At 48.3% G+C, this 144179-nt stretch overlaps 1 protein-coding gene across 1 annotated transcript; it reads left to right on the plus strand.

The window, feature by feature from the left end:
• The first annotated feature begins 944 nt into the window (after positions 1-944).
• LOC138294262 (membrane-spanning 4-domains subfamily A member 15-like) lies at positions 945-68560 on the plus strand. Its single transcript, XM_069233377.1, has 7 exons — positions 945-986; positions 33790-33946; positions 38606-38725; positions 39715-39777; positions 43760-43870; positions 53981-54109; positions 68223-68560. Exons 2-7 carry the CDS (start codon positions 33803-33805, stop codon positions 68409-68411), a joined length of 756 nt encoding a protein of 251 aa, XP_069089478.1. The 5' UTR covers positions 945-986; positions 33790-33802; the 3' UTR covers positions 68412-68560.
• The last annotated feature ends 75619 nt before the right edge of the window (positions 68561-144179 follow it).

Raw genomic sequence — 144179 nt, forward strand, 5'->3', positions numbered from 1 at the left:
GACATATTGATTGACAGGTTGATTAGCTAGCTCGTCCTAAGGTGTCTTCAAGAAGGGTCAAAAGATTCATTGGCCTAAAACGAGTCCCAAAGTGAGTAAATTAGTCATAACGGGACGCGTTAATAAGAGTTACAGTTTACACAGGAACACTTGCACTTTAGCACTGGTCCGCAGTGGCAAAGTGCTCCGAGTACCAAAACCAGCAAAAACGAAGTCCAGCACACAGTCAAAACACAGGCGGCAGAGGCAAAAAGACAGGGGAAATCACGCTAAGAATGCAGGGTCTAACAGTGAGGTTCTGTTTTGATCTAAAATAAACGTATTTATGGAAGTTGCATGAAACATAAATTCATGGTTTCTCTGCAAAATGTCTGTACTGGACTCTCACATATCAACCACACAGGCTAGCTCTATCAGGGGCCCCTGAAAGCTTGGGGCCTGGGCCGGAGCCCACTTTGCCCATGCCTTAAAACGTCTCTGACGTCATTACTATTGAAAACTACTGAAATATGCACATTGGATGACACCTCCTTCCTAATTTTTTAAGTGTTGTCAGTCAGTGCTGGAGATCGGTATTGTTCATGTTTTACGAAGCAGTAGATGCTCTTTCTAAAATGCATTCTTTTTATTTTTCTTCCTTATAAAACAAATGAATAAGTAAATAAAAACAATAATTGCTGCACCAGAAACATCACTGGCCAGACCTATTGGCTTTGCCAATGCTTGTTATTTATGCGGTGCAAACGGCAGCCTCCATTCCCTTGGTGTCTGAGAGGTAATAATGCTCCCTTATCCCACTTCCTGGTGGCGGCCATGTTTATTGCCTCTTAAGATGAGCTGCCTTTGACAGTCTGGCCGCTGATGACGTCACGCTCCAGTGTACATTGAACCACATATATAACCTGTCACCTGCACTCCCTGGTACAAAGAGTGCATTGTGGGTGTCGAGAGGACCGAGGGAGACGTGCCGAGTGTGCCTCGGAGAGGTAAACAGTGGTCCTTTCCTAACTTTATAATTTGTGCATGGGATTCCAGGGCATGAGTGAATGAATGAGTGGATGCATGACTTATAAATTGCGCTCCCGGTTTTAGGCTATTTAGTTTTTTTACATTTCCGTCTGTATTTATCCATATTTATTTGTTGCTATTTTTATGAATTTATCTGCATTTATTTTGTGTTCAGTGTAAACCGGAAGCCGCATGGTGTAGATTTCCACATTTAAACAATAAAAGTCTACCCACGGTTGAATGTCCAAGTTCTAGAACTTTCTGGTATAAGGCAATCATCTGAAAACATTTGTGTTGTAGAACAGCTCAAAAATCTGTACATCTACAGATATTTAAACTTCATTAGGATTTTTTTCTTAACTCCCCCCACCTCTCAGTCTGACCTGTCACCCATGAGTGACAGTAGGGGGAACTGTAAAAAAGAATACATATTTTCTGTATTTTTCCATATTTGAAAATAAAAACAGGAAAATAGATGGTGTTCTGTCTGTATTTATCTGTAAAAATCAGTAAAAACAGAAAACATGGAGCATCTATTGTAAACCATCCCTGTGTATTCCTTCACCACGGTGCATTTCTTAGCTGGGGAGAATATGCCCATGGAATTCAGAAAATATGTTTTAGATTTTTCCTGAGAAGAAGGGGTGTTGTGCCTTCTATATCTGAGGTCATTAGGAGTTGAAACTCCGCCTCCCTTTCAGCAGCAGCCTGTGGGGCTTAGAGACCTCCTTCCCTAGCTGGGCCCGGGCTGTGCCCACATGACCAGTGTCACTGTCTGCTTGTGGGCTCTCTCCCTGATGCACTTGAGCGTTGATCAGAGGGTCTCCAACGTGGACCAGGTATTGACGGGCAGTCATAGAGGTGATTTCAAGGTTGTGTTGATGCAGTTCTGAGGTGTTTGTGACAGATCTAATCACTTGGTAGCCAATGTGACCTGAGCTGGCATAGTCAAATGAGGAGTTGGTGGTCATTGCAACAATTACTAGAAGTTTCTCGGCTGGGATGAAGGGAAGGATCTGGTGGAGTCAGCGAACAACGGTGAGATGAGGTGATCACATCCTTATTCTGGGTGCCAAGAATTATTCCATTAGGCAGGTTTATTTCTCAGTCTTTCGTCCCAGTTCTTGTCGGGGTTCGCTAACTTAGGATGGGTGGCTTTAGGAATCAAGGGAAGTTGGGAGGAACGCAAGGGAGGTTAATGTATATTTGAGGAACTTTGGTGTCAAAATTTGTACCCAACACACCCAACAGCAGATCTGTTGCTCTTGGCTGATCCATAACATGAAAACAAGAGCTGGGCAGCAAATCTTCCAACAAACATTTCAGCAGGAAACTGGCTGAACCGACGCACAACAGCCCTGCTCTGTGTTTTTTAGTTGTCATGAGGTCACTGAGTGTTTTTGATATTCGTAAAGGAAACCGAGCCACATAATCAATGATTCAACCAAGCGCAACTTGTACAGGACACTCATCGGGGAAAATCACCCAAGGTCGGTAATAGGCAAGGTCTAACTATACTGTCATCAGTTATCATTTCTGATATTGAGACCACTTAAGGCACAGAACCCACGGCTCAAGGAATACATTCTCAGTTTCCATGTTACAGGGATGATGTTGGCCCTGCGCTGGCTTCCACCGACTACGGGCCTGATGTAGAGTTTGGCTGATGGGGTTACTCCGTCACAAACACGACGGATATCCCGTCCGCCGCATTACGATCCCATTATATCCTATCAGAATTGTACTACGACGGACAGGATATCCATCACATTTGTGCGAAGTAACTCATCTGCCAAAATCTAAATCAGGCCCCCAAGTCAGCAACCCTACTAACGCACCTGTTAAGGTCTAAGTAATACAACATTATGGAGACCCGTGCATAAACTGGACTCAATATACAGTCAGGAAAAATAATTACATAAATAGCTTCATTATTCAATATCTCTAACGTTTACTGCACAAAACACATAAATAAAAGCAATATTTTCTGCTTGAAATTATACTTCACATAGAAGTCTTTCATGTTTTTACTTGTCTTAATTTTGAACCAATTTTTCCAATTTTGAGCTAATCTCAGTGATGAGTGAGACCATATTGGAGGCCTGTTGGACCTACTAGGGATGTTGATTTTAAGTATATAGGAAATAACAACAGGTCCCTGAAATAGTTTCAAAATTGAGACAATTGATTACATGAACGACATACGTGGAGTATGCTTTCTTGTAGAAAATATTGTTTTTATTTATGTGTTTGTGCAGTATACATTGGATATATTGAATAATAAAAATATTTATATAATAAAAATGTTCTTGATTATATACAAAGCTCAAGTAAGACCTTCTAGTTAGAGGCAGTATCTAGCAGGATATGTGTTCCACAGCATGCAACCACTCAGCAATTGTTGCTCAATGCTGCGTAATCCAAATTATACAAACCTGGTGTCCAGCATGACAGTAGCCACTTGTTCCCTACTGTCTCACTAAAGGTGAAGCTGTATCCCAAATGTATCCTGTGTATTGTGTACCTGAATATCCTCCTTTAAGATATCTGAGATTGTCCTAGTGCAGAGCAGAAGCATCAGAGATCCAGACAATTGAGGAGGATGTGCGGATCGCGTACTGCAAGTCGCACCTTGGACAGGAGGTGCTAATGCCCCACCTGAGCTTTAACAGTTTATGTGGAGTTCAATATAACTGATGGACCATAAAACAATGTTTTCTCCTGAGTGATGCAGATTTGACTACCTTATATTGAACTTCAGGGGATACTTGCCAGCAATCGTGTATCTCCTGCATGCGAGCATCCTTCTCGTGGCAGCTATGCGGGCTTCATGTGTTTTTCAGCAAGTCTCTCAGGGCCTGATTTAGAGTTTAGCGGAGGGGGTTATTCCGTCACACCAGTGATGGATATCCCGTCCACCAAGGCCATAGAGCCAAGGCCAATGCCGTCACACAGAGGGTGCCCCAGCACCCTAGAAGACAGTACGCATTCTGAGGGTGCTGGGCAGGGAGCCCCATGGCCAGTTCAAGGGCCCATTGGTGGGGGCCTATGGCCCCCAGAAGTGGGTTTCCACCAGCCTTTTCATGGCGGGGTCCATGCCATTAAAAGGCTGGTGGAAACTGGACTCGCAGTCAGCACGGCAGAACTGAACTCAGCCGTGGCTGACCATGACTCTGACCCCTGCCATGCCGTCTATCCTGGCAGTGGCAACGGTCTTACCGACAGGGTCGTAATGTGGCAGTCGGAACACCTAAAGTGCCTCTGTCCAACCACAAGGCTGGAGGTCTCAAGACCATCAGCCTCGCAATGAGGCACAAAGTCAATTGCAAATGACACAAGAGAGGCTATCAAAATGCCGCCATAAAAGCCAAAACACAGTACTTAACATAACATACTAGCGGAGCCCCTAACAAAAAGAGGGCGTCTTCCAACAACTGCTTAATCCAGATGTATGGACCAGCAATTCCTGCCCATCACAGCAAAACTTTGAAGAACTACTTTTCTTTGCCTCCACCCATCTCCACCAATCAAGTGTCAGAGAGCCTTCACTCCCTCACGGCGGCCCTTCCTGGTCCTGAAGACAAAAGCATCGGATTGACCCACGGAACCACACCCAGCTGCATGCTTTAGATCAGTGGTTCTTAACCTTTTGACTTCTGTGGAACCCCTAGTCAATCATTACGGGAATCCAGGGATCCCCCACTAAATCATTATTGAAACCTGGGTACCCCCATTGAGTTATAACCAGAACCAGGGACCCCGGCCAAAGCAATTTTAAAATATTAAACAGGAAAACAACACACAAATTTGCAGAAACAAACATTCATCATACAAATACATATTTTGCTTCTTTATGTATATACACTTTAGCAATTTGTTAATATACATATTTTTTTATTTTCTAAGCTTTTATGGCCCCCCTGAGGAAATGTTGCTGACTCCCGGGTGTCTCTGGACCACAGGTTAAGGACCACTGATAATTCCCTCCATCACTCGCCAGGATTATCACAGGTGTGACAAATGCCTTACTTCAAAATGGAATAAAGAACAAATGATAGACGGAATGCTGAACAATGGAAACATTCACCTCAAGTCACAAAGATCCGGCTTTAATCCATTGTTTCTATGTTCACCACGCCACTCCAGTTTGGACCCAGCCATACGCAAATCAGTCTTGACCCTGCTCCTCATGGGAACAGTCCAGCCTGAACTGCCAGGCCAGGTCCTCCCAGGAAAGGAAACAAGAATCTTGGGACCGGTTTCAGGGTATCACCCTTCATCAGCCAGGCTGGCTTGAATCCAGTGATGCAGTGAGCACGGGACCCACATCTGGGCATACTTCAAAATGGAGCAGTTTCTGAGCCTTTGAGGGGCACCTCTATTTACTGATCTATTTATTTAATTTACATGACAGGTTTATACAGCCCTAAGTCACTGGAAACGTAGGAGGGTGTTTTACATTTCAACAGTATGTACAAAATATAGGGCCTCCATTAGTCTGTGGCTTATAAATGCTATCATGTGAAAATTGCCCATGAAACGTGACGTGATTGTCTTCTGGGTTGCTCGCAAGTCCAACTAGTTGGAAGCGATCTATTCACAAATGACACCCCAAGGAAAATACCAAATACTATGGGGGTGATTCCAACTTTGACGGGCAGCGGAGGCCGCCCGCCAAAGTTACCCCAACAGAATACCGTTACACGGTCAGAAGACCGCGCGGTTATTCTGTGTCTCCCGCTGGGCTGGCGGGCGACCGCCAGAAGGCCGCCCGCCAGCCCAGCGGGAAACCCCTTCCCACGAGGAAGCCGGCTCCGAATGGAGCCGGCGGAGTGGGAAGGGTGCGACGGGTGCAGTTGCACCCGTCGCGATTTTCAGTGTCTGCATGGCAGACACTGAAAATCTTTTTGGGGCCCTCTTACGGGGGCCCCTGCAGTGCCCATGCCATTGGCATGGGCACTGCAGGGGCCCCCAGGGGCCCCACGACACCCCTCACCGCCATCCTGTTCCTGGCTGTCAAAACCGCCAGGAACAGGATGGCGGTGAGGGGGTCGGAATCCCCATGGCGGTGTAGCAAGCTGCGCCGCCATGGAGGATTCCTCAGGGCAGCGGAAAACCGGCGGGAAACCGCCGGTTTTCTGTTTCTGACCGCGGCCATACCGCCGCGGTCAGAATGCCCTTGGGAGCACCGCTAGCCTGTTGGCGGTGCTCCCGCGGTCCCTGGCCCTGGCGGTCCATGACCGCCAGGGTCGGAATGACCGCCTATGTGTCTTCCTATTGGGATGGTGCCACTTACATCTGTGGGAAGCATATTTGCATACATTTACACTAACATGCATAGGACGTCTTAATTGGCAGTTCTCCCTGAGGTACTGAAACAAATACAGAACGAGCACAGAATCGCATCAGCTCTGGACCTAGGAATACATTTTTGAAGATTTATCATAATTATAGTCAAGCACTGTAGATTGCAGAGTAGAGGCACAATTGCACTGGTGTAATGCAAGATAATCTTTTGTAAGATTGAGTCTGTTTACTTTGTTGAAAATGTTGACATGTGTGAAAAATTGATGCCACAAATTTAGTATTTGATTCTAAAATTCTCTGTAGGAAAGTCAGGTATCCCAAGATGGATGATTGCCATGAAATCCTTTATCATCCCTTAGAGAACAAGTCATCATATGAGATGAAGAAGGAAGGGGAGTTTAGAGTTCCCTTCAAAGAGCAGGGTAAGAGGATGAATAGTCTCTGTAGTAAGATTTTACAGCATTGGTCATGAGGTCCCCCATGTGTGTCTCGCTAGGTATAAAATGGCTATGTCCGCATGTCGGCCATTTTGAGGTCAGGCACTTATGATTGTCTCGGGCAGCCCACATGCTGATCAGTGTTCTTTGCGGGAGACCGGCGGGTCAGAGCTTCAATTAGCATGGTTGGTGCTCTGCATGTTCCGACTGCTGATTCCGGGTCTGGAGCATGGAGGTGTTGCCTGTAAGTGGTGGGGAAGGTTGAAAGAAGTAGCAGCCTAGGCGACCATCTTCTCGGGTGGTAGCCACAACCCCCCCCCACCCTGCTGGGATTCCTTAACTTTAGATGTACCTACTTGCCTCACTATGTTGAGCTAGTGAAGCCCTCGTATGTCTTGATTTCTTCCACATTTTCAGCACAACAGTGAATAAACAAACTCAGCAGTAGCTTGCATGCTCTCATACAGTTTCCTCTATCATCCTGAGCAACATTAAGGGAGAAGATTTGGTCCTGGACATACGCCAGAGACTGGAAGCAGTTCCAGTTCCAGATTGCGAATGGAATCGGGAATCCGCTAAGGCTGGTTATAATTTAAAGGACAACAAAAAAATGTACAAAACAGTGCTATATCAGTACTCTGATACCCACTCTCCATGTTCTTTTCAGGACAATGACAATCAACAAGCAGGGAGAGGGAGTTGATCAAGGTACCAAAGAGAGGAAGAGTATAGCAGAAGAGGTTGAAGTCAGCATGACGAGGGGAGAGAAACGATTGGACTCAAAGGGACTTTCTAAGAAAAATGTTGAAAGAAGTACAGAGTCTCCTGAAAAACAAGACTTGGGCAAGATGCTTCTAGATAGCACAGGAGAAGTCACAATAGTGCATTTGACGCTTCAGAGGTTTCTGATGGCAAGTCCAACTGATGAGCCCATATAAAATGAGACTCCAGATAAGCATCTAACTCTTCTAGTAGGGTTTATGATTTAGAAATACAAAATGAAGGGGATACACCCTGCATTATTAAAGCAGTCGTTTGGCTGTATTTATCTGAGGATTATGACATCATACTGGCTGAACGTGACTGGCCTCCGGTCTTTACTAGGCAGGCGCCTTGGGGCAGGAAGTAGTGAGTAACTTTCTCTTCCATAGTATCTGAACACACCGGGGCATTTATTTTAGTGAAAAGGCTGTAACACTTACTCCGGCCCTATACAGATGCCAAGCAAGGTGGGATAAGCACTCTATTCCACCTGTTATTCCCTTACCATTCTGACAGAGTAACCCGTCCTCCGAGTTCTAAATCAGGCCCTCCGGCATTATAGCCTATGGGATTTAGATTTTGGTGAACAGAGTATCCATCATTGTTGTGGCGGAGTAACCCATCCGCCAAGGTCTAAGTCAGGCCCATAGTGCCTGAAAGCAAGTATCTAACCTCCTTGAGTTTTGACTAGGAGCAGTTCTTGTTTTGACGCCTGGCTATGGGCTCTAAGAACAGTCCTGGTTCATTCTACGCGAGCATCACGAAAATCTGAGAACTAGATGCCGAGGTATTGTCATACATTGTTATCTTACTGATTATTACCTGGATGTACACTTAACTAGGATGGACAGAGTTGAAACACTATCAACATCACGCAGTAAAAGGATTAACTTTGAAAAATCGAAGATTGCCTACCTTACGTTTACCTTCTTCAGATACAAGTTATGCAATGAGGGCAAGAGTTTGGCTTCTGATTTTATTCAGAAGTATGCAAGTATACAGCTTCCCAACATACTGAAAAAGTTGCAATCCCTGCTGGGATTCCTTTTTGTTTATTTCAGAGCAGTTCATATTAAAACATTATAAGGCAACAGGACAAAAAAATGGGATGCAGCAGGGGGGTTAAAAGGCTTGAACATTGTTGTACATATGATTAGTTTCCGTGTACACATGGGACAAGAAATGGTAAAGGTAAAATATACATTGCGGGAAGCCCCAGCGTGGATAGTAACCCTTTCGCTGCTAAGCCTTTTCACCCCCTATGTAAGCCTTTTTTTTTTTAGCTATTTGGGGTAGTGTGCGCTTAGGCCTCCATAGGTTTTTGTCTAAATCAGCTATGCATGTCACTTTTATTTTCCCCATCGTCCTGGTGTCCCAATTTAACCCCACTATACAATGAATCTAGCTGTCCATTTGTCTAAGAGTTCCTCAATCTTAGATAAAGTTTCTCTTTCATTTAAGTCAGTTGAGGCTTTTAGGTCCTGGTTGAGCCATATCTCCAAATACGTTTTCTTTTTGTACCAATTTAAGGCTGGAACTTCCAACAATTCAGCTATTGCAGTGGATATTGAGGAAAAGGATTTCTGTTTTCTCCTTATTGAGGGTGAACCAAATATCATAGTACGGTCACTAATTGTTGACAGTGTGCTAGGGACGGCCATTTCTGCTTGGTCTGTGAAAATTAAGATGTAATCTGTGTATGCTGCAACTTTTGGGGCCGGAAGTGAAGGAGATTACTGGACATTTAGTATTCTCAATAGTAGTAGAGAGGGGCAACCCTATCTTGTACCTTGGTTAAATTGAAGCTGTTTAAAAAGATCCCCATTAATGTTAATTTTGGCTTTGGGTTTGTTGTGTAGGGCAAGACCCATTGTGATGAAATTTGGGTTGAGGTTAAAGGTTATTAGGGCTGTGTGTAAGAAAGATCACAATAACGTATCAAAGCCCTTTTCCGCGTCTAGCATTATAGCACAGACCAGGTGTGTTCGAGTGTGTGCTTTCTCAATAGCACGGCTGAAGGGTCCAATGTCGTCTTCACTGAATCTGCTTTTGATAAACCCAGTCTGAGAGGGGTGTATAATCATTTCAAGAACAGGTTCAATCCTAAGGGCAAGAATTTTGGCACCATTTGTGCAATCTGTGTTTATTAATGAAATAGGATGTTAGTTTTTGGGGTCAGAGGGGTCGTTACTGGCTTTTGGAATGACAGTTATGGTCGCCTCTGATGCCATGCCTTTATATGCATAAGATTGTCCAACGTAGGTAAGGAGGTCTTTGAGGGGATCAATCACAGTTGAGCTCCATGTGTGACAGAAACCGGCTGGAAAGCCATCAGGAACTGGAGCTTTCCCTGTTTTCAGGGAGTTTATGGCCTTTTCAGTTTCAGGTTGAGAGGCTGCTTTACCAAGTGAGGATTTGGCTCTTTCATCAACTTTAGCTGTAGGTTGAGGTATTGTAGGCATACATCATATGGGGTGTGGCTGCTTTTAGAATAACGGTTCAGATAAAACCATTCAAATGATGCAAGAATATTCTCTTCCTTAGTCAAGGATAAGCCTTGATTGTTAATGATGCAAGTTATCTGCAGACAGAGGTAAATGTGTTTGAGGAAAGATGCAAGTAATTTTCATGATATATTGTGACCACAAAATGTGATAACTTTACTTCTTTTGACAATGAGGTGTGCTTTTTTAGTTGAGTGGGTTATATTTTAATTTTCTCTAAATGTTGTTGATGTCCTGTTCCAGATACTCTAAATGTAGAATATCTTTTTTGTTGTTCCTAGACATAAGTTTGAGCATGTGACCTTAAATGATAGCTTTGAGGACAAGGACATCCCAAACTATTTGGGGGTTTAGGCCCAATTTTTTTTATTATCTTCTAAATAGTATAATTTCCTGTTTAATTCTTCCTTGAGTGTATGGTCTTCGTTAAGAGATTATTCATTCTCTAAGATTTCATTTATGGATCAAATGTGTAATGTCATATGAGACTGATATGTATGCATGGTCTAAGATGAGGAATGGTTCAATAGATGGGTTAGAGGCATTGGGGGCATGAAGTGTGGGGAAAGAAAATATAATTCTTACCAGTGGGGTTAACTAGTCTCAGTATATCCTTTAGTCTATGTGTATTGCATATGTCAAGCATTAGTTTGTGAAATTCGTTGGGTCTGAAGTTACAATTGGAGTTTCTGTTGAGGATTTCATCCCATGGCAGGTTAAAATTGCCACCTAAAATATTCTAGATTTGGCAGGGACAAGTGAAATTTTTTTGGTTAAATTGAATCCAGAAGTTAGGATGATTGTTATTGGGGTAGATTATCAAAGACTGATTGTATGCCGTTGAAGGAAGTTTTTGGAGGAGCATGTCCCATGAAGGAAAATTGCATAGCGAGGTCTTTGAGAGTTTTTCTCTTGGCAAGGAATGCTTTTCTTCCCCTTACAGTGTCTTTAGAGTAGCGTCTTGAGATATTCTTATAATGACACATTGTCAGGTGATTTTCTGAGCTTTTTTTCATATGGGAGATGGTCTGTTCCGTATGTGAGTAGCAGAGAGGCCTGAAGATAAGTGCTCCCACCTTAATAAGCACCCTTTGCATGCAACATATTGAGTTTTTGAAGATTTTTCACCACCATTAAAGCACTGTAGATTGCAAAGGAGAGGCATAATTACACTGGTGTAAAGTAAGACAATTTTTTGTAGGACTTTGTTGAAAATGTTGATGTGTGAAGAATTGATACCACAAATTTAGTATTTAATCCGAAAATTCTCCATAGGGAAATCAGGCATCTGGGTTTAGACAACTGCCAGGACATCCTTTATTATACCTTAAAGAACAACTCACCTGGTCACAGTATGAGATGGAGAAGGTATGGGAGTAGAGCGCTCTCTTTAATGATCAGGGTGACAGGAGGATTAGTCTGTGTAGTAAGATTTTACAGCATTGGTCGCTAGGTCTCCATGCGTGTCTCACCAGGTATTAGATGGCGATATCCTCATGTCAGTCATTTTGAGGTCAGACACTTACAATTGTCTCGAGCAGGCCACATGCTGTTTGCTGTTCTTTACAGAAAACCGGCGGGTCAGGGCATCAATTAGCGTGAATGGTATGCCTCATGTTCCGACCTCTGATTCTGGAGCATGCAGGTGTTGCCGGTAAGTGGTGAGGAAAGCTGAAAGAAGTAGCAGAGCTCAAAACCTAGGTGGCTATCTTCTCGGACGGTAGCCACAACCTCCCACTGTGATTAGTTAACCTTGGACGTCCCCACATGCCCCACTATGCTGAGCAAGTGAAGCCCTTGTGTGACTTGATGGCTCCCACGTTTTTAGCAAAACAGTGAATGAAGAAACACACTAGTATCTTGCGTGCTCTGAAAGCAGACACACTAGAGACAAAATATTTACAAACTAGGGACAATAAGATCAGCATAGTGGTCAAGTCATACTAAGCCAATCATGTTATGCCTATGAGACCTACAATGAAGAACAGACCATTCCTACAGCATACAAGCCTGACTTGATTTCTCTGGTTGAAACATATTTTGCCTCCATTGAAAAAGTTCTTGCAGCTGTGCAGACAGCTGTTTTGAAGAAGTGCCCTTTGACGCAGGGAAAATTAATAATAAAGGTTGCTCCTGTACTGGTGCTAGAGGCAGCCACTAAAGCAAGCATCCCTAATGCTCGTGCTTTACATGAGATAGGTGCAGTGGACCTCTTACCTTAGTGCAGTGGATGTAAAGTTTCCGTATGATCCTACTCTTTGTACACAGGCTTTTCTCCAATATGAACAAAATGTCATTCCATCTCCAAAAGTCTTACCAATTGTTCTATAAAGATGGCTCTGCTCAACCACAGTTCAAGGTGAAGTAAAAGATGGTGAATTCTGTCCACAGTGTACCAACACTAAGGCCCTGATTTGGATACTGGTGGTAATAACCGCCTACCGCCGCGGCAACCAAAAGACCGTAGCCGCGGCTACCAGCCGTGTGCTATATTATGACCACAGATGGATTTCCGCCAGAGGAATGGCGGAAATCCGGCTGTGGCCATGCCGTCGGATGGCGGTAAGGTGGCGCTGCTGCCAGCAGACCGCCGCTGAGAAATGATACAGCCTGGCGGTGTTCTGCTGGTGGACGCTGGCAGGAGTGCCCCGTCCCGTCTCCTGCCGGAGAACCCCGTGGACACAGGTAAGTGGGTGTTCCAACAGGGGAGGGGGGTAAGGGGTGTTGTGTGTGGGGGGGTGTGTATGTCTGTGCGTGCGTATATGCGGGTGTGTGTTGCGTGTTGTATGTGTGTGCATGTCTGGGGGTGTGAGTGCGTGTATGTTGAGTTGTGTGACTGCATGTGTGCGTGTATGTATGAAGGGGTGCGCGGATGTGTGTGAATGGATGTATGCATGCATGGATGAATGTGGTAATGGGTGTGTGTGTGCGGGTGTGAAGGGAGGGGTGTGTATGAAGGGGGGTCTGGAGATGAAGGGGGTGGGGGGAACTAGTGGAGGGGGAGGGAGTGGGGAAGACCCCTATCACTGACAGGAAAGGGATTCCATGTCACTGATAGTGCCTACCGCCATGGTTTTCGTGGCGGTTAGGAAGCCACGAAAACCATGGCGGTAGGTGGGGTCATAATCCCACAGGCGGTCAAGTGACGGCCACCGGGCTGGAGATTGATGTCTCCAGCCTGGCGGATGTTACAGCCATGGCGGTCGGTGTGGTACATTGGCGGTTTGACTTCAGCCAAACCGCCAATGTCATAATATAGAGGAAAGTACCGCCAGCCTGTTGGCAGTACTTACCTCCATATTACCGCCGACCGCCAGGTTCATAATGACCCCCTAAGATCTTAGGTGACAGCACTGCACAACAGCCAGAACTTTTAGGCTCTGGTACTTGCATTATAGAAGGCTAATCGATCAGTTCTCAAACTCATAGGATCCGGTTCATCCTTCTGTGTGCAATGGTACAATGTTTAATTTCAACATTGGTGCTTGAATGGATTCAGTGAGTCAAAGGAAAAGCTATGAAGAATAAACAGCTCTGGGGAAAGATAGATATCTTACAAGATAAGCTTTAATTAGTCCATATGAGTCACACTTTGAACCATCAACGTGATGGATTTCGCACCAGCGGTAACTGTGCGGCTGATTTAGCTGCCAAAGCTGTAATTCAGACTGTCAGACTAGCAGTCTTAAAGAGATATCAGATGAAGATTGACACAGATAATGTAACTGCTGTACATACAACTAAACAAGATTGAATGCCTCCCACAGGCTACCCTTATGAAAATTCATACACACTCAATTCAGACAAGACGCCTGTAGTCCCTCTAACTGGAGTGGTATACAGCATAATTGCTAATAGGATGTCCAGATTAGATTTACTCAGGGAAGCACATGAAAGATTGTCATCTACCCATGCTGGGGGTCAATGCAACCGTAGCAAATCTAAAGCAATGCTTCTGGTGGCTTTGTTTGTATAAACAGACTAGAGACTATGGGCCTAATTTAGAATGCGGCAGATGGGTTACTCCTTCACCATTGTGAAGGAGTATCCCTTCCGCTGAGTTCTAAATCAGGGTGTATGTTAGAAAATTTATTATTAGTCAATATATCAAACCAACCACTGTTAAGAGACCCTTGCCAACTCCCTATTCAGTCTGCAACATCCCATTCAGGGTGATTTATTTGGACCATAGCAGCAGAATAAATTCTGTTAACCAGTATATGTATATATTGGCAGCCACGGATTCATGTTTTCAATTCCTATGGGTGTGACCAAATGCAAGTGCTTCAGCTGTCGTAAAGGATTTGCAGCATTTGTTAGTGATGGGAGCAGTTTATTCATTTCACTCAGACAGTGGTCCTATGTTCGCCTCCAAGGCTTACATGGATACTATGTATCCCTGCACAAACTCTCTGGGAGTTTGTCTGCAATGCAACAACCTTTTTAGAGCTGAGTCTAACAGGTTAGTTGAGCATGCTAACGGCATGACTAAACAAGCCTCAACCACCGAGATATTAAGTTCAGGTTTCAGTTGGTACCCTAATCTGTATGCAGTCCAGAGAGCATTAAACAACTTGCCTAGAAGAGTATTGAAGGCTGCACTCCATATGAAGTTCTCTGTTGTGCCTGGACTAGATAATCCTGGGAAGGAGGAGGATGAAGAAAAGGTTGACATGGAAAAACATATGAATGTCTTATAGAGTATCTAGGAGGGCTCAGACAAGCTGTCTAATATGAACCATTCTGAAGCCGCCACCAGCGAAGAGAAGTTTGTAACTGCTGCTGACGGAGGGATCTTAGTTAGATTTAGTTAGCCAAATTTCCTTACTTATTGAGTGAAGACAGGTTAAATGTATCAGCTGTCTATTTTTCACAAAGTCCACAGCAATGTCAGAAGAGTTTAAACACACTGATTTATTGAAATGAATCCAATCAGAATTTGCCCAAGGATATGAGTATTGTAGAGAAAATGTTGACGAGAAACATATTTGGGGAACAAAATGTTGGCAAATGCAAGGCAAAGAGGCCTTATTTTGAGCAAACATGCACTTTGCTGAGTATCGAGCAAGTGAAAGGAGCACCATTTTCAGCTAGCAACCATCCACCTATTACATGGCTAATACACAGCTTTATTTTCCTACCAATTTAAACTTTTCAATTTCAGGACTGCCAGAAATATCAATCTTTAGGATTGTCATGAAACAATGCACAATCACATATGTTCTATTTATTGACATTTCACTTTTCTTACATGTATTTGAATAAAGATGCAAGAATCCCATAGGTCACATACTTCTGTGTGATACAAGTTCAATGCATGGAATGTGTAGTGCTTTGATTACAGGGTTCAATTGGGTTTTATCAGTTACTCCTACTACATCCATCCCCAGACACCATAAACTACTGTACAATGTAACCTAGTTAATGTTAACCAATGTCACTTTTTGCAGTTTGAGACCAGGTCAGTTCTACTTGATTACAGTTTCTAAAACAATACAGTGTTGTGGAAGAACCTTGCACCCACCGCCTCAACACGTAATCAAAAATGTCCCTTCGCCTAGTACTGAAATGAGAGACATGCGTTTTGATGAAATTAGCAAAATAGTCACAGTGTTACTAAAAAAAGAAGTCCCTTTAAATTCTGCGCCTAAAACTTATAATTTGCAAACAGCTAGAACTGCTTTGGAAATTCAGGGGCTATTATACACAACTAACTTTGCTGATATTGTGCAAATTCATCAAAAACAACTTGTATTGCGCATCTTTGTGAGAACTTTGGGTCTGTTCTAGTGAATGGATGTAAAGCAGTATTTGGACTGATACCATCATTCTTTCATTCTTTTTTCACCAGTCTTCTTTTGAGGATGGATTTCCACCCATTCTACTGCTCGGCCTTCGTATTGTCATCTTTCTCCTGAACCGATTAGAAATCAAATCAATAACATGGAGCACATGCAAAGATGCAGAAAACCTCTAGCACAATATTTAGGACAAGCTTGGCTTAGCAAGAACTGGATATTGTTCTTTTGCAGAATAGACACTACACAAATGAAACATTTGCTCTAGTATATAAAATGTCCAGCTGAAATAATCCTGGATCTACATCTAGAGCAACCCCAAGTTACTCCTCTAGACGTGGAAATGATTCTGCAACTGTTGCAGTCACACCAGACCCAATGCCAAGCAATGCATCTGTCTCGATGACGTGCCTGATGACTGGCCTGACTCACTGTTATCGTTTGAGCCTCTAAATGAAGTACTCTTACCATTACTGAGTACTTTGGCTTTGCAACTGCTTGCTGGTCCATCTAATGTGCAACCTAACTCTTACAGGGGTGCATTAACGGTTTTTCTCAATGCCCACATTTATGCTGTATGTAAAACTGATGATGTCAAAATGTCCTCAGAGGAGGATTGAAAAGCAACTTATAATTCAACCAGAAACATACACAGGATTCAAACCAATCAAAGAGACTGTGGCCCTCATTACAACCCTGGCGGTCGGTGCTAAAGCAGTGGTAATACCGTCAACAGGCTGGCGGTTAAAAAAATTGAATCACGACCATGGCGGAAACCGCCAACACGGACAGCCATTTTAACACTCTGACCGCCACGGCGGTAGAAACAAACACCGCGGCAGTAACTGTCAACAGACAGGCGGAACACAATGTACCGCCCACTGTATTACAACAGGCCTATCTGCCACCTTTTCCGGGGTGGTACCAATGCCATCAAAAGCACGGCGGAAACAGTACTTGGTATGGAAACCACTCACCTCTCAACACCCAACGAGGAACCAGGACACCATGGAGCCTGAGTTACAGCTCCTGCCCATGTTGGTTTACATCCTGTTCTACCAGTAGCAACAAAGACGACAGCGAGGACCACAGTGAGTACTGCACCTAGCACACAGGGGAGGGGGGAAGAAAGAGAGAGTGACACACACGCAACACCCCTAACCCCACCCTCACCCACAACAACATACACACAAATACATGCAGCAACATTACATTTACACCCTGTCACCCCCAGGAAGAACGCAAGGACAAAATGAAATGACTGTAACGAGTGTAATCATCGAAAAATCAGATAGGCCAAGATAACTTTAAATCATCAGTATATACAAATATGTACAGCAACTACACAAGTCCGTATAGTGTTCCAATCATTATCCGTGGACTAGTGGTCCCAAAATGCATGGGCGAAGCCCACACATGATACCTGACTCGAAACAGAGAGAACACTCCTGGGACATCAGGTCGAAAAAAAACAGGCACCTCACGGGGAGGGGGGCACCTCAGCTGGATGAAGAGACGACACCACTGCTCCACAAGGGGGCTCCATGCCCACTGCTTGGCCCTGGGGAGTGCAAAGCCACAAACTCTCAAGTCTCTCAAGTGGGTGGTTTGCCCACTGCCTGGTCCTGGGGAGTGCAAAGCCACAATCTCACAAGTCTCCCAAGTGGGTGGTTTGCCCACTGCTTAGTCCTGTGGAGTGCAAAGCCACAGTCTCTCAAGTGGGTGGTTTGCTCACTGATTGGTCCTGGGGAGTGCAAGGCCACAGTCTCTCAAGTTGGCGACATGTTCCACTGGTTCTGGAGGGGTCTTCGTGCCCAGAGTGCTTCATCCTGCCAGAGACTGGGGTAGTGGATGCCTTTCTCCACTGGTTCTGGAGGGGGCTTGGTGCCCAGAGTGCTTCATCCTGCCAAGGACTGGGGTAGTGGATGCCTTTCTCCACTGGTTCTGGAGGGGGCTTGGTGCCCAGAGTGCTTCATCCTGCCAAGGACTAGGGTAGTGGATGCCTTTCTCCACTGATTCTGGAGGGGGCTTGGTGCCCAGAGTGCTTCATCCTGCCAAGGACTGGGGTAGTGGTTGCCTTTCTCCACTGGTTCTGGAGGGGGCTTGGTGCCCAGAGTGCTGCACATGCAGTGTGACAGGTCCCATTCCCTCACCTGGGAGTGTGTGCCATGAGATTGCCTGGGAACAGGTGGCATGATACTCCATGGAGTCAGAGACACACTCCACCCTGCTGCGACTTTGCCTGACACCTGCTGGTACTAACAGTGCTGGGTGTGGTGCCTCATGGATGCTGTGCAGGGTCCAGGACGACTCCTGCAGCCTCAGACGGCTGTCCACTGGGAATGTTTGCCATGTAGGCTGTGGTGGCACTGTCTGAACACGTCGCGGGGCTTGTGGCGGTGGTGTCTGTGGCGGAGATGCTGCCAGTGGTGCATGTGTCAGCACCTGTGGAGGGAGACAGCAGGACGTCTCATGTAGCCTTGGATGGATGCCCACTGGGGATGATGCTGGGGACTGTTGCTGAGGCAGCAGACATGCATGTGGCTGTGCAGGTGGCGGTGCAGGTGGCAGTGCAGGTGGCGGTGTCCACCGCCGTACAGGTTGCTGTTCTGTTTGCCAGAAGGGGTGACTCTAGTCCCTCAGCCGGAGGCTCCGTGCCCTGCGCTGACTTTCCCTTAGCCTTGTGTCCCTTCCCCACCTTGGATGTCGCTGCTGGGCCCTTGGTACTGTCCCCTTTTGGCTTGGAGGAGGCCTTGCTGGGTGGTTGGTGCAGCTTTTCCCTACAGCATGGGGGCACCTTCTTCACCTTGGCAGGTGGCGGAATGGGCTAATCCTTGGCCTCGCTAGGTGGCACACTGGCAGCCCTGATGGGTGCCGCCCCCGATATTACAGGACTTGCTGAGACCACAGTGCTGGAGGATTTGGTGGCTGAGGTGCTGGGCTGGGACCTGGACCACCTGGCCCTAGGGGAAGGACGGGGGGAGGTGTAGGGAAGAGGTCAATGTTAACCAGGAAATGTTTTTTAGACACACTGGGATGGGAAGATGGAGGGGGTTTGGGAGTGGAGGAAGAGGCAGTGGTTGTAGGAGGTGTACGTCTGCTGAATGTGGGTGAAAGTGCATGGGCCAGAGGCTGTTGTGAAGTGGATGGCTGTTGGGTGGGTGTGCCGGCGTTTGTGTAGTTTGGGAGGAGGGCTCAGAGACACACTGGGAGAGGACACAGGGGACATGGGCATGGTAGTGGGGGTGGTGAGTGCACATGAGTGGTGTGTGGTGATGGGCGTGCTGGTGATGGAGGTAGTGGCTGAGGATGTGCATGCAGGTGTGAGTGAAGACGAGACAGGGAGTGAGGATGAGGACGTGGACGAGGGGGGCACAGTGGAGGCAGTGGATGTTGGTGTGTCTGCATGGGGATGGTGCTTGTGTGAGTGCCTGTGGGATATGTGGTGCTTATGTTTGCCATGTCCACTCTTGTGTGTTGAGTGTGCATGCTGGTTTGATGGTGTGCTTGGGATAGGCTGAGGTACAGGGGATTGGGTCTGGGTAGTGGAAGTTGGAGGGGGGAGGCTGGACACAGGGACAATGGCTGCCATCAGTGCTGAGGCCAGAGCCTGAAATGCTCTCTGTTGGGCCGTCACGCCAGAATGAATGCCCTCCAGGTATCCATTCGTTTGATGCAAATGCCTCTCGAAACCCTGGAAGGCATTCAAAATGGTTGATTGCCCAACAGTGAGGGATCTCAGGAGGTCAATAGCCTCTTCACTGAGGGCAGCAGGGCTGACTGGGGCAGGACCGGAGGTGAGGGGCTGCTGGGAGGGCAGTGCTGGTGGGGGGGGTGGCGGATGTACCTGTTGTTTCGGTGGGCACAGAGGTGCCCGCCACCGCAAGGGAGCTCCCATCAGAGGAGGAGTCGCTGTTTCTGGTGTCTACTCCGGGCCCCGTCGTGGAGCTCCCCTCACCCTCCGTCCCACTGGTGCCTTCAGACTCCGTAAATTCACCCTCCTGGGCCATGTGGGTTGCAGCTCCCTCCTGCGCCGGTGCCAATGCTCCTCCGCCAGATGATCCTAATGCACACAAGGATAGGGTGACAACACAAAAAGGGGGGGAAAGACAGAAGAGACACATGGTCAATGCCTGCAACACCACTACCGTTGGCGGACACAACACACAGGGAGCAGCCCTATGCACTAGCCCATGCACTAACAGTGCCGGGGAAAAGCACATGCCCATGGGGGCTCTGTCTAAACCCATTTGATGCACAGCTGGAACCCATAGAAGCCTGACTAGGTGTAAAGGGCAACTACCACCTTTGGGGTTGGAGTGGCACTGAGCCTTCAAAACAATGGATTTACCTTGGCACGTCTGCCCTGGACTCGGGGAACCCACAGCCCACTTCCCCCACCCAGACACCTCATAAAGCGCACAGAGTCAGCTGAATGAGACGGTACTCACCCCCTTGTGGCTGCTGTGATGCCCTCAAGCGCCCATCCAACTCAAGATATGCCACCGCCAGGATCCGGTACATCAGGGGGGTCATGGTGCGACGGGCACCCTTTCCACGTTGGGAGGCCATCCCCAGCTGGGCCCCCGACATCTTCTTGGTCCAGCGGCGCAGGTCCTCCCATCTTTTGCGGCAGTGGGTGCTCCATCTATGGTAGACCCCCAGGGTCCGCACTTCCTTGGCGATGGCACGCCAAATACCCTTGTTCTGGTGGGCACTGACCTAGAGGAATAGTGAAGTAAGAATGGATGTTACTCCCCCGTCCGGTTCTTCTCACTCATTGCCCACAAATCTCCCACCCTGGCCCAGAAAAGCATACACTCACCATCCTCACATGCTGGGCTGTGCCCCCCGTCTCTTCAATCCACGACACCCCCATACATTCATGTGTCATCCACCATGCACACAGTTAACTCACCTGTTTGTCTGGAGGACCGTAGAGTAGCGTGTACTGGGGGAGGACCCCATCCACCAGTTTGTCCAACTCCTCAGCAGTAAAGGCAGGGACCCTTTCCCCAGACACTGTAGCCATTGTCGCTTCCAGCACTTGCAGTGTAGGTCCTCTCCTGTTGAAGCTCAGGTATCAAGTGAGTGACCAGATAGAAAATGGAGGTTACGTCCGCTGCGGTGCGTACCGTCACCGTCAGTGTACATCGTCATTCGCTCCTGGAACCCATAGGGGCCAATGATAACCAGTGCTGAATCGCACAGTGGTCTTCGACCACCTAGCGCGACGCTGCACAACGCCAGCGCATTTACCTCATTTCCCCTTGTCCCTCCTTACAGGTCAGGCAGCCGCCATTTCAGGGGGCCACATGGCAGGCCAACTAACTGCGTCACAGCACTGTTGGTCAGGAATACGGGCAGACAAAGGCACACACCGATTATATCACGATTGTGCTAAACAGCCTTGTGAAACCTATGTGGTGTATGACCCTCTGCTCACCCTTCTCCTCCATAGGGCACGTCCGCTGGGGCAGGTGATGAGATGGCAGCAAACTCTGGTGTAGAGACCCCTGTGGACCTGTCGACAATGGAAGACAGACACATCATTATCACATACAGACTTGATCGTGCCACAATCCAGGAACTGTGTGCCCAGTTGGACCTGATGTCAGCTATCCGCCATCCCACAGGAATACCATCTTTAGTGCAGGGCCTGTCAGTACTCCATTTCCTGCCCAGTGGTTCCTTTCAAACAACAGTGGCCATGGCATCAGGGATGTCACAGCCAATGTTCTCTAACGTGTTGTCCAGAGTGTCATCTGCCCTGCTGAAACACATGCGCAGCTACATTGTGTTCTCTCAGGTGGAGGATTTGCCCACAGTGAAAGGTGACTTCTATGCCCTGGGACATATCCCCAACATAATTGGTGCCATTGATGGTACACATGTGGCATTTGTCCCCCCCGCAGAAATGAACAGGTGTACAGAACCCGCAAAAGCTACCATTCAATGAATGTGCAAATGGAGTGTTTGGCAGACCAGTACATCTCCCATGTGAATGCCAAGTATCCTGGCTCTGTGCATGACGCTTACATTTTGAGGTTTAGCAGCATCCCTTATGTGATGGGGCAACTCCAGAGGCACCGGGTGTAGCTAATAGGTCCCAATACAGTTGACATAGGTGTCTGGGTATGGGAGAGTCCCTAAGGGTTGGAGGATGTCTAACAGTTGTCCCTAAATATTTGCAGGTGACTCTGGTTACCCCAACCTGTCATGGCTACTGACCCCAGTGCGGAAACTCAGGACAAGGGCAGAGGAACACTACAATGAGGCACATGGGCTAGGATAATGGAGCGCACCTTCGGCCTCCTGAAGGCCAGGTTCCGGTGCCTCCATCTGACAGGTGGCTCCCTATACTACTCACCGAAGAAGGTGTGCCAGATCATCGTGGCCTGCTGTATGATGCACAACCTGGCTTTGCGACGCCAGGTGCCTTTTCTGCAGGAGGATGGGCCTGATGCTGGTCTTGTGGCAGCTGTGGAGCCTGTGGACAGTGAAGAAGAGGAGGCAGAAGAAGAAGATAGAGACAACCGAAACAACATCATCATGCAATACTTCCAGTGAGACACAGGTGAGAGGATGGCACTGCTTCTCACATCTCCTACTACTGTAGGACATGGCATGAATCTGCCTTTTTACCTCTGTGTATGGACCCTGACATGTCACTTTGCCTTTCCATTTCACAGATCTGGGTCCCACTTTGTGCCTTCTGCTATGTTTACTGCTTCCCAACAACTGTGTACCATTGGTATGTGAACATGAACATTGACATTGCTGTATTTCTGAGAGGTTGCAATTACACATTTGTGAAAGTACAGACTGACTCCAGATTGATTTGTGATTCAAGGGTGTTTATTTCTGTGCTAATAAGTAGAGGGGGGTGTGCAATGGGCTTGTGTGATGGTGGAGGAATGTCCATGGTAGAGTTCAGTCTCTTGGTCTCACAGATTCATTGTCCAAGGGGCATAGGAAGTGGAGTAATGGCAGTTCAAAGTTGTCAGGGTGACAAAGTGTGACAAAAGGGTGACAATCAGGAGAGTCTTATTTCCTGGTGGGGATCTTGGCAATGTTCTATGTCTTGTTCCTGGATCTCAGGGACCATTTGTGGGGTGGTTCTCCTTCTGCAGGGGGTGGGGTGCTGGTGGCCTGTTGTTCCTGTGGCGGTGCCTCCTGTCCACTGGTGCCGGTGGAGGTAGAGGGCTGTTCATCGTTCAGGCTAGTGTCAGGGGCCCGTTTGTGTGCCACTGTGTCCCTCATGGTGTTGGCCAGGTCTGCCAGCACCCCTGCAATGGTGACCAGGGTGGTGTTGATGGACTTCAAGTCCTCCCTGATCCCCAGGTAGTGTTCCTCCTGCAGCCGCTGGGTCTCTTGAAACTTGGCCAGTACCGTGCCCACGGTCTCCTGGGAATGATGGTATGCTCCCATGATGTTGGAGAGTGCCTCATGGAGAGTGGGTTCCCTGGGCCTGTCATCCCCCTGTCGCACAGCAGTCCTCTCAGTTTCCCTGTTATCCTGTGCCTCTGTCCCCTGAACCGTGTGCCCACTGCCACTGACCCCAGGTCCCTGATTGCCTTGGGTTGGTGGGTTTGCCTGGGGTCCCTGTAGTGGTGGACACACTGCTGATTGACGTGTCCTGGGGACAGAGGGATGGGCCCGCTGGGTGGGTGCTGTGGTGGTGTTTCCAGAGGGAGGAGGCTCTGTGGTGGTTTGTGACATTGGCAGGGGAACCGACTGTCCAGAGGTCCCTGATGGGCCGGGCTGGTCATCTTGATCCAGGCGTGCAAAGCTGCTGTCGTCACTGTGGGCCTCTTCTGTGGGGGGACTGGATATGTCTGGCACCTCCTGTCCGGTGACGCTGGGTATGGGTCCTGTTGGGGTGTAAATGCATAGTTATTGTATCTGTGTGTGCCATCTTGTGCATTGGGTGAGTTACCCTCTACTCCTGTGCTTGCATTGTTGTGTTTGCCATTGTGTGATTAGTGTTTTGGGGTCTGTGTGGGTATCTGTACAGGACATGCTTTGGTAATGGGTGTCCATGCTTTAGTGTTGCATGCAGGGCTTGGTATTGGGATGGGTGGGTTGTGATAGTGGGGCATATGTGAGGTGTTGGAGTGATGGGGGTGAGGGTGAGGGTGGGGGTATGTGATGGCATGCAGGTGGGTTGGGGGGATATGGTAGTTAAGATATGACTTGCCAGAGTCCAGTCCTCCTGCTACTCCTGCGAGGCCCTCAGGATGCAGTATTGCCAAGACTTGCTCCTCCCATGTTGTTAATTGTGGGGGAGGAGGTGAGGGTTCACCACCAGTCCTCTGTACAGCAATCTGGTGTCTTGAAACCACAGAACGCACTTTCCCCTGTAGGCCGTTCCGTCTCTTCCTGATGTCATCCCGTGTTCTTGGATGCTGCCCCACTGCATTGACCCTGTTGACGATCCTCTGCCATAGCTTCATCTTCCTAGCAATGGAGGTGTGCTGCACCTGTGATCCAAAAAGCTGTGGCTCTACCTGGATAATTTCCTCCACCATGACCCTGAGCTCCTCCTCAGAAAACCTGGGGTGTCTTTGAGGTGCCATGATGTGGTGTGGGTAATGTGTCAGGTGATGTTTGTTGTGCTGTGTGATGTGTTGTGTTGGGGTGTGTTGTTTGAAGTGCGTGGATGTTGTATGAGTGATGGTGTTGTGTGCTTGTTGATGCTGGTGTAGTGTTTGCTATTCTCTCTCTTTGCTTCATCACAAAAATGTAATTGTAAGGGGTTGTGGGTAATGTGGGTGTGGTCTTGAAAGTGTGTCGGTGTTGTGTGTGTATGTGTAACCGGTGTGTGTATTTTGATTTGTCCAATGTGGTTGTGTTTTGTAAGTGTGTGTGTATTTTGAGCGCTGCGGTATGTACCGCAAATGGATTACTGCGGTTGAAAGACCACCGCGTTGATTCGTGGGTCGTGATAGTGTGGGCGTATTCTTGTTGGCATGACGGTGTTGGTTTTGGTATCGCCAGTTTATCACTGACCTTTGGTGTGGCGGACTTGTGTGGGTGTCTGTATTGTGGCGGATTACGAGATGTGAGTCTGAATACCAGTAGCGGATTTCCGCCGCAGCCACGGTATGTTGGCGGCCTTCAGTACGTCAGTAAGCGGGATTTACCGCCAGGGTTGTAATGAGGGCCTGTGTCATGAAGCTGAAGATTCTAAATAAACAATTTTTCTTTTTTTTTTCTTTTTAAAGCAGGATAATTTTTCATTTGTATAGTCAGGATTATGCCTGATCTATTTAGTCGCCAACATGAATCTCTCTTAACAGACGTAATCCTTTTATGCTAATATCTTTTATAATGGCTTTCATGTATTTTAATGTTTAATGTTTTATTGCTTGAAACATGCAAGGCTTAAAAAAGGAATTCCTGTACAGCTCATTGCGTTCCTTCTTGTTATCTTATGAAATTGCATTTTTTCTGAAGTTTTATTTATGTATACTCATTTTATGCTTTATATGTATATGAAGAGATTAGTTTAAATTTAGGATTTTATATCGCAGTGTTTTGAGAGCATGGATATCCCTATCAATACATAAATCCCTATAAATCTCTCCACCCATGTGACATTTCACTTCAGGTGTACAAACCGGGGATGACATAAAGACCATAAGGTTAGGCTCCATTTTGAGCAGGCCAATGCTCACTTTTCTTTCTATTTTTGGCAGAATCATCAGTATGTCTGCTTTGATACAGATGTCATCTGTCCTAATCTTTCCAAAAACCTGTGAAAGAGTCAAGTCACTCAGACAGTGACACTGATAAAACATGTAATGCAACATCAGCATGGAACAAATGCCTTGTTATTTCTATTTCTATTTCAAGATTAAACAAGAACAATAGCCAAAACAGTGTAGTCTAAATTGTCATATTTTTTGTTTATAAGAATGCATATTAGACTTGCATATTGATGCACATTGGCTGCACCAGACATTCCCAAGGTGATGAGGGAAACTTCCATCTTAGAAAAGATATGATCTTATATACTCCTTGCAGTAGACTTTGAAGATGGGGAAGGATTGTTATGCTTTGTGTGTGGGAGAATTCTGCGGTAGGCACACACTGCAATAGACTCTGAAAGTGTGGATGGCTTGTTATGGTTCATGATTGAGAGAAGCATAGGGTAGGCACACTCACTGTCGTAGACTCTGAAGGTGAGGATGGCACCTTATGGCTTGTGAGTGTGAGAAACCTGCAGTGGGCACCCTCACTGCAGTAGGCTCTGAAGGTGGGATTGTTGTGTTATGGTTTCTGAATGAGAGAAGCCTGCGGTAGGCACACTTACTGCTGCAGACCCTGAAGGTGGGGATGGTGTGTAATGGTTTGTGAGTGGGAGAAGTCTGCTGTAGGCACACTCACTGCAGTAGAGTCTGAAGGAGGGGATGGCGTGTTATGGTTTGTGAGTGGGAGAAGTCTGCTGTAGGCACACTCACTGCAGTAGACTCTGAAGGCGGGGATGGCGTATTATGGTTGTGAGTGGGAGAAGCCTGCGGTAGGCACACTCACTGCAGTAGACTCTGAAGGTGGGGATGGCGTGTTATGGTTTGTGAGTGGGAGAAGTCTGCTGTAGGCACACTCACTGCAGTAGACTCTGAAGGTGGGAATGGTGTGTTATGGTTTGTGAGTGGGAGAAGCCGGCGGTAGGCACACTCACTGCAGTAGACTCTGAAAGTGGGGATGCCGTTTTATCATTTGTGAGTGCAAGCAGACTGCGGTAGGCACACTTACTGCAGTAGACTATGAAAGTGGGGCTGGTGTGTTATGGTTTGTGAGTGGGAGAAGTCCTGGTAGGCACACTCACTGCAGTGGACTCTGAAGGTGGGGATGACTTGTTATGATTTATGAGTGGGAGAAATCTGTAGTAGGCACACTTACTGCAGTAGACTTTGAAGGTGGGAATGGCATGTTGTTTTTTGTGAGTGGGAGAAATATGTGGTAGACGCACTCAGTGCAGTAGACTCTGAATGTGTGGATGACGTGTTATGGTTCATGAGTGAGAGAAGTCTGCAGTAGGCACACTCACTGCAGTAGGCTCTGAAGATGGGGAAGGACTGTTATGGTTTGTGAGTGAAAGAAATCTGCAATAGGATCAGTCACTGCAGCAGACTCTGAAGGTGGGATGGCATGTTATGGTTTGTGAGTGTGAGAAGCCTGCGGTAGGCACCCTTACTGCAGTAGACTCAGAAGGTGGGAATGGCGTGTTATGGTTTGTGAGAGGGAGAAGTCTGCGGTAGGCACTCTCACTGCAGTAGACTTTCAAGGTGGGAATGGCGTGTCATAGTTTCTGAATGAGAGAAGCCTGGGGTAGGCATACTCATTGCTGTAGACTCGGAAGGTGGTAATGGCGTGTTATGGTTTGTGAGTGGGAGAAGTCTGCGGTTGGCACACTCACTGGAGTAGACAATGAAAGTGGGGATGGTGTGCTTTGGTTTATGAGTGGGAGAAGTCTGCAGTAAACACAATCACTGCAGTAGACTCAGAAGGTGGGGATGGCTTGTTATGGTTGGTGAGTGGTATAAGTATATTGGAGGTGCACTCACTGCTATAGACTCTGAAGGTGGGGATGTCTTGATATGGTTTGTGAGTGGTAGAAACCTGTTGTAGGAAGTTGGCTCTGTATGCACTATTTCAAAGTAAGGAATAGTATGCACAGAGTCCAAGGGTTCCCCTTAGAGGTAAGATAGTGGCAAAAAGAGATAATACTAATGCTCTATTTTGTGGTAGTGTGGTCGAGCAATAGGCTTATCAAAGGAGTAGTGTTAAGCATTTGTTGTACATACACACAGGCAATAAATGAGGAACACACACTCAGAGACAAATCCAGCCAATAGGGTTTGTTATAGAAAAATATATTTTCTTAGTTTATTTTAAGAACCACAGGTTCAAATTCTACATGTAATATCTCATTTGAAAGGTATTGCAGGTAAGTACTTTAGGAACTTTGAATCATTACATTAGCATGTATACTTTTTACATAAAACACAATAAGCTGTTTTAAAAGTGGACACAGTGCAATTTTCACAGTTCCTGGGGAGGTAAGTTTTTGTTAGTTTTTGTCAGGTAAGTAAATCACTTACAAGTCTCAGGTTTGGGTCTAAGGTAGCCCACCGTTGGGGGTTCAGAGCAACCCCAAAGTTATCACACCAGCAGCTCAGGGCCGGTCAGGTGCAAAGGTCAAAGAGGTGCCCAAAACACATAGGCTTCAATGGAGAGAAGGGGGTGCCCCGGTTCCGGTCTGCCAGCAGGTAAGTACCCGCGTCTTCGGAGGGCAGACCAGGGGGGTTTTGTAGGGCACCGGGGGGGACACAAGTCAGCACAAAAAGTACACCCTCAGCAGTGCGGGGGCGGCCGGGTGCAGTGTGCAAACACGCATCGGGTTTACAATGGTTTTCAATGAGAGATCAAGGGATCTCTTCAGCGTTGCAGGCAGGCAAGGGGGGGCTCCTCGGGGTAGCCACCACCTGGACAAGGGAGAGAACTTCCTGGGGGTCACTCCTGCACAGGAGTTCCGTTCCTTTAGGTGCTGGGGGCTGCGGGTGCAGGGTCTTTTCCAGCCGTCGGGAAATGGAGTTCAGGCAGTCGCGGTCAGGGGGAGCCTCGGGATTCCCTCTGCAGGCGTCGCTGTGGGGGCTCAGGGGGGACAACTTTGGTTACTCACAGTCTTGGAGTCGCCGGAGGGTCCTCCCTGAGGTGTTGGTTCTCCACCAGTCGAGTCGGGGTCGCCGGGTGCAGTGTTGCAAGTCTCACGCTTCTTGCGGGGAGTTGCAGGGGTCTTTAAATCTGCTCCTTGAAACAAAGTCGCAGTTCTTTTGGAGCAGTGCCGCTGTCCTCTGGAGTTTCTTGGTCTCTTGGAAGCAGGACAGTCCTCTGAGGATTCAGAGGTCGCTGGTCCTGGAGAAAGCGTCGCTGGAGCAGGGTTCTTTAGAAGGCAGGAGACAGGCCGGTAGGACTGGGGCCAAAGCAGTTGGTGTCTTCTTTCTTCTTCTGCAGGGGTTTTCAGCTCAGCAGTCTTCTTCTTCGGTAAGTTGCAGGAATCTCAATTCTTAGTTTCAGGGGAGCCCTTAAATACTAAATTTAAGGGCGTGTTTAGGTCTGGGGGGTTAGTAGCCAATGGCTACTAGCCCTGTGGGTGAGTACACCCTCTTTGTGCCTCCTCCCAAGGGGAGGGGGCCACATCCCTAATCCTATTGAGGGAATCCTCCATCTGCAAGATGGAGGATTTCTAAAAGTTGGAGTCACTTCAGCTCAGGACACTTTAGGGGCTGTCCTGACTGGCCAGTGACTCCTCCTTGTTTTTCTCATTATTTTCTCCGGCCTTGCCGCCAAATTGGGGGCCGGGGCCGGAGGGGGCGGGCAACTCCACTAGCTGGAGTGTCCTGCGGTGCTGGCACAAAGGGGTGAGCCTTTGAGGCTCACCGCCAGGTGTGACAGCTCCTGCCTGGGGGAGGTGTTAGCATCTCCACCCAGTGCAGGCTTTGTTACTGACCTCAGAGTGACAAAGGCACTCTCCCCATGGGGCCAGCAACATGTCTCTAGTGTGGCAGGCTGCTGGGACCAGTCAGCCTACACAGATAGTTGGTTAAGGTTTCAGGGGGCACCTCTAAGGTGCCCTCTGGGGTGTATTTTACAATAAAATGTACACTGGTATCAGTGTGCATTTATTGTGCTGAGAAGTTTGATACCAAACTTCCCAGTTTTCAGTGTAGCCATTATGGTGCTGTGGAGTTCGTGTAAAACAGACTCCCAGACCATATACTCTTATGGCTACCCTGCACTTACAATGTCTAAGGTATTGCTTAGACACTGTAGGGGCACAGTGCTCATGCACTGGTGCCCTCACCTATGGTATAGTGCACCCTGCCTTAGGGCTGTAAGGCCTGCTAGAGGGGTGACTTATCTATACCTGCATAGGCAGTGAGAGGCTGGCATGGCACCCTGAGGGGAGTGCCATGTCGACTTACTTGTTTTGTTCTCACCAGCACACACAAGCTGGCAAGCAGGGTGTCTGTGCTGAGTGAGGGGTCTCCAGGGTGGCATAAGATATGCTGCAGCCCTTAGAGACCTTCCTTGGCATCAGGGCCCTTGGTACCAGGGGTACCATTTACAAGGGACTCATCTGGGTGTGCCAATTGTGGATACAAAAGTACAGGTTAGGGAAAGAACACTGGTGCTGGGGCCTGGTTAGCAGGCCTCAGCACACTTTCAATTCAAAACATAGCATCAGCAAAGGCAAAAAGTCAGGGGGTAACCATGCCAAGGAGGCATTTCCTTACACCTGTGGTAGGCACACTCACTGCAGTAGACTTTGAAGGTGGGGATGGCGTGTTGCTTTTGTGAGTGGGAGAAACATGTGGTAGGTGCACTCACTGCAGTAGACTCTGAAGGTGGTGATACTGTGTTATGGTTTGTGAGTGAGAGAAATCTGTGGTAGGCACACTCGCTTCAGTAGGCTGAAGGTAGGGATGGTGTGTTATGGTTTGTGAGTGAGAGAAGTCTGCGGTAGGCTTACGCGCTGCAGCAGTCTCTAAAGATGGGGAAGGATTGTTATGTTTTGTGACTGGGAGAAGTCTACAGTAGGTACACACTACAGTAGAATCTGAAGGTGTGGATGGTGTGTTATGGTTTGTGAGTAGGAGAAGTCTGCGGTAGGTTTACTCACTTCAGTAGACACTGAAGATGGTGAAGGATTGTTATGGTTTGTGAGTGGATGAAGTATTTGGTAGGCACACTCTGCAGTAGGCTCTGAAGGTGGAAATGGCATGTTATGGTTTGTTAGTAAGAGAAGTCTGTGGTATGTAAACTCACTGTATTAGGATCTGACTGTGGCAATGGCGGGTTATGGTTTGTCAGTGAGAGAGGTCCGCCATATGCACACTTACTGCAGTAGGCTCTGAAGGTGGCAATGGCGTGTTATGGTTGTTTAGTGAGAGATGTCTGCGGTAAGCACACTTACTGCAGTAGGCTCTGAAGGTGACAATGGTGTGTTATGGTTGGTTAGTGAGAGGTGTCCGTGGTAAGCACACTCACTGCAGTAGGCTCTAAAGGTGGCAGTGGTATGTTATGGTTTGTTAGTGAGAGGGGTCCATGGTAAGCACACTCACTGCAGAAGGCTTTGAAGGTGGCAATGGCGCATTATGGTTTGTTGGTGAGAGAAGTCTGCGGTAAGCACACTCACTGCAGTAGGCTCTGAAGGTGGCAATGGGGTGTTATGGTTTGTTAGTAAGAGAAGTCTGCGCACACTCACTGCAGTAAACTCCGAGGGTGGCAATGGTGTGTTCTCTTTTGTGAGTGGGAGTAGTCTGCGGTAGGCACACTCACTGCAGTAGGCTCTGAAGGTGACAATGGTGTGTTATGGTTTGTTAGTGAGAGATGTCCACGGTAAGCACACTCACTGCAGTAGGCTCTGAAGGTGGGAATGGTATGTTATAGTTTGTTAGTGAGAGGGGTCCGTGGTAAGCACACTCACTGCAGAAGGCTCTGAAGGTGGCAATGGTGTGTTATGATTGGTTAGTGAGAGAAGTCTGGGGTAAGCACACTCACTGCAGTAGGCTCTGAAGGTGGCAATGGTATGTTATGGTTTGTTAGTGAGAGGGGTCCGTGGTAAGCACACTCACTGCAGAAGGCTCTGAAGGTGGCAATGGTGTGTTATGGTTTGTTAGTGAGAGAAGTCTGGGGTAAGCACACTCACTGCAGTAGGATCTGAAGGTGGCAATGGCGTGTTATGACTTGTTAGAGAAGTCTGCGGTAAGCACACTCACTGCAGTAGGCTCTGAAGGTGGGGATTGTGTGTTCTGTTTTGTGAGTGGCAGTAGTCTGCGGTAGGCACACTCACTGCAGTAGGCTCTGAAGATGACAATGGTGTGTTATGGTTTGTTAGTGAGAGAGGTCCGTGGTAAGCACACTCACTGCAGTAGGCTCTGAAGGTGACAATGGTGTGTTATGGTTTGTTAGTGAGAGATGTCCGCGGTAAGCACACTCACTGCAGTAGGCTCTGAAGGTGGGAATGGTATGTTATGGTTTGTTAGTGAGAGGGGTCCGTGGTAAGCACACTCACTGCAGAAGGCTCTGAAGGTGGCAATGGTGTGTTATGATTTGTTAGTGAGAGAAGTCTGGGGTAAGCACACTCACTGCAGTAGGCTCTGAAGGTGGCAATGGTATGTTATGGTTTGTTGGTGAGAGGGGTCCGTAGTAAGCACACTCACTGCAGAAGGCTCTGAAGGTGGCAATGGTGTGTTATGGTTTGTTAGTGAGAGAAGTCTGGGGTAAGCACACTCACTGCAGTAGGATCTGAAGGTGGCAATGGCGTGTTATGACTTGTTAGAGAAGTCTGCGGTAAGCACACTCACTGCAGTAGGCTCTGAAGGTGGGGATTGTGTGTTCTGTTTTGTGAGTGGCAGTAGTCTGCGGTAGGCACACTCACTGCAGTAGGCTCTGAAGGTAACAATGGTGTGTTATGGTTTGTTAGTGAGAGAGGTCCGTGGTAAGCACACTCACTGCAGCAGGCTCTGAAGGTGACAATGGTGTGTTATGGTTTGTTAGTGAGAGATGTCCGCGGTAAGCACACTCACTGCAGTAGGCTCTGAAGGTGACAATGGTGTGTTATGGTTTGTTAGTGAGAGATGTCCGCGGTAAGCACACTCACTGCAGTAGGCTCTGAAGGTGGGAATGGTGTGTTATGGTTTGTTAGTGAGAGAAGACCGCAGGAGGCTCACTCACTGTAGCAGGCTCAGGTGTGGATGGATCGTTATGGTTTGTGAGTGGGAGAAGTCTGCAGTAGGCCCAATCACTGCATCAGGCTCTGAAGAAGGAAGTGGTTTATTATGATTTGCTAGCCATTTAGGTTTGTGGCAGGAACATTCACATCATCAGGCCAGGTGCAGTGATTGCTTGTTAGGAAAAGAACCTCTCTGCCTCGGAGGTTTGTATAAGGTGCTTTGTTTTTTGTGCCTGGCAATGCCTTGTCAATGAGAGAGGTGTTCTGCATCTGACATGCCCCAGAAAATGCCTCAAGGTGTGTGGTGCTGCAAATGATGTATTACGGAGATGGAGAATGAGAGAGTGTGAGAAAGAGAGATGGTTTCACAAGCCTGCAATGTACACACACACCAGTCGAGTAGCAATGAGTCACAATGTAAGCAAGGAAAATGCACCCCTACCTACTAGTTGTGTAGTAAAACTCAGCATTAATCAAGTTCAGTAGCTCCTAACGCCTCAAGGTCCCGATGCCACTGCACATGCTGCACCAGTGATGGCTTCGCCCCCTGACACCCACTGCATCAGGGTCTGGTGCTTCGGACTGATGGCCAATGTCTCAAAAGTGGCATCGCTTCAGAGACTGGGGCTATATTCATGGCAAAGTCGCGCAGCAAGTCACCATGCTGCGCTGCGAGACAGGGAAGGGGCAAGAATGTGCAGCACTGAAAAGAATATGGCACATCCCTGCCTTTGCCCCTGTGCTGGAACCGTACGCAGGCACCCTTGCACCATATTAAGTATGAATGTTTTCCTGCACAAAAAAATCCCCCTGCGGCACTTTCCTCTTTCCAACTGTCCTGCAGAATGCAGCACAAATAGAAAGAGGAAAAAATTAAGAGAAATAAAGCTATTTCTCCTCCTTATGCTTCACCTGGGAAGACATGGCATTTTGGCACATTCTGGGAATCTGGAATGAGTCAAAATCCATGAGTGGATATGTGGGAACAACCACGCAACATCCATGGAATGCCTCCCTGGGCAGAGTAGCACAACCCAGCGATTTGTGCTGCATTGCATTACTCCAGATTTATCAAGTCAATCAGGGCCACGCTAGGTGGATTTGCGTGGGTTGATAAATCATATTTTGGGCATCCATTGCGCATGCACCATGTTGCACCAGAGTCATAAATATGCCCCCAGAGTCTTTATACACAGCTTATAAATCAATGTTGTCTTTTGTTTTAGTTGCTGGGGCAGCATGGCGTCATCAATAAGTCTGCCAACTTCAGGATATACGAACTCTGGAGTTAATCATTTTAATATCCCCATCAATTTCCCTCCAAGAACCCGGGCTCCTACCTCAGTGCAGACACCGGAACCAGTGAAGGCTACGAAAAAAGGAGTAAGTTTGGATACACACATATTTACTTCTCACACAGCAAACACCAGTGCAGGCAAACTGTCTAACCAGAAGGCGTGAATGGAAAGCACGTAGTGGAAATGAAGTTGAAAGCACTTTCTTCCTTTGTGCAGACTTTGGCCATATGTACTAAATTCTGTTTTTGCATTTCCTAAATAGCCTATCCTAAGAAAGCGCTATTTAGGAAATGCAAAATGGAATGTACCAAAATAGAGCTTTTCTAATAGCCATTCCTACAGATTAGGAATTGATATTAGGAGGTCGATATTTAGGAAATGCTACACCATTCGTTCCTATGGGGCTGAAGGCCCATAGGTACGAATGGTTTTGCCTTTCCAAATTTGCAATTTCCTATTAGGAAATGCCAAACCAAGGGTGCATATAGGCCTAAGGCCCCTCTTGATGCACCCCAAAAAAGAGTGGTGCGCATGTAAAGCCCACAAATGGCCTAGGGGCATGTGCGCTACATGGCACATTAAAAATACATTGGGAGTGCTCTTTTTAGAATTGCACATGGTTACCATCGACTTGGAGTCGATAGTAATAACAATTCCCTTTTATACAGAGTTTTTAGCCTGAGAATGAGGAGGCGGAGGACTTCCTGGCTCTAAGGGCTCCTTTGTGACTGTGGAGGCTGTGTTTGGATTGTAAGAAGGTTGGTCCTTTTTCCTGAGGAGGCAGCGGACTTGGAACAGCTTCTCTTGGTGAGTGGCATCCAGAGTAGGGCCTTCAGGGCTGAGGGAATGTGGTCACATCTCTTAAGATGAAGACTTGTCTAGCTGAGGTATTCTGGGATTAGTCTAACTGCTGATTAGATGCCTGGGAAGTCCACTGTTGCGCCCATTGGCATACCCAAGATGCAGCAGCATGGAGCTAATGAGGACTGTAGGCTGGGATGTGGCCTAGTGGCCACAGCTGCCAACCTTGCAACTGGGGAACCAGCTTTGAATCCCGGCCTCACCTCAGTATCATGTTATTACAGGCAAATCATGCAATCTCCCCATGCCTAGGAATATGTACGCTTGTGAAGCCCTCTGGAAAGGTTTGTGCTATAACAAAACTGCAAAAAAACATTCCAAGGTAAATGAAGCAAGACCATACCGTCTGCTGCTTTTCGAGCTACCACATTTGAATTGCCAGGGTGTGGCTGGCCAGCAGGTTTATGTGTGAATCCCTTATTCACGCATATGATGGGGCCCAACTGCAGACTTACCTTCACCTATGCCTACCCTGACCAGGTGCAGTCCAGTTGTATAGGGCGTGGAAAGCAGACAGTGGTCACATCTGACCCCTGCCTGTATTTCAGTCCCATCTGAGGCCAAGATGCACTGCACAGACCTAGCAATACAGGTTTCCATATCAGGGAAGAGACACACATTTCAGAAGATAGGCCTTTAAAGGCTGTCACTGAGACCTGTTGCCTTTTCCTCAGTCAGGATGAGGGTGAGAGACCTGCCTGGAGTGATCCAGTTAAGAGTCAGTGAGTGAGTGTAGGAAATGCCATGGAGTGGCCTGAGACTTCCTGTATCTCAGTCCCTCCATGATCTTTTAGTGGCAGTCCCTTTGTTCCCCATACAAATCTGGGACTCAGGTCACTGGGCTGCCACTGAAAAGTATTAAATATTCCTAAACAATACACTTTCAGTACAGTGTAAGAGTACAGGGCCACCCCTGTCTGATAGTACACATGATTAGGTTGGGTGAGATCGAGTCACTAAAAACCAAGGGACATATTTATGAAATTATCACGCAGCGCACAAAGTCGCCTTGGTGCACTGCTGATAGGGAAAGTGCCGGAATGCCCCATATTTACCATTATACGGTAATTTGCGTCATTTCCCAGCGCTGGTGCACTATTGGCTGCCTAGCACCAACACAGGAACCCTTAGACCTTGGTACAAGGAGGCCTGCGTAGTAAGCAGAGTTGTTTTTATGCAGGAGGAGGCACCTTCCTGCACAAAAACAATCCTGTGAGGCATTAGCACACAGAGGAGAAAATGACCTAGGGAGGCATAGGCATTTTACGCATTCCCAGGTCTGCCACTTCTGGTAAATTTAGGGATGCATTAAAATCCATAGGTGTTGCGTGGGAAACAACTATAACATTAATAAAAAAGCACACAAAATCATGAAACATTACAAAACAATAAAAATCGAAATAAATTAAAAACAGCTATATTTATTACGATAAACTTGTCATCATGATTTTTTAATGATATTAGTGTCAGACAGTATTTTTACGCACTATTGATATTTTGCACCCCCCGTGTAGGTGGGCGAGGAGGAGGGCCTTGATATTCTACAATTGAGTTAAAAAAGATAGTGCTTTAGCTTCCTCAGCTGTGTGTATTAGTGTCAGGCTGTCTTGGATTTCTTGTAATTATGTGTCTTGAATGAAACGTTAGTGTCTGAAGTGAACTCAAGTGATTTGATGCTTTTGCTGGTATGAGTCTGTCTTTCTTCATGTTGGTCAGCCAATCTTGGATCAAGCTTTATGTTGTTATTTGCTAAATGGAGAAATTTGTTTGCGGCTGGTTTAGACCCAGGCACTTGATGTAAAAGTATTAAGTTGTATAATGTAATTTGCTGCTGAGTTTGTCGAGTACAGCTTGTGTCCCTGGCAGGTTTTGCTGGTGTTATCCATGAGAACATTTCTCAGGGTTACATGAAGATGTAGAGATTGATGGGGGAGAGCATGGATACCAGGGGAGCTTTTCTGGTAGCTTTCTGGTTCTTGGGATGCTCTCTGGACAAGTTGATGACAGTTTGATACATGTTGAGCCAACAACCAACGTACTGTGTTCAAGTTGCCAGTGTGAGATTCCATGAAACTGGAGAATGGTCACGTGAGATGAAGAGGAACAAGGGAGAATCAATGCACTGAGTACCTGTTTACAGGAAAACACTGCAGTAATAACATTCGGTAGCCAGTGGTCTCTCAAGAGGAAAACACACATCAGCTGTAGCTTTTCTCCTCCCGGACTGGGCGCAGTATCAGCTTTCAGCACAGAACAAGATACAGCAGCATCATTGCACTCTGGCAGTCAAGATCTTCTGGCATCCTTCACAATAATCTGGGGCGAAGGACCTCTTCTCCCAAGTGGTCGATTGGAGAGCCTTTTATACCATATCTCATCCAAGACTGGAATTTCTGGCATAACCTTCGGACCTTTGACCTATGTCAACATAACCCATGTGCATCAAGATGCTAGTCTTAGATGTACTGTCTAACCTTGAACTAGAGATAACAAGGCACGTGTCCCAGACTGATGTCTCATCACGTGTTCTAAGGAAGTCATTGTCTGTGCATCTTATGTCTTATCAATGTCATTGTCCGAATGAGTTAACACTTTCACAGGTTCTCAAAAAGATGAGGACAGACGACATATGTGTCAAAGGCACATATTGATGATTCTACAAAAATAGAGAAGATGGAGTCTCGCCTGCTCAAGATGAAGTCTGGCCATATGGACTTTAGGTCAGCTTCCTATTTGATGGCTTTCCTTGTTCCAGTGTGCCCATTTTCTATTTGTCTATTCCCCCGGAGGATAGCATCTTTACCATCTCTCATACTGACGACTGGCTTCTATTGTTCCACTGCTCACTTTTATGGAACTTTTTTCTTTTTGCTTGACTGCTCTTCGAGAGTGCCTGTGTTTTCCAGCTTTCTCCCTCATATTCTTCTGTCTTCCCCCACCCCACTAGTGCACTGTGTTGCTCTCTGTCACTCGTGTGATTCTTCCCCACTCCTATGTTTTTCTCTTCCTTTTGTGCTTCTTCCCCTACCATCTGAGTTACTCCCTTCCTTGTGTGCTGCTTTTCCTTCCTCCCTTCACCCTCTGTTATTTTTATTTACTCCCCACCTCTCCCCCGACCCACTCCTATGTCACACCTCCATGTACATTTTTTAATGAAGGCCAGATACTAAATTGCTGCTGGTCCCTTCACTTAAATAAGAATAGTTTCTTGCAAATTCATTTTACTTGTTTTTTTAATGTACCGATCCATGTTGGATCAGTAAATTAAAAAAATGGTGCCACGTCATTTCGGTAAGTGACGCATGCGCGCCCCTGCCTCAGTATGACTCGTGCGCATCTACAAAATGACATGCGCTCCAAGGCAGCCGCTCCACTGTGGCTTTTTCCTTTTTGCCATGCTGCACATCATCAACAAGAAAGGCTTTCTGCTGTTCCTCTACAGCATGGTTAAAAGGCATTAACAAAGTCTATAGGTCCCAAAGGTGAGACCTATTGGCTCTGCCAATGCTTTTTGAGTGTTGCATGAATATCTGTGGCTGGAAACAAGTGGGGTGGGTCCCAGAGAGAAAACTGGTGTTACCAAGTGAGGTGAGGAAGGGGAGAAGTCAGATTATAAGTCAACTGGGTTGATGGGGTGGGAGGAGGGTTCTACCAGGTCTGTGTACGCGGCTTGTCTTTGATTGTAAGTGCAGAATAGATGCCACCAGAGGTACCCATAATTCATAAGAGAGGGGATGAAATATTCCCCACTGTGGGTCAGGATTACTGCCTCCCAGTGTTACTATAGTTCCTGTACTGGTGCAAGGAGAGACCACCTTCCACCCAGAGCAGGGCTGCAGAATACTTTGTGATGGGCTGCTTCTGAAGTGTCATTGTCTCACAGTATCTCCAGGTCCTGCTTGGCTTCATCGGGCTGGCCCTGGGGCTCGTTCTCTTCATCCTCCAAGATGATTGGGGAACCTTCACTGCTGGCATTGGTGTGCCTTTCTGGAGCTCTGCGACTGTAAGTACAACTCTTGTGCCTTTTTCACAACTAAATTGGGCATGTGGCAGAATTTGTATAGTTGGCGTGAGGTCAGGACTCTTGGGCACCAGAAAACCTAAAAGTCAATTGTAGGTTTTCATCTCTTACTCTGTTGCATGGGGGAGGGAGGTTTAGGAAACATGCTACGCATATTTTAAACAAGCATTGACAAAGGTAATAGGTTTGGCACTGGCTGCCAAACATTTGGCTTTGTTAATGCTTTTGGTTTGTCATAGTTTTAGGAAAATGTTTGTGTTAGGGAAGCTGCAATGCCCTCTTCAGATTAAAAGAAAATTGGCCATGTTCATTTTGGTTTTAAAAAAATCCCACATTCCCATTACAGCCCCTGAATGGAACTACTTTGTGTGCGGATGTGGTCCTTGTGAAAGAGAAGACTGCAGTCAGTTTCCGTGAAGTTAGCCAGTGGCTGAAGTGGGCTGACCCTTTGTCCCAGTCTGTGTACTGTCATGGGCAGACAAAATGTAAAGACTCACAAACAAGCATGTGAGTGAAGAGGGCTGGCTGTCAGCCTCTAAACTATAACAGAAACAAGAAATAGAGACAGCTGGGGGTATATTTATGAGCCCCTTGCACGCCGTTGCGTCACATTTTGTGATGCAGTAGCAGCGCAAACCTTGAACTCATATCAATGAGGCCACGCAAAGCCACTTTAATAATTGGGAACAAGAAATCGAAACACCAGATGTTGATATTAGCGCCATACCCTGACCCATTAGCAAACACTGGTGGGGAGTCCAGAGGCACACAACAAAACATCTACACATCAAGAGTTGTTTACAGCCCTATTCTGCCTTCCCGAAAGAGAAGACGTAACTATAGCAACCAGGGAAGCCCCGCAAATTGAAATGGGCTAGACAGAAATATAGCTCAAGTAAATGTCATTCATCGCATCATACATGATCCTTGCAACCTCATGAACTAAAAAAGTTATTTATTCTTTTGAACAGTATATCTTTTCTGGGGGTCTAACCATCCGAATGACGATCAACTCCAACTCGACAAGGTGTTATGTAAGTGATGCTGCGGGAACCAGAAGAAGGCTGAGAAACACAACTATCCCATTACTGTGTCCTCTTTTGCTAATTCATCTAACACAATGAAACTAACATTTATAATTCTCTGCACTTATAATATAACATGCTGATGAATACTTTACCAATTGTTTCTGCACTACTTTCTACATTAAAGGCAATGCATCACTGCAACAGAAACTGTACCCCCACCTGAGAGACACTACATCGCTTCCCATTCCAGCCCTACCTGCAGCTGAGTGACACATCATCACTTACCTTTCCAAACCTACCTCCTGCTTAGAGATTGTGCATCACTTCCAATCCAACTGGACCTCCAGCCAGGGGCACCGCAACACTTCAGATACCAACTCAGCCTCCAGCCAGAGGCACCGCACTACTTCAGATACCAACTCAGCCTCCAGCCAGGGGCACCACACTACTTCAGATACCAACTCATCCTCCAGCAGGAGGCACTGCATCACTTCAGACACCAACTCAGCCTCCAGCAGGAGGCACCGCACCACTTCAGACACCAACTCAGCCTCCAGCAGGAGGCACTGCACCACTTCAGACACCAACTCAGCCTCCAGCAGGAGGCACTGCACCACTTCAGACACCAACTCAGCCTCCAGCGACAGGCACTGCACCACTTCAGATACCAACTCAGCCTCCAGCAGGAGGCACTGCACTACTTCAGACACCAACTCAGCCTCCAGCCAGGGGCAACGCACCACTTCAGATACCAACTCAGCCTCCAGCCAGGGGCACTGCACCACTTCAGATACCAACTCAGCCTCCAGCAGGAGGCACTGCACCACTTCAGACACCAACTCAGCCTCCAGCCAGGGGCACTGCACCACTTCAGACACCAACTCAGCCTCCAGCAGGAGGCACCGCACCACTTCAGATACCAACTCAGCCTCCAGCAGGAGGCACTGCACCACTTCAGACACCAACTCAGCCTCCAGCAGGAGGCACCGCACCACTTCAGATACCAACTCAGCCTCCAGCCAGGGGCACCGCACCACTTCAGATACCAACTCAGCCTCCAGCAGGAGGCACTGCACCACTTCAGACACCAACTCAGCCTCCAGCCAGGGGCACTGCACCACTTCAGACACCAACTCAGCCTCCAGCAGGAGGCACCGCACCACTTCAGATACCAACTCAGCCTCCAGCAGGAGGCACTGCACCACTTCAGACACCAACTCAGCCTCCAGCAGGAGGCACCGCACCACTTCAGATACCAACTCAGCCTCCAGCCAGTGGCACCGCACCACTTCAGATACCAACTCAGCATCCAGCAGGAGGCACTGCACCACTTCAGATACCAACTCAGCCTCCAGCCAGGGGCACCGCACCACTTCAGATACCAACTCAGCCTCCAGCGACAGGCACTGCACCACTTCAGACACCAACTCAGCCTCCAGCAGGAGGCACCGCACCACTTCAGACACCAACTCATCCTCCAGCAGGAGGCACTGCACCACTTCAGACACCAACTCAGCCTCCAGCAGGAGGCACCGCACCACTTCAGATACCAACTCAGCCTCCAGCCAGTGGCACCGCACCACTTCAGACACCAACTCATCCTCCAGCAGGAGGCACTGCACCACTTCAGACACCAACTCATCCTCCAGCAGGAGGCACTGCACCACTTCAGATACCAACTCAGCATCCAGCAGGAGGCACTGCACCACTTCAGATACCAACTCAGCCTCCAGCCAGGGGCACCGCACCACTTCAGATACCAACTCAGCCTCCAGCGACAGGCACTGCACCACTTCAGATACCAACTCATCCTCCAGCAGGAGGCACCGCACCACTTCAGATACCAACTCAGCTTCCAGTTGAAGGGCACTGGACCACTTCCTATTCCAACTCAATCTCCAACAGAAAGACACTTTGGCAGATTTGTCTAACTTTCGCACAGCGTAACGCAGCACAACGCAGCAAGCGTTTACCTTGGTGCACTGCCCTGCTTGAAAGATGGGATGCCCTGTATTTAACATTGTACGGCGGATCCTGCTCTCTGCCTGCGCTGGTCCACAATGTGCTGACTAACGCCAACGCAGGCACCCTTGCATCATGGGGCATCACCATTATGTAAGGGTGCCTGCGTTATAGGAAGGATTGTTTTTGTGCAATGAGGGGCACATTCCTGCACAAAACAATCTTCAGGGGCATTTTCTTCTTTCTAAGTGTGTTGCAGATTCCAGCTTACTTAGGAAGAGGAAACAACGAGAGAAATTAAGATACTTCTCCTCAATGCGCCTCTGGTGGGGAGGCATTCAGTTCTGATGAATTCCCAGGTCTACCAGTTTTAGTAAAGTTGGGAATGTGTCAAAATCCATGGGTGGATGCGTTGGAACACCCACGATCATCCCAGTGAACTCTTCCCTGCTGTAGAGTTGCGCAAGGCGGTGTTTTGCGCTGCCTTGCATTATTCTAGATTTGCCAAGCCACGCAGGGTCACACAAGGTGGCTTTGAGTGGCTTGGTAAATCTCATTTTAGGCTTTGTGGTGCCCTGCGTCCCCCTGCGTGCTGCAAGCTGACACAAACCTTTAATAAATTTGGCCCTCCGCTCCTAGTTCCGTTCAAACTCTACCTCCAGTGGAGAGATTGAGCATCATTTCGATTCAAACTGTGACAGCCAAGAGGGTCTCTGTCACTTTTCATTCCAACGAAATCACAAGATGGCAGACACTTCTCATTCCAACTCCACCTGCAATCAAGAGGCCCTTTATCACTTCCCATTCCTGCCTTACCCCCAGACAACAGAAACTGCTCCAGGGCCCATTCAAACTCAACCTCCAGCTGCAAGATTGTGCATCACTTCCATTCCAAGTGGTCCTCTAGTCGAGAGACACTGTACCATTTCTGATCCCAACTCAACCTCAATCCAAGAAGCACTGTACCACTTCTGATCCCAACTCAACCTCCAGCCGAGAGGCACTGTACCACTTCTGATCCCAACTCAACCTCCAGCCGAAAGGCACTGTACCACTTCTGATCCCAACTCAACCTCCAGCCGAGAGGCACTGTACCACTTCTGATCCCAACTCAACCTCCAGTCGAGAGGCACTGTACCACTTACCATTCCAACTTAACCTCCAACAGAAAGACACAGCATCTGTTTCCATTTAAACTCTACCTTCAGCTGAGAGACATTGCATAACTTTCCATTCCAGCTCTGCTTCAGGTGAGAGGATCTCTGTCACTTCCCATTCCAACTTAACTATAAGCTGGTAGACACTTCTCATATCAACTCAAATTCCAGCCCAAAACACACTTAATTTCCATTCAAACTCTACCTCCAGCTGAGAGGCACCGCATCACTTCCATGCTAACTGTACCGTTAGCAGAGAGACATGGCATCACCTCCCATTCCAACTCTACCTCCAGCTGAGGCGCACTCTATCACCTCCTATTCCAACTCTACGTGCAGTCGAAAGATAATGCATCATTTCCCATTCCAACTCCACATCTCAGTGAGAGAGACTGCATCACCCGAGAGGCATTGCATCTCTTTCCATTACAAATTTACCCCAGCTCCTCTCTCCCTAATCCAACTCCTGCTCAGGTGGGACACATTCCAACCCGACCCTATTCTGATCAAGACACTGCATCACTTCGTCTTTTTTCCCACCACAGTCCCACTAGCCCATTGAGCGATGTCCACCACTGTGTGGTTGTCTGTGGCCTCTGGCTAAAGGTAACTACAGTACTACCTGCCGCCCATTAAAAAACACTGCAGGGCTTAACATGACTCAACCGTCCATCTACAAAGCACCACAACAACCTCTGAAACTATTCCTACTCCTTAGTAACACCACATCACACTCCTCCCACCATTTTACTTTACATTACAACTCTGCATCTATTGGAACAAACTAAAGCACTTATCACCACCACTGAAACCCCCAACAGATCTGTCTTCCATGAGTTCCCGAAGTAACACTGCCTCTTCTTCTCTAGATGAAGTCCACTACGGTCATGAATGTTTTCAGCTCCCTCACCGCTGCGGCTGCAACAATCCTCTTGTTTCTGGATATCCTCTCAAGTCTCCAACGCAATAGCAGTTACAAAGTAAGTTCGTTCTCTCCTGCCTCTATTGAGGGGTTAAGACCATGACGTGTAAGTAAAAGATACTGTAGCTACAGAAGACCACAGTGCAGAAACCATCCGCCACCCTGCTCCTACTTTCAGATCTTCTGGCTAACCCCGAGCATCCTCCAGCTCTGGGGCTGGTTTCCACTAGAATTCCTAGAGATGCTTCATGGAGGTTTTGCATGTTGCCCACAAGCACAGTATTCGACTCTGGTCCAGTTACCAGGGTATGACGCGGCTGGTTGAGGTCTGCTGGTCGTAGTGAAGTTGTACAGGTCTTGTTGTCTGTTTTGGATGGGATGTCTGCCCACTGGCCATCCCTGGCAATATCGGTGAGGTCTGCACTACTGAGTCATATCACTCCCACTCCAAAAGGAAGATGAATGTGGTTAGCACGTTGGAAGCACGTGATGGGACAGGCTCTTCGTGGGCTTGTGCAATCGTTGGAACCCAAGATCTTAGGTTACCAGTGAGACCAGCCCTAAACCTTATGCTTAGTACTTACCTTCATTTTTTACTGCATTTTTTTTTATTTATTTTGTGCTACAGCTGCACCAGGCAGTATTGGAGTGTTTTACAGAGAACATTTGAATACTTATGAGCACATTAGTGTACAGAAGAGATGATATGAAAAGAAAGTTTAGCATGGCTAGGGTGCCAAATGGAAGCACCATGGGCATAAACAGTTGGAAGATGGTACAGGGCAAAAAACTTTCCCCTGGGGAATATTGGGAAAGGGACTCTCAAGTAACCTGCTGCAGCAGAAGTCAAGAGGGGTGGAGTATACAACATGACTGGAGTGATGACAAGAAACACGCTGAGGTTTCAAGATCCTTTGATAACGACTGGGTAGCCCGAACCAACAACCTCCTCCAAACTGAGCACATCACCTCAGATGTACTCACATTCTAGAACGCATCGCTCAGTGGGTGAGGAACGCTCCTAGGCCAATAACAACACCACAATGACCTTTGATAACCAGGGCTGTCTCTATTCGGAGTCTTCTGTGGAATGACTTGAATTCACAAGGGAACCTCTTCTGTTGTTTCCTCCTCCTCTTGTCTTGAAAAGGTGAGACTTGAGCTCTTTTCTGAATAACAAGATATCCGGGGAAGTTCTCAGGTCGATGCATTAGGAGTTCCAGAAGATCATAGCAGTTCCAGAGAATGCCTACTTTAGGAATTTTGGAAGTTCCAGTTGGTGAGTGTTTTTTTTCCATGAATCTCCAGTGCCTCCTGAGATTCCCAGTAGATCTGCTAGGTATCCTGGACTACGCACGTGGAGTATTTTGAAGGTGATACAACTGATTTTAAGTTTTATCTGAGCTTCTAATGGAAGCCATTGCAGATCCCTCAGAATTAAACGGTGCCCTGAGGCCATCATTTCACTTTACCATTAACTTCTTTTAAGTTCTCTAATGGGGCCAGGGACTCAACTCCATACTACTGCCCTCCTTTTGATTCAAGGACGGGGTCTGGAGCTGAGCAGAGAATGACCCTGGATTATGATCAGAGCACTCAGCTCTTCCCAGCCACTATAGAGATTGTATCTTTGTTCCTCTCTGTACATCTCCCTGAAACAGAAGATTCCCTCTCTGCTATCCTCTTCTGTCAGCAAACACCTAAGTTCTTTACTTTGGACGTAATTTCTAACACTGGTGACAATAGTGACTTGCCGAGGATCTATGTCAGCACCAGCATGGTGGACTACTACATTGGCTAAACAGTCTGCTTCCTGGACTCCAGGTGAATCCTCCTTTTTCATTTCAAATTCTTGGAAAGAATTCTTGGAATTCAAGTTCTTAAGAACTCTTTGGCGTTAGAGAAGAGTTACCCCAAAATCGACCATCATGGGCATGTTTTGTGTCCCTTTCAATGAAGAAGCAGCTTTTGATCTTGCACTCCATGTCGAAGCACTAAAACTATCCATGGGATTCGCAGTACTTTCCATCTTGGGTTATGTGGAGTTCCTGGGATATTCCTAATAATGTGTCTTGAAAATTTTACAGGATGTTGCTTTTTGGGAATGAATCTGCTAAACGTTACTGTCCTACTCTCACGAGATCCTGATAGAGTTTCTTTATCACAAAGAGATTTTATTTGCTGTTCCATTCTCATTCAGGTAGAGGTTCTAGGATTAGTGGGTTTCATTCTTACAACATTAAACAACCACTTGTCAAATTGATTTTATCGATAATAGTAATAGCCCTCATGGTTTTGGAGAAATTGCATAGACTGTGCCAGATTCTGACTGTCTGGCTTTAGAACTTTGGCGTCCCACGGTTACCACGTATAGGAAAACCTCTCCCTGTATTGTGCTTGCTCAGTTGAAAGTCACTGGTAATAAGACATGTTTTTTAGGGATTCTTCTGGTATAGGTCAGGTATCTAATTTCATCAAGGACTTTACCAGTTATGTGATTGGAATTATTCTCTTCCATGGGATTCACAGTACTTAGGGCTATCTTGTCCATGCACATTAGAACAATTATTAGCTCTTGCTTGAATTATAACTTACAACTTTGTAAGTAAATTTGTGTTTTCAAGTAAAGAACTGGCACTTAAGTCTCAACTTACGTCTTTTGCTGATGTTCTGGTCACCGCACAATACCTTGACTCCACTATTTCTACACTAGAGCTTGACTCACACTTTTACAATACTGTTGAACCTTAAACGTCCTGAAAATAAAAGACCTATTGTTTGCTATTTCAGTTTAATCATTATCATGCCAGTTTGTTTAGATATATAGAATAATCCATAAAACTAGCACAAATTGTTTATCATATAAAACATTGTAGTTAAAACCACAATAATTTATAATGTGCACAAATAATATGAAACCCCCAGTTACATCCTATATTGTGTCATCACCTGGAATGCTTCACACATTAATCTGTGCAGATAGGCAACATATGGCAGAAGTACAGTACTTTACTACACCGATGCCTGCTTGTAACTATGCGCTGGCGCCACAATACACACCACATACTGCAAAGCAAAAGGGCGCCTTTAGCCACCTTAAATTACATTTTCAATAGCTTATTATTCATAAGAAGGATGATAATACATTAAAAGCAGATCTCAATATGTGATATGTATGCATCAAACCATATACACAAATCTAATGACAACCAGCATATTTTCTGATCCTTAATATATCCCCATTTATAAAGATTGTCTAAGATATAAGCAGTTAAAACAAATGTCAGGACAATGCAACAGTCTGAGAGACCACCTCCTTTAGGTATTGGTACTTACACAACAACCCTACTTGTTTGTAATATTTATATAGGAAAAAGAAAATGGGCCTTGGGCTGTATGTATGAACACATTGAACACATTTTCCCATAGGCACAGAATGGGTAACACCCTTTGATACATCTGCCCCATCCTCTAAGTGCACAGTGCAGAAGGAAATTTTAAACCAGTGATAGTGTCTTTTCTTCTGTAAAGTAGTCTGTGATTAACAATGGCAGCTGGTTAGCCACAGTTTTGTAACAATGCATCTTTCAACAGTGCTCGGAATGAGCTTTAAATATGGAGTTATATCTTTCCTGGTTGAGACGGGTATGTCATTTTGCCTTGAGATTTTGCCAGATGTTTGAGCTAATCTCATATCTAGAACAAAAGCCCAACTACAAGATGTTATTCATCAGCAGCACCTTTAGGAAAGTTTATAGGGTGATTAAACCAATGACGCAGTTACAAGTCTGGAAAACACAGTTTAAGGTAAGCACTCCAAGGGTGGTTACTACTCTTTTCAGATCCATGTAATTCCTTAATCAATGCAAAGTGCAAAGATGATGTCAGGGTTTGTAAGTGTTGTAGTACAGGTTTTGATGACAGTCCACCCCACTTCTCAGAATCTATATCTGTGAGTACAAATGCGGAATACGTATGCGGAAAAAACAAATACTGAAAGAAATGTGGAATGAAAGTGAGCAAGAGAGATCACATGGGAATGGGAGTCCTTGAACCTGCACTAGCCATGCCCATTGAACCCTGTCATTCACTGAGAGGCTGATTCACAAAAACCCTTTGTTGGACTTGGCCCTCTCTGCAGGGTCATCCCCAAACATTTTACTTCCACCACCCTCCTGTTTTCTGAACAGGTATTTGGGGGCTTTTAGGACTCTGCACACTTTACCGCAGCTAAGCAGTGATAAGATGGTTGTGTTCTCTTCTTTAAACATGGTGAAATTGGCCTAGAGCCAATTGGCATATTTAACATGCTTGTAATTCCCTAGGAAAGTGGTTCTACATGTACCCAGGGCTTATAAATTAAATGCTAGTAGTGGACCTCCAACACTAATTGTTCCACTACTTAAGAAGCCTGTCAAACGTGTCTCATGCCTGCATTGCAGCAAATGTAAACCTTCTTTTTAAACACATGTATGCCACCTCTAGGGGAGGTCCTAAACAGCCCACGGGGCGGGGTGGACATGTACTTTTAACTTTTGCATGTCCTGAAGTAAAAAAAACTCTTCACTACTGCAGGATGTACCTCTCCCATAGGATAATTTTGGGTTACCTTATTGCATTTAATATGTGATAACTTTTAATTGGGAGCAGCTCGGCATGTTGAGCTTGGTGCTAAAGAATTGTAATTTAAACCCCTTTTTAATGGTAAAGTGGGACTTTAAGTCACAGGTTTCAAAATGGCACTTATAGAAAGTTGGCATTTTCTTGTACTAACCATTTGGTGCCTGCAACATGTATTCATGGTCACATGACTAGGTGTAGCTGGCAGTTGGTCGCTTTGTATTACTCCCAGACAGGGACATAAAGGGGGAATAGGTGTTGGCAGGATGGGCCATCTCTGACTTGATGAGCAGAGGAGCTCTGCTCAACCACACTTGCACAATACAAAGCCTCCGCATCAGCACGCTCACAAAGGATTTACACTAGTCTGTTGTCCCCCCAGACAAGATGGGGCCATGTCAGGGAGGCAGGAAATTCCAAACACCTCCGGGGGGGGAAACCTCAAAAACCTTCTCCTACTTCAAAGCTGGCACCAAGCAGAGGTGGCTCGCTGGGGTTACAGGGTGTGGGGCAGTGTGCAGGCATGGGGGGGGGGGGGGGCTGAGTGAAGGAATTTTAAAATAAATAAATATAAATTAAATAAACTTACCTCCGCTCAGCTTCTCGTCGCTGCTCCTAAGTCTTGCAGTTGAGGCACAGGCTTCCAGCCTGCCCTGCTCCCAATCCTGACGCTGCTCAAAGCAGCATTAGGATTGGCTGGGAGCGCCCAACCAGGGCACTCCCGGGCAGACTGGGAAACACAGTGCCGGGCTGGAGAGAGCCTACTGCGCATGTGTGTTTGGCCGGCCTGAGACGGTCAGCCAAACACATGTGCTCTGTGGGGAGTGCACAGTGCACTCCCCTCACTGCTCGTCACTCCCATGGCCCTACCCACAACAAAGTGATAATAAACATAGTTTATTATCCCTTCATTGTGAAAGGTTTGGAGCTTCTGCTTCTGGCGGTGGGGGGGGAGTGTGACGCTACTCCACCATAGTGGAGGGGCCACTACTGGCACCAAGTATAAATACTGGAACCTCAAACCCAACTCTTCAGTACATATCTGGAACTGTGGAAGAATAAGGAACGCTGAGCTGCTCAGCTGCCCTGCTACTCTGTTGCCCTGCTGCCTGAGTGAGAAGGAATGGGCCTGTATCAAGAACCCAGAACCATCAAAGTGACCCAATGGGTATTTGGCTGGCCTCCTGATCAGAGACTCAGGGATGGAAAAGGTTCCAGGCACCTTGAGCCCTGCACCAGAACTTTGCCTGCTGTGAGTCCTAACCCCTAACTCTGCACTTCCCTTTTCGACTTCTGCCAAGGATCGACCGCTGACTGCTCCAGGACGCCTGCAAAACCGCAACAAAGTAGCAAGACGACTACCAGCAACATTGTAGCGCCTAATCCTGCCGGCTTTTTCGACTGCTTCCTGGTGGTGCATGCTCTGAGGGCTGTCTGCCTTCACCCTGCACTGGAAATCCCAAAGAAATCTCCTGTGGGTTGACGGAGTCTTCCCCCTGCTAACGCAGGCACCAAACGTCTGAATCACCAGTCCTCTGGGTCCCCTCTCATCTCAACGGGTGTGGTCCCTGGAACACAGGAGCTGGATCCAAGTGACCCCCACAATCCAGAGGTCCTTCAGTCCAAGTTTGGTGGAGGTAAGTCCTTGCCTCCCCACACCAGACAGCAAACCTGTGTACTGCGTGATTTACAGCTGCTCTGGCTTCTGTGCACTTTTCCAGGACTTCCTTTGTGCACAGCCTAGCCTGGGTCCCCAGCACTCCGTCCTGCATTGCCCAACTCGCTGAGTTGGACTCCGACGTCGTGGGACCTTCCTTTGTGACTCTGAGTTGACCGATGTCCTCAGATCTTCCAAGTGCCTGCTCCAGTACTTCTGCAGGTGCTGCCTGCTTCTGTTGGGGCTCTCTGAGTTGCTGAGCGCCCCCTCTGTCTCCTCTTCCAAGGGGCGACATCCTGGTCCTTCCTGGTCCCCAGCAGCACCTAAAAACCTCTACTGCAACCCTTGCAGCTAGCAAGGCTTGTTTGCGGTAGGAGAAGTTCCTAGCCCTTTTCGTTGTTGCAGAATCTTTGGCTTCTTCCACCCAGAGGCAGCCCTTTTGCACCTTCATCCGGGGTTTCCTGGGCTCCTGCCCCCCCTGGACACTATCGCGACTCTTGGACTTGGTCCCCTTGCCTTGCAGGTCCTCAGGTCCAGGAATCCGTCGTCAGTGCTTTGCTGGTGTTTGTGGTTCTTGCAGAATCCCCCTGTCATGACTATTGTGTCCTTTTGGGGTAGTAGGGGAACTTTACTCCTACTTTTCAGGGTCTTGGGGTAGGATATCTTGGACATCCTGACTGTTTTCTTACAGTCCCAGCGACCCTCTACAAACTCCCATAGGTCTGGGGTCCATTCGTGATTTGCATTCCTCTTTAGGAGTATATGGTTTGTGTTGCCCCTAGACCTATGTTCACCTATTGCATCCTATTGTGATTCTACATTGTTTGCACTACGTTTCTTACTGTTACTTACCTGTTTTGGGTTTGTGTACATATAACTTGTGTATATTACTTACCTTCTAACTGAGGGTACTCACTGAGATACTTGTGGCATATTGTCATAAAAATAAAGTACCTTTATTTTTAGTAACTCTGAGTTTTGTGTTTTCTTATGATATTGCACAATATGATATAAGTGGTATAGTAGGAGCTTTGCATGTCTCCTAGTTCAGCCTAAGCTGCTTTGCCATAGCTACCTTCTATCAGCCTTATCCACTAGAAACACCTCTATTCTACTAATAAGGGATAACTGGACCTGCCACAGGGTGTAAGTACCACAAGGTACCCACTATCAGCCAGCCTCCTACAAAGCCATCCTCACATTGTGCATTGCTGAGTGGGAATTCCATGGCCAGGCCCCTGCTGAGTGCACGGTTTCTCAGCCTCTGGATGGGGATGGTCCTGGCTGCCTCCTTGATGTGTTGCATTGGCTGCTTAAAGCTGCTAACAGTTTAATCCCCCTAGCAAATTGAGTGCTGTGTTCTTGAAACTCCTGTTTAATCTTTACTCAAGCCCCCAGATGGCATGTCACTGTTCCCATCTCTAGATGTATGGAGGTTGTATTTATTTACACGTTTTGCATGTGGTGGGGTGTTGTGCTTTCCAAAGAAACCAATAGTGGAAACCTTGAAACCCAAATGTATAATCCACTTTCATGGCTACCTGATAACTAAGATAACTCCCCTTGTTTAGCGTACGGACCCTGTGCCATGCTTTGGATAATCCAGACCATGTTTAAAAGGGCTGTTCTAGGCTTAGCACACAGCAGGCTAGGGCCGCTACTGCTTAAATGATGCTTACATTCGGACTAACATGTCTAAGATGTGTCCTCTGGATATGGAGCACCATGTATGATGTTGTTTCTTTCTACAGCGTACATCCTCGGATTGCTTACTGTCTCAGAACGTATACTCCTAAAACCCTGCAGGAACATGGGGCTTGACCTACTCCTTCTTGAGTCTTCTTTCTTTCTTCAGAGCGACTCTCATCTTACCTTCCATCCTCTGCGTGCTGTCTATTTCTGAGTACAGTCGCCTTTCAGTCTCACGCCCATCTCCCTTATTCTCTCTTATTGTGATTCTGCAATTGGTTGACTCTCTTCTTTAGAATCCTTTCCCTTTAACTAACAGTACTTACTTCCACCAGGCTATCTATCTCACCAGCCCTTTACCTGAAACTCCAGTGCCCCCATTAATGATCACACCTAACTGGTATTAATATAATATATCAATATACTCTGTGACAAAGTAACTGGACTAAATGTGTGCAATTGTTTCTTGAGCGCACATGACTAATTGCAAAAACCAACAATAATCACTGGATTAACTACTAATCTGCGGTTCTGTGTGCTACTCGCCACAAGCGCTTCAATGCCTTGTCAGGGCTAGTAAGCACTATATAAGTACAATTATAATTTGTAAATACTTTGCATTTCAGCATCTAAGCCAACCATGTCCAAATTACTGAGCACTAGCGGTCAGTGGAATACCCGTGGGGTCCTTCCCTCTTCACTAAGATATCATTCTTTGAAGCCATCATTGGCATTGAGCCAAGAGAACCAGCAGCCACAGGGAAAACCTTGTGGGGTCCTTCCTCCTTTACTAAGACACTGATTTTGAATTGCGAGAACTGCAGTGAGAGTGGCAGTCCTGCGCTGTCCTTCACTTTTCACTAAAACATTATGGCTTGAAGCCAGTCACTGACATTGAGCCGAGAGCACTGACAGTCACACCTGTGGGGTCCTTCACGAAGGCACTGTGGGCCATATTTATGAGAGCTTTGCATCATGCTTGCAACACCCAATGCGGGACATGTGTGATGCAAATTTCTAAGTCGCATTTAGAAATATCTTAATTTCTCCTCATTTTTTCCTCTTTCCGTGTATGCTGCATTCTGCAGCACACAAAGAGGAATATGTCTCTAAGGACTGTTTTTGTGCAGGAAGTTACACCTTCCTGCACAATAACAATCCTGCATGCAATGCAGGCATCCTTGCACAATGGTGCAGGGGTGCCTGTGTTGGTGTATGGCAGCTCATTGTGCACCAGTGCAGGGGAAAAGGAGAGGGATGCACCCTATGCCTTAAATACAGCACATTCCTGCCCTTCCCAAGTGACGCAGCAAGGTGACTTGCTGTACTGCACTGCACTGCACTAATCTCATAAATATGGCCCTATTGCTTTGAAGACAGCCATTGACTTTGAGCCTAAAGAACAGGCAATCACAGAGCCATGCTTGTGGGGTTCTTCATTCTTTAAGGAGAAATTGCTTTTGAGCCTAGAGAACTGGCAGTCACAGAGACATACCTGCGGGGTCCTTAACTCAACACTAAGACATTATGGCGGTCATTATGAACATGGCAGTCCGGACCGCCATGCCGGCGGTGGCGGTAATTGCCGCCACCGGCATGACGGTCCCGGCTGCCATATAATGTTCATGGCAGGGCTGCCACAGGCGGAACTCCGCCAATGCCAGGCTACCGCCACCAGGCAGCCTGGCGGTGGTGGAGTTACTTATCCGACAGGGCAGCGCTGCAAGCAGCGCTGCCTGCCAGATAATGTATCTGTTTTCTCCCAGCATTTCCCTGACGGTTTAGCCCGCCAGGGAAAGGCTGGCGGAATGGGTGCGCCAGGGCCCCCGTGCACAGCCCCACTGCGCATGTCACTCCTCCATGTGGAGCCGACATCAATGTACAGGCCCTGCATTCCACTGGGCCGGCTGGCGGAAACACTGTTTCCACCCACCGGCCCAGCGGAATGTTGTTTATGTGGCCGGTGGGATCTTCAATGCACTGGTGGTCTTTTTTAGACCACCAGCACCGAATCCTGCTGAGTTCGTAATGACCACCTATGCTTTGAAGCCAATCACTGGCATGAAGCCTAGAAAACTGGCAGTCACAGAGGCACACCTAAGGGGGTCCTTCACTCATTACTAAACCTCTGATGCTAAATCCCTGATATGCCTACCTTGGGCCTTTACCTCACCCCTCACGATTTCCCATCTCTCTCTGCAGAGTGGCCTGCTGGGGATTTTGTCTGCCATGTTGTTTTGCTCCTTTCTTCAAATCTACTTTGCAATTGTCACCGCTTTCTTTGGGTACAAGTTAATCAAGATGCCGATCCCTTCGCAGCCCACGCCACAGGTGAGTGACACGGCGTTACATGGTCATGGTCTGAACAGTGGAATGTGTCGGGAAGGAAAAGGGTTGAGCGGTGTGGGGAAGGTTAGGTGGGCGAGGCCTGCTTGTATGAACCGTGAGTGAGTGGTTAGGTAAATGTAAGTTTGTAAACTAGGGTTGGGAATAGCTATGGTATTGGCTTGTTAGAGGGTGTGGGACCTACTCACAAACTGCATTTTGCAGTTCATTTAGCAGTACTACAATAGTAGAACCAACTTACTACAAGATGCTATTCACAAACCTCCACAAGTCCTGTCTTTCATGTGCAGAGATCTTCGCACATGTGGGTATATTGTGATGATCACCATGGTTTCAGTGCAGAGACCATTTTATTTCAGTATCAAAACATGCGTTATTGAACTTGCACCAAGTGAATTACCGTGAGTCCATCAAATGCACGCTTCTAGCATATTGTTCTGTCCTACAAATGTGTCATGAAGTTGTGATAATCAAGCTTCTGAAAAACACATTCATAATGGGTAAATATTTCCATGAGTGTTTGGTATAGAATTGTTGCTTTATCAGATGCCCCAAGTTTATTGTTTAGGAGTTATTCTGAGGATGTCATTGGCACTATAACCATTATCTTTCAGATTTTATTATTGACATAATTTGTCTCTCCTTCTCTACCCATCACGTCTTTTTTGACTTTTCATTATCTTTCAAAGAAAGTGCGGAATGTTTACAAATGCTTTTTTAGATTTTTCTATTTCCTTTATACTCTGGGTTCAGACTTTCTATTGTTACTTTAGTTTCTTCTATTTGTTTTTAGAAGAAAGTGTGAAGTTCTTGAAACGCGCAAAAATGCTGATATCATCACGGCCAATCACTGACGTGTTCTTTGTGTTGATGGACTCAGCCATTACAATATGACCCTCAGAGTATAAGTTTATTGTTTACAAAGATGGAGGCTAAGTGTCAACATGTGGATAGAGCTGACGTATTCTGTGTGTTAATAAATTGGTCTAGCAATAGTCTGTGTCTCCAAACTAAAACCCTGTTTTATTGTGAAAATATGAGATAAAGCCAGTGGTCAAACAGCATAAAGACCACAGGTTTGGGACCACAGTTAGGAGGAGAACTTCACACGGGTGAAGGTTAGGATGGGTGGCACGACACCAGATTCCACGTTAACCGAAGGCGGCTCTGGCGAGACTCCTTCGAGGCTTTGCTAAGCATTTAGCATCCACCGACTGGTGCCAGGGCTGTTAGTTCTCAAACGTATGGAATGTCCTTGCGCCTAGATAGCAGGCAAGGCATTCCAGGCAGACAACAGACCTTGTTGCTCTAAGCCAGGTACGCCCACCACCTCTGAAGCTCAGAGAACAGGGATATTTACTGATTCTGCTAGTCCCAGCATAGCCCTCAGAGGCAGCACCGCGAGGGTGTTAGGGCTACAAAATGTAATGACCACGTTACAAGTCTTCTCTTTTGTTTTCTCTTTTCATGAAGTGCTTCTGGCATTAATTTTTATCATCTGTGATGTTACCATTCAATATCGTGTGAACCAGATTAGGAACTTTAATATAAATATTTCTAGTGCTCCTAGAGAGTGTGATACAGTAAAAGAAGAGGGTCTAGCCTTCCACTGCTGTCCCTGAACCTATCTGACAGTGCTTCAAAGACTACAGAGAACACTTCCTGCACACTGTTGCTCAGTGGGTTGTGTCTGGGCTTTCTAATTCAAGTTTGATGCACTGAACTAAGGGCCAGATGTATCAAGCCTTTTTGCATTCGCAAACGGTGCGAATGCAAAAATGCCTTTCAGTATTTATGAAAGGCATTCGCAATGCAAATCTCAGGAATCGCTAAAATAGCGATTCCTTAAATTTACGAGCCTGTTTAGAGAATCACAAATTGCGATTCTCTAAATAAGAAATCGCAAATAAGGAATCCTTATTTGCGATTTCTAAACCACATGTAACAAGCAATTCCTTAATGCGAATTGGGCATTAAGGAATCGCTATTACCACCAAGTTGAACTTGGTGGTAACCATGTGCAAATTTTAAAAATCCATTAAAAATGCATTTTTAAAATTGACATGTAACGCACACATGCCCCTTTGGCATGTGTGCGCCTTACATGTCCTTAAAAAACTTCTTGGGGTTCAGCAGAGGGGGCCTTAGGCCCCCAGCACCCTAGGGTTTGCATTTCCCAAATTTGCAAATTCCAGTTAGGAATTTGCAATTGGGAAATGCAAAATATTCGCAAATATGGGCCTACAGGCCCATAGGTGCGAATGGGGCCGGTATCGCAATTTGCGATTCGGTAATAGCATTTGCGATTTTTAAAAAATCGCTATTGCCGAATCGCTAATATGATACATTGCATTTTGCAAATCAGAAATAGCGATTTCTTAAAAATCGCTATTTCCGAATCACAAATACCTTTTTTGTTACATCTGGCCCTAAGTCCTTGAATTGCTGTGTTCGAAATCTGACCCCTGTGCTCAGGAGGGGGATGGGCCAGATCTTGACCACACTTTTAAGTAGTAAATGTGGGGGAGGGGTAACTAGAAAATGGGAAATATTTATGATTAAAAAGGAAGGGTTTTCGAAGGAATAAGAAGGGCTTAAGGAAGATTTAGAGAGGGGTTTAGTGAGGGAGATGCACCCATTCACAAAAGTGTAAGCCCATCTTTATTCTCAAACTGCACTTCTAAAGTTACTAAGCCAAAAAGGACCCAAAACAGTTGTAAATGTACTCCAGAACCTCCCATGGCCACTCACAGGCAATGCAACATCCTCCCGTAGAAAATACTGGAGGCAGAGTCCTAAAATAAAAGCCTGTAGGAAGTAATGTCAAAATAAATGAACACATTTTATTTTTGTACCTACATACATGTTTTTAATGTTAAAAATATCAAACATACATTTTATGAAATAAATATTATTTTATTTTAATATTATTTACTGATCTATTTTAAATTTAAATATTTTTTACATAAAAATAAATAAATTACATTAAATTTATTTTATACTTATAATTTAGCAACGTTTAGTACAAAATAAAAAATTGTAAACATTTAACTTTAGATGGGTTTGAATTTTTAAACAAATCTTCAAAGAAGTTTAAGTAAATATATTTAAATGTACTAATGTTTCAGTTTAAAGGTTAATTAGTACTGCAGTAATATTTATGAAAAATTATTCTACATTTAAAAAACCAAAAAAATGGTATTTTAAACTTTACCATTCAATCATTTGTAATTATTTTTTAAACTTTAACATACTTTTAGTCATTTCCCCGTACTGTACCATTGGGAAAGTTCAGCTCCGGTTGAGGAGGTCACCGCCAGGCGTGCAGAATGTAAGACATGATCATGAAGACACTACTGATATTACCTCTATGGATGTACGTGAAGTTTTTAGTGACTCCAGAGTCTGTATCTGGGAATGGGGACGTGTACGTCTACGCTCTTGAGTAACTTGATAGTAGCAAATGGTGAACAGCAACAAGTAGTAATGTTACTCAGAAGTGTAAGAGGAACTTTGCTAGTGTAGAGTTACTCATATGTAAAGTAACCCATGTGAACAGCCCCCAGGCTGCTCAGAGCAGTGTATCATGAGTGTGCAGCCTACGGCTTTGTGACTGCTGAGTAGGCGGGAGGAAGCGTGATGAGTGGATTCAGGGGTTGGATGTTGGTTTGATGGAAAAATAGATGGTCATTTGTTTTTAGATGTTGGATCGGTGGGTTGGAAAATAGTTTATGGGTTAGAGTGTAGGGGTGCTGTTACTGAGTGTTGTGTTGATATGTGGGGTGAAGGGAGATTGCTGGGTGTTAATGCATGGTTTGTGCAGGGCAGACATTTATATTCATGGATGGTGAGTGCACTAAACTGCATGTTGGGTAGAACACTAACTCTAGCAAATGGTTGCAAACATTTATTTAGAAAACCCACATATCTGTGCAATTCCCAGGTGTGAATCATTTCTAGTACTAGCCAGTCCCAGCTGGGAGCTGTGCTGTGATCAATACTGAGAGCGTGGAACTGAAACACACAGGTCAGGTCCCTCAACACTAGATTATCATCTTACACAACGCATTTCTCTACAAAGATCTGCTTTTTAACTTGCTTCTTGTGACGGCTGGTGAAATCTGGTGGTGTTTCCTTCCTGGACATTAATGGTGGTACTTGCCTTCCCAGGATGGAACATCATCAAAATCCCCTTCGCATCAGGACCATGGATTTTTATATTTCAAAAACTCCCGCCCCTGCTCTGGGGGTTTGTTTTTGAGAAGCAAAAAAGAAATGATGTCTGCTTGAATGTTGCTCATGCCGGGCTCACGAGGCAGGGAGTGACTGGGGCAGGAAGGGCTGCAGAGAAGGGTTAGGCAGGGCCAGTGACGAGGAACAGGTAGATGGACTGAAGGATGAATCAGGTAAAGAGGACCTTTGGAATGAGGCCACACCCGCACCAGAGAAAGCTTTGTGTGAAAAGGATCCCAGGGAGGTAGGAAGGGTTGTTTGAGGAATCCTTTCACACCAGGGTAGATTTCCTTGACCTCAGTTCATGCCTCAGCAGAGAAAAGGAAAAGATGCAGGTATTTTCCACCTGCCGCTTTGGAGATGTCTGGATTCAGACTGACCTGCCAGAGCAGCTTTTACTCATGTAAGGGATTGATAAGGGAACTCAGTCAGAACCACTGAAATCAGTGCACACACAGATCTTGGCAGCTTATAAACGAGTGTTTACTGTGTGCTCATCTAATGTGAATAATATGGATTTGAATTATCACTCTCGTAGCAATAATCTTAAGTATTATGAGAATGAAGAAAATTCAGGCCACAAACATTATTCTATATCAGGACCGGCGGCTCGGATTATGCTATCTCTTTCTTTACTGAAATATTCACAGCAGCCAATGAAATCACAACAAACAAAAAACTACATTTCCCAGGATGCCCAAGTCCTTGCATCACATGTACCAATCACCTAATGTGACCTTAGTCCTTATAAGTCTTAACCTCAAACGTCATATCCTCTTTCTTTGCTGCTTCGCAGCAGATAAGTAACATTTGTCTTTCGTTATGTCTTATATTGTATGCATTTATTCAATCTATATTTGTATTTGCTGAATTGTCAAGCGACGCGATTCCGCTCGCTTTTCCGATTTAGATTAAGGTATTATCGGCTTCCCGCCGAGTTTTGACACTGATTTATGACCCCGGTTCTGGTGGAGTGAAGCGGGAGTGCTCTACGTGCTGAGCGCGTAGTCTGTTTTCTATGGCAACGAGGGTTGCCATGCTCGTGCGATCCTGACGAGCCGATCTCCTTTCTCTGTGCTCCTCAAGGAGATCGGTTCGTTTCTGAGCGGCGCGCTGGGCATCGAAGTTTGCATTTTTGAAAAACAGAGAGTTACGGCACCTCCCTGACGCCCAGCTTAAATCCTTGCTGGGTTGTAAAATTGAAATAAGGCTTTGCCTAGAGTGTTGTTTACAGGCAGCTTCCTCCACATTTACATTTGCATTTGCTTTGTATATATATATATATATATATATATATATATATATATACATTCTAAAGTGCCTGTAAGGGGTTTTTCACTCCCCCTTTATTTTTTCTGACTGTGTTGTGAGTCTATTAATAATACCTATGGCTCAGTGGAGTGACCAGGATGCAGGGTACTACCCTGACGATACTGACAACCAATTGGAGGTGAATTTGGTTGAGGCACTAGATTCCAGAGTGCAACAGTCAGTTAATGATGCCTTGGTGAGAGCGCTTGGCCCATTCTCAGGGCAATTGTTAGAATATGCCCAATCTCAGGGCTGGATGGCTGGCAATGCATCCCCCCTCTCTGAAGAAACTATTCCTAAGGTACCCTCAAAGTCCAAGGCTAAATCTAAGAACCTGGTAAGGGATGATCCTTCTGGAGATTTACATGCAGATATGTTTGAAAAATTGCGTAAGAAAAGGAGTGCGGAGCATAATTATAGCACTCAACAGGATTCTTCCTCTTCTGGGGATTCTGACAATCCTGATTCGGATGACTTAACCGAACCAGCTCCCAGTAAAAAAGCCAAAAAACAGCCTACGACTCTTCATTTGTTAGACTTTGATCCTTCTGATATTATGCACCATAGGTCCTCTAATTGGGTTCCATCTTCGGAGGTTGCTCAATATGTGCACGCAAACATAAGAAAATGTTTTGATAAGGAGGTTCGCTCTCGACTTAAGGCGGAATGCCCTAGACCAGATCTGGACAATAATGTGACAGACACTCCAGAAATTGACCCAACTATGGTAACATTTTTGAAAAAATACGCGAAGGATCCCAAAAAAGGTTTAGACAGATCGTGGCGCCTCTGTCAAGATAAATTACTTGATATGTCAGGCCCGTTAACAAAAATCTTAGATTTGGCTGTCGCTTCCAAGGAGTCGGACACCCCTGTTAACACAGACGTCCTCTTAGGCTGGGCTCAGAGAGCGGTGTGGCTGTTGGGTAACACTAATTGTGCTATTTCCATCGAGCGCAGAAAGCCTATACTCATGCGAATGGACCCTAAATTAGTAGACTTGGCATCTTCAGAAGCGGGTCTGGCGGCCGAAGGTCTCCTTTTTGGCTCGTCCTTCATTAAAGAACTGGCAAAATTTTGCTCTACCTTCTCCACCCTTGATAAGGCTCAGTTGTCCCTCAAAAAAGTTTTTAGGAGAGGCCTTTTTATCAGGGCTGGGCGTTATGGCGGACGAACGCCCGGCCGAGGTAGTTTTGTCAGTCCCCAAAACTATTACCCGAGAGGTAGAGGTAACTGGTCCGGAGACCAAACAGATGCACGTTCTATCCTTCCCGCACCCGAGGAGGGAGGTCCAGATTCCTCAGAGGACACCGCAGAGGTCAACAAGGAGCTATTCAAGACTCCTCCTTTACCGGTAAGTATTATTCACCATTCAAAAGTTATGATTGGAGGAAGAGTGAGACTGTTTGTAAGCAAATGGAAAGAGATCTCGGGGGATCCTTGGGTTAGTCAGACTGTGACAGGTTTTCACCTGGAATTTATCAGCACCCCAATCCAATTATCCCCTCCAGTAAATATGAGTTTTTCCCAAAAAAATCAGAATTTTATAGATTTAGAGGTGCAAGCTTTATTAAACAAAGGAGCAGTAATTTTTACAACCCCTCACCCTTCCGGGTTCTGCAATCCCATCTTTGTAGTAGACAAGAAGGGAGGAGGTCATCGACTGGTGTTGAATTTAAAAGACTTCAATTCTTGGATAGTGTACAGACACTTCAAGATGGAAGGGATTCACATGTTGAGAGATATCCTTTTAGAAGGAGACTGGATGGTTTGGTTAGATCTAAAGGATGCATACCTCTCAATTCCGATTTTTGCCCCTCACAGGAGATTCCTTCAATTTCAGTGGAAGGGTCATTGGATGGAGTTCACAGCTCTCCCATTCGGCCTGTCTTCGGCCCCATGGTGTTTCACAAAACTGTTGAGACCAGTGGTGGAATGGTTGAGAACCAAGGGTGTTCGACTTATCATATATCTGGACGACATCTTATTGATGGCGCAAGACTCCCTGACTTTGTTGACGCATTTGAATTGAACAATCAGTCTGTTACAGGATTTAGGTTTCCTTATCAATGCGCAGAAGTCATTGTTGAAACCATCCCAAGTGATAGAGTTTTTGGGTTTCAAGATCGATTCGATTCACTCGCAATTGATTCTTCCTGTGTTAAAAATTCGCAACATCAAGAGGGAGTTGAAATCGGCTTTACTCAGTCCGACAATTTCTCTAAGGAACATTGCTCGTCTGGTGGGCCTGTTAGCCTCCTCCATTCAGGCAATTTTTCCTGCCCCCTTGCATTATCAAGCTCTCTAGAGACTGAAGATCCAATACTTGAGACAGGGTTTGAGTTACTCAGCTTTGATTCCTCTGACCCCAGAGGTCAAGGAAGAGATTCAGTGGTGGCTTCACCACATGGAAGCATGGAATGACAGGGCCATATTCGGATCTCATTCAGAAATTGTCATAGAATCAGACGCCAGCCAGTGGGGTTGGGGAGCCCGCTGCGGCTCGGTAGTGACAGGGGGCCGTTGGTCAATGAAGGAACAAGATCTTCACATCAATTGCTTAGAACTTCTAGCGGGGTCCTTTGTGATAAGGAGCTTATCCCCGCACTGCTGCATTCTTCTGAGAATGGACAATATTTCGGCAGTACGTTATGTCAACAAGTTGGGGGGAACGAAATCCAGAGTTCTTGCGGAGATAGCCAAGGAGTTTTGGCATTACTGTTTGAGTCACAGGTTAGTAGTACTGGCAGAATATCTTCCGGGAGATCAGAACACAGTAGCAGATTGGAACTCCAGATACCTGACGGATCCCAGAGATTGGAGACTGGATCCAATGATTTACCAACAGATAGTCCAGGAATGGGGTTGTTGCGAGATAGATCTCTTTGCGTCTCGCCTCAACACTCAGATCCAGAAGTTCTACAGCTGGAGACCAGATCCACAGGCTATAGCGACAGATGCCTTTTTACAGAATTGGTACCCTGTTCTGAGTTATGCATTCCCTCCATTTCTCTTGATCCCCAGAGTCCTGTCTCAAGTGCAGAGGCAGAAGGCAGATCTGATCCTGGTGACTCCATTGTGGAGGTCTCAGCCTTGGTTCCCTATTGCACTTCAATTAGCATGTGCTCTGCCATTGCTCATTCCTCCTCGTCAGAACCTGTTGTTGAGTCCAGAGGGCCTTCAACATCCCTTGATTGTATCGGTACTCTAACGTTGATGGCATGGAGGGTTTCAGGTCAAGATGGAAAACCCCAGGACTTTCGCAACAAGCTGGAAGCTATATCAAGCAGGCCTGGGCAGCTAGCACCCACAAGAGGTATGCTTCTGCATGGCGTAGATGGGATAGTTGGTGCAATGGAAGGGGTATTAATCCCTTGGAGTCAAGTATTGATTTAATGATCAATTTTTGGGCTGAATTAGCTTCTTCGGGTCTGGCCTATAGGACGATTAATAATTTTAGATCGGCAATTTCCTCGGGTCATATACACATTGATGGTAAACCGGTAAGTGAACATCCACTGGTGTGTAAGCTGTTGAGAGGTATTCTTTTTTCGACCCCCCCCCCCCAAGCCAAATATTCTGTTCTTTGGGATGTGAACATTGTGTTAAAAATTTTAGATTCTTGGCCCAGTAATAAATATTTATCGCGCAAACAGCTTTCAGCCAAGCTGACTATGTTGCTATGTTTAGTCTCATGTAAGAGGGTTTCAGATGTTGGAGCATTAGACTTATCTGGTAGAATTTACTCTCCGGAAGGTGTTACCTTCAATATTTGCAGGAGAACTAAGACTAATTGCAGGTCAGTATCCTATCCTTGGTTTCCAGACAATTCAAAGTTATGTGTGGTACAGTGTCTTAAAGATTATGAAGTGGTTACAGAGGAGTTTAGACAAAACATGAATGGGCAAGTCTTAATTGCTTTACAGAAGCCATTTAAACCAGTTTCCTCTGCCACTCTTGCGAGATGGATAAAGTGGCTAATGAATGAAGCAGGTATTGATACCAGTCATTTCGGTGCTCATTCAGTTAGAGGAGCTATGGCGTCAAAATCATTTACTCTAGGTTCTAGTCTGGAGGACATCATGAAAACAGCAGACTGGTCATCTGAGGGTACTTTTCGTAAGTTTTATTTTAAGCCTGTGCTAGATGTGGCCTCTGTTGTTATGGGTCAGCTTTGAACTAGCATAATCCGAGCCTCCGGTCCTGATATAGAATAAAAATAAATTCTAGCTTACGCGTCAAGAATTTTCAATTCTATTAAGGACACGGAGGCGAGGATTATCCCACCCTCTAATGAATAAAGGTATTTGTATTTATACGTTTATGAACCCTATTCATTTATACCCTCCCAGTGTGATATATTGGGGATTGAAGTGGGAAAGCTTTGTGGTTACTGTTTTTCTACCATTGTAAGATATTACCGTCCTGTATTTATCACTTATTTCAGGTTCGGATCAGAAGAATTCTTGATGGTTTCATCCCGGTATCTGCATTTTAAAAGTTCATTCCTTCCATGAGTAAGAAGCCGACTTGAGGATCAGTCTGGTTTATCTTTCGTTGGACGTTCCATTCCAGGATGAGGTTCCGTATCATCCATTGCAGAAGAAGGTCGTTGGAAAAGAGTTTAAAGTTATTTGGTTTGATCAAAGAAAGAGGATATGACGTTTGAGGTTAAGACTTTTAAGGACTAAGGTCACATTAGGTGATTGGTACATGTGATGCAAGGACTTGGGCATCTTGGGAAATGTAGTTTTTTGTTTGTTGTGATTTCATTGGCTGCTGTGAATATTTCAGTAAAGAAAGAGATAGCATAATCCTCGCCTCCGTGTTCTTAATAGAATTGAAAATTCTTGACGCGTAAGCTAGAACATTTTTTATTCATCATACACCAGTAATCAAAAGGTTCAGAACTCCCTGTGTTCCTTGCGGCATTGCTGAGGGTTCTCCATTAAATGCCCCTGAGCTTCAGGTTTCTTTCTCTGATCCTCCTTAATAATAGAGAGTTAATTTATCTTTTCCCTCATAGCATCTCTGTGGAGCAGGTGGGGCCTCTTACCCCGAGCCCTAATGTTCCAACACTGCAACATCCGTCTGGACACAAAGTTTCATTGGGTGCATCCGGAGGCTTTGAGTTTGTGCCACATCAAGCCCTGTTCGCACCGAAGCTAAATCTTTCAAAGCAGGAAGACGAAAAGTGAAAACAAATAACATTTTTCCAGATTCCTAAGCACAGTATAGAAGATGTGGCAATTTCTAAACAACACAAAATATTATTTGCTAGTTTTGCACTAATGAAGCAAAATACCTCTTATCTATTCTTCGAGCATTGAATGCTCGATACAAAATCTCAGGGGTTGGTGGGTCCCAGAGCTGCATGGGTCACATTTCTAACCCTTTGACGCAAAGACAGTTCAGTTAGTTCAGTCCATCAACACTGCACTCGAAAACCAGGTGGAATACAGCCCTAACACACCTCTGAGCACTCCTGTGCCAGCAGTGTTTTCTGGTTACTATCTGTCCCTCTAGAGGAGTTCAGGGGCAGACATCCTGGCAATACAAACAATGTCTCATTTATGAATAACACACTCAAAGATAGCACTAAGAAATGGAGACCTGTAGGTAAAACATTTTTATTTTAAAAGCCTCAGTTTAGTGCATCGAATGTGTGGTACGCACACAGACTCCAAAACTAAAAGCAGTTAAGCATGTAATAGTCACCAAAAACAAGATAAATGTTTCTAACATTGTTAAACCTCAGCTAAAGAATTAAATAGCAAAATCGGCCTTATGAGTTTCTCAGGATGGATCACATATCCTAGAAGCCATTGCTCAGACTGTGCTCAAGAAAGCAAAATATGTGCTTTCGGTGGAGGGCACCTTCCTCAGTGCTTCTGGAATGATCTCTTCGACTGAGAGCAGGGGGCTTGGCAGTCTGGTGTAACCTTTGGTGATAATGCTGAACAAAAATCTCTCCTAACCGATGGTCAGATCCTAAGGTTTTTACACCATTTGATCATTGATTTGATCTCATATTTACAAAATAAAACAGGGTTTGGAGACACTAAGGGCCAGATGTATCAAAGCTTTTTGCATTCGCAAACGGTGCGAATGCCCGTTTGTGAATGCAAAAAGCCATTTCAGAATGTATCAAAGGCATTCTGAAAGCAATTGTAAGGAATCGCTAAAATAGCGATTCCTTAAAATTACAACCCTGTTTAGAGAGTCACAAATAGTGACTCTCTAAATAAGAAAACACAAATAAGGATTCCTTATTTGTGGTTTCTAAAGCACATGTGAGAAGCAATTCCTAAATGCGATTTGGGCATTTAGGAATCGCTATTTACCACCAAGTTGAACTTGGTGGTAACCATGTGCAAATTTTAAAAACGCATTTATAATGCAGTTTTAAAATTTACATGTAAAGCACACATGCCCTTTTGGCATGTGTGCACCTTACATGTTGTAAAAAAATATTTAGGGGTGCAGCAGAGGGGGCCTAAGGCCCCCAGCACCCTGGACTTTGCATTTGCAAAAATTGTGAATTCCAGTTAGGAATTCGCAATTCTGGACATGCAAAACATTCGCAAATATGGGCCGACAGGCCCATAGATGCGAATGGGGGCCGGTATCGCAATTTGCGATTCGGTAATGGCATTTGCGATTTTTAAGAAATCGCTATTACCGAATCGCAAATGTGATACATTGCATTTTGCGAATCAGAAATAGCGATTTCTTAAAAATCGCTATTTCCGATTCGCAAAAGGCCTCCTTGATACATCTGGCCCTTAGGGCCTGATTTAGAGTTTGGCGGAGGGGTCGCCCTGTCACAAACGTGATGGATATTCCGCCCGCCGCTCCATAGACTATAATAGGATCGTAATACGGTGGACTGAATATCCGTCACGTTTGTGATGGAGTAACCCATCCGCCAAACTGTAAATCAGGCCCTAAGACTACATTCAGACGAAACTAATTTGACGCAAAATACGTCCTCTCTATCCGCATGACTCCATCTTTGTATGCTATAATTGGCCATATTGTAATGGCTGCCCCCATTAAGCGTATCAGCCTACAGAGGTGTCGGCCATGATGATATCAGCATTTTTGCTTGTGCTCTAAGAACTTCACCGTTACTAATAGAGACAAAGAAAAGCTGACAGCAAACACAAAGTGAAAACAGGCCAACAAAGTTTGCATAAAAGCTAAATGTGCTAACTCAGTGCACAAACACCAAGCACAACTGTGCTAACTTAGCCTAATCCCATCCAGACAGGGCTCCAACGACACATGCATGCACTGGCCTGCAACGTATGGACAAGGCTGTGTGCTACAAGGCAGCACATCAGGCAGCAGTGTTCAGTACACAAAATAGCTACTACTCTGATGATGGCCTGCAGATATTTTTAAGCACTATGGGGCATATTTAAGAGCCCCTAGCGCCTCCTTGCGCCACATTAGTGGCATTATTTTTTACGCTAATGTGGCCCAACGAGGCCAAAATCCTTACACCATATTTACAAAGTGTCTCAATGCATGCATTGCGCCACTTCGTAACCCTTTGCGGTACATTATGCCTGCGCATCATGCCTGTGCCTGCGTCCGTTCGGGGCGCTGAAAAAATGGTGCAAGGAAATCTAACAGATTTCCTTGTGTCTGTTTTACAGTAGGCGTTAAAAGGGGGCTTCCATTATCTATAATGGGCCCCTATGTACTCTGCAGGAGTAGCGCCAACATTTTGGCATTACTGCAGAGTACATCAACAGCGTCAATAACAATGATGCTATTGCCCCCTACCCTGCACCATCGTGCACCGTATCTTAGATACGGTGCACACATGGTGGTGATAGGGGGGCGCTAAGGGGGCACAAGGAAAGTGGCGCTGCCATGGCGGCAGTACCACTTTCCCTAAATACACCCCTTTATTTTATTTTTCAGTGAAATATAAATATTTAAATGTCAGGTGCTTGCAGTGATGTGAAGCAGCTTGTCCTAGTAGCTGTGAGTGTGGTAGCTCTGTCCACTTCCTAACATTGGTAAACTGGTTACCCCGGACGTTTGTAGGCGCTAACACATCTAATCCTGAATGATAACTCAGCAAACTGTGCCCCTACTGCTGACTCCCACTTGCAATGTGTGTTTGAAAGTTTTGAAAGTCGCTGGGTCTCCTCATCCAGTGACCTTTCCTGCTTGATTCAATGGCCAGACATGAGCTGTGAAAGTAATAAAACTGTGCCTTGTAGCGCCTTGAGAACATGCTGTATATATCCCATCGTAACACGAGTTATCTGCGCAGAGCTCACCCTGCCGCATAATTGTTATGCATTCAGTGATTGCACAAACAGACCTAAGGTAACACATCCCTTACTATGGAAACCTAAAGGTTGGATCATGTTTGAGCAGAGACGGTCAATTCAAAAAATTGAATATACTTTACGTGGCCAGTAACATTTAATAACCATCTGAAAGGCAATGGATTTCAATAGAAATTATATTCCAGCTTCAAATAAGAAGCATAAATGGTCTCAATGTATAACCAGTGTCTCTTCCCTTTCAGGTTCTACACGTTTTATCAAATCCGTTTGCACAAAATTGCACTCTCCCCACCCCCCCGGTGCCCGCAGGACCAGAGGAGCAGGGCATGGCCTTCACAACAGGAGCCCCCCTTCCGCGTCCTCCGTCCTACTCTGCGGACCCCCCTCCACCCTACTACAAGGTGGTTCCTGGAGACACCATCGTGCCCTGAAGGAGGACATCTGAAGAGACTGACCAGGGTGTCGCATTGCATTGCACGACCAGACACAACCAGGAAACAGCAATACGTTCATTTGCACTTTACAAGCATTCGCTGTACTTTTACAAAGTAGCATGTGTATTCATTTCATAACATTTTATCAGAGCAAAATTTACATTGTGACTGCAAAGTTTTCAAGATTTGCACTTTGCAAAGTTTTTTAAACATAGCAGAAGCTTGTGTGTAGAGATTTGTCATGCAAATGTTTTCTTCACATCTACGTGGTCATCAATTATGATTTCAATACATGTGTGCAACGTATATGTGCTATTTCATTATGCAGACTTTAATTTTAAGTAGACTCGAGTTTTGCAGAAGAATGCTTTGTCAACTGTGTACAACTTCATGTTCAGGTGAAGTTTCATGCAAAACTAGCATTGGTAAAGCCAATAGTTCTGCTGTGGACTGCCTGCCTCCGGGGACGGCTCCTCCATTAGGGCGGAGGAGCGTCACCACCCCCGCCAGCAGAGGCAGCTGCAAAACCTTTACAAGGAAATGATAATAAACTGTGTTTATTATAGTTTTCTTGAAAAGGGGAGGGTCCATGGGGGTGATAAGCAGCAAGGGGTAGTGCTCAGCACTCCCCCTCACTGTGTATGTATGTTTGGCAGGCCATCTCGGGCCGGCCAAACACACATGCGCCGTAGGCTCTCTCCAGCCCAGCAACACAGTTGCCGGGCTGGAGAGAGCAGGCACAGGCTCCCAGTATGCCTGGGAGCGCTCTGGCTGGGCACTCCCAGGCAATCCTGACGCTGCTCTGAGCAGCGTCAGGATTGGCCACAGGGCAGGCTCGGAGCCTGTGCCTGGAGCCTGGAGCAACGAGGGACAGAGGAGCGGCGCATGGCGGAGGATGTAAGTGTTTTTATTTTAATTTTTTTTATGTAATTTAATTTTTTTATTTAATTTTTATTTACACCCCCCACACGCACACCGCCCCACCCCTTCTCATTGTTGTGAGCCGCAACTGCCTGCCTCATATCCTTATCAATTTCTTTAAAATGTTTTCGTAAAGCTTTATTACAAAAGAGTCAAAAAATTATCGCCCAAGCATGCACAGATATGCAGATTTCCCGGGCATGCATCATAGAATGTTTTTGTAAAAAAGATATACAAAAATATTTGAAGATGGCCGCCTTTGCAAGCACATTTTCATGCATGTGCAGGCATCCCATTTTGAAATGGGTTAAACGCCTATTTCTAAACATGTCAGCTGCAAGCAGTGCATGCGGGCCATGGCACACTGCAAGTGGAGTGACGGCCTGAAGCATCATCTGAGGACCTGCTGGGCTATCACAAACTTTAAAATCAAAAATAAAATTAAAAAGTTTTTCTTTTTTTTAAAAAGCCTACAATGGCCCAAAAGTTTCTTGAGCTGGAAGTGGCTGCTTCCTACGGGGGTGAAGACATTGTGCTTGGGCAGAATTCCCACCACTCACAGAGAAAAGGAGGCAATGGCTCGTTGTGGTGGATGGAAGCAAATTGTGAATGACAGCTGAACACACGAGACCAATGGGTGGAGGGAGCCCTCCTAGTAATTATATTTCATATATTAAGTTTTATAAAAATCAAAAGGGCTTGGGTAACACCAGACCTAACAAGTATTAGACAAGACAATAGATCTGGCTTTAGCTGACACCCTTTTGGCTTTGTCAGTGTTTGTTTTGTTTTGTTATGCTTTTTATAAAAACTGGTATTGATAAAAGAGGTGCCCTGCCCTTGCAAATAGAAAACAAAAAAAAAATTACCTAAAACAAAAAACGTGTTGGAGGAGTATAGCAATAGGTGCTTTTTGAGACCGTGTCAGTGAAGGGAACTATTTGTGTGTGAATGTGTTCCTTGTGAAAGAGCAGAATGCCATCACTCACAGTCAAAGTAGCCAATAGCTAAAGTGGGCGGACTCAGTGCCCCGTGCTGCAGGCCATAGGGTGAAAGAACAATTGATTGACACATGGAGAGGGCAGGCTGTAGGCTGTCTAAGTATTTACAATATCATTTTAATAAAATCAAACGGTTTTAGCTAACACCAGGCCTCAAAACAGATTGTGGGAGAATTATTTTTTTAACGTTAACATTTCTCAGCCACATTTTAAGGACAAACATTCTTTGGCAATGTCAGGAAGGTATTCAAGACCTGGTATTATACTGGCCTGTAGCAATTCCCGGTCTTCTGAGTGCAGAAACTGCACCAAACACCGGGGGCACAGTTCACAGGAGGTAAGAATATAAACTAGAGACATTCTTTGTCAGTCATTTATTTCTACATATGTTTGAAACGTATAAGTGATTGGGTGTCAAAGTGTATGGTTTACCTCAGTTGATTGTGTGTGAAATAATCTAGTTACAGGCACCAGCTAGTGGAATGAAACTTTTGGGCTGACTTTTGTGTTGAAATGGTTCTAAGGCCATGAAAGTAAATACAACACCCTAAAGCCTGTGCGTTCTTTTCACGCCTGCCCTCTCCCTTTTTCAATAGTTTTTAGGTCTTTGTCCTTCTTTTTCTCTGTTCCGTATTTCCCCCTCTTTTGCTCTGCGTCAAACTTCGATGATGAAAAATAAGCGTCAGTCTCCAAAAAAAGTGTTCGTTGCTGGAGAGGGAAATCCTCCAGCAGCCAATCAGCGGCTGCAAGAGAAACCTAATGATTAGGAGATGCACTCGAAAGTAACAAGAAGACGTATTGGCGTAAGTACAAATGGAAAATCAGAGACACTCTGACGTAAAACCGAAAGATTTTGCAAGATGAGAAGTACCAACATTAATGAGTTAATTAGTGTAATGAAGGCAATATTTCTTCCGAATTCTGATTTATGTATTGATTTGAGTGATTGACAAGGGCACTCGAAAGCAGGAGAGGCTGGCCGTGCAGGCGGAGCACTGGTCCTCCGTGAAGAGGGGGTGCACGCCCTTGCTTAATGGGGTACATGGGTGCACTCAAGGGATCTACATGTGCCAAAGCCATGGGCCTCTCACAACAGTTCTTATTGTTTGCGGACATTTTCAACTCATAGAGTATAACTTCCTTGGGGTCCCGAGCACCCTGGCTAGGCAAAGCAGACACACAGTTACTGAAAAAGAGACACTTCTGCCAGAATCACACAAGGTTGTTATTCTTGTAAATCAACAAATGCCAGAACTGGATTTAAATATGTATTCTAGAAAATTATTTTTGTTTAAAAATGTGAATATATATTTCTAAGCATTGTAGGAAAGTACCCTCTTTCTTGGCATGGTTACCTCCATTTTCTGCCTGTTGTCAGTGCGTTTGACTGTGTGCACCGGGATCTTTCTAACTAGGACCCCAGTGATTATGCCCTCTCCCTTCTAACTTTAGTTATTTTTACCCCGCATTTGGCATACTGGTGCCCCCATGTAAGTCCCTAGTATATGGTACCCAGGTACCTAGGGCATTGGGGTGCAGCATGTATTATGCCACCCATGGGGAGCTCATGCAAAGTGTTCTGCAGACATGCAATTGCAGCCTGTGAGAAAAGGGTGCAGGCAACCTTTTTCACTACAGGTCACTGCACCAGGTCTCTGTAAGTCACCCCTATGGCAGGACCTCCTAGCCCAGAGGGCAGGGTGCAAGTACCTGTGTGTGAGTGCACCCCTGCACTAGCAGAGGTGCCCCCAATACCTCCAATTTAATTTTCATGGACTTCAAGAGTGCAGGGACGCCACTTTATGCTCACTACCTATGTCCAGCTACGTAATGGTAACTCCGAACCAAGGCATATTTGGTATCTAACATGCCAGAAACATACCCCAATACTGTTGCCAATACTGGAAGTATGATTCTATGCACTCTGAGGGTTCCTTAGAGGACCCCCAGCATTGCTCCTACCAGCCTTCTGGGGTTTTCGGGGCAGCCCAAGCTGCTGCCAACCCTCAGACAGGTTTCTGCCCCCCTGCTGCTTGAACAGCTCAAGCCAAGGAAGGCAGAACAAAGGATTTCCTTTGGGAGAGGGGTGTTACACCCTCTCACTTTGGAAATAGGTGTTACCTGGATTGGGAGGGGCAGCCTCACCAAGCCACTGGTATGTTTTGAAGGGCACATTTGGTGCCGTCCGTGCATAAACCAGTCTACACCGGTTCAGGGACCTCCAGTCCTTGCTCTGGCACGAAACTGGACAATGGAAAAGGGAGTGTCCGCTCCCCTGTCCATTGCCACCCTAGAAAATCTCCCTTGGAGGGAACGAGTCACTCCCCTGCATCCGCAGGCACCAACTACAACGGCGACCGGCTGCGCATATCTCCTCTCATCCTGAGATGTGTGGATCCTGCATCATGGGTGGTGGTCCGGAGTAGTCCTCTTGGTTCTCTCTGCCAGCTGTCCAACTTTGGTGGAGGTAAGCCCTTGCCTTCCCACGCACAACAATACCCACGTGCACCACGTCTCTTGCAGCGGCCAAGGCTTGTTTGCATCTCCTCCAAGGGATCTTCAGGCTTCGTGTAGCCCCAGCACTCCTTCCAGCGACGCAGAGCCCTCTGCGTGCTTCTCCTTGCGCATAGGACCCTTCTCCAGTTGTGCTGCGTGGGCTCCTCTGTGACTCATGCTTCCTCGTCCAGTGGGTCGCCTGGGGGGGCTCCTCTTCTTTGGTCTCTCTGCCTTGCTGAGGGTTCCCCTAAGACTCCCCCTGTGGGTTGAGTCCTCCTGGACCTTGCTGGTCCCCGGCAGCTCCACTTTTGCTTCACAGCGACTTCTGCCTCTGCCAAGGCTTGTTGGTGGCTTTTCCCCACCACTGACAGACTGCAATCATTCATCCGGCATGGGACATCGACTGCATCCTCCAGGAACTCTTCACCTGCTCCAGGGCTACATTCCTGACCATCTTCGTCCTACCGTTGACCATCTCCTGCAGCCACAGCTGGGTGGGTAGTAGCTCCTACTCCTCCTGGACTCTTCTGTGACTTCTGGACTTTGTCCCCTTCTTCCACGGGTCTTCCTCTTCAGGTTTCCTGCAGTCCTGTCTGGGAGTTGCATTTTCTTCTTTTCCTTCCTTTTGGGTGGTTTGGGGAAAATCTAGTAATTTACTCCTTTTCTCCTGGTCGCTAGAGGACACTATGGAACTTACCTTTGAGGTGTCCTAGAACCCCCAGATCCCTTTTCACATTCCACTTACCTAAGTGGGGTCCTGTATTCGCATTTTATTTTTTAGTATATGGTTTGGGCTCCCCCAAGGGTCTCTATTGTCAACTTACATTTACACTGTTTTCTATCATTTTTTGTGCCTATTACTGACTACTAGTGTACATATTTAGTGTGTTTACTTACCTCCTAATGGAGGGCTGCCTATCTAGTGTTTTGGTACTGTGTTACTGTAATAAAGACCCTTTATTTTCGCAACACTGAGTGCTTTGTTTCAAGTGTGTAAGTTCTGAGTGACTACAGTGGTATTGAATGAGCTTTGCATGTCTCCTAGATAAGGCTTGACTGCTCATCCACAGCTATCTCTAGAGAGCCTGGCTTCTAGACACTGACTACAGTCTACTAATAGGGGATACCTGGACCTGGTATAAGGTGTAAGTACCTTAGGTACCCACCACACAACAGGACAACTTTTGACCCGCATCATATGAGAATTTTTAACTTCTATATTGCACATCTTGTCATTTCCACATGGAGAGCAAAAACGATCCTCATCTCTTCAGTCTCTGATAACCTTTCTGTTCCCACAGATACCACTTAAGCCAAGTATGACCTTGTAGGAAAGTGCCACTGTTGGCATGGTTACCCTCCCCCCCCACTTTTTTTGCCTACTGTTGATGCCAACTTTGATTGAAAGCATTCTGGGATCCTGCTAACCAGGACCAAGCACTGGTGTTCTTTCCCAAAATCTGTGCCTTTGTTTCCACAATTGGCACAACCCTGTCGTACAGTTAAGTCCCTTGTAAAAGGTACCCATGGTACCAAGGGCCCTGTGGCCAGGGAAGGTCCCCAAGGGCTGCAGCATGTATTATGCCACCTTAGAGGACCGCTCACCAAGCACATGTACACTGCCTTGCAGCTTGTGTGTGCTGGTGGGGGTAAAAAGGCAAAGTTGGCATGGCACCCCTCTCAGGGTGCCCTGCCTACAAACCACTGCCTGTGGCATCGGTAAGTCCCCACTCTAGCAGGACTTACAGCCTTAAGGGAGGGTGCACTATACCACAGGTGAGGGCATAGCTGCATGAGCAATATGTCCCTACAGTGTCTAAGTCCATTCTTAGACATTGTAAGTGCAGTGTAGCCATATTGAGTATATAGTCTGGGAGTTTGTCATTACGAACTCCACAGCTCCATAATGGCTTCACTGTATACTGGGAAGTTTGGTATCAAACTGCTCAGCACAATAAATCCACACTGTTGCCAGTGTGGGATTTATTGAGAATGCACACTGAGGGCATCTTAGATATGCCCCCTGTATCTTAGCCAAACTGCTAGTGTAGGACTGAGCAGTCTGTGCCAGCCTGCCACTTTCAGTCAAGTTTCTGACCACGTGGGGTGAGAGCCTTTGCGCACTCTGTGGTCAGAAACAAAGCCTGTCCTGGGTGGAGGTGCTTCACACCTCCCCCTACAGGAACTGTAACACCTGGCAGTGAGCCTCAAAGGCTCAGGCTTCGTGTTACAATGCCCCAGGGCACTCCAGCTAGTGGAGTTGCCCGCCCCCGACAAAGCCCCACTTTTGGTGGCAAGTCCGGAGGAAAAATTAGAGAAAACAATGATGAGTGACCACCCCAGCGAGAACCAGCCCTAAGGTGTCAAGAGCTGAGGTGACCCCTTCCCTGCAGAATCCTCCCTCTTGGTTTGGGTGAAAGGGACTGATAGGATTTGGTTTGTGCCCACCCCCCCCCAAACGGAGTGGGCGCCAGCAGGGTGTAGCCACCCTCAGGGACAGTAGCCAGTGGCTACTGCCCTCTGACCCCTAAAACATCCCTAAATCTAGGATTTAAGGGCCTCCCTGAACCCAGCTCACCAGATTCCTGGCCACCTGACAAGAAGAAGGACTGCTTAGCTGAAACCCCCAGCTGAGAAGGAAGACGACAACTGATTTGACCCAGCCTTACCGGCCTGTCTCCTGCTTCAAAGAACCTGCAAAAGAACAGCGACGCATCCAGCGTAACCAGCAACCTCTGCCAAGCTCCAGAGGACTGCCCTGCACCCACAAGGACCAAGAACTGTGGACCGCAGCCCTGTCCAAAAAGAAACCTACAACTAAGGACTCCAACCGCACTCCGAATGCGTGAGTCCTAACCACTCTGCACCTGACGCCCATTGCCTGTGTCCAAGTAGTCCAACCAGCTAGAGAGGATCCGAGCAAGTGCCCACCCTGGGTTGACCTCTCCACCCCTCCACGACGACACCTGCAGAGGGAATCCCGAGGACCCCCCTGACCGTAAAAGCTCAGTGCGAAGATATCCGACGCCTAAAGACACACTGCACCCGCAGCCCCCAGGCCTTGGAGAAACCGACACCTGGTGCAGCAAACATACAGCAGGTGGCTCTCCTCACTGTCCAGCCAGTGGTTTGCCTGAGAGGGCCCCCTGGACCTTGTCTGCAGCCTCTGAGTGACCCCCGGTGCCCCCTCATAGATAATCATTGGAGACCCGACATCTTGTTTGCACCCTGACCCCGGCAGCCCCAGCCCTGCTGAGGGTGTATGTTTGGTGCCTACTTGTGCCCCCCCATGCTCCTCTAAACCCCCAGTTCTGCTCTCCGACATCGCGGGTACTTAACTGCCTGCAGATCTGAAACCGAGTGCCCCAGTCTCCATAGGAACCCATGTTAATTTGGCCTTCTCTTTGACCTCTGCACCCGACTGGCCCCGTGTTGCTGGTGGTGGGTGTTTGGGGTTAACTTGAACCCCAACCTGTGGACTTCCTAACCCCCAGAGACTGGAACTGTAAGTGTTGTACTTACCTGTGAAACAATCTAACTTTTCTTCTCCCCAGGAACTGTTTCTGAAAATTGCAGTGTCCATTTTTTAAACAGATTATTGCCAATATTTCAAGAACAATATAACTTATCAATTTCAAACAAAGTAATGTTGATACATGTGTGAAATACGAATCTATTGAAGTACTTACCTGCAACTCGAATCTTGTGGTTCTAAATAAATTACGAAAATATATTTTTGCTATTTAAAAGCCATTGGTCTGGAGTTAAGTCATTGAGTGTGTGCTTCTTCTATTGTCTGTGTGTGTACAACAAATGCTTAGCATTACCCTCTCATAAGCCTACTGCTCGACCACACTACCACAAAACAGAGCATTAGTATTTTCTACTTTAGCCTCTGTTAAGCCTCTGGGGAACCCCTGGACTCTGTGCACACTATATCTCATTTTGAGATAGTATATACAGAACCAGCTTCCTACAGACCTCCAATATACTAGCACCAGCATTTTGCTATTGGTGCCTCTGTAAGCCAGTGGCAGGCTCTCAAGCGTAACACACACACATGCTCACTCACTCATGCTCCATTACATTCACTCACTCATACTCTCACAGTCATCTGCCCGAGTACAATACTAATAAAGTTCGAAATCAGGCGCCACCAGACCCCCTTGGTCATAGGACACGTCAGCGTCTCCCAGCAGACTCGAGGTTGCTTTCCCGCACCAAGCCAGAGTGGTCAGATGTGATTTTAGTGTTTTGAAACATTGTTTACGTAAGAGTATGGGAATATTGTAGAAGAGCTATAGAAGCTTGAATAAGATAATCACTTTCATTAGGGCGATCCTACCCACTAATGATAACAGCAGCTGTTTCCAGCTGTGCATCTGCTCTTCTGCTTGTGGTCACCCCACACCTTTCTGCAATGACTGCAGCTCTGTTCTGGTTTGTTCGCACCCCCAGGTGTTTATGGGAGTGCAAGGTCCAGGAAAGAGTAAAGTCAAGCTCACGGATCTGATTGGCCAGTGTTAAAGGGAGGGTTGTGGATTTGTTCCACTGATTGTAATGTATGATAGTGCTGCCACCTCATCCCGTAGTGGATTTATTTGGTGAATTAGGGCAAACAGCGTTCTGAAGTTGTGTAGGTCTCCCTGGGATAAATGCTGCCCTATCTGGAAGACACAGGTTGGGGAGCAACAATTCTATTATCAGGTTCACCAGGACTGTGAATAGAATCTTGGGCCCAAATGTAAGAGATTTTGGTGAAGGTCAGTGCAGCTAGTCACCACGGTGCAAGAGTGCCTGCTTTGCATGCAGGATTGTTTTTGTGGAGGAAGGGACACCTTCCTGCATGAAAACAATCCTGGGAGGATTTTTCCTCTTTCCATGTGTTAGAAATGGGGTCATTGTTTGGCAGTCAGGTTACCCCCTGTCCAAGCAAGGACCCTCACTCTAGTCAGGTTAAAGGAGAATCACCCACAGTCAACCCCTGCTCACCCCGTTGGTAGCTTGGCACGAGCAGGCAGGCTTAAATTCAGAAGCAATGTGTAAAATATTTGTACCAACACACACAGTAACTCAGTGAAAACACTACAAAATGACACAACACCGGTTTAGAAAAATAGGGAATATTTATCTAAACAAAACAAGACCAAAACGACTAAAATCCAACATACACACGTCAAGGTATGAATTTTTAAGGAATAAGAGTCTTAATCCTTTGAAAACAGTGAGAATGCTGTTATTTTACAAAAGTACCTGGGTAGCGTCAAAATAAAGTCTCACAGGTGAGTGTGCATCAAAAAAGGTCATCGATGTGTCGATTTCTCACTCACAAGAGAGACCGTTCATCATTCCTTCTCTGGTCAGGTCGGCATGCATTGTTTTTCCACGCCCAGCGATGCTGCGTTGAAAATCCGATTGCACGATATCACAAAATCGTGCTGTGTGGAGTTTGCGTCGTTATCATCCTCCATTAGAGGGTGTTGCACATCGTTTCTCCAGCCGTATTGCGTCGATCTTCCAGCCACAATGCAGGTGGAGCGTTGATTTTTGTCGCAAAGCAAGCGGCGCATCATTTATCAGCCACGTCACGGAAGGTGCTTCGAAACTTTCCCCACACAGCGGTCTTTGCCAGCTTCACCTTTCAAGGGCCCAGGAACTGGATAGGGCACCACTTGGCAGGGCAGGAGTCTCAGCAGAGAGTCCATGTGCTATCAGGGGAAGACTTTGATGGCCCTGAGACTTCAATCACAGGAGGCAAGCTCAGTTCAAGCTCTTGGAGATTCTTCACAAGCAGGAATGCACAACAAAGTCCAGTCTTTGTCCCCTTTCACAGGCAGAAGCAGCAACTGCACAATAGCTCCACAAAGCACAGTCACAGGCAGGGCAGCACTTCTCCTCAGCTCTTCTCCTTGGCAGAGGTTCCTCTTGATTCCAGAAGTGATCAAATTTTCAGGGGTTTGGGTCTTCTTCTTATACTCCTTTCTCCCTTTGAAGTAGGCAAACTTCAAAGGAAAGTCTCTCTTGTTTGTAAGATCCTGCCTTGCCCAGGCCAGGCCCCAGCAGACAAACACCAGGGGGTTGGAGACTGCATTGTGTGAGGGCAGGCGCAGCCCTTTTAGGTGTGAGGGACCACCCCTCACCTCCCTCCTAGCACGGATGGCTCATCAGGATATGCAGGCTACACCCCGGCTCCCTGTGTGTCACTGTCTGGAGAAAGGTGCAAACAACCCAACTGTCAAACTGACCCAGACAGGGAATCCACAAACAGGCAGAGTCACAGAATGGTTAAAGCAAGAGAATGCCCACTTTCTAAAAGTGGTATTTTCAAACACACAATCTCAAAACCAACTTCGCTAAAAGATGTATTTTTAAATTTTGAGTTCAAAGACCCCAAACTCCACATGTCTTTCTGCTCCCAAAGGGAATCTACGCTTTAATATTAATATTTAATATGTAAAGGCAGCCCTCATGTTAACCTATGAGAGGGATAGGCCTTGTAACAGTGAAAACCGAATTTAGCAGTATTTCACTGTCAGGACATATAAAACACATTGGTATATGTCCCACCTTAAACATACACTGCACTCTGCCCATGGGGCTACCTAGGGCCTACCTTAGGAGTGTCTTACATGTAAGAAAAGGGAAGGTGTAGGCCTGGCAAGTGGGCACACTTGCCAAAGACGGATTGGCAGTTAAAACTGCACACACAGACACTGCAGTGGCAGGTCTGAGACATGATTACAGGGCTACTAATGTGAGTGGCACAACCAGTGCTGCAGGCCCACTAGTAGCATTTGATTTACAGGCCCTGGCACCTCTAGTGCACTTTACTAGGGACCTACTAGTAAATCAAATATGCCAATCATGGATAAACCAATTACACATACATTTTACATAGGAGCTCTTGCACTTTAGCACTGGTTAGCAGTGTTAAAGTGCTCAGAGCAACAAAAACAGCAAAAACAGAGTCCAGCACACATCAACAGCCTTGGAAACAGAGGCAAGAAGTTAGGGGAGACCACGCCAAGGATGCCAAGTCTAACATCATGTGTGCCACAATAGTAAGAGGAAAAAGCAAGGCAAAATTGTGATAGTTTTCCTTGAAGTGCCTGGGGAGGTGCAAGCTTTTGGTGCATCCTCAGGGTAACATGTTCTTCTAAATCTGGGGATGCACCAAAATCCATGGGTGTAGCATGGGAACACCCACCGGAAAGCCAGTGGAATGCCCCGACGCAGAGTAAGGCAACATAGAAATTTGCACTGCTATGCCTTACTCCGTTTCCATGAGGCCATTCAAAGCCACGCAAAGTGGCCTTGCGTGGCCTCATAAATATGATTTTGTGGTTTGCGCCGCCATTGTGTCACAAAAAGTGATGCAATGGCCTCATAAATATGAGCTTTAGTATCTATGGTAATGACAGAGAGCGATCTAAACAAGTCATGCGGTCTGCGTGGCTTGCCTGGCTGAAGAAGAGTGACAAGTATGGATTCCCCAAGTGAAGGAGGATAAGGTTCCCTGCTGCAATGCTTCATTGTATATCGGCAGGAGTCAAGGGTGGCCAGTGGGGCACATGCCTTGTAAAACCACACAGGGAATCCATCACTGCCTGGTGTCTTCTATGTAAAGAGCAAATATATTACTGCAGTGGCCTCTTTAGGAGTTATAAGTGAGTCTATAATTGTCTGTGGGGCCCTTCCACCCACACCAGGGCTATGCAGTCAAAATATGTAGCATATTACTACTGGGCTCTGGATATACCAGAGGTGTATAGTCTGGAGTAGAATGTAGCTAATTTCGCTAGCATGTCCTCTGTATCACAGAGCCTGTCACCAATGTCTCCCTCTAGCTGCGTTATGTCATCAGACCCTTGTGGTGGATGTGTTAAGAGAGCAAGGGTGCAACCCAATCTTTTGATCTCCCCATATGTCCTGGCCCTAGCATGTTTACGTAAATGTTTGACTTCTGTATCTGCAACCAAAGCAAACTCTGTGGGGCACATTTATCAAAACTCCATGCAGCACAGCAAGCCACCGTGCTGCACTGTGCTGTGTGATAGAGTAAGGGCAAGAATGTGCAGTATTTTACATTATCTGTCTTTTACCTGCACTGGTGCAAGGGTGCCTGCGTGACAGACAGGATTGTTTTTGGGCAGGAAGGTACTCCTTCCTGCCCAAAAACAATCCTCTGAGACTTTTTTCCTCTTTTTCAATAAGGCAGCACACATAGAAAGAGGAATAAACGAGGAGAAATGAACATATTTCTTCTTGTTACACATCCCCTGGGGAGGCATAGCACTTTGAAACATTCCCACACTTACCAGTAATGGTAAATCTGTGAACGTGCCAAAAGTGCATGAATGGATGCGTGCGAACACCCATGCTCCGCTCATGGAACGCCTCCCTGGGGCAGAGCAAGACAACGAAGAGATTTGCTCTGCTTTGCATTACTCTGTCTTTACAAAGCCATGCAGGGTCATGCCAGGTGGCCTCGCGTGGCTTGATAAATCTGACTTAGGTTTTCTGTCACCAGTGTGGCCCCTTGCATGGTGCAAGGGCGATGCAAAACCTACATAAATATGCCCCTAATCCTGGCTGACACGTGGGAGTTGCGATTGTGCATACAAAGCCCGTCAAGTACCTGATTTTCATGTTCTAAGTATTCTAGTCTACCGCATAAAGCGTTATGAATGCCATGTTGCTTTGCAATGCGGATTCTGTGTACATAGTCCTTTGAAGGCCTCGCATAGCATGCCACTGCTAACAGTGTGTACCAAAGTTTTGATGGTTTGAAAATAGTTCAATATTCCTATTTTCCCCTCTTCATTAAAGGCGGTATCTAGTAATACCTGGGGGAAGACGTGCAGGTCAATGCATGATGTTTGGAAATGGGTGTTTCTGTTGTAATCTAATAGATGAGTGGTTGGAGAATGTGCATAGAAGGTGTGCTATACGTTTGGTCCAGCTGCAATATCATGCGTGCCCACCCATTAATCAAGTCGTGCTCAGCATCCATGTGCTGCGGATATGTGTGTGTGCCCTCCATTTGGTAGGACGTCTATGCCTCACATGCCCACCAGTCCATTGCTGTCCATTATAGCTGCTAGGGCTGCCGCTGCTGAGTGATGCATGCATTAGCAGTGGAGGTGTTTATTCAGGACCAGGTTAAAGTCTCCTCCCCAAAGTATAGCCTGGGCAATACTGGCATACACTTCCTCCAGGCTCGTCTGAGGAAGCCTTGATCATCAGTAGTTGGACTGAATGTCTTAATGAGAATGATGTGTTTCTATCCTAGTACAGCTTGTACTGTGCAAGGCCACACTCATCCAATGATGATTATTGCACACTTGCACCTCGTTCTCCTCATGTAGGAGTTTGAACAGAAGTCCCCTTCTGGCCAGAAAGGCCTTTTTGCACAGGTATATTCTCCTGAAAGAGAGCCACATCAAAATAGGCCAGTGCATTTTACGCTTTATTGGAATTGTTTAGACATTAGCTCTGTGGGCCATGAGGGATTGTAAGGATGGCTTAGTTGGATGAACAGGATGTGCTCCAAATTGCCAATTGTGGAGATCCGGCAGTGAGCGGTTGCCACAGACCCAATGACATAAAGCGTAAGAAAATGCATACATTCTCCATGTCAGGGGTCCAACCATACCCATCCACCCACACCCGTCTTAGCCTTGCTGCCACAACCTGCCAGTGGATTGTTCAGGTGCCCCAAAATCAACCTGATGGCAATCTAGCATCTTATTAACAGCAATCATGTATATTTATACCTTCTTCCGCTATGGGCGTTTTGTCACCACAGTGGTTGAGGGTGCCCATCGAGCGTCTCATTGTTATAAAGCGGCAGCTGGTATATACTACCTGGCTGCAGTTGTCAAACTGTACTTCTCTCAGTGGCATCATCACAAGTATTTATTCAACCCAGTATTCCCTTGTGGGCTTGGGTAACTATGATAAAGTGAACAAAAGTACCCAGAAGGGATTCATTTAGGTACACAGGGATTATGATCATATAATTATTTGTTGATGTCCAATAGTAATATCTCAATTCTATTGGCCATGCTGTATGCAAAGAACAAAGTTTTGCGAGAATGATGAATAAAGCACAAAGGCAGGTGTATATGCTGGTTAAAAAATTGTATTGAAAGTCAGATAAGTAGAAATTGAAGGGCTTCAACATAGATGAAAACATGTGGTACATTGACAAAGTGTTGTCTACACCACAACTAAAGTCAGACTTTTCTGTGACATGTGACAATGTACTCAAAGTCCACTTGCTTGGTGCAACACAAGACTGTCCCTTTTAGTATGGAGACAATACTTGTAGTGAGGTAAGCAAAATGAACTGTGCATCAGGCAGGGGTCTGGGCCCCAGAAAGCGATGGGTTCTCTCCACGACAAAAAGTGGGGTGACACTGTCAGATCCAAGGAAGGTATGGAGTAGCCTTTTAACAGAATCTGCTATATTTCCAGTTACGGGTGATTCTGGGAGACCCACTATATACACATTATTGAGCCTGGACTGGGCTTCAAGGTCCTCATTTTTCGCTTTTATGATATTCAGCACTTTGGTCATGTTCGGAATTTTTCATTGTTACCAGCCAGGTCATCTTCGAGGTTTGAGATCTGAGTCTCCAAGATGTTGAGTCTCTTTCACGCTTGCTAAGAGTAGTGGTCAGCTTCTCTACTCTTGAAGTGGGCATGTCTAATTTATCCTTGATAGAGGCCAGACTCTTCTGTATATGTAGTAAGAGTGTTTCCACATCAGGATCTTCCGGTTCTTCAGTAGCCCTCTTTGAGGATGTTGCTCAGTCTGTAGAGAGGGCTCTCCCCTTTGCTTCCTCGAGTTGAGTTGGAGGTTCATCAGTTTAGTATCTCTCTTCCCCATCTTGGGGCCTCACTCAGGGGTTATTAGATCCAAAATTACAGAGCCTCCGACCCAAGGGGCCACAAATGTGTGTGACAGCTTTTCTCTCCCGATAGAGGGAGGTTTTCACTGTCTTCTGATGGGACTTTGTGTGCACCTTGGCTCAGCCATCCTATCGCTACACTTTCATGCCTGCTTTATCTCCGTGTGCCACTGAATGCAGTAACAGGACACAGGTGAGGCGCTCATTACTCCTGTCTGCACCCAATCTGCAAGCTGAAATGCATGATGGTATTCCCTTTGGCCACTCCCAATGCAGACAGCTGAAGTCTGTGGTTGCAGGGCTCATTGGTGTATACTGGTGTGTTTCCCACCAGCCTGATAGCAACAGGTTGTGAGTATAATGGGCCCACCTACACACTAGGAGGCCACAGCACTGGTGGCTACCATGTTGATTTTTTGAAAGGAATAAGAAAAACAATTTGTCTGTGGTGCAAGGAGTCCACCAGTATTTATCCAGTCTGATAATGGGCAAACCATAAAGGGCATACCAGGTTGTGGTGTCTCTAGGTGTACAGCTCAAGCTTGTGCACCGGCTGGGGTAAATGAGGCATGGCTGCCAAATTGTCAGACGCGGATGAGCTGGCTACAATACAAAATGGGTAGCCCAGAGATTCCCACCCACACCACAGAGCTTGAGCTGGCCCTCCATAAAGGCAGGACTGCTGGAATTATGTGGCAGGAGAAGGCCAAATTATGAAGCAGGGGTGAGTAAATAATGCGGCAAGAAAATGCAACATATGCTGCATGATGAAGCACATATTAATACTACTTCATTATTTAAAAAAAAGACTTGGCAACACTGCCTGGGCATTGGTTCCACTTCATTAGTACTAGATTAACACCCAAATATACCAACAAACAACAGAAAGGTCACAGTCCCATTTTGCAAATAGGATTTTTTTTCTTTTCTTTTTTTAACTCTGCGACAGATGATTGATCATGTGGCAAATTCAGCAAATCTATGATTATGTGAAAATTGCTGTGGCCGCACAATCGCCTAATTCCTGTCGCCCTGCGTATGGGTGCCTTGCTGCTTACCAGACTCTGATAAGCCACCCGCAGCTCTTGCCCACCTCCAGAGGGAAGGCCCACCCTCCAGGGCAGGCACCGCAAAGTCAGAGCGGCCTAGGGATCTCCAGGAGCTCCAAGGGGATCTCCGCTCAGGCCGCACCCCCAGCATGCACATCTGTCACTGGTATGCAGATCCAGAGGTCTCGCACACTCTGCAATTAACCTCTGCGGGGACAACTCTATTGAGCAGCCAGGTCTGCCATCTTGAGTTTTGCCAACATGAGGTGTCTTATGGCAGTTGTTGGTGCTTTTACCGCACCTCGTGGCGTTTTCTCACCGTGTTAAATTATCTATTTATTCCAATTGCTATGTGAAACAGAGCGGCATCTATAAATGCCCGGTGCCATGGGGGTGACAATAGATTATGCTCCTGTCACAAGGAGCCTCCCTAGAGTGTGGCCATCTTGAAGCCAGGCACTCTGGTGCCGCCTCAATTGTGGCATCTTTATCTTGTGTATTGACTTGTCCTAATGTTCACCCCATCAAATTGTTTACCATCGGGGGAAAAACATCAACGCTTTCTTGCACGGAAGTCGTCAAAAAGTCAATCCATACCTTCAGTGGCAGGTGGTTCAATCTACGGCTGCTGAATGTGGACTGACAGCCACCTGTGGCGGAGGAGGCTGTCCTATGCCTCTTTTCAGCTCTAATCTACAGACAGGTTCAGCTGTCTGCCACACTGTGGTAATAAAATAGACAAAGTAATACACAACAATACACAAAGGGGCCTTGGCTCAGCCACCAGAAGCTGCTGCTTCGCTGGAGTGTGAATCACATTTTGAATCAGTGAAGAAGACAGCATGCGTTCAGGGTAGCCGTCGGTCAGACTCCCTTCAGCCACTGCTTTGTCAGTAATGTCACATTTTCGCCCACCCCACCACCACCCCACCTCCCCGGAAGTGGCAGAGCTGTAGCAGCAAGATGTCACCTCCTCTATCAGGATGGCCTCTTTGAGAGTTAGCCCAGAGGTGAGCTTGAAAGGGAAAGCTGCCTTTGATGGGCTGCCTGGCTTAACACCCCTGAGCAGGATCTCTTTTGTTCCTGTAGACAGCATGGAAACAGGGCCAGAGAGGGGAAACTCACCCGAAGCTGGTTTTACCATGGGAGTGTGGGCTACCAAGCATCTGACAACCAAGGAAGGGTTGCAGCATCTTGAAGGAGGCAAGAATGTGGCATTCCTGGATAGCCAGATGCCACACGATAAGCAGACCATCTCAAACACATGTAGAATGTCAATGTCTCAGGAATGTAAGAAAACAAGCGTCATACACTTAGTACAGCCTAATACTTAAGCGTGGTCCCCTCAGGGCTCTTTCCTGGGATAAATATTTCATCCTGACCCTCAGATCACACTGGAATTGGAGAAGGACTTCCCAGCTGCTCTTGGACCCACACAAAGAGAGGCTGCATGCTCGGAAGGACTGTACCTGCGGCACTTTGGGCTACCAAAGTTTGGACTGTACCTACGGCTCAGAGTAAAGTTCATTCTCAACCTCCAGCAGGAGCAGTGACTCCAAGGAGTGATCTCCTGGAACCAGCTCCAGGGACACAAGAGCTGAAAGAGCCCAAACCAGCAAGCTGGTAGCCACCACAGAAGTTTGCTGCTACCAGTCGCCACATGCCCAAGATGACAAATCCTAGAGAGCAAAACCTGCACCCGCGACTGCTGAACCTGGGAGTGTTATCCAGGACTGGATTTGTTGTACCCAATGGACACTAGTCCCCACCAATGGATTTTGCCCCAACAGTGGTGTAGACTGACTGTAAGAAAGTACCCTCTTTCTTGGCATTGTTACTCCCTTTTTCTGCCTGATGTCAGTGTGTTTGACCGTGTTCACTTGGGTACTGCTAACCAGGACCCGAGTGATTATGCTCTCTCTCCCAAAACTCTGTATTTCATCCACAATTGGCACACTGGTGCCCCATTATAAGTCCCTAGTATGTGGTGCCTAGGGGCCCAGGGCATTGGGGTTGCAGGGAATCCCTATGAGCTGGAGCATATATTTTGCCACCCATAGGGAGCCCAAGCAAAGGGTTCTGAAGGACTGCCATTACAGCCTGGGTGAAAAGGTGCATGCACCCTTTCACTGCCACTTTCACTACACCAGGTCACTGTAAGTCACTCCTATAGCAGGCTTTCCAGACCAGAGGGCAGGGTGCAAAGTACCTGTGTGTGAGGGCACCCCGGCACTAGCAGAGGTGCCCCCACGAACTCCAGACCCATTTTCCCTGACTTAGGGAGTGCGGGGACACCATTTTATGCGTGCACTGGACATAGGTCACTACCTATGTCCAGCTACATAATGGTAACTCCGAACATAGGCATGTTTGGTATCAAACATATTGGAATCATACCCCAAGACTTTTGCAAGCATTGGTTGAATGATCCCATGCACTCTGGGGGCTCTGTAGAGGACCCACAGTATTGCTATTACAGCTTTCTGAAGGTTTCCGGGCAGCCCAAGCTGCTGCCACCTCCCAGGCAGGTTTCTGCCTTCCTGTTGCTGGAGAAGCTCAAGCACAGGAAAGCAGAACAAAGGATTTCCTTCGGGGGAGGGGTGGTACACCCTCTCCCTTTGGAAATAAATGTTACAGGCTTGGGTGGGGTAGCTTCCACAATCCACTGACAATGCTTTGAAGGGCACATTTGGTGCCCTCCTTGCATAAACCAGTCTATACCAGTTCAGGGACCCCCGTCCCTGCTATGGTGCGAAACTGGACAAAGGAAAAGGGAGTGACCACTCCCCTTTCCATCACCACCTCAGGGGTGGTGCTCAGAGCTCCTCCAGAGGGTCCCTGGGTTTTGCCGTCTTGGATTCAAGGTTGACAGGGAACTCTGGGAACATCTGAGTGGCCAGTGCCAGCAGGTGAAGTCAGAGCCCCCTCCTGATAGGTGGTCACCCAGCTAGGTGACCAATACCCCTTTCACGGCTACTTAGGGTCTCTCTCTTGGGTGGTTCTTCAGATTCAGATTGCAGGACTCCAGCAGGAATCCTCTGTACCCTCTCCACTTCCACTTCTGACAGAAGAAACTGCATCCGGATGCTCCAGGACCCGGCAAGCAGCAACAAAGACGCAAGATGCCTTCTGCAACATTGTATCCACAGCTCCTTCCAGCAACTGCAACATTTCCCCCAGTCGTGCATCCTCTGAGGACAGCACGTCTTCAGCCTGCATCAGAAGGAAGAAGGAATCTCCCTTGAGGTGAAGGAGTCACTCCCCTGCTTCTGCAGGCACCAACTGCGACGACAACCTGCTGCATGGATCCCCCCCCTGCAGGTTCGTGGATCCTGCATCATGGGTGGTGGACTGAAGTGGTCCCGATGGTCCTCTCTTCCAGTTTTCTAACATGGGTGGAGGTAAGCCCTTGCCTGACCACACAGGACAGTACCTCCGTGCACTGGGTCCTTTGCAGCTGCCAAGGCTTGTTGGAATCCTTTCCACAAGATGTAAGAGGCTGGACTGGCTTGTAGTGAGTACCAAGGGGTACTTGCACCTTGCACCAGGCCCAGTTATCCCTTATTAGTGTATAGGGTGTCTAGCAGCTTAGGCTGATAGATAATGGTAGCTTAGCAGAGCAGCTTAGGCTGAACTAGGAGACGTGTGAAGCAACTAAAGTACCACCTAGTGTCATATGCACAATATCATAAGAAAACACAATACACAGTTATACTAAAAATAAAGGTACTTTATTTTTATGACCATATGCCAAAGTATCTTAGAGTGTACCCTCAGTGAGAGGATAGGAAATATACACAAGATATATATACACAATAGCAAAAATATGCAGTATAGTCTTAGAGAACAGTGCAAACAATGTATAGTTACAATAGGATGCAATGGGGAAACATAGGGATAGGGGCAACACAAACCATATACTCCAAAAGTGGAATGCGAACCACGAATGGACCCCAAACCTATGTGACCTTGTAGAGGGTCGCTGGGACTATTAGAAAATAGTGAGAGTTAGAAAAATAACCCTCCCCAAGACCCTGAAAAGTGAGTGCAAAGTGCACTAAAGTTCCCCTAAGGACAAAGAAGTCGTGTTAGAGGAATAATGCAGGAAAGACACAAACCAGCAATGCAACAACTATGGATTTCCAATCTAGGGTACCTGTGGAACAAGGGGACCAAGTCCAAAAGTCACAAGCAAGTCGGAGATGGGCAGATGCCCAGGAAATGCCAGCTGTGGGTGCAAAGAAGCTTCTACTGGACAGAAGAAGCTGAGGTTTCTGCAGGAACGAAAAGGGCTAGAGACTTCCCCCTTTGGTGGACGGATCCCTCTCGCCGTGGAGAGTCGTGCAGAAGTGCTTTCCCGCCGGAAGAACGCCAACAAGCCTTGCTAGCTGCAAATCGTGCGGTTAGCGTTTTTGGACGCTGCTGAGGCCCAGGAGGGACCAGGAGGTCGCAAATTGGACCAGCAGAGAGAGGGGACGTCGAGCAAGACAGGGAGCCCTCTCTGAAGCCGATAGCACCCGGAGAAGTGCCAGAAACAGGCACTACGAGGATGCGTGAAACAGTGCTCACCCGAAGTTACACAAAGGAGTCCCACGTCACCAGAGACCAACTTAGAAAGTCGTGCAATGCAGGTTAGAGTGCCGTGGACCCAGGCTTGGCTGTGCACAAAGGATTTCCGCCGGAAGTGCACAGGGGCCGGAGTAGCTGCAAAAGTCGCGGTTCCCAGCAATGCAGCCCAGCGAGGTGAGGCAAGGACTTACCTCCACCAAACTTGGACTGAAGAGTCACTGGACTGTGGGGGTCACTTGGACAGAGTCGCTGGATTCGAGGGACCTCGCTCGTCGTGCTGAGAGGAGACCCAAGGGACCGGTAATGCAGCTTTTTGGTGCCTGCGGTTGCAGGGGGAAGATTCCGTCGACCCACGGGAGATTTCTTCGGAGCTTCTGGTGCAGAGAGGAGGCAGACTACCCCCACAGCATGCACAAGCAGGAAAACAGTCGAGAAGGCGGCAGGATCAGCGTTACAGAGTTGCAGTAGTCGTCTTTGCTACTATGTTGCAGGTTTGCAGGCTTCCAGCGCGGTCAGCAGTCGATTCCTTATCAGAAGGTGAAGAGAGAGATGCAGAGGAACTCGGCTGAGCTCATGCATTCGTTATCTAAAGTTTCCCCAGAGACAGAGACACTAAATAGCCAGAAAAGAGGGTTTGGCTACTTAGGAGAGAGGATAGGCTACTAACACCTGAAGGAGCCTATCAGAAGGAGTCTCTGATGTCACCTGGTGGCACTGGCCACTCAGAGCAGTCCAGTGTGCCAGCAGCACCTCTGTTTCCAAGATGGCAGAGGTCTGGAGCACACTGGAGGAGCTCTGGACACCTCCCAGGGGAGGTGCAGGTCAGGGGAGTGGTCACTCCCCTTTCCTTTGTCCAGTTTCGCGCCAGAGCAGGGCTAAGGGGTCCCCTGAACCGGTGTAGACTGGCTTATGCAGAATTGGGCACCTCTGTGCCCAACAAAGCATTTCCAGAGGCTGGGGGAGGCTACTCCTCCCCTGCCTTCACACCATTTTCCAAAGGGAGAGGGTGTCACACCCTCTCTCAGAGGAAGTTCTTTGTTCTGCCATCCTGGGCCAGGCCTGGCTGGACCCCAGGAGGGCAGATGCCTGTCTGAGGGGTTGGCAGCAGCAGCAGCTGCAGTGAAACCCCAGGAAAGGCAGTTTGGCAGTACCAGGGTCTGTGCTACAGACCACTGGGATCATGGGATTGTGCCAACTATGCCAGGATGGCATAGAGGGGGCAATTCCATGATCATAGACATGTTACATGGCCATATTCGGAGTTACCATTGTGAAGCTACATATAGGTACTGACCTATATGTAGTGCACGCGTGTAATGGTGTCCCCGCACTCACAAAGTTCAGGGAATTGGCTCTGAACAATGTGGGGGCACCTTGGCTAGTGCCAGGGTGCCCACACACTAAGTAACTTTGCACCTAACCTTTACCAGGTAAAGGTTAGACATATAGGTGACTTATAAGTTACTTAAGTGCAGTGTAAATTGGCTGTGAAATAACGTGGACGTTATTTCACTCAGGCTGCAGTGGCAGGCCTGTGTAAGAATTGTCAGAGCTCCCTAGGGGTGGCAAAAGAAATGCTGCAGCCCATAGGGATCTCCTGGAACCCCAATACCCTGGGTACCTCAGTACCATATACTAGGGAATTATAAGGGTGTTCCAGTAAGCCAATGTAAATTGGTAAAAATGGTCACTAGCCTGTTAGTGACAATTTGGAAAGAAATGAGAGAGCATAACCACTGAGGTTCTGGTTAGCAGAGCCTCAGTGAGACAGTTAGGCACTACACAGGGAACACACACATATAGGCCACAACCTTATGAGCACTGGGGTCCTGACTAGCAGGGTCCCAGTGACACATAACAAACATACTGAAAACATAGGGTTTTCACTATGAGCACTGGGCCCTGGCTAGCAGGATCCCAGTGAGACAGTGAAAACACCCTGACATACACTCACAAACAGGCCAAAAGTGGGGGTAACAAGGCTAGAAAGAGGCTACTTTCTCACACAACCCCCCCCCAAGCGAAGGACAATAAGGCTAACCTTGGCCAGTTGAGACTTTATTGTCTAAGTGGTGATAAGTAGAGAGTAGCTCTGCAATAGACTGGTTACTCCCTTTATCATCCACTATATGGTTACTTCCCTGTGGGGATGTAAACCACCCTGTTTGAAGTTGTTTAGCTAAGCAACAATGTGAAGATGTATTTTCAGAGTTTCTATCAGTAAGTTTTAGTTTAGAGCAGTGGGAATTGTCCACTGAACCTATTTGTAGTGATGGAAATGCCAGACAGGGATGCTGTCTCAGAAAAGCCATAGCTGGGCAAAAACTTTGTCCATATGGCTGGAAGAGAGAACAGGGATGCTGTTTCTCTTGAGTTGGAGCAGGGCAGGGATGCTGTCCTATGAGCTCCACACTAGGGCAGGGATGCTGTCCTAAGTGTTGTGAGGCAGTGCAGGGTTTCTGCACTAAAGTTTCTCTGGGAGGGTTGGAGGGATGCTCCATGTTAACTAAAATGGTGCTCTTTTTGTCACCAATGTTAGTTATCCCACAGAGAGGTACTTCTACCTCAGGGAGTCCAGCTTTGCCAGCTGATGATTCCCTTGGAACAGGTGCCACCCCAGGAGAGGTTTCTCCCACCACAGGAATGGTATCCTGAATGGTAGGGTGGTTAGGGGATACTGTGATACCCTTTTTACCTGTTGATGGAGAGGGATCCTGAGTTTTCAGGCCTTCTCTCCTTTGCTTTTTCATTTCAGTAGAAATGAGAGGGAACAATTCCTCAGGGATGCCCAGCATGGCTGCATGGGCATAAAACTCTACATCAGCCCAACCTGAGGCCTCTAGGTCATTACCTAAGAGACAGTCTACAGGTAAGCTAGGTGATACCACCACCTGCTTAGGGCCAGTAACTCCACCCCAACTAAACTGAATTATAGCTAAGGGAAGAAACTTAGTGGAGTTATGGACATCAATAATCTTATACTGTTGTCCAATGATGTGTTGATCAGGGTGCACTAGGTTTTCAGTCACCAAAGTGATACTGGCACCTGTGTCCCTGTAGGCCAAGGCCTCAACACCATTTATTAAAACTGTCTGCCTGTACTTATCCATTGTAAGGGGACAAGCAGCCAGTGTGGCAAGGCCAATGCCACTAGGTGAGACAGAAACTGTCTTGGGACTGACTACCCCAGTTTCTATGATGGACCCATAAGTGAACCCAACTACACCCTTAACTTGACTGTTGCCAGCAGTCCCACCACTAGTACCACTACTGCTAGGGACACTAGAGCTTGATGTATTAGTGGTGGTAGGCTCAGGGGGTTTACCTGGACAGGACTTATCCCCTGGCCTATGGCCTCTGTTTTTACACACAAAGCACCAAGGCTTTTTAATGTGTGCAGGTTGGGAAGAAGAGGAAGAATTTGTTTTATCCCCACCCTCTGAAGAGTGTTTAAGATTTGAAGTGGGATCTTTGGTTTTACCCTTGTCCCCATGCTTATCTTGAGATTTTTCACCATCTTTCTTCTTAGTGTTCTCTTTGTCACCCCCTGTATGAACTTTTCTGTTCACCCTTGTTCTGACCCATTTGTCTGCCTTCTTTCCCAATTCTTGGGGAGAGGTCAGATCAGAGTCCACCAAGTACTGGTGCAACAAATCAGACACACAATTATTAAGAATATGCTCTCTCAGGATCAAGTTATACAGGCTGTCATAATCAGTAACTTTACTGCCATGTAACCACCCCTCCAAGGCCTTCACTGAATGGTCAATGAAATCAACCCAATCTTGTGAAGACTCCTTTTTGGTCTCTCTGAACTTCATCCTGTATTGTTCAGTGGTTAAGCCATAACCATCCAGGAGTGCATTCTTAAGAACTTGGAAATTATTAGCATCATTTTCTTTCACAGTAAGGAGCCTATCCCTACCTTTTCCACTAAATGATAGCCATAGGATAGCAGCCCACTGCCTTTGAGGGACATCCTGTACAACACAGGCCCTCTCAAGTGCAGCAAACCACTTGTTAATGTCATCCCCCTCCTTATAAGGGGGAACTATCTTGTGCAGGTTCCTGGAATCATGCTCTTTTGCAGGATGACTATGGGGAATACTGCTGCTGCCACCATGGGTTTCTAAACCCCGTTTCTGTCTCTCCTTCTCTACTTCTAAAGTCTGTCTATCCAAATCCAGCTGTTGCTTTTTAAGCTTCAGTCTGGTTTGTTCCACTCTCAATCTATTGAGCTCCCTTTCTAACAATCTGTCATCAGGGTGGGTGGGAGGGACATTCTTAGACACAGAAGAATGAACAGAAGGAGACCTGTCCCTTACAGAAGCCACCCTAACAGCTTGGCTAACAGAAACATCACTACCAGTATGGTGAGAATAAATGCTTTTGCTATGATGTGAGACAACACTATTTGTATGGTGAGGCTCTCCATCATTACCAACTATGCTAGACTGTCTAGTAATGGGCAGGCTAGGAAGTTTCTTTCCTGAATCTTTTCCTGGGGGAGTCCCTGGATCAGATTGGGAACCATTTGCTACTTTTTCAACAGATGTGGCCCCTATGGCCTTATCTTGTTCTCTAAGCATGTTAAGCAATAATTCCAAAGAAGGATTCTTCCCTACACTCAAACCTCTCTCTATGCAGAGACTCCTTGCTCCTTTCCAGCTAAGGTGATTGTAAGGAAATGCCTCCTTGGCATGGTTGCCCCCTGACTTTTTGCCTTTGCTGATGCTATGTTTACAATTGAAAGTGTGCTGAGGCCTGCTAACCAGGCCCCAGCACCAGTGTTCTTTCCCTAACCTGTACTTTTGTATCCACAATTGGCAGACCCTGGCATCCAGATAAGTCCCTTGTAACTGGTACTTCTAGTACCAAGGGCCCTGATGCCAAGGAAGGTCTCTAAGGGATGCAGCATGTCTTATGCCACCCTGGAGACCTCTCACTCAGCACAGACACACTGCTTGCCAGCTTGTGTGTGCTAGTGAGGACCAAACGAGTAAGTCGACATGGCACTCCCCTCAGGGTGCCATGCCAGCCTCTCACTGCCTATGCAGTATAGGTAAGACACCCCTCTAGCAGGCCTTACAGCCCTAAGGCAGGGTGCACTATACCATAGGTGAGGGTACCAGTGCATGAGCATGGTACCCCTACAGTGTCTAAACAAAACCTTAGACATTGTAAGTGCAGGGTAGCCATAAGAGTATATGGTCTGGGAGTCTGTCAAACACGAACTCCACAGCACCATAATGGCTACACTGAAAACTGGGAAGTTTGGTATCAAACTTCTCAGCACAATAAATGCACACTGATGCCAGTGTACATTTTATTGTAAAATACACCACAGAGGGCACCTTAGAGGTGCCCCCTGAAACTTAACCGACTGTCTGTGTAGGCTGACTAGTTCCAGCAGCCTGCCACACCAGAGACATGTTGCTGGCCCCATGGGGAGAGTGCCTTTGTCACTCTGAGGCCAGTAACAAAGCCTGCACTGGGTGGAGATGCTAACACCTCCCCCAGGCAGGAGCTGTGACACCTGGCGGTGAGCCTCAAAGGCTCACCCCTTTGTCACAGCCCAGCAGGGCACTCCAGCTTAGTGGAGTTGCCCGCCCCCTCCGGCCACGGCCCCCACTTTTGGCGGCAAGGCTGGAGGGAACAAAGAAAGCAACAAGGAGGAGTCACTGGCCAGTCAGGACAGCCCCTAAGGTGTCCTGAGCTGAGGTGACTCTGACTTTTAGAAATCCTCCATCTTGCAGATGGAGGATTCCCCCAATAGGGTTAGGATTGTGACCCCCTCCCCTTGGGAGGAGGCACAAAGAGGGTGTACCCACCCTCAGGGCTAGTAGCCATTGGCTACTAACCCCCCAGACCTAAACACGCCCTTAAATTTAGTATTTAAGGGCTACCCTGAACCCTAGAAAATTAGATTCCTGCAACTACAAGAAGAAGGACTGCCTAGCTGAAAAACCCCTGCAGAGGAAGACCAGAAGACGACAACTGCCTTGGCTCCAGAAACTCACCGGCCTGTCTCCTGCCTTCCAAAGATCCTGCTCCAGCGACGCCTTCCAAAGGGACCAGCGACCTCGACATCCTCTGAGGACTGCCCCTGCTTCGAAAAGACAAGAAACTCCCGAGGACAGCGGACCTGCTCCAAGAAAGGCTGCAACTTTGTTTCCAGCAGCTTTAAAGAACCCTGCAAGCTCCCCGCAAAAGGCGTGAGACTTGCAACACTGCACCCGGCGACCCCGACTCGGCTGGTGGCGATCCAACACCTCAGGAGGGACCCCAGGACTACTCTAAGACTGTGAGTACAAAAACCTGTCCCCCCTGAGCCCCCACAGCGCCGCCTGCAGAGGGAATCCCGAGGCTTCCCCTGACCGCGACTCTTTGAATCCTAAGTCCCGACACCTGGGAGAGACCCTGCACCCGCAGCCCCCAGGACCTGAAGGACCGGACTTTCACTGGAGGAGTGACCCCCAGGAGTCCCTCTCCCTTGCCCAAGTGGAGGTTTCCCCGAGGAACCCCCCCCTTGCCTGCCTGCAGCGCTGAAGAGATCCCTAGATCTCCCATTGACTTCCATTACAAACCCGACGCTTGTTTCTACACTGCACCCGGCCGCCCCCGCGCTGCTGAGGGTGAAATTTCTGTGTGGACTTGTGTCCCCCCCGGTGCCCTACAAAACCCCCCTGGTCTGCCCTCCGAAGACGCGGGTACTTACCTGCAAGCAGACCGGAACCGGGGCACCCCCCTTCTCTCCATTCTAGCCTATGTGTTTTGGGCACCACTTTGAACTCTGCACCTGACCGGCCCTGAGCTGCTGGTGTGGTGACTTTGGGGTTGCTCTGAACCCCCAACGGTGGGCTACCTTGGACCAAGAACTGAACCCTGTAAGTGTCTTACTTACCTGGTAAAACTAACAAATACTCACCTCCCCTAGGAACTGTGAAAATTGCACTAAGTGTCCACTTTTAAAACAGCTATTTGTGAATAACTTGAAAAGTATACATGCAATTTTGATGATTTGAAGTTCCTAAAGTACTTACCTGCAATACCTTTCGAATGAGCTATTACATGTAGAATTTGAACCTGTGGTTCTTAAAATAAACTAAGAAAAGATATTTTTCTATACAAAAACCTATTGGCTGGATTTGTCTCTGAGTGTGTGTACCTCATTTATTGTCTATGTGTATGTACAACAAATGCTTAACACTACTCCTTGGATAAGCCTACTGCTCGACCACACTACCACAAAATAGAGCATTAATATTATCTATTTTTACCACTATTTTACCTCTAAGGGGAACCCTTGGACTCTGTGCATGCTATTCCTTACTTTGAAATAGCACATACAGAGCCAACTTCCTACATTGGTGGATCAGCGGTGGGGTACAAGACTTTGCATTTGCTGGACTACTCAGCCAATACCTGATCACACGACAAATTCCAAAATTGTCATTAGAAATTGATTTTTGCAATTTGAAAAGTTTTCTAAATTCTTAAAAGACCTGCTAGGGCCTTGTGTTAGATCCTGTTTAGCATTTCTTTTAGAGTTTAAAAGTTTGTAAAAGTTTGAATTAGATTCTAGAACCAGTTTTAGTTTCTTAAAAAGTATTCCAACTTTTAGAAGCATAATGTCTAGCACAGATGTGAATGTGGTGGAACTCGACACCACACCTTACCTCCATCTACAGATGAGAGAGCTAAGGTCACTCTGTAAACTAAAGAAAATAGCAATGGGCCCCAAACCTACCAAAATACAGCTCCAGGAGCTTTTGGCAGAGTTTGAAAAGGCCAACCCCTCTGAGGATGGCAACTCAGAGGATGAAGATAGTGACTTGGAGGGAAATTCCCCCCCTCCAGTCCTACTTAGGGAGAGCAGGGCTTCTCAAGCCCTGACTCCACAAATAATAGTCAGAGATGCTGGTTCCCTCACAGGAGGGACCAACAACTCTGAAATCACTGAGGATAACTCCAGTGAAGAGGACATCCAGTTAGCCAGGATGGCCAAAAGATTGGCTTTGGAAAGACAGATCCTAGCCATAGAGAGGGAAAGACAAGAGATGGGCCTAGGACCCATCAATGGTGGCAGCAACATAAATAGGGTCAGAGATTCTCCTGACATGTTGAAAATCCCCAAAGGGATTGTAACTAAATATGAAGATGGTGATGACATCACCAAATGGTTCACAGCTTTTGAGAGGGCTTGTGTAACCAGAAAAGTGAACAGATCTCACTGGGGTGCTCTCCTTTGGGAAATGTTCACAGGAAAGTGTAGGGATAGACTCCTCACACTCTCTGGACAAGATGCAGAATCTTATGACCTCATGAAGGGTACCCTGATTGAGGGCTTTGGATTCTCCACTGAGGAGTACAGGATTAGGTTCAGGGGGGCTCAAAAATCCTCGAGCCAGACCTGGGTTGACTTTGTTGACTACTCAGTGAAAACACTAGATGGTTGGATTCAAGGCAGTGGTGTAAGTAATTATGATGGGCTGTACAATTTATTTGTGAAAGAACACCTGTTAAGTAATTGTTTCAATGATAAACTGCATCAGCATCTGGTAGACCTAGGACCAATTTCTCCCCAAGAATTGGGAAAGAAGGCGGACCATTGGGTCAAGACAAGGGTGTCCAAGACTTCAACAGGGGGTGACCAAAAGAAAGGGGTCACGAAGACTCCCCAGCAGAAGGGTGATGAGACAACCAAAACTAAAAATAGTAAAGAGTCTTCCACAGGCCCCCAAAAACCTGCACAGGAGGGTGGGCCCAGAGCCTCTTCACAAAACAATGGGTACAAGGGTAAAAACTTTGATCCCAAAAAGGCCTGGTGTCATAGCTGTAAACAGCATGGACACCAAACTGGAGACAAGGCCTGTCCCAAGAAAGGTTCCACTCCAAACTCCCATCCAGGTAACACTGGTATGGCTAGTCTCCAAGTGGGATCAACAGTGTGCCCAGAGCAAATCAGGGTCCACACTGAAGCTACTCTAGTTTCTGAGGGTGGGGTGGATTTAGCCACACTAGCTGTCTGGCCGCCTAACATGCAAAAATACAGACAGCAACTCTTAATTAATGGGACTAGAATAGAGGGCCTGAGGGATACAGGTGCCAGTGTCACCATGGTGACAGAGAAACTGGTTTCCCCTGGCCAATACCTGACTGGAAAAACTTACACAGTCACCAACGCTGACAATCAGAGAAAAGTACATCCCATGGCAATGGTTACTTTAGAATGGGGAGGGGTCAATGGCCTGAAGCAGGTGGTGGTCTCCTCAAATATCCCAGTGGACTGTCTGCTTGGAAATGACCTGGAGTCCTCAGCATGGGCTGAGGTAGAGCTAAAAACCCATGCAGCAATGCTGGGTATCCCTGAACTGGTGTGTGTGAAAACAAGAGCACAATGCAAGGCACAGGGTGAAAAAGTAGAGCTGGAGTCTGGAAAAATGGCCCAGCCTACCAAGAGAACAGGAAAGTCAGTTGGGAAACCAACTGCAACACAGCAAAAGAAAGGGAACCTCTCTTCTCAGGAAGAAGTTCTGCCCTCTGAGGGAACTGAGCCTTTGGAGCTTGAACCTTATCAGGTTGAGCTCTTAGGCCCAGGGGGACCCTCAAGGGAGGAGCTGTGTAAGGGACAAGAAACCTGTCCCTCTCTTGAAGGCCTTAGGCAGCAAGCTGCTGAAGAGTCCAAAGGCAAGAAAAATGGAACACATAGGGTCTATTGGGAAGATGGGCTCCTGTACACTGAGGCCAGAGACCCCAAACCTGGTGCCACTAGGAGAGTGGTAGTGCCTCAGCTGTTCAGAGAGTTCATCCTAACATTGGCCCATGACATTCCCCTTGCTGGACATTTGGGACAAACCAAGACGTGGGAGAGGTTAGTCAACCACTTCTACTGGCCCAATATGTCCAACATGGTTAAGGAGTTTTGCCTCTCCTGCCCCACCTGTCAAGCCAGTGGTAAGACAGGTGGGCATCCAAAGGCCCCCCTCATTCCACTTCCTGTGGTGGGGGTGCCCTTTGAAAGAGTGGGTGTGGACATAGTTGGTCCACTGGAACCTCCCACAGCCTCAGGAAATATGTATATCCTGGTAGTAGTGGATCATGCTACCAGGTATCCTGAAGCTATTCCCCTTAGGTCGACTACTGCCCCTGCAGTAGCCAAGGCCCTCATTGGTATCTTTACCCGAGTGGGTTTCCCTAAGGAGGTGGTGTCTGACAGAGGTACCAACTTCATGTCAGCATACCTAAAGCACATGTGGAATGAGTGTGGAGTGACTTATAAATTCACTACACCTTACCATCCACAAACTAATGGCTTAGTTGAGAGATTCAACAAGACATTAAAGGGCATGATCATGGGGCTCCCAGAAAAACTCAAAAGGAGATGGGATGTCCTCCTGCCATGTCTGCTTTTCGCTTACAGGGAGGTACCACAGAAGGGAGTAGGGTTCTCACCCTTTGAACTTCTGTTTGGTCATCCTGTAAGGGGACCACTTGCCCTTGTTAAGGAAGGCTGGGAGAGACCTCTCCATGAGCCTAAACAGGACATAGTGGACTATGTACTTGGCCTTCGCTCTAGAATGGCAGAGTACATGGAAAAGGCAACCAAAAACCTTGAGGCCAGCCAACAACTCCAGAAGTTTTGGTATGACCAAAAGGCTGCACTGGTTGAGTTCCAACCAGGGCAGAAAGTCTGGGGTCTGGAGCCTGTGGCTCCCAGGGCACTCCAGGACAAATGGAGTGGCCCTTACCCAGTGCTAGAGAGGAAGAGTCAGGTCACCTACCTGGTGGACCTGGGCACAAGCAGGAGCCCCAAGAGGGTGATCCATGTGAACCGCCTTAAGCTCTTCCATGACAGGGCTGATGTGAATCTGTTAATGGTAACAGATGAGGATCAGGAGGCAGAGAGTGAACCTCTCCCTGATCTTCTGTCATCAGACCCAAAAGATGGCACAGTAGATGGAGTGATCTACTCAGACACCCTCTCTGGCCAACAGCAGGCTGATTGTAGGAGAGTCCTACAACAGTTTCCTGAGCTTTTCTCCCTAACCCCTGGTCAGACACACCTGTGTACCCATGATGTGGACACAGGAGACAGCATGCCTGTCAAGAACAAAATCTTCAGACAGTCTGACCATGTTAAGGAAAGCATCAAGATGGAAGTCCACAAGATGCTGGAATTGGGAGTGATTGAGCGCTCTGACAGCCCCTGGGCTAGCCCAGTGGTCTTAGTCCCCAAACCTCACACCAAAGATGGAAAGAAAGAGATGAGGTTTTGTGTGGACTACAGAGGGCTCAACTCTGTCACCAAGACAGATGCCCATCCAATTCCAAGAGCTGATGAGCTCATTGATAAGTTAGGTGCTGCCAAATTTCTAAGTACCTTTGACTTGACAGCAGGGTACTGGCAAATAAAAATGGCGCCTGGAGCAAAAGAAAAGACAGCATTCTCCACACCTGATGGGCATTATCAGTTTACTGTTATGCCCTTTGGTTTAAAGAATGCCCCTGCCACCTTCCAAAGGTTGGTGAATCAAGTCCTTGCTGGCTTGGAGTCCTTTAGCACAGCTTATCTTGATGATATTGCTGTCTTTAGCTCCACCTGGCAGGATCACCTGGTCCACCTGAAGAAGGTTTTGAAGGCTCTGCAATCTGCAGGCCTCTCTATCAAGGCATCCAAATGCCAGATAGGGCAGGGAACTGTGGTTTACTTGGGCCACCTTGTAGGTGGAGGCCAAGTTCAGCCACTCCAACCCAAGATCCAGACCATTCTGGACTGGGTAGCTCCAAAAACCCAGACTCAAGTCAGGGCATTCCTTGGCTTGACTGGGTACTACAGGAGGTTTGTGAAGGGATATGGATCCATTGTGACAGCCCTCACTGAGCTCACCTCCAAGAAAATGCCCAAGAAAGTGAACTGGACTGTGGACTGCCAACAGGCCTTTGACACCCTGAAACAAGCAATGTGCTCAGCACCAGTTCTCAAAGCTCCAGATTATTCTAAGCAGTTCATTGTGCAGACTGATGCCTCTGAACATGGGATAGGGGCAGTTCTGTCCCAAACAAATGATGATGGCCTTGACCAGCCTGTTGCTTTCATTAGCAGGAGGTTACTCCCCAGGGAGCAGCGTTGGAGTGCCATTGAGAGGGAGGCCTTTGCTGTGGTTTGGTCCCTGAAGAAGCTGAGACCATACCTCTTTGGGACTCACTTCCTAGTTCAAACTGACCACAGACCTCTCAAATGGCTGATGCAAATGAAAGGTGAAAATCCTAAACTGTTGAGGTGGTCCATCTCCCTACAGGGAATGGACTTTATAGTGGAACACAGACCTGGGACTGCCCATGCCAATGCAGATGGCCTTTCCAGGTTCTTCCACTTAGAAAATGAAGACTCTCTTGGGAAAGGTTAGTCTCATCCTCTTTCGTTTGGGGGGGGGTTGTGTAAGGAAATGCCTCCTTGGCATGGTTGCCCCCTGACTTTTTGCCTTTGCTGATGCTATGTTTACAATTGAAAGTGTGCTGAGGCCTGCTAACCAGGCCCCAGCACCAGTGTTCTTTCCCTAACCTGTACTTTTGTATCCACAATTGGCAGACCCTGGCATCCAGATAAGTCCCTTGTAACTGGTACTTCTAGTACCAAGGGCCCTGATGCCAAGGAAGGTCTCTAAGGGATGCAGCATGTCTTATGCCACCCTGGAGACCTCTCACTCAGCACAGACACACTGCTTGCCAGCTTGTGTGTGCTAGTGAGGACCAAACGAGTAAGTCGACATGGCACTCCCCTCAGGGTGCCATGCCAGCCTCTCACTGCCTATGCAGTATAGGTAAGACACCCCTCTAGCAGGCCTTACAGCCCTAAGGCAGGGTGCACTATACCATAGGTGAGGGTACCAGTGCATGAGCATGGTACCCCTACAGTGTCTAAACAAAACCTTAGACATTGTAAGTGCAGGGTAGCCATAAGAGTATATGGTCTGGGAGTCTGTCAAACACGAACTCCACAGCACCATAATGGCTACACTGAAAACTGGGAAGTTTGGTATCAAACTTCTCAGCACAATAAATGCACACTGATGCCAGTGTACATTTTATTGTAAAATACACCACAGAGGGCACCTTAGAGGTGCCCCCTGAAACTTAACCGACTGTCTGTGTAGGCTGACTAGTTCCAGCAGCCTGCCACACCAGAGACATGTTGCTGGCCCCATGGGGAGAGTGCCTTTGTCACTCTGAGGCCAGTAACAAAGCCTGCACTGGGTGGAGATGCTAACACCTCCCCCAGGCAGGAGCTGTGACACCTGGCGGTGAGCCTCAAAGGCTCACCCCTTTGTCACAGCCCAGCAGGGCACTCCAGCTTAGTGGAGTTGCCCGCCCCCTCCGGCCACGGCCCCCACTTTTGGCGGCAAGGCTGGAGGGAACAAAGAAAGCAACAAGGAGGAGTCACTGGCCAGTCAGGACAGCCCCTAAGGTGTCCTGAGCTGAGGTGACTCTGACTTTTAGAAATCCTCCATCTTGCAGATGGAGGATTCCCCCAATAGGGTTAGGATTGTGACCCCCTCCCCTTGGGAGGAGGCACAAAGAGGGTGTACCCACCCTCAGGGCTAGTAGCCATTGGCTACTAACCCCCCAGACCTAAACACGCCCTTAAATTTAGTATTTAAGGGCTACCCTGAACCCTAGAAAATTAGATTCCTGCAACTACAAGAAGAAGGACTGCCTAGCTGAAAAACCCCTGCAGAGGAAGACCAGAAGACGACAACTGCCTTGGCTCCAGAAACTCACCGGCCTGTCTCCTGCCTTCCAAAGATCCTGCTCCAGCGACGCCTTCCAAAGGGACCAGCGACCTCGACATCCTCTGAGGACTGCCCCTGCTTCGAAAAGACAAGAAACTCCCGAGGACAGCGGACCTGCTCCAAGAAAGGCTGCAACTTTGTTTCCAGCAGCTTTAAAGAACCCTGCAAGCTCCCCGCAAAAGGCGTGAGACTTGCAACACTGCACCCGGCGACCCCGACTCGGCTGGTGGCGATCCAACACCTCAGGAGGGACCCCAGGACTACTCTAAGACTGTGAGTACAAAAACCTGTCCCCCCTGAGCCCCCACAGCGCCGCCTGCAGAGGGAATCCCGAGGCTTCCCCTGACCGCGACTCTTTGAATCCTAAGTCCCGACACCTGGGAGAGACCCTGCACCCGCAGCCCCCAGGACCTGAAGGACCGGACTTTCACTGGAGGAGTGACCCCCAGGAGTCCCTCTCCCTTGCCCAAGTGGAGGTTTCCCCGAGGAACCCCCCCCTTGCCTGCCTGCAGCGCTGAAGAGATCCCTAGATCTCCCATTGACTTCCATTACAAACCCGACGCTTGTTTCTACACTGCACCCGGCCGCCCCCGCGCTGCTGAGGGTGAAATTTCTGTGTGGACTTGTGTCCCCCCCGGTGCCCTACAAAACCCCCCTGGTCTGCCCTCCGAAGACGCGGGTACTTACCTGCAAGCAGACCGGAACCGGGGCACCCCCCTTCTCTCCATTCTAGCCTATGTGTTTTGGGCACCACTTTGAACTCTGCACCTGACCGGCCCTGAGCTGCTGGTGTGGTGACTTTGGGGTTGCTCTGAACCCCCAACGGTGGGCTACCTTGGACCAAGAACTGAACCCTGTAAGTGTCTTACTTACCTGGTAAAACTAACAAATACTCACCTCCCCTAGGAACTGTGAAAATTGCACTAAGTGTCCACTTTTAAAACAGCTATTTGTGAATAACTTGAAAAGTATACATGCAATTTTGATGATTTGAAGTTCCTAAAGTACTTACCTGCAATACCTTTCGAATGAGCTATTACATGTAGAATTTGAACCTGTGGTTCTTAAAATAAACTAAGAAAAGATATTTTTCTATACAAAAACCTATTGGCTGGATTTGTCTCTGAGTGTGTGTACCTCATTTATTGTCTATGTGTATGTACAACAAATGCTTAACACTACTCCTTGGATAAGCCTACTGCTCGACCACACTACCACAAAATAGAGCATTAATATTATCTATTTTTACCACTATTTTACCTCTAAGGGGAACCCTTGGACTCTGTGCATGCTATTCCTTACTTTGAAATAGCACATACAGAGCCAACTTCCTACAGTGATCATATGCAAGTTTGGACAGATCAACATTTTGGCCTGTGCCAGACATTTTTAGAGAGAGTTAAAGTGATAGTAAAAGATAAAAAGTTTGTCAGAGCTTTTAGAAAGACAGAGAAAAAAAAACTTTTTAAACTTTTTAGAAATTTTTAGAAAGTTAGAAGTACTCTTCAGCACTTAGAAAAGAGTGAAAAGAGGAAATGCAAAACTTTTTGGCTATGTGTATATACACTGACCTTGGTTTTGTATATTTTTCTCTTATGAAAAGTACAATGACGAGAGTGGTAAGTAGTCTCAAAGCACTTATCCCACCGCTGCACAACCAATGTAAGAGGCTGGACTGGCTTGTAGTGAGTACCAAGGGGTACTTGCACCTTGCACCAGGCCCAGTTATCCCTTATTAGTGTATAGGGTGTCTAGCAGCTTAGGCTGATAGATAATGGTAGCTTAGCAGAGCAGCTTAGGCTGAACTAGGAGACGTGTGAAGCTACTACAGTACCACCTAGTGTCATATGCACAATATCATAAGAAAACACAATACACAGTTATACTAAAAATAAAGGTACTTTATTTTTATGACCATATGCCAAAGTATCTTAGAGTGTACCCTCAGTGAGAGGATAGGAAATATACACAAGATATATATACACAATAGCAAAAATATGCAGTATAGTCTTAGAGAACAGTGCAAACAATGTATAGTTACAATAGGATGCAATGGGGAAACATAGGGATAGGGGCAACACAAACCATATACTCCAAAAGTGGAATGCGAACCACGAATGGACCCCAAACCTATGTGACCTTGTAGAGGGTCGCTGGGACTATTAGAAAATAGTGAGAGTTAGAAAAATAACCCTCCCCAAGACCCTGAAAAGTGAGTGCAAAGTGCACTAAAGTTCCCCTAAGGACAAAGAAGTCGTGTTAGAGGAATAATGCAGGAAAGACACAAACCAGCAATGCAACAACTGTGGATTTCCAATCTAGGGTACCTGTGGAACAAGGGAACCAAGTCCAAAAGTCACAAGCAAGTGGGAGATGGGCAGATGCCCAGGAAATGCCAGCTGCGGGTGCAAAGAAGCGTCTACTGGACAGAAGAAGCTGAGGTTTCTGCAGGAACGAAAAGGGCTAGAGACTTCCCCTTTGGTGGACGGATCCCTCTCGCCGTGGAGAGTCGTGCAGAAGTGTTTTCCCGCCGGAAGAACGCCATCAAGCCTTGCTAGCTGCAAATCGTGCGGTTAGCGTTTTTGGACGCTGCTGAGGCCCAGGAAGGACCAGGAGGTCGCAAATTGGACCAGCAGAGAGAGGGGACGTCGAGCAAGACAGGGAGCCCTCTCTGAAGCCGGTAGCACCCGGAGAAGTGCCAGAAACAGGCACTACGAGGATGCATGAAACGGTGCTCACCGAAGTTGCACAAAGGAGTCCCACGTCGCCGGAGACCAACTTAGAAAGTCGTGCAATGCAGGTTAGAGTGCCGTGGATCCAGGCTTGGCTGTGCACAAAGGATTTCCGCCGGAAGTGCACAGGGGCCGGAGTAGCTGCAAAAGTCGCGGTTCCCAGCAATGCAGCCCAGCGAGGTGAGGCAAGGACTCCACCAAACTTGGACTGAAGAGTCACTGGACTGTGGGGGTCACTTGGACAGAGTCGCTGGATTCGAGGGACCTCGCTCGTCGTGCTGAGAGGAGACCCAAGGGACCGGTAATGCAGCTTTTTGGTGCCTGCGGTTGCAGGGGGAAGATTCCGTCGACCCACGGGAGATTTCTTCGGAGCTTCTGGTGCAGAGAGGAGGCAGACTACCCCCACAGCATGCACAAGCAGGAAAACAGTCGAGAAGGCGGCAGGATCAGCGTTACAGAGTTGCAGTAGTCGTCTTTGCTACTATGTTGCAGGTTTGCAGGCTTCCAGCGCGGTCAGCAGTCGATTCCTTATCAGAAGGTGAAGAGAGAGATGCAGAGGAACTCGGCTGAGCTCATGCATTCGTTATCTAAAGTTTCCCCAGAGACAGAGACCCTAAATAGCCAGAAAAGAGGGTTTGGCTACTTAGGAGAGAGGATAGGCTACTAACACCTGAAGGAGCCTATCAGAAGGAGTCTCTGACGTCACCTGGTGGCACTGGCCACTCAGAGCAGTCCAGTGTGCCAGCAGCACCTCTGTTTCCAAGATGGCAGAGGTCTGGAGCACACTGGAGGAGCTCTGGACACCTCCCAGGGGAGGTGCAGGTCAGGGGAGTGGTCACTCCCCTTTCCTTTGTCCAGTTTCGCACCAGAGCAGGGCTAAGGGGTCCCCTGAACCGGTGTAGACTGGCTTATGCAGAATTGGGCACCTCTGTGCCCAACAAAGCATTTCCAGAGGCTGGGGGAGGCTACTCCTCCCCTGCCTTCACACCATTTTCCAAAGGGAGAGGGTGTCACACCCTCTCTCAGAGGAAGTTCTTTGTTCTGCCATCCTGGGCCAGGCCTGGCTGGACCCCAGGAGGGCAGATGCCTGTCTGAGGGGTTGGCAGCAGCAGCAGCTGCAGTGAAACCCCAGGAAGGGCAGTTTGGCAGTACCAGGGTCTGTGCTACAGACCACTGGGATCATGGGATTGTGCCAACTATGCCAGGATGGCATAGAGGGGGCAATTCCATGATCATAGACATGTTACATGGCCATATTCGGAGTTACCATTGTGAAGCTACATATAGGTAGTGACCTTTATGTAGTGCACGCGTGTAATGGTGTCCCCGCACTCACAAAGTTCAGGGAATTGGCTCTGAACAATGTGGGGCACCTTGGCTAGTGCCAGGGTGCCCACACACTAAGTAACTTTGCACCTAACCTTTACCAGGTAAAGGTTAGACATATAGGTGACTTATAAGTTACTTAAGTGCAGTGTAAATTGGCTGTGAAATAACGTGGACGTTATTTCACTCAGGCTGCAGTGGCAGGCCTGTGTAAGAATTGTCAGAGCTCCCTATGGGTGGCAAAAGAAATGCTGCAGCCCATAGGGATCTCCTGGAACCCCAATACCCTGGGTACCTCAGTACCATATACTAGGGAATTATAAGGGTGTTCCAGTAAGCCAATGTAAATTGGTAAAAATGGTCACTAGCCTGTTAGTGACAATTTGGAAAGAAATGAGAGAGCATAACCACTGAGGTTCTGGTTAGCAGAGCCTCAGTGAGACAGTTAGGCACTACACAGGGAACACACACATATAGTCCACAACCTTATGAGCACTGGGGTCCTGACTAGCAGGGTCCCAGTGACACATAACAAACATACTGAAAACATAGGGTTTTCACTATGAGCACTGGGCCCTGGCTAGCAGGATCCCAGTGAGACAGTGAAAACACCCTGACATACACTCACAAACAGGCCAAAAGTGGGGGTAACAAGGCTAGAAAGAGGCTACTTTCTCACACAAGATCATCACGCATCTTGAAGCTCCAGCCCCCAGCACTCCTTCCTGTGGCGCACAGCTCCCTGGGTGGTTCTCCGGCGGCATGGAAGCCTTTTTTGTAGTGCTGCGTGGGCCTCTTCTGTGACTTTCCTGTCCCCATCCTGTGGAACTCCTGTGGGTCCTGTCTGGGTTTCTGTGGGCTCTCTGTGTTGCTGAGGGCCCCCTCTGGCTCACCCTCCTGGGTAGAGTCCACCTGGTCCTTTCTGGTACCCGACAGCTCCACTTTCCACTAGCTGCTAGTTTTGTGTGCGCCAAGGCTTGTTGGCGGAACCCGAAGATGCAAACCAGACTGCAATCCTCCTTCCGACGTGGGACATCGACTGCATTCTCCAGGAGCCCAACGTTGTCTTCTTTGGTGCAGTGCTGACTCTTCTTCTTCACCTGTGGTTTACATCTTGCACCTTCATCCTGGTGGGTAGGGGCTCCTGCCCTTCCTGGACTCTGCTGTACTTCTTGGACTTGGTCCCCTTCTTTCACAGGTCCTCTTGTCCAGGAATCCACTGTTGGTGTCTTGCAGTCTCTTTTGGGGTTTGCATTATTCTTCTTTGCTTCTCTGTGTGTGTTCTAGGAAACATACTGTGATTTACTCCTGCTATCCTGGTCGCTGGGGTGGGTTGTGGTACTTACCTTTGGCCTTTCTTAGTACTCCCAGCTCCCCTCTACACAACACACTTACCTAGGTAGGAGACCGACTTTCCCATTTCATTTTTTTGCGCATTCGTTTTTTTTGCATTTTTCTAGTATATGGTTTGTGTTCCCCATAGGGCAATTTCTATTGTGTTTTTCACTAATTGCACTGCTTTCTAACTGTTTATATGCCTATTTCTGCACACTAGTGTATATAACTTGCATATTACTAATCTCCTAAGGGAGTATAGCCTCTATGATATTTTTGGTATTTGTGTCAGTACCTTTGTGTAAAGTACCTTTATTTTTGTAACACTGAGGGGGTAAACCGCCACGGTCATTCTGACCCACAACTTGAAAACCGCCAAAAACCCGACATCCACGGAAGGCCGCCTCATCAGCGGTCAGCGATAAACTGGAGATGACCAAACCTCCACCGTCACGCCAACACAAACACGCCCATGCCATTACGACCCACGAATCCACGCGGCGGTCTTTCAACCGCGGTATTCCATTGGCGGTACACACCGCCGCGCTCAAAATACACACACCCATACAAAACACAGCCACATTGGACAATTCAAAATACACACACCTGATACACATACACACAACAATCCCACACACCCATCACCATATAAAACACACACCCACATCACCCACAAACCCCTACAACCAGAAATTCTGAGAGAAGGCGCAATACACAGAGAGAGAGCACAGGCAACGCAAAACACAACACACACAGGAACCCTACATCATCACCCACACCACACCTACGCACACATCACCACACACCACCACTCACATCACCACAAACAGCACCCCACTCCTCATCCACACCACCCCATGGCACCCCAAAGACACCCCAGGTTCTCGGACCAAGAACTCAGGGTCATGGTGGAGGAAATAATTAGGGTAGAGCCCCAGCTCTTCGGCACACAGGTGCCGCACACCACAATAGCCAGGAAGGCGGAGCTATGGCAAAGGATCGTCGACAGGGTCAACGCTGTGGGACAGCATCCCAGAAATCGGGAAGACATCCGAAAGCGCTGGAACGACCTACGGGGGAAGGTGTGGTCGATGGTGTCAAGACACAACATCGCTGTGCAGAAGACTGGCGGCGGACCCCCACCCACTCCACCCGAATTCACAGCATGGGAGCAAGAGGTCTTTAACATCCTGCCTGACGGCCTCGCTGGAGTAGCCGGAGGAATGGACTCTGGTAAGTCTAATCTCAACTACTTCCCCCCCACCCCCTCCCCAACCACCAGCATGCCAACCCACAACCCCACCCTCACCCCCAACCCCCCAGCACACATCCTCCCTGCCAATGTCTCACCAGCACAACCCACCCAACCCAACACCAATCCCTGAATGCCAACACAAACCATGGACACCCATCACCTAAGCATGACCACTGCACATACCCATCCCCCCCCACAAACCACCCTCACAACTCCTCCCACAAGGGAATGCCAGCACTGGGGGACAAGGGCACCCACAAATCGCACGCCATGGCACACACAGAAGCAATAACCATACTCTTTTACCCCTGCAGGGCCCGAACGCCAACACACCGGCCAGGAGGGTCCAGATTTGTCCATCCCACCCCCAGAACAGGCCCCCAGTGATGACAGCAGCTCTGTTGACCTAGAACTTGATGACCAGCCCGGACCATCGGGGACCTCTGGACATTCGGTTCCCCACACACAGACACAGGCTACAGCAGACCCAACCCCCTCTGGGAATACCAGCACAGCTCCCACCCAGCGGGCCCATGCCTCTGTCTCCAGGACGCGTCAATCAGCAGGGACCTGGGGGCAGTGGTAGTGGGCACACCGTCCAGGGGACAGAGGCCCGGGGAAACAGGGGAACTGGGAGGGCTGCTGTGCGACAGGGGGGGGACAGGCCCAGGGAATCCACTCTCCAAGAGGCCCTCACCACCATCATGGGAGCATACCACCACTCCCAGGAGACGATGGCGACGGTACTGGCCAGGTTCCAGGAGATCCAGGCACAGCAGGAGGAACGGTATATGGGGTACAGAGAAGAACTCAGGAACATCGTTTCCGCAATGGGGACCATCGTCCTGGCCCTCAACCAGATAGTCACCACATTGCGGGACCATGTGGCACCACAAAGGGCCCCTGTCGCTAGCCAGGACCACGAACAGCCTAGCACCTCCGCCGGCGCTAGTGGACAGGAGGCCCCCACACAACGACAGGCCACCAGAACCCCACCTCCTGCTGAAGAACAACCACCCCGCAAGCGGAACCTGAGATCACACAAGAAGACAGAGTAGGATGCCAAGACCCCCGCCAGCATAAGATACCCCCTGATGTCATCCCACTGTCCCACATTGTCACCCTGTCCAACCTTAAACTGCCCCTGCTCCATCCTTACACAGGCATATGGACAATGCACCTGTGAGACTGAGAACTGGACTCTGCCATGGACATTACTCCAGCCCCACCCATCACCGTTTTACTATCATGGACCTATATGTAGCACTTAAAATAAATCACTAATTGCACTTCAAAAATCAGGAGTCTGCTTGTATTCTTAACAAATGTATTACACATAACGGTGCAATAATGTTCAGTTACATTGTGATGACAACATACCAATGTCAATAAGCTTTAGTCCATGGGCAAACAAAGCAGAAGTCACGCAGTGGGTCATACAGCTCTGAAAAGGGAAGGGAAAGTCAAAAATCAGTTTAAAGGAACTGGGGGGAAAACACTGAAAGTAGAGATGCAGGAGGCCAGAAGTAAATGTAAAATGGCAAGGGTGATTCTTACCTGTGTGCTACTGAAAATACTGTTGTATAACTTTGTCCCTGTTGTCCGTGTCGTCCCCGTCGTCTTCCTCCTCTTCACTCTCCACAGGATCCACAGCTGCCACAACACCACCATCTGGACCATCCTTCTGCAGGAAAGGCACCTGGCGTCGCAATGCAAGATTGTGAAGCATACAGCAGGCCACGATGATATGGCACACCTTCTTTGGTGAGTACATTAGGGATCCACCTGTCATATGCAGGCACCTAAACCTGGCCTTCAGGACCCCGAAGGTCCGTTCTATAATCCTCCTAGTTCGCCCATGGGCCTCATTGTACCGTTCCTCTGCCCTGGTCCGGGGATTCCTCACTGGGGTCAATAGCCAAGGCAGGTTGGGGTAACCAGAGTCACCTATTAGCCACACACGGTGTCTCTGTAGCTGTTCCATCACATAAGGGATGCTGCTATTTCGCATGACATACGCGTCATGCACTGACCCAGGGAACTTGGCATTTACATGGGAGATGTACTGGTCAGCCAAACAGACCACCTGGACATTCATCGAATGGTAATTATTTCTATTCCTGTACACCTGCTCATTGTCTTTTGGGGGTACTAAAGCCACATGGGTCCCATCAATGGCACCAATGATGTTGGGGATATGTCCAAGGGAATAGAAATCACCCTTCACAGTGGCCAAATTACCCTCCTCAGGGAAAACAATGTAGCTCCGCATGTATTTCATCAGGGCAGACAACACTCTGGACAAAACCTTAGAAAACATAGGCTGAGACATCCCTGATGACATGGCCACTGTTGTCTGAAAAGACCCACTTGCCAAAAAATGGAGTACTGACAGCACCTGCACCAGAGGGGGAATTCCTGTGGGTTGGCGGATGGGGGACATCAGGTCTGGCTCCAGCTGGGCACACAGTTCATGTATAGTGGCTCGGTCAAGTCGGTATCGAAGTATAATATGTCGTTCTTCCATTGTCGACAGGTCCACCAGCGGTCGGTACATGGGAGGATTCATCCTTCTCCTCGCAAGTCCCAGCGGACGGTGCCTAGGAAGGACAACATGGAGTACAGAGTCAAGCAACCCACAGGTACGTTCACACAGCTTGCACAGTACACGAATCGCTATGCATTGAAAGGCTTGTATGAGTGGCAATGCAAGGCCTAGGCCTGTGTGATGCAGTAGAAATTAAGCCACGTGGGCCCTTGACATGGCGGCTGCCTGACCTGAGAAGTGTGACAGTGGGATGTGAGGTCAACGCGCTGGCGTGGCACACCGTGGCGGTAGGCGGTCGAAGACCGCGGTGCGAAGCCGGATTGGTTAACATTGAACCCTATGGGTTTCAGGAGCCAATGGCGATGTGCGCCGGCGGTCGCGGTACGCACCGCCGCGGGCGTGACCGCCATTTTCTATCTGCTTAATCACTCGAGACCTGATCATCCACAGGAGAGGACCTATACTGCAAGTGCTGCTGTGACCTCGGTCTGGAAGAGACAATGGCTGCTGCGACTGGGCAAAAGGGCCCCTGCCTTCACTTCAGAAGAGTTGGAGAAACTTGTGGATGGGGTCCTGCCCCAGTATGCGCTACTCTACGGTCCTCCAGACCAACAGGTAAGTACACTGGGTGCACGTTGAATGGGCTATGCCTGGGTTGTGTATGGTGGATGTAAGATGGTGGGGTGGGGAGCGAATGAGGAGTGCAAGGCACGACAGATGAGAGCATGTGCCACATGCCAAGGTTGGGGAGGGGGGGGCAATCACATCTAACATGCAGAAAAATGATGATATTTCCTTTCCCACCCTGTACATGTCAAATAGCTCAGCGCCCATCAGAAAGTCGACATTTGGCGTGCCATCGCCAAGGAAGTCCGGGCCCTGGGGGTCCACAACAGACGGGGCACCCACTGCCGAAAGAGGTGGGAGGACATCCGCCGCGGGACCAGGAAGACCGCTGAGTCACTGCTGGGGATGGCCTCCCAACGTAGGAGGGGTGCCAGTCGTACCTTGACCCCCGTGATGTCCCGGATCCTGGCGGTGGCCTACCCCGATTTGGATGGGCGCATGAGGACATCACAGCAGACACAAGGGGGTGAGTACCAGCACATTCTGCTATCTCTACGCACAGTGGAGGTGTCTGGGTGGGGGAGGAGGGCTGTGGGTGACATTAGGCCAGGGCGCTCTCTGTAGTGTAGTCCCCTCCTTTAGGCATGGCCCTGTGCCCCCGCCCCCCACCTCTGTAGGGTGCCAAGTACAGCAATCCATGGTCCAGCATCACCCATGTGTGCATTTGTTGTCCATAGACCTGTAGGCCTAGTCACAAGTACTGAGTAGTGTACCCCGATTGCGCGGCGTAGTGCTGGAGGCTCCTGTGTCTGTCCTCTCCGACAACGGTGTTGACAATGCATGCACTCAACCTGTCTTTATTTCTCCCCCCACCCTTTTTCTTTATCTTCTTGTGCATGTGTGCATTAGCATCATCAGGCGGAGGAGAATTGGCATCGGAGCACGAGGAAGCTGCAACTCACAAGGCCCCGGTGGGCCATGCTACAGACACCGAGGTCACCAGTGATACGGAGGGCGAGGGGAGCTCCACAACGGGGACCCGTGCAGACATCCGCGACACCGACACGTCCTCGGAAGGGAGCTCCCTAGCGGTGGCGGCAACATCCGTGCCCCCCGCCTCAACAGGTACAGCCGCCACCCAGCGCACCAGCTCTGCCCTCCCAGCAGCCCCTCAGCCTTCGCTCCATGCCCGCTCGCCCAAGAAGGCGGGCATCTCCTTCGCCCCAGGCACCTCAGGCCCTGCCCCAGTTACCGCTGCTGCCCTCAGTGAGGAGGTCATTGACCTCCTACAAACCATCATTGTTGGGCAGTCTACCCTTTTGAATGCCATCCAGGGGGTAGAGAGGGAGGTGCATCGGAGCAATGCATACCTGGAGGGCATTCATTCGGGTCAGGCTGCCCATCAACGATCGTTCAATGCTCTGGCTTCAGCACTGACGGCAGCCATTGTCCCTGTTTCCAGCCTCCCTCTTCTAACTGCCTCCACCCTCTCCCAGTCTCCTGTTCCTCTGCCTATCCCATCCACACCATCAGACCAGCCTGCACACACCTCAACACCCAAGGGCAGCTCATCCAGACATAAGCACCACAGATCCCACAAGCATTCACCCAAGCAACATCCAGATGCAGACATGGCAACAGTCACTACCACCTCTGTGTCCCCCTCCTCCTCGTCTCCCTCCTCCCTCCCTGTGACGTCTCCACTCACACCTGCATGCATACCACCATCAGCCAGTACTTCCATCACCAGCACACCCTCCAGTACAGTCCGCACACGTGCAGTCACCACCCCCACTGCCATTTACACGTCCCGTGTCCTCTCCCACTGTGTCTGTCACCCCCTCTTCCAAACCACACAAACGCAGGCAGCCACCCACCCAACAGCCAACCACCTCACGACAGCCTCCGTCACAAGCACCTGCACCCAAAGACAGCACACTTGACTCTCCTACAACCACATCCTCTTCCTCCACTCCCATACCCATTGCACCTACCCTTCCCATTGCTCCTAAAAAACTTTTCCTCTCAAAAGTTAACCTCTTTGCACCACCTGACCCACCCCCTCCATCTGGTAAGAGTCCGAAGAGCACCTCAGCCACCACCAGCCCTGCATCAAGTCTGACCATTGTGCACGGGTTTTGGAGTCCACCCTTTCCCAGCACAGATACATCGGCCAGCAGCAAGGGGACAGCCAGCCCCCCCCCGGAAAGAGAACCCGTAAGACCAAGGGCCGCCGCGAGAAGGCTGACACGGCTGCCCCCAAGGAGCAAAGTCGTGGCCCGTCACCTGCCACAACATCAAGGGGAGGCAAGGGCCAGAGAGCCTCATCGAAGGAGGGCAAGGGCAGCAGGGCGGAGAAGTCAGCCAGCAGGGGCGCGGACCAGGAGGGCCCCACAAGCCCCATCCCGGGTGTGACCGAGGACACCCACGGGCCCAGGACTCCGTCACAGGAGGGTCCAGCAACTGCACGGTCGGAGGGCGACTAAGCAGGGAGTCCTGGCCAGGTCTGGCTCCCTTGATAGACAAGACAGGCACCGCTGAACAGGGCCCCGCCGTGAAGAAAGGCACCGCTGAACAGGGCCCCGCTGTGAAGAAAGGCACCGCTCCGCTGGGCCCTTCCTGTCAAGCACCGCTCCGCTGGGCCCCGCCGTCTCAAGCACCGCTCCGCTGGGCCCTTCCTGTCAAGCACCGCTCCGCTGGGCCCTTCCTGTCAAGCACCGCTCCGCTGGGCACTTCCTGTCAAGCACCGCTCCGCCGGGCCCCGCCGTCTCAAGCACCGCTCCGCTGGGCACTTCCTGTCAAGCACCGCTCCGCTGGGCCCCGCCGTCTCAAGCACCGCTCCGCTGGGCCCTTCCTGTCAAGCACCGCTCTGCTGGGCCCTTCCTGTCAAGCACCGCTCCGCTGGGCACTTCCTGTCAAGCACCGCTCCGCTGGGCCCCGCCGTCTCAAGCACCGCTCCGCTGGGCCCCGCCGTCTCAAGCACCGCTCCACTGTGCCCTTCCTGTCAAGCACCGCTCCGCTGGGCCCTTCCTGTCAAGCACCGCTCCGCTGGGCACTTCCTGTCAAGCACCGCTCCGCTGGGCCCCGCCGTCTCAAGCACCGCTCCGCTGGGCCCTTCCTGTCAAGCACTGCTCCGCTGGGCCCTTCCTGTTAAGCTCCGCTGGCCCATTGACAGTGCCGGTTCTGTGTCGAGCTACTGTTCACGCTGCACTCTGGGCACCCTGCCTCCTCCATAACCAGTGGAGTCTGTAATCCACCTGATGGACTGTGGCTTTGCACTCCCCAGGATGGCACAGTGGGCAATCCACCCACTGTAGAGACTTGACAGACTGTGGCTTTGCACTCCCCAGGATGGCACAGTGGGCAAGCCACCCACTGTAGAGACTTGAGAGACTGTGGCTTTGCACTCCCCAGGATGGCACAGTGGGCATGGTGGCCCCTTCGTGGTTCTGGCGACGTGGACTCATGTGGCTGAGGTGCCCCACCTTCCCTTCCCCGAGGTGCCTATAGTTTTGTCATCTGATGCCCCAGCAGTGTTCTCTCCAACGGACTCAGGTCTCCTGTGTGGGCTTTGCCCATGTGTTTGATAGACATTGGCCCACGGACTGTGGATATTTGACAAACTGAGCAGGACTTATTGACTATGTACATAGCTTTCGCACTGTTCATTATTTTTGCTTTGATATTTCATATAGATAATTTTCCATGACTTCAATGAACCTAATTTATACATAAATTTAAATTGACATTTTTATTATGTCTTTGCATTTTTCATGGGGGTTTGGGGGGTGTCACTCAGTTGTTGCTCTGCATTGGTGTGTTGCTAGTTGGGGGGGGGGGGCGTATGTGTGTGCCCGTAACCTTTCGTCCTCCCCCCTCCCCTGTGTCGTAGGTGCAGTACTCACCGTTGTCTTCTGCGCCGGAGTTCGTACTCGTGGTAGATGAGCAGGTAGACAATAGCTGGTAGGATGTTTAATTCGGGTTCCATGCTGTCCTCCGTCCTCGTGGAGTGTATAGAGGTGAGCGTTTTCCCGTTCGTAGTCTGTTTCCGCCGTGTTTTTATCGGCGGGGCTCCCGCCCCGGAAAAGGTGGCGGATTGGTGAGTTGTGATAGGGTGGGCGGTACATTGTCTGCCGCCTGCCTGTTGGCGGTGACCGCCGCGCTGTTTGTCTGTCCCGCCGTGGCGGTCTGAGTGTTAAAGTGGCGGGCTGTGTTGGCGGTTCCCGCCAGGGTCAGAATTCATTTTTTTTTACCGCCTGCCTCTTGGCGGGTTGGCCGCCGATTTATCACCGACCGCCAGGGTAGGAATCACCCCCTGAGTGTTTTCTTTCATGTGTGTAAGTGCTAAGTCTGACTACAGTGCTATTGCATGAGCTTTGCATGTCTCCTAGATACGCCTTGGCTGCTCATCCACAGCTACCTCTAGAGAGCCTGGCTTCTAGACACTGCCTACACTACACTAATAAGGGATACCGGGACCTGGTATAAGGTGTAAGTACCATAGGTACCTACCACACACCAGCCCAGCTTCCTACATTGACCAGTAGGTAAGTTGCTACTGCAACACAGAGGACTTCATGGGAACCGGACCTATGTTGACAAGTTCACCCCATTTCACCCATTGACAGAGGGACACCTACAGAGGTACCCAATTGACCGCACCACAGCCGGAGCATCTTTTTGGCTGCATCCCTCACATCAGGACCACTCCATTGATGTCTATGGTAGTCACCCTGTAAAGTTTGGATCTTGCCTTAAAAATGCTCTGGTAGCCAGGTAACTGCCCAGAGTATCCTTTCTAGCCCGCTAGATCTCTGTCCTGCCAGACTTGGTTACCCAACTCAGGCCAGAGCTGCCAAATTAACTTTTACAAAGATTTTTCAAAAGTTTCTAAACGTTTTGTTGGCCAGTGCTTATTTGCAGTTCACATAAAAGTTATTTATTACTTTTAAAATCTGGATCTCTGGAATCCTCTGGTAGATTTCGATTCATAAGGTCTCTAAAAATTCATAAAAATATCATCTATTTTTATAAATTGGTGTCTTCTTTCTTTCGTGTTGTATGACTTTTTTATTTCATTGTTTGGTGCTGCTAAATGCGTTACACATTGTTTCTTTGCTAAGCCTTACTGCTCGCAGCCACATCTGGGAATGCATAAAAAAACATGAGTGGATGTCTGGGTACACTCATGAGCCACCCATGGAACTCCTTGCCAGGGCAGAGTAATGCAACGCAGCGTTTTGTGCTGTGATGCGTGACTCTAGATATATCAAGCCACTCAGGGCCACGCAAGGTGGCCTTGTGTGGCTTGATGAATCTAACTTAAGGGTTGGGTCGCTCTTGCGTCCTGTGACGCAACTCTTTCATAAATATGCCCGTTTTTGTAGGTACCATCCTTCTTTTCCTTGGGCGGATGATTCAGAACATTGCTTGTTAGGGGAGAGCTTGCAGGCCTAGCATCAGATGTTCTCTGGTGTGGAGGCAAAGGAGGAGTCCTGATCTCATCACATGATAGAATCCTGAGCCAACTCAGGCTTTCATCCTTCTGAGGTGAACAGACTGAGTACCACTGAGTTGGTAACAAACGTATGTTATCTGTCAGTAGCACCACTAGCTCTTTGGCTAGGGGAGTGAGAATGTGCACTCTTCAAATATTTCTCCAAAGCTGTACTAATTTCCCTTTTTTTAATTAGAGTGCCTGAAGAAACACATTTTCTTGTCACGTTATGTAACTTATTTTCAGAATGGGTGAAGCTGCATTTTACTACCCAGACTTAGAAAACGCAAGACACAGAAGGCCTTTTTGTACCAACCCCCATGACCTCGCTCTCCACAAATTCCCTCACCACTCTCCAGCAGCGCCCCTCAGCTCTCCATAGTCCTTCTCTGACACAAATGTCATTTTTTTTAAAGCGCAACTCATAGTTCACTCACTCAGTTTTGTCATCTGCATGGTACGTGTTCTTTGCACCAGGCGCATTGAACCTCTGGCTGTTTTATGAGTCAAAACTGCCACTACACAAAAATCTGTTTTTTTTTACCAGCATGAACATTAATCACCAGAGTAATCTAGACATTGTTATTGTTCCCTGAAACTGCTGGACGCAAGGACATTCACTGTGCTTTTAAACCCATACGTTATTTGGAAACATAGAACCCCCACTAAAGTCAGCTCCGGGTGCAGCTGCGCCGGTCGCACCGCCCTAAAGCCGGCCTTGCGCTCAGTGTCCCGGGATATGACACTTCTTCTAACTGCACTTCCTTGAGGCGGGCACGGTTTATTGCAGGTTATTAAGGTACGTGCTGATATCTCTGGAGGATGCGCGGTGAGGACGTCAGACTCCAGTGCACTTTGAGCCTCACACCTCTCCAGCCCAGCCACCTGTGATCTCAGGTACAAGGAGTGCATTGTGGGTGCGGAGGAGGCGGCAGCGAGGGTAACGCAGAGACGCGCTGCTGGACCACCGCCAGGGAGGTGAGCACTGCTCCTTTCCGACTGTTGTGTGGCAGGAAGTCTCCGTGAGGTCCAGGATGCTGCCCTTAGTAGGGAGACGCCTACATCTCAGGGTCAGTGGTGGTGGTGGGATGACTACATCTCCGTGTCAAAAGGGGTGGTGGGACATCTCAGTGTCAGGGGTGATGGTGGGATGGATACATCTCAGTGTCAGGGGTGATGGTGGTGGGACAACCACATCTCAGAGTCAGAGGGGGTGGAGGGACGACTACATCTCAGTGTCAGGGGTGATGGTGGGATGGACACATCTCAGTGTCAGAGAGGGTGGTGGGACGACTACATCTCAGTGTCAGAGGGGGTGGTAGGACAACTACATCTCAGTGTCAGAGGGGGTGGTGGGACAACTACATCTCAGTGTCAGAAGGGGTGGTGGGACGACTAACATCTCAGTGTCAGGGGGGCTGCCTTGGATAACATTTGGGTCTTTCCAATGAGAGGAGAGGGCCTTTTAGCAACGTACTCATGACACTCTCCCATGAACAGTCTTCAGTCCTCACAACATCTTGGAAGAGGGCAGCAGTGTCATAGATGGAACTAAACACTTTTCCAGTGAGGATTGGTGATGCTGGTGTACAGAGGTGGAATGCAACAGGACAAACGTTTGTGCATCTTTAGCCTACCCGGGGACAACTGCCCCAGCATGCTGCCCCATCATGCTGCCCCAGGATGAAGTGCCCCATCATGCTGCCCCAGGATGAAGTGCCCCAGCATGCTGCCCCAGGATGAAGTGCCCCAGCATGCTGCCCCAGGATGAAGTGCCCCATCATGCTGCCCCAGGATGAAGTGCCCCAGCATGCTGCCCCAGGCTGAAGTGCCCCAGCATGCTGCCCCAGGATGAAGTGCTCCATCATGCTGCCCCCTGGCTGAAGTGCCCCAGCATGCTGCCCCAGGATGAAGTGCCCCATCATGCTGCCCCAGGATGAAGTGCCCCATCATGCTGCCCCAGGATGAAGTGCCCCAGCATGCTGCCCCAGGCTGAAGTGCCCCAGCATGCTGCCCCAGGATGAAGTGCCCCAGCATGCTGCCCCAGGCTGAAGTGCCCCAGCATGCTGCCCCAGGATGAAGTGCTCCCTCATGCTGCCCCCTGGCTGAAGTGCCCCAGCATGCTGCCCCAGGCTGAAGTGCCCCAGCATGCTGCCCCAGGATGAAGTGCTCCATCATGCTGCCACCTGGCTGAAGTGCCCCAGCATGCCAGGCTGAAGTGCCCCAGCATGCTGCCCGGGCGGAAGTGCCCCTGCTGTGATGCACCAGGGGTCAGAGAACACTATAAACTTCTCACACAGGACAAATGCTCTGGTGCCCAGTTTGCTGCCTGCGTCACCTGCAGGGGTGCAGACGGGGCGTGCTCCAGGGCATGAAGGTTAGACCACCAGGGCAGAAGATGACGCAAACGGACTTTTCTCTCTTTTGTCTTGTTTACAAAGCACACAACCGAACACATGTATTTCCTGTATTTTCAGCTTAAGGGGGAATCAGTTTGCTTGATGCTGAAGCGGCATAAATAGCGCAAAATCATTTTTTTCTCTTTCTTATTATAAACGTAGCACATGTAATGCACAGAGTTTGCGTTGTTTTGTTTAGCGGAGGTTATTCATGTTCTGACAATGTTTCACACATATAACATGTTTATGAATGAAAGGCCTGTCGCGTTTTTATTGCATTTGTATCACACTCGTTTTTTACCATTTTCGCTCTGGTGCAAGAAATGTTTTATGTATTGTGAGTTGGAGGAAAAACGATCTACTCCTTTCCACGTTGGAAAAACAAGCATTGGCAAAGCCAACAGGTCCCGCCTATACAAGCGCTATTCGTTTTGTAAATTTGTTTTTGCCATGTTGTACACAGTGTGGCTGCTCTCCAGCACTGTTACACGTTAGTAGCGTGGAGGGTCAGAGTGCAGGGGGAGTAGAGTGTGGTGGACTTGGGGAAGTACAGTGCCATAGAGATGAGTACAGGTTTGCAGAGTTCAGTGGCAGAGACTGTCGTCAAGTGGAGCTGGGTGAAATAAGGTGGAGTGGGGTGGAGTGGATTGAGGTAGTAGGTTGTTTTGGATTGTAGTAGAGTGGGGTGGATTGGACTGGGGTAGAGTGGGGTGGATTGGGGTGGGGTGGATTGAGTGGGGTAGACTGAAATGGGGTGAGGTTGATTGGATGGGGTGGATTGGATTGGGGTGGATTTGAGTGGGGTGGATTAAATTGGATTGGGCTGGGTGGTTTGGTTTGGAGTGATAGGGCTGTTTTGGGGTGGACTAGAGTGTGGTGAATTGGACCAAGTGGAGTGTTGTGGATTAAACTGGACTGGGGTGGTTTGGATTGGAGTGGGGTGGAGTGGATTCACTGGGTTGGAGTGTGTTGGACTTGACTGGAATGGGGTAGATTGGATTTGGAATGGAGTGGGTGGATTGGATTGGAGTGGGGTGGGCTGGATGGAATGGAGTGGGGTGGGCTCAGCTGAGATGGGGTGGGCTGTACTGAACTGGGATAGAGTGGGTGGATTGGAGTGAGGGTGGTGGATTGCAGTGGGGTGGATTGAAATAGGGTGGGGTGAAATGGGGTATGGTGGGCTGGAATGGGATTTGTTAGTTTGCAGTGGGGTGGGGTGGATTGGACTGGAGTGGGTGTTTTGGATTGGTTTTGGGGTGGATTCCATAGGGGTGTATTTGAGCGGGGTGGATTTGAGTGGGGTGGATTGCATTGAGGTGGGGTGGATTGGAGTGGGGTGGACTGGCCAGGGATTGGGTGGGGTGAATAGGGTTGGGGTGGGGTGGATTGGATAGGTGTGGGGTGGATTGGATTGGGTAGGTGTGGGGTGGATTGGATTGGGTAGGCTGGATGGATTGGGGAGTACGGTGAGCTGAACTGGGATGCGGTGGGGTGGATTGGGGAGAGAGGGGTGGATTGGATTAGAATGGGTGGTTTGGAGTGGGGTGGATTGGATTAAAATGGGGAGGGGAGGAGTAGAAGGGGTTGACTGGAGTGGGTGGGGTGTATTCGGATTGGGGTGGATCAGATTTGGGATGGACTGGATTGAGGCAGATGAATTGGATTGAGTGGGGTGGCTTGAGTGGGGTTGGTGAGGGTGGGGTGGATTGGATTGAATGTGGTGAACTGGATTGCATGTGGTGGATTGGATTAGTGTGGATTAGGTTAGGGGGATTAGATTGTGGTGGGGTGGATTGGATTAGGGTGGGGTGGTTTGGGTTGGGGTGGACTGGAGAGGGGTGGGGTGAATTGTAGTGGAGTGTGCTGAGAGTCGTGTGAATTGGGGTGAATTGGACTGGGTGAATTAGATTGGAGTTGGGTGGATTGGATTGGGGCGGACTAATTGGAGAGGGGTGGACTGGATTGGCGTGGGGTAGATTAAGGTGGTTTAGATTGGGTGAATTGGACTGGAGTAGCGTGGATTAATGTGGACTGGATTGGACTGGAGTGGGGTAGATCAAAGTGCATTGTATTGGAGGGGGATGGATGGGGTGGTGTGGGTGGATTGAAGTGATGTGGATTGGGTAGCAGTGGACTTGATTGGAGTGGGTATATTGGGATGAATTTGATTGAAGTGGTGTAGGTTATATTGGAGTAGGGTGGGCTGGATTGGAGTGTGGTGAGATGGATTGGAGAGGGGTGAGTTGAATGGGAGTGGGGTGGATTGGAGTTGGGTGGACTGGAGTGGAGTGTATTGGGGTGAGGTGTATTGGATTGGATTGGGGTAGACTGGATTGGTGTGGGATGGACTGGATTAGAGTAGAGTGAATTGGGGGAGTGGATAGGAATGGGAGTGGATTGGAGTGGGGCCGATTGTATTGGATTGGAGCAGATTGGAGTGGGGCAGATTGTTTTGGATTGGAGTGGGTTGTTTCGGATTAGAGTGGGCAGATCGAAATGGATTGGAGTGGGGCAGATTGGGGTGGGGCAGTTTGGAGTGTGACAGAATGTTTTGCATTGGAGTGGGGCAGATTGTTTTGAAGTGGAGTGAGGCGGACTGTATTAGGGTGGATTGGAGTGGGTTGGGGTGGACTAGACCAGGTTGGTGTGGGGTGGATTGGATTGCAGTGGTATGGATTGAATTGGGTTGGTGTGAGGTGGAGTGCATGGGAGTGAGATGGAGTGGATTGGATTGGAGTGAGGTGGATTGCCCTGGAGTGGGGCATGTTGTTTTGGAATGGGGCAGATGGGAGTGGGGCGGATTGGAGTGGGACAGATTGTTTTGGATTGGAGTGGGGAAAACTGGAGTGGGGCAGATTGGAGAGGGGCAGATTGTATTAAATGGGATTGTGGCAGATTGTTTTGGATGGTAAGCGACAGGTGGACTCCAAGCCCTTTACAGTACACAACAGAGTCACCCAAGTGGGACGCATGCAGTAGCTCATGCACTTGCAGGCTCGACCCAAAAAACAGCACAACAAACCCTTGCTGCATTTTAGAACCACTGTAAGTCTGTGATTTGGTAGAAGACCTGTAAAACTGCGGGGAGCCTGTTATTACATATGTTTACTATTTTAAATGATTATTGGTTGTTGCAGAATTATTGTGACATGCTACCATAATCCTATCAGGAATAACACCAGCAAAAGACATGCGTAGTTTAAAATGGAAACATGAGGCATTACTCAGCTACATCTTTCTTATTACTAATGGTTTGTAATTAAGCTAAGTTCAGAGGTAATGTATTAATCATCATTTAAGTACCATCAAATCGATGACAACTCCAGGTGACCATATAAATTTACTGACTCAAGAATGCTTGGTCTTCTGTTTGGGTCTTCAAAGGAGGACCCAGAGCGTGGTGGTCTCCACTTTACAGGCCCCAAGTATGAGAGCTTCAGTGTGATTTGTTGTGTTTGAGTGAAAGTTCTGGCTTGATCTGATCACTTCCCGGCTCTCCATACATTCTTGGAAGTGTCTTTGAACACCATAGTTCAAGGAGCCTATGCTGGGCCTGTACTGCTTCTTCATTGTTCAACTCTTGCATCCATGCTGTGTCACAGGGAATATACCATGCCTAGTAAAGTTCTCACCTTCCTCCTTGCAGATACAGCTGTGCATTTGGGAATCTTTTCCAAGTCCTTTGTTGCATCTGTGCCCAGTGTTGCTCTGCAGTCTATGCCTTGAGTAGTGGAACCATGACTGACCCACTTGTAAGCCTTCACCTTCAACTTTCAAGATGAAAAAATGCAACCCTATCTAACTCCTAATTTGGAACTGGCCTGTTTCACCCTGCCTGTGGCATATTGTCTAGTGTATCGGTTGTGCATGTGAACAATGAGTTGTCCTTGGAAGTCCCTTTTCCTGACCGAGTTCCACAGTGTGACATTCACAGCACAATCAAGGGCCTTGCTCTGATAATGATATAACACCTTTATTTCCTTTCGGGACTCTGCTGATGCCAGCTATAATGCTGAAAAGCAGATATGACCTTCCCCAGCCTTTCTTGTACCCCCAGCTTGTACATCGGAGAACTCTTGTTCTATGGCGGGATCTAACCTGAGCTGAATTATTCTCCACACTATCTTGCTGAATGTGAAAATAGGGAAATTGTCAGTTCTCCTTACTTTGGTATTAGAACTGACCTCTACTAATCTGTTGCCCATCGTGTGGTGGCACTGTTTGCTAAGGACCTTGGCTCGATATCCTTCGGGGGCATGTAATATTTCTCTTACAGCGCAATGGCTACCTGTAGCTTTCCTTCTTAGCAGTGCCCGCAGGGCTGATCTGAGAACTTCTTCCATCGATAAAGGTTATTGTGTGAAGGTAACATCCTCTTTGGCATTTTAGATGTTGATGTCCTTACTGTAGAGGTCTTCAGGGGTCTTGTTGGACCTCTGGGTGATGTTCAGGGTATTAGCTATCATCTATCCATTCTTGCCATTCAGCAGACCAGTCTGTGGATGAAACTTCTTTTTTGTTCGCCAAATCTTTCAAAAATAGTTTCCATTTTCAGTGCCATTTTAGATTTTGATTTTGTAAAATGAGTATTTGCTACTCATAGCCACTCTCTATTATACATGATTTTGGGCCTGATTTAGAGTTCGGCAGACGGGTTTTTCCGTCACAACGGTGATGGAAATCCCATCCACCAAAATATAAATCAGGCCCTAAATTCTTTCAGAAGAACCTTATTTTTGTTATCAAGGCTTCTCTCCTTTTCTGTGCAATGCCTACCACTTGTTCTGTCATCCACTTGAATTTCTTTCGCCTTTTTGTCTTGAGTAGTCCCTACTGGAATTGATCCCTAAGGATTTGTTTGAGTTATGTCCAGATATCTTCCAGCTTTCTATCCACCAAATTCAGCATTTCAAATCATGCTCTGCTATTAGGGTTAGGCATGGCAGGCATCTTTTTATTCAAATGAGTGTGCACCTCTCTGGTTACACTCCAGGTGTTGTAGGTGGTTTTTCTCAAGGTGCTACTTTTTATGGTGTGCTATGGGAGTGTATCCTCTGAACAAGGATATTGAATGAAACGTTGTGGGAAGCCCCATTTATGGACTTGTTAGTCTTGCTGTTGTTTTTTGGTTCTCTGTTTTCTTACTGTAGGAGGCTGGACTGGCTTGTAGTGAGTACCAAGGGGTACTTACACCTTGCACCAGGCCCAGGTATCCCTTATTAGTGTATAGGGTGTCTAGCAGCTTAGGCTGATAGATAATGGTAGCTTAGCAGAGCAGCTTAGGCTGAACTAGGAGACGTGTGAAGCTACTACAGTACCACAAGTGTCACTTGCACAATATCATAAGAAAACACAATACAAAGTTATACTAAAAATAAAGGTACTTTATTTTTATGACAATATGCCAAAGTATCTCAGAGTGTACCCTCAGAGTGAGGATAGCAAATATACACAAGTTATATGTACACAGTACTAAAAATATGCAGTATAGTCTTAGAAAACAGTGCAAACAATGTATAGTTACAATAGGATGCAATGGAGACACATAGGGATAGGGGCAACACAAACCATATACTCCAAAAGTGGAATGCGAACCACGAATGGACCCCAAACCTATGTGACCTTGTAGAGGGTCGCTGGGACTATTAGAAAATAGTGAGGGTTAGAAAAATAGCCCACCCCAAGACACTGAAAAGTGAGTGCAAAGTGCACTAAAGTTCCCCCAAGGACAAAGAAGTCGTGATAGAGGAATAATGCAGGAAAGACACAAACCAGCAATGCAACAACAATGGATTTCCAGTCGAGGGTACCTGTGGAACAAGGGGACCAAGTCCAAAAGTCACAAGCAAGTCGGAGATGGGCAGATGCCCAGGAAATGCCAGCTGTGGGTGCAAAGAAGCTTCTACTGGACAGAAGAAGCTGAGGATTCTGCAGGAATGAAAAGGGCTAGAGACTTCCCCTTTGGTGGATGGATCCCTCTCGCCGTGGAGAGTTGTGCAGAAGTGTTTTCCCGCCGAAAGAACGCCAACAAGCCTTGCTAGCTGCAAATTGTGCGGTTAGCGTTTTTGGACGCTGCTGTGGCCCAGGAGGGACCAGGAGGTCGCAAATTGGACCAGGAGGTAGAGGGGACGTCGAGCAAGACAAGGAGCCCTCTCAGCAGCAGGCAGCACCCGGAGAAGTGCCAGAAACAGGCACTATGAGGATGCGTGAAACAGTGCTCACCCGAAGTTACACAAAGGAGTCCCACGTCGCCAAAGACCAACTTAGAAAGTCGTGCAATGCAGGTTAGAGTGCCGTGGACCCAGGCTTGGCTGTGCACAAAGGATTTCCGCCGGAAGTGCACAGGGGCCGGAGAAGTTGCAAAAGTCGCGGTTACCAACAATGCAGTCTGGCGTGGGGAGGCAAGGACTTACCTCCACCAAACTTGGACTGAAGAGTCACTGGACTGTGGGAGTCACTTGGACAGAGTTGCTGGATTCAAGGGACCTCGCTTGTCGTGCTGAGAGGAGATCCAAGGGACCAGTAATGCAGCTTTTTGGTGCCTGCGGTTGCAGGGGGGAGATTCCGTCGACCCACAGGAGATTTCTTCGGAGCTTCTAGTGCAGAGAGGAGGCAGACTACCCCCACAGCATGCACCACCAGGAAAACAGTCGAGAAGGCGGCAGGATCAGCGTTACAGAGTTGCAGTAGTCGTCTTTGCTACTATGTTGCAGTTTTGCAGGCTTCCAGCGCGGTCAGCAGTCGATTCCTTGGCAGAAGGTGAAGAGAGAGATGCAGAGGAACTCTGATGAGCTCTTGCATTCGTTATCTAAAGTTTCCCCAGAGACAGAGACCCTAAATAGCCAGAAAAGAGCTACCTAGGAGAGAGGATAGGCTAGCAACACCTGGAGGAGCCTATCAGAAGGAGTCTCTGATGTCACCTGGTGGCACTGGCCACTCAGAGCAGTCCAGTGTGCCAGCAGCACCTCTGTTTCCAAGATGGCAGAGGTCTGGAGCACAGTGGAGGAGCTCTGGACACCTCCCAGGGGAGGTGCAGACCAGGTAAGTTGATCGTCCGTTAGGGGCGGGGGGGTGTTGTGTGTATGCATGGGGGTGTGCGTGTGACTATGAAGAGGGGGTGTGTGAGTGCGTGCATGCATGCGGGGGGTGTAGTGTGTTTGGAAATGTGTGTGTGTCTGCCTGTATGTATGTCTGTATGGATGTGTGCATGTAAGTCTGAATGTGGGTGTGCGTGTATGACTGTGTGTGTGTCTGTTGGCATGTTTGTTCGTGTGTGTGCGGGTATGTGTGTTGGTGGTGTCTGCATGTGTGTCGGGTGTGTTTTTATGTAGTGATGTCGGGGGATGGGGTGGGGAGGGGGGTCCTGCCACCTTTGGGGGTGGCAGGGGGTGGGGGGTGTCGGGGAAGGACTCGGGGTGGGGGTCGGGGAGACCCCTATCAGTGCCAGGGAAGGGATTCCCTGGCACTAATAGTGCTTACCACCATGGATTTCATGGCAGTGCCCAACCTCATGAAATCCATGGCGGTCAGCCGGATCATGATACCGCCAGCGGTCTTGTGACGGCCGCCGTGCTGGAGACTCAAGTCTCCAGCCCAGCGGTCGTCTCCGCCCTGGCGGTCGGTTCGGAGAAGTGGCGGATGACCATGGCGGTAACCGCCATGGTCATGATTCCAATTTGTTTACCGCCAGCCTGTTGGCGGTAAGACCGCCACTTCTCCACCAACCGCCAGGGTCGTAATGATTGCCATATTTTCTTAATTTATTTCTAGAACCACAAGATTCATTAAGCAGGTAAGTACATTAAATGAAAGGTACTTTGGACAGTAATACTTGGAACTTTGAATGGAATCAACAATGTACACAATTTTCTTTGAAATGGCAAAAAGCTATTTTAACCCCTTCCCCGCCAAGGACGTAATGGTTAAGTCCATGGCTGCGGCACTCAGGCACCACGGACGTAACCATTACGTCCAGGGACCGGCCCTCGGGGAAAGCGCTGGCGCCCCCCCGAAGTCCACCCCCCAAGGTCAGATTTGGAAGGGGAATCTTTTCCCCTTCCAATCCCTGACCCCCCCAGTGACGTCTGATGACATCAGCACGCAATCGCGTTCTGACATCATCAGAGGTCACCTTCCATCGCGCTGGAAGCATGCTTCCAGCGTGATACGGAAGAGAAATGTTAAGCATTTCTCTTCTGCTCGGGAGGAGGGGGCAGGAGGAGACATCAAAAGAAAGGAAAGCCTTTTCCTTTCTTTTGATGTCATTCTAAGCATTTCTGCAGGCCGATCGCGATGCGATTGGGCTGCAGAAATGCCCACTAGGCACCAGGGATTTTGTTTTGTTTTGTTGTTTGTGCATAAGAAGAGCGGCCCCTTTTGCAAGGGCCGCTCCCCAGGGGGGGCAAATTATTTTTAGACCTTTTCTGCCCCCCTTGGGGGTAGATTGACCTAAGAAAAATAGGCAGATCATCCCACAAGGTGGGCAGAAATGGCCTAAAATACATTTGCCCCCCCCAGGGGAACAACCCTTGCCTACTCTGAGGGTAGTGCCATGTCGACTTAGTCTTTTCTCCCCACTAGCACACACAAGCTGCAAAGCAGTGTGCATGCACTGAGTGAGGGCTCCCTGAGAGTGGCAGGGACCTTCCCTGGCCATAGGGCCCTTGGTACCAGGGGTACCTTTTACAAGAGACTTAACTGTGTGCAAGGGTGTGCCAATTGTGGAAACAAAGGTACAGTTTTAGGGAAAGAACACTGGTGCTGGGGCCTGCTTAGCAGGGTCCCAGCACACTTCCAGTCCAAGCTGGCATCAACAAAAGGCAAAATGTTAGGGGGTAACTATGCCAACAGTGGCATTTTCCTACAGGTGGGTCCACAGATTCTACGTTAAAAATTCCACCAGGATTCCTCTGCAACGTTTACTTCGACTTCTGGCCACTGGCACTGCAACTGGACTCCACAGGAACCTACAATCTGCAGCTCCAGTGACGACTTTGCCCTGCAACATTATTTTTCTGGCTCCTTCCAGCAACTGCAACATTTCCCCAGCTGTGCATCCTCTGAGGACAGCAAATCTTCAGTCTGCACCAAGAAGCAAGAAGGAATCTCCCTTGGAGTGAAGGAGTCACTCCCTTGCATCCGCAGGCACCAGCTGCAACAACAACCGGCTGCGTGGATCCTTTCTCCTGCAACTCTGCGTGGATCCTGCAACACAGGTAGTGGTGCTGAGAGGTCCCCTTGGTCCCCTCTAGCAGCTATCCGACTTTGGAGGACGTGAGTCTTTGCCTCTCCTTGCAGGACTGTACCCCTGTGCACCGCAACTCTTGCAGCTACCAAGGCTTGTTGACTCTTCTTCTAAGAGATCTTCAGGCTCTGTGTAGATCCGGCCTTCAGCAGTCTACCCTGCAATGCGTGGTCTCTTGCCTGCTGCTCCAGCGACTCCTTTCCAGGTGTGCTGAGTGGGCACACTGCCACTCCTGTGCCTGCTGCCTGTGAGCTGCCTGTGGGGGCTGCATCCACGACTTCTTGCTCTCCTGACTGCTGGGGGACACCTGGGACTCCCCTCCTTGAGTTGAGTGCCCTCGGACCTTCCTGGTCCCCCGGCAGCTCTGCGAATCCTCGTCTGTGACTTTTGCCTTTGCCAAGGCTTGTTTGTGGCTTTTCCACATCACTGAGGGACGGCACCTCTTCTTCCGACGTGGGACATTGACTGCATTCATTCTGGAGCTCTTCCTCTGCTCCTGTGCTGCATAGCCAACTCCTGGTCTTCATCGTCTACCTGGTCCTGCATCTCCAGAAGGGTGGGTAGTGCCTCCTGTCCCAACCGGACACTCCCAACTGGAACTGGACTTGGTCCCCTTCATTTGCAGGTCCTCTTCTGTCTGGATCCCTCTTCTGTTTCTTGCAGTCTTGCTCGGGTCTTGCACAGACCTTTTCTAAAGTTTCTCTGTGGGTTTGGGAAAAAACAGGTACCTACCTCTTCTCTCCTTGTCGCTGGGAGTCACTCTGGTACTTACCTTTTGGGATTCCTACTTCCTCCAGCTGCCCTCTTCAGATTCCACTTACCTGGGTGGGGGTCCAGCATTCGCATTCCCTTTTTATAGTGTATGGTTTGGGCTCCCCCTAGGGTCACTAATGCTATTGCACTGTTTTCTATTGCTTTTTATGCTCTTCCTGATAACTAAGGTGTATATAATATTGTATTTACTCATCTGCCAACAGAGTATTACCTTTATAGTATTTTAGTATTTGTGTCACTTCAATAAAGTAAGTTTATTTTCGTAACACTGTGTGGTTCTTTCAGGTGTGTAAGTGCTGTGTAACTATAAGTGGTGTTGCATGTCTCCTAGATAAGCCTTGGCTGCTCATCCACAGCTACCTCTAGAGAGCCTGCCTACACTACACTAATAGGGGATACCTGGACCTGGTATAAGGTGATAATACTATAGGTAGTCACCACAAACCAGGCCAGCTTCCTACTGCATGTTCATGAAAATCCATGCCTCACTAAGGGCCTGATTACAACTTTGGCGGAGGGGGTTAATCCGTCCTAAATGTGACGGATATCCCGACCACTGTATTACAAGTTCCATGGGATATAATGGACTCGTAATACGGCGGGTGGGCTATCCGTCACATTTGGGACGGATTAACGCCCTCTGCCAAAGTTGTAATCAGGCCCAAGTCCTTCCTCTTTCTTCACTGCTGTTAGTCAGTTAAGTCCCTCACTTCCTTAACGACTCTGGGTTGTTCTATGGTATCAAGAATTAGAACTGTATTGTGATTATTACTAGTGATTAACAGGGTTCTGTTGATAGTTTTGGCCAGCTTGTGCTTTGCTTGGCTGCGTGGTAGGCTTCGGCTCAAGTGTGTTTCAACTCCGCACGGGTCCCCTAGGTGGCACTGTTTCGCGCCGTCAGTGGATACCATTAGGCACGTTTCGGCATGTTTGCAGCGCAATTCTCACAGAGCTCTACAGGCACGCAATAGGCGCTAGGGTGAAAGTGTGGTACACTAATCTAGCATTGGATCTCTTACCTGTAGATACGCCCTACCAACCCTTGCTGCAATACCGTGAACGTGGTAGATTACCTCAGGCCCTTAGGCATTCTATCACTATGTCACCTGGTGGCTTCTTTCCACCCAGCTTTGAGCATCGGTGAGGGGCCTGCCCTTCTTTAATTTTCACAGGGCATACGGTGGAAATAATTTTCTTGGTGCTCTCACACTATTTAATGGATTCCTACAGGGATCATGAATACTCACCCAATTTGGTCTCTGAGGAGGAATGGCCCCCTCAGTGCCACCTTCCTACAGGGGTTGAGAAGATATTTTCACAGGCCATTGCAAAGGTGCTGGATCCACTGCAGGGAAGCATGGACAGAATCACATCCTAGATTTCCACTGACTCTGGATCCTTGGGAATGGCAGGGTAGGGCCTACCGGTTTACCTGCAATGGATTCCACGAGGGCCCAGAAACATGACGCGGGGCACCTGGAAGGCTTCAATAGACTGAGAGAAGTCCTCCATAAGAGTGCATGCCCGTTATGGAATTTACCCTACCCAGAGGATGTTTTACCAGGGGAGATTGGCGACATTGTCGCACAAGATTCTGACCCCGAAGAGGTGTCTCCCCAACTTGGGGGTGGCTCGGAGGAGGATGGTTCCTCAGATGAGGGGCGCAATTCACGCAGACCCTGGCACCTGGGCTCGACTGCTTCAGGATGCTTGAAATGGGATCCAGCTGGCACTGACATGTCTGAGCCAGACACCATCTGTCACCCCAAATCTGCGGTATGGCTCCCTGATCAGAAGGTTGCTGAATATGTGGCTAGCAAGATTCACCATCCCCTAGATAAGGAGGTGTGCGCCCGCTTGCGGGTGGCGTTCCCTAGACCGGCTCTTGAACGTATGGTAGTGGTCATCCCCGACATAGATCCCAAACTATGTACCTTTTTTGCCATTTTTATGAACAATCATAAGAAGGGGATTGACTGTTCCTGGAGAGCATGCCAGGGCAAGCTTATAGACGTCTTGGGGCCCCTGGCAAAAATCATAGAATTGGCAGAACAGCAAGGCAATCAGGCTCCCTCTTACCCACTGATATTGTGGCGGGTTGTGCGCAGGTAGCAGTGTGCCGTTTAGGTAACACCAACTGCACACTCAGGCCATCCAGGTAGGTGGCAGGTGGAAAGACATTATGAATACAGCAGATTGGTCTTCAGAATCCACTTTCAAAAGATTTTATTTTAAACCAATCCATAAAGCCGCATCGTTGGTGATGAGTAAGCTTTGTCTAAGAACCAGCAGATGAGAGGGAAAACGTATTGCCAATGCATTAAGGGTGGGATAATCCCCACCTCTGTGTGCCTAATAGAGATGAAAGTTTCCTTCATGTCAGCTAGGAAATTTCTAATTCTATGTCGGGACCAGAGGCGAGGATTATGCAGGTTAAAAGCTTACGCACCACCAGCGATGCGGCCTCATGAATATGTCTGAAATAGAATTTATTAAAGGTAGATTCTGTTGACCAATTTGCCGCAATAATATCTTCCAGTCTACCACCTACCTGTGTGGCCTTAGAAGCCATCACTCCTCTGGTGGAATGCACACCAAAAAGTCAGACATCGATGCCCGCATACATCATAATCCATTGCACCCACCTGGCAATAGTCGGCGAAGCAACTGCCCTGTGTGTTTTTTTTATGGTAATTAACAGTTGTTTCTCACCTAGTGGCCTTATCTTCTCCGTCATCTCTTCATACGCCTTAAGGCATCTCAATACACAAAGTTTAAGATGACCTTCAAAACTAGGATACAATACCGACCTGGTATTTGTTTTAGTCCGTCTGGAAATAGTAAATGTGACCCCTTCATGTGTAAAAACCCTTGCTGTGATGTCAAGGGCCAGAACATCCAAAACCCTTTTGCAAGAAATAAGACACAGCAGCATGGCCAACTTTGCTGATATCTTCTTCCTGAATACAAATTGATTATTCTACCAATCCAAAAGGAGACGAAGAACCCTATTATCATCCCATAAACCTGAATACCTGGGTTCGGGGGGCCTAGACATTTTGATGCCTTTCAGAAGCATGCACACCCAGGGGTGCTCCCCCACCAGGAAATTATTGATGGGAAGAACTGCTGATATGTCTGATCTAAAAGAATTAATTGTGTGATACGCCAATCCTGATCTGTATAGTTCAGGCAGGAAATTGATTGTGTGTGAATTGGGAGCCCCCACGGGATCCACATGTCTCTCCATCACCAACAGGACCATCGATTCCAGGCCGATTTATATCTCTTGGTCGTGCATAGTGCCAAGACTGTCTGATGAGTTTGCCAGCCTCTTCTGGAAGTTCAATCGCCTACCATCGTCTTCTGAAATCCTCCAAGCCATCAGATTCAGGTGTCCCTGCTTCACCAATGGATGCGGATGCCCAGCCGGATCCAGAGGATCTCTAGCGACGATGGTAGTCTTGATGGCTCCATCCAGGATGGGAGCGTAGGGAACCATGTTTGTGACTTCCAGATGAGGGTGACCAGTACCAGAGATGATTTTTGTCTTTGAACCTGAGCTGCCATTTTGGAGATCAGAAGAAAAGGAGGGAATGCATAGCCCTGTCGCTGTATCCAGTCCTGCAGGAAGGCATCCACTGCCGCCGCTCTCAGCTCCGGTCTCCAACTGAAGTATCTGGGAAGCTGAGCATTCAACCTGGATGCAGAGAGGTCCACACTTCAGGTTCCCCATTGATCCATCTGTGCTTGGAAAATTGACGGATCCAGTTGCCAGTCGCTGGAATCCTTGAGGTGTCTGGAATGCCAATCAGCCACCATGTTTTGTGAACCCGGGAGGTATACCGCTGTCACTGAGATCTGTCTCTGTAGGCAGTAATGCCAAAAGTCCTTGGATAGTTCTGAGTACATGAGGCCTCTACTCAGTTGGGATGCCTTTAGTCGTTGCAGGGCTCTGTAGTGCAGTGGAACCGGAAAGATAGCCTGGATTGAAGATGACAACAGTCCAACTATCCTCGCTAGTTGTCTGAGGGAAATCCTGTCTCTCCTGATCACTTTTGAGAGTTTCTTTCTGATCTCAGAAATCTTGCTTTAACGTGGCCGAGGTAGTGTCTATTAGGAACCCCAGGAAAATCATGGATTGGGAAGGGATCAACTCTAACTTCTCCCTGTTGATGACAAATCCGATGTCCTGAAGCAAGGTGTGTTCAGGTGGACCTCCAGATGTGTGTGGGATTGATCCATAAGCTGAATATTGTCTTATCAGTCTGATGCATTGTGTTCTTAGCATCTCCACAATAGACTTCAGTAGCTTCATGAAGCACCAAGGGGCCCGATGAAAGGCCAAACGGTAGACACTGGAACTTGTAGATCTGGTCTTTCCATTGGAACTGTGGGAAACGAAGATGAAGAGGAACAATGGAGACCGTCAGGTAGGCATCCTTGAGGTCCAGAAGAACGAGCCAATCACCCTGCAGGAGGAGGTCTCAAAGGAGGGGAATGCCCTCCATCTTGAAGTGGCGATAGACTAGCACTGGTTGAACTCCCTGAGGTTTATCGCCGGGTGGAACCCTTTGTCTTTCTTTTCCACCAGGAAAAGGCTGCTCAGGAAACCCCTGGGATGCAGACTTGACTGGGTTACGGCTGTCTTGGAGAGAAGTTCTTGGATCTCTGCATCGATCCATTGTGAGTCCTGTAAAGAAAAACTCATTAGGCGCGGTCTCACATTTTAAATTGGAGTGCCATAGAATTCTATGTGGAAACCCACAACAGTCTCCAGCACCCAAGGGTCGGAGGTGATCAGCATCCAATTGCGGGCAAACAGTCTCGGCCTCCCTGCCAGTCTTAGAGGAGCGAAAAGGGGACTACTTACCATTGGAGCCTCCTGGGGCATTAACTCCTCCCCCGGCAGCGTGGTTGGATCGGCACCTGCCGCCTCCTTGGTTTGGGAAGAAGATTTCTTGCCTCCCACCATTCCAGCCATTGTTGCAGTGGGCTTTTCCTCTGAAGGGGCCAGATTGGAAGACACAGCCGGAGGAGCAACCTCTGCTTCTTCCGGACCTGTAGAAAACCTTTCAAGGAAAAATCTTCTTAATGGAAGACTGCGCCTTATCGAATGCCAAGAAGGTAGCCACGAACTTCCCAAGATCCTTCATGAGGGATTCCCCGAAAAGGTTGCCTTTTGCTACCTGGCCTGCTTCGGAAGAAGAGAGTTCCCCAAGTTTGGGGTCGATCTTTATTAAGAGAGATCGTCGCCTCTCTGCAGAAATGGCGCAATTGGCGTTCCCAAGCAGATAGACTGGCAGTTGTGCCCAACCCGCCACAATTTCGGTGGGCATTGGTGACCCCGATTGTTTAGATAATTCCGCCAGCTCTGCTATCTTGGTTAGAGGTCCTAAAATGCACTGGAATGTGTCCTGGAAAGCTCACCAGGAACAATCAATCCCTTTTTTTGGGTCCTGCATATACTTAGAAAAGAAAGTACATAGTTTAGGGTCAATAGGGGGAGTGGCTGCCACTTTGCCCTCCAGTGCTGGGCTAGGGCACTCTGCGCGTAAGCAGGTTCTCACCTCCTTGTCCAAGGGGTGACGGATTTTTCTGGCCACATATTTAGCCACCTTAGAATCTGGGACCCACTCCGAAGACCCAGCATGGTAGATATCTTCGGGGTTGAATGTAGTGTCTTCTTGATCCCCTTCACAATAGCCTGAGGTGGTCGCAGTCGGGCACCAAGGTCTGCCGGAATCACACCCCTCATCTGAAGAGCCCTCATCATCGGTATCACCCCCTAAATGGGGAGATTCCAGGTCGGGATCAAACTCCGTGGTGACCGCGTGGCCGGGCTCTCTCCAGGCAACGCATCCTCCCAGCAGGGTAAATGTTTTAGCATGCACGCACTCTTGTGGAAGGCTTCCCATAACCGGTCGAAACCCTCCAGGTGCCCCGCATCACGCTTTAAGTGCCTGGAAGAGGAAGAGTTAATTGAGGCACTAATGCCCACCCCTGAGTCCCCCAGGATTCCCAGGAAGTTCGATACCTGGTCCATAAGTCTGTCCATCCTGTCCTGTAGGGGTGCCAGCGCTTTGGTAATTGTCTGTGAGAGGAGCCTGTCCACCCCTGCAGGGAGGTGGCACTGAGGAGGCCATTCCCCCTCTAATGTCAGGATAGGGGAATAAGAGTGGTCCTCAAAGGAGTCCATATTTTTCTTTTTTTTTGGGGTGAGGGAGGGTGACAGCACTTGTTTAAACTCTCAGTAAACTGTACAGAAGGGCAAACCCCTTCCAGGTGCTCAGCAATATATGTATGGAATAAACAAACATTTTCTCAATCTGCCCCTAGAGGGCGCTCCCCACACAGGCCACTGCCTGTACCAATTAAGAATATGTCAACCTGCCCCTAGAGAGCATTCTTCTAACAGCCCATGCCTGAACCTTACCGCACTAGCAACACAATGTCAGCGATGGTTGAAAGGGAGGAAAAACGGACCACAGCGCGCCCATCGAAATCCAAGTGCAGTGTGAAAGAGCACCACCTAGAGAACCCGCGAGGTACTCAGGAGAGCGCTCGGGCCATAGCCTGCCGTACGCTGCTAGGAAGGAAAGACGTTACTCACAGAGATATAAATGTCAAAAATGCCAAGCATACAGTGACAATCTCACAATGCAAACGGCCCAGCAACACAACACGGAAAAACATTAAGGAAGAGAGGGACTTAACTGATGGGTCAGCAGTGAAGGAAGAGGAAGGACTGGACCCGACAAGCATTTATATGGACATTCGGACAATAATGAGATTGGTTTATGGTTACCATGACTACCTTGTTGGACTGATGGGTATTGTAGTGTTTATTTTGGTGTTTTTACTTGAACTTTGAACTTGCTGTAACAATAAAAGTGGATAAAGTACTGCATAATCTTCGCCTCCGGTCCTGACATAGAATTTAAACTTTCCTTTACGTTAGCTAGAACATTGTTCATTCTCCTGTGTTCTACTGCAGCCTCCCAGAGTGTTCTAAAGAACAACTAGAGTGCTAGCAGTCTTACTCATAAGAAAAGTGTGGCACACCTGAAGGCATCTTGACTGAGTCAAACTGGTAAAACTTAAAACATTTAACTTTGAAAGCAACAAAGCAACACGTTTTATTTATCATAGAAATTATGGTTAGTGGTGTAGAAAGAAAAATTAGGACATGTTTAAGTGAGTTCTTAAATATCTTCCTCTTCTATTTCATTAAAACATTCTGACATGTAGACTGAAACGTGCACTTTCGACACCAGCAGCAGACTGCCAGTTAACTCCCTGATGATCAGCAGTTCACTAGTGTTCTAATGAGCAACTAGAATGCTAACATTCTGATTTTATGCCAAGAGTGTGTCACATCTAAACACCATCTCAATGGAGTCAAAGTGGAAAACTGAAAGCATTTTCTACTGAGGATACTGTAGTATATGTGGAGATTAGGGAGCTTCATAACAATGTAGTCTCCAAAGATGGTCACTAGAGAAAAAAGAGCCCAAAGGTAGCCCAAATATCACCCAAAAGTATCCTAAGTATATCCAATGACAGAATTGTTGGAAACACCTAATTGCTTTGTTTTTTTCTGGAGTTTTATATAGAGCAGATTTTACCCGAAGGAGTGCCTTACATGGGCATCAGTTACATTACACAAGAACGCATTCCCTTTCGGCTGTAGGCATGGGGAAATTAAGGGGGTGATTCTAACTTTGGCGGGCGGCGGAGGCCGTCCGCCAAAGTTCCCCCGCCAGAACACCGCTGCGCGGTCAGAAGACCGCCGCGGTTATTCTGTGTTTCCCGCTGGGCGGGCGGGCGACCGCCATAAGGCCGCCCGCCCGCCCAGCGGGAAACCCCTTTCCACGAGGATGCCGGCTCCGAATGGAGCCGGCGGAGTGGAAAGGGTGCGACGGGTGCAGTTGCACCCGTCGTGAATTTCAGTGTCTGCTATGCAGACACTGAAATTCTCAGTGGGGCCCCCTTACGGGGGCCCCTGCAGTGCCCATGCCATTGGCATGGGCACTGCAGGGGCCCCCAGGGGCTCCACGACACCCCATACCGCCATCCTGTTCCTGGCGGCCAAAACCGCCAGGAACAGGATGGCGGTATGGGGGTCGGAATCCCCATGGCGGCGCAGCAAGCTGCGCCGCCATGGAGGATTCCCCTGGGCAGCGGAAAACCGGCGGTACACCGCCGGTTTTCCGTTTCTGACCGCAGCGGTCAGAATGCCCAAGGGAGCACCGCCAGCCTGTTGGCGGTGATCCCGCGGTCACCGGCCCTGGCGGTCCATGACCGCCAGGGTCGGAATGACCTCCTAAGTGATTTGCCCAGAATCACAGGAGGCTGAGCTGATGCTGAAATTCAAACCTGGTTCCCCAGTCTGCAGCTCTGGCTGTAAGGCTACATTCTCTCCCCTACCTGCAAGATATAATCAAGTTATCAACTGGCTAAAAAAACATCAAGCTAACAATTAATTTGAAAGTGCTTTGTCGCTATTTGAGAACTCAGAAGATATGTCCGGAATGTTCGTTTTTTAGACCACTAACCATAATTTCTATGGGAATAAAACCATTCAGTTTTATAATTTCTAAAGGAAATGCTTCAGGTATTATAGTTCTGATTACATCAAGATGACGTCAGGTGTGCCACACGTTTGCAAAGAATACAGAATGTTAGCAATCTAGTTGTTCATTAGCAAACTGTGTGGAGGCAGCGGTCATGGTTACAGGCACGGATAATTGAGGGCAGGGAGGTGGGTGCGGAGGCAGCACAACGGATCATAGGGGGCAGGGGCAACAAACCAGCCACGCAGGACAGACAAGAGAGGCTGTGGCAATATAATAAACCATTGAGGGCAGAAGGAAGAGGCGGTGGCAGTACAGCCATACATGCCAATAGACCTAGTTCAGGCAGGAGAGTCCTGGAGTTTTTAAGCCCAAGAACGCTTTATTTTATCTGTCTCCTGCCTAATATCTGCTCTTTTGCAATGTAAATCAGTGGGGAAAATCAATTGCCTGGGTTTGTTTTTCAAAATCTCCCTCTTACCAAGTTCAAAATGTTGGCAAGTGTGATGCATGGGATTGCTTAGGACAGGACGAATGGGGGAGGGTCATGGACTCGGATAACAGAGGACAGTAGGGGCACCAAACTGACCTTACCAGGGCACGTGCCAGGGGTTGCAGCACACAATACATCACACAGGGCAAGTGGGATGGTAGTGCAGCACAGCAGACCTTGAAAAGCAATACAGAGGGGACAGGGCCATGCATGTGGACAACAGAGAGCAGAGGGGAAAGAGGCAAGGGCAGCAAGCTGACCATACCGGACAGACAGGAGGGACGGTTGCAGCATAACAGACCATGAAGATCAAGAGGGAGGGGGCAGTGGCATAACAATTGACCAGGCAAGGCAGGAGGGAGGGGAGGGGGACCTGCACATGTAAAAAGGAGGGCAGGGGGCAAGGGGGCAGGGCTGGAGCAGCAAGCTCACCATGGAGGGCAGAGAGGATGGGCACTGGAAGCACAACCCACCTTGGAGGGCAACAGTGAGACTATAATGACATAGTCACAGAGAACAGAGGGAAGGTGGAAGGGGATCAGAGGCAGCGAGCTGACCAAACAGGGAGGTGAGAGGGGATGTGGCAGCACAGAAAGCCATGCATGGCAAGCAGAAGGTTTAGTGGCAGCCCAGTAGGCCATGCATGGCAAGCTGGAAGGTTAGTGGCAGCACAGAAGGCCATGCATGGCAAGCGGGAGAGTTAGTGGCAGCACAGAAGGCCATGCATGGCAAGCAGAAGGTTTAGTGGCAGCACAGAAGCCCATGCATGGCAAGTGGGAGGGTTAGTGGGAGCACAGAAAGCCATGTTTGGCAAGCGGGAGGGTTAGTGGCAGCACAGTAGGCCATGCATGGCAAGCTGGAAGGTTAGTGGCAGCACAGAAGGCCATGCATGGCAAGCGGGAGGGTTAGTGGCAGCACAGAAGGCCATGCATGGCAAGCAGAAGGTTTAGTGGCAGCACAGAAGGCCATGCATGGCAAGTGGGAGGGTTAGTGGCAGCACAGAAGGCCATGTTTGGCAAGCGTGAGGGTTAGTGGCAGCACAGAAGGCCATGCATGGCAAGCAGAACGTTTAGTGGCAGCACAGAAGGCCATGCATGGCTAACGGGAGGATTAGTGGCAGCACAAGGCCATGCATAGCAAGCGGGAGGGTTAGTGGCAGCACAGAAGGCTATGCATGGCAAGCGGGAGGGTAAGTGGCAGCACAGAAGGCGATGCATGGCAAGCGGGAGGGTTAGTGGCAGTACAGAAGGCCATGCATGGCAAGCGGAAGGGTAAGTGGCAGCACAGAAGGCGATGCATGGCAAGCGGGAGGGTTAGTGGCAGCACATGGCAAATGGGAGGATTAGTGGCAGCACAAGGCCATGCATGGAAAGTGGGAAGGTTAGTGGCAGCACAGAAGGCCATGCATGGCAAGCGGAAGGATTAGTGGCAGCACAAGGCCATGCATGGCAAGCGGGAGGGTTTTTGGCAGCACAGAAGGCTATGCATGGCAAGCGGGAGGGTAAGTGGCAGCACAGAAGGCGATGCATGGCAAGCGGGAGGGAAAGTGGCAGCACAGAAGGCCATGCATGGCAAGTGGGAGGGTTAGTGGCAGCGCAGAAGGCCATGTATGGCAAGTGGGAAGTTAAGTGGCAGCGCCGAAGACCATGCATGGCAAGCGGGAGGGTTAGTGGCAGCGCAGAGGGCCATGCATGGCAAGCTGGAGGATAAGTGGCAGCACAGAAGACCATGCATGGCAAGCGGGAGGTTTAGTGGCAGCACAGAAGGCCATGCATGGCAAGCAGGAGGATTAGTGGCAGCACAGAAGGCCATGCATGGCAAGCGGGAGGGCTAGTGGCAGCACAGAAGGCCATGTTTGGCAAGCGGGAGGGTTAGTGGCAGCGCAGAAGGCCATGCATGGCAAGCAGAAGGTTTAGTGGCAGCACAGAAGGCGATACATGCAAGCGGGGGGGTTAGTGGCAGCACAGAAGGCCAGGCATGGCAAGTGGGAGGGTTAGTGGCAGCGCAGAATGCCATGTATGGCAAGCGGGAGGGTAAGTGGCAGCGCCAAAGACCATGCATGGCAAGCGGGAGGGTTAGTGGCAGCGCAGAGGGCCATGCATGGCAAGCGGGAGGGTTTTTGGCAGCACAGAAGACCATGCATGGCAAGCGAGAGGTTTAGTGGCAGCACAGAAGGCCATGCATGGCAAGCAGAAGGTTTAGTGGCAGCACAGAAGGCCATGCATGGCAAGGGGGAGGGTTAGTGGCAGCACAGAAGGCCATGCATGGCAAGCGGAGGGTCAGTGGCAGCACAGAAGGCCATGTTTGGCAAGCGGGAGGGTTAGTGGCAGCACAGAAGGCCATGCATGGCAAGCAGAAGGTTTAGTGGCAGCACAGAAGGCCATGCATGGCAAACGGAAGGATTAGTGGCAGCACAAGGCCATGCATGGCAAGCGGGAGGGTTAGTGGCAGCACAGAAGGCTATGCATGGCAAGCGGGAGGGTAAGTGGCAGCACAGAAGGCGATGCATGGTAAGCAGGAGGATTAGTGGCAGTACAGAAGGCCATGCATGGCAAGCGGGAGGGTAATTGGCAGCACAGAAGGCAATGCATGGCAAGGGGGAGGATTAGTGGCAGCACAAGGCCATGCATGGCAAGCGGGAGGGTTAGTGGCAGCACAGAAGGCTATGCATGGCAAGCGGGAGGGTAAGTGGCAGCACAGAAGGCGATGCATGGCAAGCGGGAGGGTTAGTGGCAGTACAGAAGGCCATGCATGGCAAGCGGAAGGGTAAGTGGCAGCACAGAAGGCGATGTATGGCAAGCGGGAGGGTTAGTGGCAGCACATGGCAAACGGGAGGATTAGTGGCAGCACAAGGCCATGCATGGAAAGTGGGAAGGTTAGTGGCAGCACAGAAGGCCATGCATGGCAAGCGGAAGGATTAGTGGCAGCACAAGGCCATGCATGGCAAGCGGGAGGGTTTTTGGCAGCACAGAAGGCTATGCATGGCAAGCGGGAGGGTAAGTGGCAGCACAGAAGGCGATGCATGGCAAGCGGGAGGGAAAGTGGCAGCACAGAAGGCCATGCATGGCAAGTGGGAGGGTTAGTGGCAGCGCAGAAGGCCATGTATGGCAAGTGGGAAGTTAAGTGGCAGCGCCGAAGACCATGCATGGCAAGCGGGAGGGTTAGTGGCAGCACAGAAGGCGATGCATGGCAAGCGGGAGGGAAAGTGCAGCACAGAAGGCCATGCATGGCAAGTGGGAGGGTTAGTGGCAGCGCAGAAGGCCATGTATGGCAAGTGGGAAGTTAAGTGGCAGCGCCGAAGACCATGCATGGCAAGCGGGAGGGTTTTTGGCAGCACAGAAGGCTATGCATGGCAAGCGGGAGGGTAAGTGGCAGCACAGAAGGCGATGCATGGCAAGCGGGAGGGAAAGTGGCAGCACAGAAGGCCATGCATGGCAAGTGGGAGGGTTAGTGGCAGCGCAGAAGGCCATGTATGGCAAGTGGGAAGTTAAGTGGCAGCGCCGAAGACTATGCATGGCAAGTGGGAGGGTTAGTGGCAGCACAGAAGGCCATGTTTGGCAAGCGTGAGGGTTAGTGGCAGCACAGAAGCCCATGCATGGCAAGAAGAACGTTTAGTGGCAGCACAGAAGGCCATGCATGGCTAACGGTAGGATTAGTGGCAGCACAAGGCCATGCATGGCAAGCGGGAGGGTTAGTGGCAGCACAGAAGGCTATGCATGGCAAGCGGGAGGGTAAGTGGCAGCACAGAAGGCGATGCATGAGAAGCGGGAGGGTTAGTGGCAGTACAGAAGGCCATGCATGGCAAGCGGAAGGGTAAGTGGCAGCACAGAAGGCGATGCATGGCAAGCGGGAGGGTTAGTGGCAGCACATGGCAAACAGGAGGATTAGTGGCAGCACAAGGCCATGCATGGAAAGTGGGAAGGTTAGTGGCAGCACAGAAGGCCATGCATGGCAAGCAGAAGGATTAGTGGCAGCACAAGGCCATGCATGGCAAGCGGGAGGGTTTTTGGCAGCACAGAAGGCTATGCATGGCAAGCGGGAGGGTAAGTGGCAGCACAGAAGGCGATGCATGGCAAGCGGGAGGGAAAGTGGCAGCACAGAAGGCCATGCATGGCAAGTGGGAGAGTTAGTGGCAGCGCAGAAGGCCATGCATGGCAAGTGGGAAGTTAAGTGGCAGCGCCGAAGACCATGCATGGCAAGCGGGAGGGTTAGTGGCAGCGCAGAGGGCCATGCATGGCAAGCGGGAGGGTAAGTGGCAGCACAGAAGACCATGC

This window comes from Pleurodeles waltl, chromosome 4_2, assembly GCF_031143425.1.
Source record: "Pleurodeles waltl isolate 20211129_DDA chromosome 4_2, aPleWal1.hap1.20221129, whole genome shotgun sequence".
NCBI classification, from domain to species: domain Eukaryota; kingdom Metazoa; phylum Chordata; class Amphibia; order Caudata; family Salamandridae; genus Pleurodeles; species Pleurodeles waltl.

Coding starts and splice junctions, on each gene's coding strand:
- LOC138294262 (XM_069233377.1), top strand. CDS start 33,803: ATGGCGTCATCAATAAGTCTGCCAACTTCAGGATATACGAACTCTGGA. Junction 43,871..53,980: donor AACGCAATAGCAGTTACAAA/GTAAGTTCGTTC, acceptor CTCTCTCTGCAG/AGTGGCCTGCTGGGGATTTT. Junction 54,110..68,222: donor CTTCGCAGCCCACGCCACAG/GTGAGTGACACG, acceptor CTTCCCTTTCAG/GTTCTACACGTTTTATCAAA.